Raw genomic sequence first — 121,661 nt, 5'->3', positions numbered from 1 at the left:
CGGCCGAGAGGAAAACGTGGGAACGACCTTCGACCGTGTTCTCCCGCCATTCGGGAGAGCTCAGGTGTTTGCGCTCCATCACCTGCTCGACAGGTGGGCTCGCTTGAGCCACCTACCAGGTGTCCTCCCTGTTCTCCTCATAGTCACCTCCCGCTCTCCCACAAGCCCTCTCCCATCACTTAGGAAATTCCACCCGTCCTCAAGACCTAGATCCCCCCATGGCCCCCGGGAGGAGGCCGGCTGTACTGCCCCGAGCTCCCTGACACCTGTCGGCCGGGTGCGCCCGAGGCCCGGCCACCCTGAGGCTCGGACGCCGAGCCTGGTGCCGTCCAGCTGTTCATCACCTCACGTCCTCATGCCCCTCGGCCTCACCGCGACCCCCACGGGAGACCCGGAGCTCGTGTGGCTTTGGACGGAGCCCTGGGCGACAAGGACGAGCCAGGAGTGGGTTCTGGCCCGGGGACAGAAGGTCGGCCCGAGGGCGGGCGGCAGGAACCGCACTCCCGGACAGCATCTAACAACAGGACGTTTAGGGACTCCCTGGGTTTAAAGGCGAGACCTCGGGGGCGCTTTCAGCCTGGGAGCGGCCATTCCTGTGACTGCTCTGACGCGAACCAGGAGCGACTGACCGCTGCCCCCGTAACAGCCCGAATTTCTTATTTTTGCTCCTTTCCGCGGAGCTGGGGTGAAAGTTAATTTCGTTGGACTTATTCCTTGAGGCAGGACTTTCGACTGAGCAGAATTTTATGGCCTTTGGTCTAGCTCAAGATTTGTGACGATCGCTTTAGGTAAGTCCCTATTGGTTCCCCCCGAAACCCTACGTAATGAACTATTCCCCACGCTAAAATTCTGGCCGCTTCCCTGCGGATTTTTGAAACGCCTCTATCGATTGGCCAATATGTTTTCACGCTAAAGAAACCGAGGCCATCATTGGCTAGAGTTACCGGGGAGGCGGACTGGAGAAGCGCGGCTTGTGGTTACCATAGCGACGGGGAGGTTGGGCGGGCCAGTTTCAGCCGCCTGCACCCGACCAGGTAGGAGGCAGTTTCGGTTGAGACCGGGTTCCTTGAGGGTCTGGAGAGGAGGATTCGGCGCACCGCATAGGTAACCCGTGGAGACCCTGGCCCAGGCCTCCTGTTGCTTTCGAAATTCCCGCAGATAGGTGCCCCTTGGGGAGATGGTGGTCCTCAGAGTGCCTGACAGTGACCAGGGCCTCGACCCCTGGGCCACTCCATAGTTTAGGGGGTTCCTGAGCTGAGGGGTGTGTAGCCTGCAAAGGGCTGAAGGCAGAGCCCAGGTCTATTCCTCAGCAAAGTCTCCTGGGCTCTGGGCCTCCATCACCCGGAATGAGTGACTGGACTCGAGTTTAACTAGCTGGCCACTGAAGTCTCCTGTTCCACGATCCATGCTCTCAGTCTATGAAGAACTTGTAATGTGGTACTCACCAGACAGGATCTTGGAGCATCCAAGATGCATGAAAGCATTATAATTGAACTGAGAAAAGTCACTCATGAACATCCCATAGAGTTCCATGAAATTGGCAGAGGTGTGACTTAGCTTGCCTTGATAAGCTATATAGTGACTTGTATACTTATATAAAATATGTAATAGTACTAAAGTGCATGTACTAGGATTTTAATTTTTAAAAAGATAGTAAGATACAAGACTATAATCATGTGAGTGAAATAGCTGTAGAATCTAGATTATGAGGGAAATTATTATATTATGAGCACATCTCTGCATACTACTGTTAAAATGTGTCTGCCTTCAGTCACAAATGCTTATTTTTAAAGATTTCATTTTTTTTTTATTACAAAGGCAGATCAGATTTACAGAGAGAAGGAGAGACACAGAGAAAGATCCTCCATCTGCTGGTTTACTCCCCAAATGACCCCAACAGCCGGAACTGAGCCAGTCTGAAGCCAGGAGCTGAGAGCTTCTTACAGGTCTCCTACATGGGTGCAGGGTCCCAAGGCTTTGAGCCATCTTTGCTGTTTCCAGGCCACAATCAGGGAGCTGGATGGGAAGCGGGCAGCCTGGATATGAATCAGCACCTATATGGGATTCTGGCAGTTGCAAGGGGAACATTTAGCCATTGAGTCATCATGCTGGGCCCAGTCCACAAATACTTATTAAACAAGTATGTTATACCAGAAAAGAAGATGGGGCATTCAATGCCAAACGTTCTATCAGGGAACCTCAGATCATAACTAAAGTGATACTGCACAATAATTGGAAAACAAGCAAACCACGTCAGGGGCTAGAGAGAGGTGAGGCGGTGCCTGTTAGCAGAGGGTGGTTAGGGGAGTTCTCTGCAAGCAGATTTGAGCAAAATGCACCTAGTGAGGGAACCAGAAGGAGCCCAGCTGAAGGGGTAGGGGCCCACGCAGGGAACAGGGTTGGTCTTGGTTAGGAAATGTAGCTTGCCTTCACATTTCTGAAGGATGATCTGAAAGACAGAATCACACAGAAAGGGAGGGATGGAAAGAGGATCTTCCCTCTCCTGGTTCATTCCTTGCTTGCACAATGACTAGAGCTGGGCCAGGCTGAAAGCAGGAGCCGGAAATTCCATCTGGATCTCTCACATAGGTGGTAGGGGCCCAAGGGTTTGGGCTGGCACCTGCTGCTTTCCGAAGCATGTCAGCAGGAAGCCAGATCAGAAGTGTAGTTGGGCATTGCAAGCAGTGGCATCACTTGCTGTGCCACGATGCAGACCCCAAGAATGATAATCTAGAACAGTGGCTTTCAGACATTTTGGGTCTGTGAGCAAGAAAAACACACTTCAGTCTGTGATCCGGAGGAGGTATAATGAGCAATGTGTCACAAAGACCACAATGACTTGACATTTTGAAATGATCAACGTTGACAGAGACTTAGAACTGAGTTAGTTCCAAGGGTTAGAATTAGGATGTGTGAGTGTGTTTGTGTGTGTGTGTGTATGAGAGAAAGAGAGACTACGCAATAACTTAGGGAAGTTCAATGTCAGATTTGGACATGCTCCCTTAGTGTGTGCTGCCTCAGGTTTTACAGAGATGCAGGGGACAGAGGAAGGACAGGCCTTTAGGCTGCCAGTTATGGTGCCATTTGGGATACCCTCATCCCATGCCAGAATGCTTGGCTTGGCTCTACTCCCAGTTCCAACTTCCTGGGAGGCAGCCAGTGATGGTTCACCCAAGGACCCTACCGCCCACCTGGGAGACCTGGAGTGAGTTCTGGAATCTGGCTTCTGCCTGGCCAGGTCCTGGCTATTACAGGCATTTGGGTAGGTGGGGCGGGGGGGGGGAGTGAATCAACAGATGCAAGGTCTTTGTCAGTCTCTCTCTGTCTTTCAAATCAAAGCATAAATATAATATGGAAAACAAAAATACTATCTTTATATATAAAGTGATAGGGTAAAAATTAAAAGTTAGCAAAGATACAGTATGCTAATGGTAGTCACGAGAAAGCTGGAGTGGTGATATTAAAATATTCAGGAAAAGGGATATTATTGCAAAGAAGGACATTTTATAACAATAAAGGGCTCTGTTCACCCCAAGACATGAAAATCCTAAGTGTGCATGCAGCTAATAGCAGGGCTCCAACATACACAGAGCAGAAGCTGGTAGAGCTTAAAAGAAAGAAACTGACATGGACATACTACGGGAGAGTTCCACGCAGTACTAATATCATGAAGAAATTGAAAACTTGATCAGGATGCATAAGATGCGGACAACCCTCCGATTTGACACTCTTGGCATTTATGAAAAACTCCATCCAACAGGAGAAGATACATCCACTTGGTAGTGAGGAACATAGCTGGTGAAACCCCTGTCTAAACAGCAGCCGGCCTGAAAGAACGGAAAGAAATCACAAAGGAAAGAAGATATTTCAAATGGAAGGAAAAGCAAAAACGGAACATATCAAATTATACGAACTGCCCCGGAAGTGGTGCTGAGAGGCACTTTGAAGATATTGAATGCATATATTACAAAAGAAGAAATGTGTACGTTTGATTACCCACAATTCCATCTCACAGTGTTAAAAAAAAAAAAGCAAAAGGAAAGTGACCAAAAAGGGAGAAATGATAATAGCAATTAATAAAATAAACACAATGGAGCAAATCAGTGAAATAACAAGAGTGACACATTAATAAACTTCTAGCCAGACTTGTTACCCTGAGATATAAGATGTAAATTGCCAATACCAACATTGAAGTAGGAGTTCAGTAGTAACTAAACATACAGATATCATAAGGATAGGGCCCGGCGGTGTGGCCTAGCGGCTAAAGTCCTCACCTTTAACGCCCCAGGATCCCATATGGGCTCCAGTTCTAATCCTGGCAGCTCCACTTCCCACCCAGCTTCCTGCTTGTGGCCTGGGAAAGCAGTGGAGGACAACCCAAAGTTTTGGGACCCTGCACCCGCGTAGGAAACTGGGAAGAAGTTTCTGGATCCTGGCTTTGGATCGGCATAGCATCAGCCGTTGCACTCACTTGGGGAGTGAATCATCAGAGGGAAGATCTTCCTCTCTGTCTCTCCTCCTCTCTGTATATCTGACTTTCCAATAAATAAATAAATCTTTTTTTTAAAAAAAAAAAAAAAAGATAACAAAAGGACATTATTTTGCACAACTTTATGTCCGTACGTCTCAGGGTAGAGGAAATGGAAGCGATCGCCCTGAAATGCACAAGCTGCCGGAGCTTGCCCAAGAAGCCCTGTGCTTACTAAGCATTTGTCATTGAAACTCTTCCCAGCAAGAAAGCCCTGATCCCACAGAGCTTCAGCTTTGTACATCTAAGGAAGAAGATTTAAGAATCCGTGATAAATAAAAATTCATAATGTATTGTGACCAAATAGGATTTATTTCAAGAACACTAGATGCTTTAACATGAGCATCAATTGATGTTTAATTAATATAATATATTAATAAATTCACAAAAGATCAGTTCCCCAGATGCAAAGAACTTGGTAAAGTTTAACACCTGTTTTTCTTAAATTTAAAAGATTTATTTATTTATTTGGAAGAACTGGAGAAAGATAAAGAGCTCTTTCATCTGCTGGTTTATTTAAAAAAGATTTATTTATTTTTATTGGAAAGGCAGATTTACAGAGAGGAGATAACAGAGAGATCTTCCATTTGCATCAGGTTCAGGTTCACTTTCCAAACAGCCCCAACAGCGAGGGCTGGACCAAACCAAAGCCAAGAAGCAGGAGCTTTACCCAGGCCTTTTACATGGGTGACGGGAGCCCGACATTTAGGCCATATTCTGTCTTTTTCCTAGGTGCACCAATAGTGAGCTAGATTGGAAGTAGAGCAGTTGGGACTCGAACTGGCACCCGTAGGGGAGCCAACATTGCAAGTGGCAGTTTAACCCACTGTGCTAAAATGCCAGTCCCCACTCAAAACTCTCTACAAAGAGAAGGAGATATACAAAGATCTTTCATCCCCTGGTTCACTCCCCAGTGGCTGCAATAGCCAAAGCGGAGCTGATCCAAAGCCAGGAGCCTCCTCCGGGTCTCCTATGAGGTGCAGGGTCCCAAGGCCTTGTGTCATCATATACTGCCCTCTGATGTTACAAGCAGGGAGATGGATGGAAAGTGGAGCAGCCAGGATATAAACTGGCACCCATATGGGATCCCGGGGTATGCAAGGTGAGATTCCACCATTAGGCCATTGCACCAGACTTGATGAAAAACTTCTGTAAAGAACCCTACTACAGATATCATTCTTGATGGAGAGAGGCTGAATGGCTTAAACCAGTGGTAAGATTAAGGTATCTATTCTCACCACTTCCATTCATGATGCTACTGGATGCCTTGTTCATTGCCATGTTGCAAGAAAAAAAAAAATAACAGGCATACAGGGAAGGAAGAAATATAACTTAAAATATTTAACAGTAAAAAATCTAGCCAAATATAAGTGAAGAGCAATAATGAACAACGAGCAAATTACACCTGTCTGAAAAGCTAGCATCCCAGGACAAAACTGAGAGCCATAATAAAACTTGTTATGTTCACATATACCTGTTATACACATGCGGAAATTTGAAACCTACAAAAAATTACTAGAACTAAAAAAAAAAAAAAGAGTTTAATCAGGTTATAGGATAAAAGATCAATATATAAATGGATTTTATTCTGAATACCAGCAATAAATACTTGGAAATTAAAATTGTAAAATACTACTTTCATTACATAAAAATATGAAATACCTAGGGTCAGAGCAATGGCTTAATTAGCTAATCTTCTGCGTGCAAGTGCCAGGATCCCATATGGGTGCTGGTTCATGTCCCAGCTGCTCCACTTCCCATCCAGCTCCCTGCTTGTGGCCTGGGAAAACAATAGAGGATTGCCCAAGTCCTTGGGCCTCTGCACCCACATAGGAGCCTTGGAAGAAGTTCCTAACTCCTGGCTTTGGCTTGGCCCAGCCCTAACCATTACAGCCATTTGGAGAATGAAACAACGAATGGAAGATCTCTCTTCTGTCTTTCCCTTTCTTTCTCTCTCTCTCTCTCTCTCCTCACTCTTTCACTCTGTAACCCTACCTTCCACACAAATAAAAACCATTTAAAAATATGTACAACATTTTTTATCAGTCCCACTGATAACCCTAAACTTTGCTGAGATGTTTTAAAAGGTCTAAATGAATGAAGATATATACAATATTAGTGGGTCATAATATTGCACAAAGATGTTAAGTCTTTCTAAATTATTTTGTAGATTGCATGAAATCCCAGCCGAAATCCAGGGAGATTTTATTTTGGTAGAAATTGATCTAATTCTAGAAGTTATGCAAGTAATTCAAAAGAGCAAGTACAAGTGTAAAGGCAATTTTACTAATTTTGAAAAAGAAGAACAAAGTTGAAACTACCAAATTTCAAATTTTTTTGTAGAGCAAAATAACGAGTTGTTGATATAGGATTATAGGTAGGTCAAAGGAACAGAACAGAGAATCTAGAAATGACACCACACATTCATACAATGGATTTTGGTGAAAGTGATATGAAAATTCAATAAGGAATTTTCAGTGAATGATGTTGGAATATTCAAATGTCATGAGAATAATCTGACTCTTAACTCTTAGGAATTATAGAAAAAAACCTTAATTCAGAATGAATCCTAAACCTGGATGTAAGGGCTAAAACTGTATAACCTCTGAAAGAAAGGCGTAAGGCATGGTGTATGAAGCCTCCACCTGCTATGCCAGCATCCCATGTTTCCATGGCCTAGCAAAAGCAGTGGAAGCTGGACCAGGTACTTGGATCTATGCTATCCACGTGAGAGACCCAGATGAAACTCCTGGCTTCAGCCTGGCCCAGTGCTGGCTGTTGTGGTCATCTGGGGAATGAACTAGTTTTTGGAAGATCTCTCTGCTCTTCCTCCTCTCTCTGTAACTTTGCCTTTAAAAACAAATACATCTGTTAAAAATAGATGAATACCTAAGAGGGAGCAGTTGTGAATTTGAATCAGGCAAGGGGTGGCACCCAGTGTGTGACTGTAGTTCACAGTAGCAAACTGTGCTTTCTGAAGAACTGGAAGAATTCAGACAGGCTCCCAATAAGCAGATGGTGTGGACAGTAATGTGCTGTCTGCCTGGTTTGATCCATTCACAGGGTGTACATGCACTGAAATGTGCTGGATCTTACACAAATGTGCAAATTTGAAATGTTAATCACAATTTTAAAAGTTGGAAATGATTTCTTAGGTAGGACAAAAAAGAAATCACCAATTTTAAAATAGCTGACAAATTCAATGGGATCAAAATTTATAACTTTTGCTTTTCAAGAGACACTTAGGAAAATGCAAATGCAGCCTTTGGTCTGGGAGCAAACACAAGGGCTCTTGTAAAAAGCTTATGGAGGACCAGCAAGGTGGCCTAGCGGCTAAAGTCCTCACCTTGAATGTGCAGGAATACCATATGGGCTCCAATCCTAATCCTTGCATCCTCGCTTCCCTACCTGCTCCCTGCTTGTGGCCTGGGAAAGCAGTCAAGGGCAGCCCAAAGCCTTGGGACCCTACACCCATGTGGGAGACTCGGAAGAGCTCCTTGCTCCCGACTCTGGATTGGCACAACACCAGCCATTGTGCTCACTTGGGGAGTGAAACATCGGATGGAAGATCTTCCTCTCTGTCTCTCCTCCTCTCAGAATATTTGACTTTGTAGTAAAAATAAATAAATCTTTTTTTAAAAAGCTTATGGAAAATGTGGGTGATGAAGAAAGTATGCATAGACTTAAATTTTTTGACACTAAAATGAGCTTACCTTTTTAAAATTTTTTAAAGCTCTTATTTGAAAAGTAAGGTGACAGATTTTTTTGTTTGTTTTGCAGTTTATTTTTTAATCTTTTATTAGTTATTATTATTTTATGATACAGTTCCACAAGTCCTGGGATTTCCCTTTATCCCCTCCCCAACTCCCTTCCCCCTCACTGAGTTCCTCTATGTCATTATGATAGTATAGTTCTTCATACACAGTCATATGTCCATTATTGTGGGTATGGACAACGGCAGAGAGTCCAGCATCCTGTCATCATAGAGTAAGCAGTTTCATTGGGAGTCCATCTTCAGTCTGGAAGTAGAAACGCATACTACACTGTATCCTCACATCTGGATATGATAGTCTCTATTTCACAGTTACTGTACATCCCCTTAAATGAAGAGCCACAATACAAAATCAACAATAGGAAGAAAAATACAAATTTACAATGCCATGAAGTTAAATAACATGGTACTAGATATGAGAATCTCCATTACACAGCAACTGTACATCCCTTTAAATGAGGAGCCACAAAACAAAATCAGCAATAGGAAGAAAAAAGAAATTAACACCACCATGAAGTTAAATAACATGCTACTGAATGACTAATGTGTAGCTGAAGAAATGAAAAACAAGAACCTTCTTGAAGAAAACAATGCCACTGTGTGATCTATGAGTCACTGAAGAATTTAATAAGAAAGTGTTTTTGAAGAGATGAAATTAACAAATCCATGAGCTATAGTGTCCACTGATTTTTGTTGGTGAAATGTGTCTCTTGTGGGCAACAGATAGGTTTTGTTTTTTAATCCAGTCTACTACTCTATGATGTTTGATTGAGTTTAAGCCATTTACATTCAGGGTTAATATGAATGGGTGGTACTTTGGTCCTGTCTTTTTAGCAATGGGTTGTTCGTTAATTTAGTCTTCTGTTGTCATTTTACTGGGATGTTCTTCATATTTGCCTTTGGTTTTGGTGGGCGCTATTCCTCTTCTCTGTCAAGAGAATATCTTTATCATTTGTCGGGCAGGTCTGAAAGAGGCAAATTCTTGAACTTTCTTTACAGTGGAAGAATTTTATTTCATTTTCAAAGACAAAAGAAAACTTTGCTGGATATGTAATCCTGGGCCGAAAATTTTTTGCTTTTAGAATCTGGAATGTGTCACTCCATTCTCTTCCTGCCTGTAGAGTTTCCTGTGAGAGATCTCCTGTGAGTTTAATTGGCATTCCTTTATATGTCAATTAATTTTTTTCACGTGTACATTTAAGGATCTTTTCCTTATGTTCTATTGAAGAGAGCTTGATTATCATGTGTCGTGGTGAAGATCGCTTTTGGTGAATCCTGTTGGGAGTTCTGTGCCCCTCCTGGATGTTGTTTCCCAATTCTCCAGATTAGAGAAATTTTCCCTTATTATTTAATTGACTACACATTTAATCCCAGTATCTTTTTCTGCACCTTCTGGGACTCCCATAACTCTTAAATTAGGCCTTTTAATAGTATCTTTCAATTCTTGAATACTTGTTTTGGCCTGATCCCAGCTCTGCTTCCAGCTTTTTGTTTCCCCCTGGTGACAGGAAATATCTTCTAATTCTGAGATTCTTTCTTCCTTTTTTTTTTTTTTAAAGAAAATAAGCTGCTGTTTCATGGGGGCATGGCCTGGACCCCGGGGACGGGATGGGCTGGACGTTGGGCATCAGAAGCGCAGTCCCAAGCGCAGTGCCAAGTCAGCTCGGGCCTCCAGGATGTGACTGTGCCCCTCTCCCGCCACGTCCTCGCAGTTGTGAAAGGTAGCCAGGCGGTAACCCACCAAGCCCAGAGCTAGCAGCCGGCAGACACGAGCAAGAGCAAGTAGGCGGACAGGGGCCAGAGCAGCTCCTGGAGGGAGGGCGGAAGCTCCTGGAGGGAAGGCGGCAGCTCCAGGCCCAGGGCTTCGGTTGGTCAGAGCCAGCCAGGTGCAGCCCAGCAGCACCAGTCCCCAGAGCCACTGCGCTAACTTCGTCATGGTCGCGCAGCCCCGGTCTCGCTCCACTGTATTCTTAATTCCTGATGTATCAGCTTTCATTTGATTCATTTCCAGTGTGATATATTCCTTAAATTCCTTAAGCGCCTGCTTTACGTGCTTCTTGTTGTTGATAAGTTTTATAACAAGTGTATTGAATTCTGTATCCCCCATTTTCTCTGTCTTCCTCAGTTAACTCTGGAGTTGGCATAGGGTTTTGCTCCTTTGTAGGGGGGTCTTCCGTAATATTCATTTTGACTTTGTATGTTCTTTTGCTGTTGGTCATTGCACTTCTGGTTATCAGAATCTTCTCCTTGGGGCAGGTTTCTAACCGTGTCACCCACAGGTCTACAGTTCGATTTTACTTATTGCAGTTGGTACACGGCTCTTTGTTTGCAGTCAGTTGTGCCACTCTCTCCAGTGAGTTCCAGGTCTGGATACTTATGTTAGATTTCCACCATGGTCTCCACAGCCCCAGCTCCTGGCTCACCACTCTCCACCTCCTGTGACACTGCTGAGGCTGCACCGTGTTCTGTACAACCTTTCTCCCACATCCAGTTGGAACAAGTCCCAGGATTAGGGAAACAGTAGGAGTCCTATCTAGCTAGGTTGTTGTTGGTGCTGATCTTGCTGGAACCTGTTGGTTGTTAGGTCTGAGGGCCACAAGGACCTGTTTTGACCGACACAATGCCATAGTTGGTATTATTTTCCTGTGGGACCAGTGCAATGCACTGAGCTCAGTGAGTTCACCCCTTGCTCAGTGCATGCACAGCTCACTGTTGTCCCCTGCAGTCTTAAATTCTTTGCCACACTATACAAAATGGTGCCTGACTTGCCACTACTAGAGTTCTTGATCTGCTGGCCATCAGATCTGAGGGCTACCTGGACCTATCTTGGGTGGAACCTGTAGGATGCCACACTGTTGCAGCTTGCTGAGTCAGAAATGAGTTCACTCCCAGTTCAGCATATATTCAGTCCTTTCCCTTGCCTTTTCCTCATTGCACAAAATGGCCCCCAATTTGGCTCTAGGAGGAGGATGGGGCTGTGAAATCCACCCTGTTTCCACACTCCCCGTCTGAGATCTGCTGCTCTGTCTCTGCTCCTGGTCAAATCAAACAGACCAGCAGGACAGGCAGTTCATTGTCTGGGTTTATCTCCTGAGCTCCCAGTGAAAGTCCCTTCCCACTTGGTTGCTGGTGGAGTTCAGGTCACCATTTGCTGAATGCTACTGGGATATCACTACACCATTGTCAGTCTCCAGGTACCCCTCTACTATTCTGTCCTCTCCTATTTCCTGGAATGTGCCCTCTCTGCTTCATACTGGTTAAACTTTCTCTATCCATTTAAATATGTCCTTACCATATTCCGCCATCTTGATTCTCTCGGCTGAACTTGCCTTTTTTATGTCATTTTCCCCAAAACTTTTTGAAGAACACTCCCATTTACAATGCATGTGTTTGATAAAGGGCTTGAATCCCAAATATAAGAACTGTTCCAACCCAGCAGTCATCTAAACCCAATAACTTGAAGCAATGCACTAAGGACTGGTACAGTGGCTAATTAGCTAATCCTCTGCCTCCAAGCACCGCTATCTCATATGGGTGCTGGTTTATGTCTCAGCTGCTCCATATACCATCTCACTCCCTGCTGGTGGCCCAGGAGAGCAGCAGAGGATCGCCCAAAGCCTTGGCAGAACCTGCACCTGCGTGGGAAGCCCAGAAGAAGTTAGTGACTCCTGGCTTTGGATCTGCTCAGCTCCAGCTACTGCGGCCACTTGGGGAGTAAACCAGCAGACAGATCTTTTTATCGGTGTCATCTTCTCTCTGTAAATCTGCCTTTCCAATAAAAATAACATTTAAAAAATTAAATATTAAAAAACAAACCAAAACACTACAAGCCATCAGTCATCTAAACCCAATTGCTTAAAAGAATGCACAAGGGGTTGTTAGAATGGCTCAATTCGCTAATCCTCTGCTTCCAAGTGCCACCATCTCATGTGGGTGTTGGTTTATGTTCTGGCTGCTCCTCTTTCCATTTAACTCTCTGCTTATGCACTGAGAAAGCAGCGGAGAATGGTCCAAAACCCTGTGCCTGTGTGGATGACCAGAAGTTTCTGGTTCCTGGATTCTATTAAGCTCAGCTCTGGCCTTTGTGGCCACTTAGGGAATGAGCCAGCAAATGGAAGATGTCTCTGTTTCCTTCTGTTTGTATATCTGCCTTTCCAATAAAAATAAATCTTAAAAATAAAATACACAACATCTGAGCACATGTCACCAAAGAAGTTGAATCAGCTAATGAAAACATGCAAGCTACAATGACCGTGGGATACCACTGTGCAGTCACCAGAATGCCTAAAAGTAGCAAGATCAAGTAAACACGAGTGGGTGAAGGTCTGGAGCAATGGGAGCGAGCTGATACATGTAGCAATCTGGAAAACTCCAAAAGCTTTCTGGTGTGTGTGTGTGTGTGTGTGTGTGTGTGTGTGTAGTGGGGGTGGGAGGGCGGAGAACAGACACAAAATAGCACATCCTATATGAGTGCATTTATGGGACAAGATGAAGAGGTGCCTGTTGTAAGAGATCATAGTGACCATTAGAGATGAGGTCAGGAGGACACTGACTGCAGAGGGACGCATTCAACTTTGGGGCGTGAGACTTAAGTATGTATTGGTTATTTAACACAGCTGTAAACATGGACCTTCACTTCCAACTAGACACTTAACATTGATGGACTTTATTGTGTGTAAATTATATCCCAGTAGAATTAGATTGATACAATGCAAATAAAAGCCATGGCTGTGGTTACTCTGTAATCACAGCCACCATGAACTTGTACGGAGTTCCTACTGCTGCCAGCAGCTGTGCTGGGGATGTGGGGCTCACAGGACTTGGTCAGTGTCATCTCCACCCATAGGATTCTAGCCCGTCCCGCAGACGGAACAGATCCCAATGATAATCATTCACAGTGTTGTGAAAGGGTCCCTACACATGTGTTATTTTGCTTTTCCAGGTGCTTAGAAGAACATGCGATAGAGGTTTGCATCCAGCACATGGGATGCATCGCAGAATTCTGCAGACATGGACAAGCCTGAGCAGAAAGACAGACGCCGTGGCCGCTTTGCCAGCAAAATACAGAAAGGTCGTGTGAGCTTACACAGCAGGTGTCTCAGTGGGCTGGAGAGAGATTGGCCCGGCGGATGCTCATTGTGGTCTGTGGCAGGGGGTTGAGGGAGGAAGGGATCACAGAGTAAATCCTGGATTGCATCCACAAGGCCAGGCTGTGGGGAAGCTGGGTAGATGGCGTGAGGGCCCTGCTAGTTCTGGGCCGATTAGGAAGAAACTCTAAAAAAGACTTCAACAACAGAAAAGTAGCCTTGTTCTCTCCAAATGTGTAGCTTGAGTCTCAGCCAGCACTGAGAGGCACAGGTGTGCATATGTGTGTGTGTATATGTGTGTGTTGGAGAGAGAGAGAGAAAAACCTTGTGTCCTTGACTTACTAAACTCAGCTCAAGTTCGGCCAGCAAGTCCCCAACCTGAGTTGATGCAAAGTGTAGCCCCGGCTGTCATCAGCTCAAACCCTGTCTCCCCGGGCTTGTCCCAGGCTTGAATCTTGCCCATTGAAAAGAGGAGAGTAACAGGGAGGCAGAGGTCCTGATATGTCCGTGGTCCCCACTCATTTGCTCCCTTTGATGTTGTGTGTGGTACCTTCTGGGCTAAGCAACCCTTGCTGAGCTGGGATATCTGGCTAGGAGATCTCCTAGGCTCCTCTGCTTCTCCTTCCTGAGCCATTATCACTGCCCCCATGGGCGACCCACCCATAGGCAAACCTCCTCCTAACCTCCTCCAATCTGCCCAAATATTCCCTTACTCTGGGAATACAAAGCTGTAACTTGGCATTAATAAATACGAAGAGAGCATCTCCCGTGGAGTCATCTCTCAGGCCAAGACACACGATGTCTGTTCACAGCATCCTTGGCGCCCTTCCCAGATGTGATCTGCCCACAGTGTAGAGGCTGTTAGCAGCTGGCAGCACTTTCAAGCTTTGTATAAATCAAGTCTTACAATATGCATTCTTGCCTCTCAGGCCTTTTTACTTGTGCGTGCCAGTTTTGTAAAAACAAACAAACAAAAAAAACGTCTCAACTGAAATTTTAGTTCTGGTTATAGAAATAAAAAATAAAATAGATTTTTCCATATTGACCTTGAGTCTAATCACCTTGCCAAGTTCAACTACTACTTTTTTTTTTTTACATAAATAAGATCTTTCGAAAAATATCACCATACAAATTGTCACCTGTAAATAATGGTGACCTTATTTCTTCCTTTCTGATTCATATATTTTTAATGTTTTTGTCCTGACTTCTGTGAAGGTTAAGACCTTCAGGACAATGTGGAATAGAAGGGTGATGGCAGCTTGGCTACTTTCATTTCCTGATTTTGGAAAGTTTTCAATATTTCCACTCTTCAACACCATGTTTGCTAAAGGCGTTCGCTAGTGCTACTTTGGATTGCATTAACAACACATTCTCTGTTACTACGCTGCTAAGATTGTTTTTTTTTTAATCATAAAAGGATATTATATTTTATGACGTGTTTTTTCTCTAATTACTAGTTTTTTTCCTCTAATAAACATATTTTACCCCCAAAATAGTATACAGGTGGCAAATAGATGTGAAGACTTGCTATCATTAGGAAAATATAGATTTAAACAGCAGCAAGATACTGTTACCTGCCTGGTGGGATGGCTGGAATTTAAAAAAAGATGGGACTAGCACAATGGCTAGCACACTAACCCTCTGCCCCATGGTGCTGGCATCCCTTTGGGTGCTTATTCAAGTTCTGGTGGCTCCACTTTTTTTTTTTTTTAATGCAAAGGCAGATATACAGAGAGAGAAGGAAAGACAGAAAGATCCGTCTGCTGATTCACTCCCCAGGTGGCCACAATGGCCAGAGTTGAGCCGATCCAAAGCCAGGAACCAGGAGCCCAGAGTCAGGAGCCTTCTCCATATCTCCTATGTGGGTGCAGGGTCCCAAGGCTTTGGGGCACCCTTCACTGCTTTTCCAGGCCATAAGCAGAGAGCTAGATGGGAAGTGAAACAGCCAGAACATGAACTGGCATCCATATGAGATCCCAGCGCATGCAAGGTAAGTACTTTAGCCACTAGGCTACCATACTGGGCCCTGGTGGCTCCACTTCTAACCCAGCACTCTGCTTATGGCCTGGGAAAGCAGTGGAGGATGGCTCAGGTCCCCAGGCTCCTGCACGCACATGGGAGACTTGGAGGAAGCTTCTGGCTACCAGTTTTGAACCTGCCCAGCTCCAGCCATTGTGATTGTTTTGCGAGTGAACCAGCAGATGGAAGATCTCTGTCTTTGTCTCTCCTTCTCTCTCTAACTCTGCCTTTCTTATAAAACTAAAATTATTCTTTAAAAAAAAAAAAAGCAAACGGCATCACTGTAAAGTGCTAATGGGCATGGCAAGTAACAGGAATACTCACACGTGTGTAGTGGGAAGGAAGGCACAGAGGGGCAGCAGCTTAAGAAGACGGTTTCTGGCCAAGTTGAGTGTGTGATCTAGATAATCCACTCCTGGAATAATGACCATTCAGGTCCACGCGAAGACCTGTGGTCAAACGCCCAGGGCAGCTTTGCTGTGTCTTTAAACTGGCAACAACCCAAACTTTCATCCGTAATGCAAAAATAGTTGTCACGTTTTTATAGAGTGCTCTCCAGGAATACAAAATTTAAAAGGGAGTGTTGGCATCCCTGTAACACAGAGGAATCTCAAAATGAGCATGCTAAGCAAAAGGAGCCTGAGCAAGATGAGTACACAGCACAGCTCCACTGGGTGTCTTTCAATGTCAGCATGATGAGCTCTGTGGGTTTGCAAGGGCTGAGCTGCCTGCATCAGTAGGATCCCAGTTGATGACGGGCCACCTCTTCTACATGTTGGGTTTGCTTCACTGACTTTTTGTTTCAAAAGAATTTCTGTATTTATGTTTAGGGAAGTTGTTGATCTGTGACTTTTCCCCCCTTTTATAACGACTTTGTCTGGTTTTGCTATCAGATTAATGCTGATCTCATAGAATGAACTGGATTTATGTGGAATTGATGAGTGTCCTGTCCATATTAGTTAGGTCAATTTAGGTGATGGGCTTGCTTGATTTTTGCTGTATTTGTTTTAATTACTGAGGGAGCAATTGAAATTGTGGAATTTTCTCTTTCTTGTGGTTCTATCATTTTTTTTTCCCTTTTTTGTTCCCTACATATTTGAATCTCATGTTATTGGGTACAATAGCATTTAGGATTCTTTAAAAACATTTTTTTAAAGTTATTTATTTTGCTTGAAACTCAGAATTACTAAGAAGAGATGGAGAGAGATAGAGATATCTTCCATCTGCTGGCTCACTCCCCAAATGGCTGCAATGGCTGGAGAGGTGCCTGTCTGAAGCCAGGAGCCTGGAGCTTCCCCCGAGGTCTCCCATGTGGGTGCAAGGGCTCAAGGACTTGGGCCATGCTCTGCTGCTTTTCTAGGCCATAGGCTGGGAAGTGGAGCAGCCGGGACTTGAACCAGGGTCCATATGGGATGCCAGCACCACAGGCAGAGGATTAGCCTGAGAACTTGAACCCTTATAATAATCCTCTTCATTGCACATAATTTTTTTTTTGCCCTGAAATCTGCATAGCTTGATAGTAACATCTAGCTTTCTTTTGATTATTATTAGTACAGTAAATCTTTTCATTTTAGCTTGTTTACTTTCAACTTATCTCTGAGTTGATCTTTAAAGCACATTTCTTGCAGGCGACATCTAATTGGATTTCTCTCCTCCATCCTGGCAATCACTTAGTTGGGCTATTTAGGTTGTTTGCATTTCATGCGGTTATTGGTGTGTAAGCTTAAATCCATCACTCTGTGGTTTGCTCACTATTTGTCCATCTGCTCTTTATTTACTTCTCTTGTATTTTGTGTTGTGTATGTTTTATGCTTTCACTTTATCTTTTTTTGTTAGCTTACTAACTCTTTGTACTGTTTTTCTAGTGCTTACTCTAAAGAAAGGGTTGGCAGACTTTGGCCCACCACCTGTGTTTTGTGTGTCTTTCAAAATGTTTTATTTATTTATAGGAGAGGCAGAGAGAGGGCATCTGTATTGTGGCGTAATGGATTAAGCTGTTGCCTGTGGCCAGCAACCCATATGGGTGCCGTTTTGAGAGAGAGAGAGAGACTTCCAGCTGCTCCACTTCTAATCCAGCTCCCAGCTATTGTGTCTGGAAAGGCAGTGGCAGATGGCCCAAGTGCTTGGGCCCCTGCCACCCATGTGGGAAACCTGACGAACATCCTGGCTTCAGCCTGGCCCAGCCTTAGATGTTGGAACCGTTTGGGAAGTGGTTCAGCACATGGAAAATCTCTCTGTCTCCCTCCCTCTCTGTAACACTGCCTTTCAAAAATAAATAAATAAATAAATAAATAAATAAATAAATAAATCATTGTTAAAAAAAAAGAGAGAGAGACAAACAGACCTTCCAACTACTACTTCTCTCCCCAGTGGGTCAGCCTGGACCAAAGTCAGGAGCTCGTAATTCAGCTCTCCCGTGCAGGTGCAGGACCCAGTCGTTTGAGCTGTCAGCACTGCCTGCCACAGACTGCACTGACGTGGAGTCAGGATCTAGAGGCAGTTATTGAACCCAGCACTTGGATGTGGGCTGTAGATATGGGCTGAGATCTCCTGCCGGGATCAGGACTGTTTCCAGCAGTAACCCACTGTGCCTTTGTTTCTTGGTACAGAATGTGTCCTCATAGCCCGGCTTTAAGATTTCCTTTCTGTCATTTTATTTTTGATGATGTTTACATAGTTGATCAGGGTGGGAAGGATCAAGGGTTATGGAAAAGTGGGTGTGATAATTGTTTACAAATTTTCTACTTCTTCTTCTTGTTTCTAGGGGAAGGAAGAGATAATGGAATGAGCCTTGCCCAGCCTCCCAACTGCCCCAGTACCAGGGCAAAGGCACCCAATATCAGCCCAGGGTCCCTATGAGGTGCACACTCTGAGAGTTCTGTTCAGATAGTTCTGGAATGCTGTTGATCTGGCCAATCCAAGGATGAGGCAGCCCTCCCAATGTTCATCGGCTGGCATAGTCGACCTTACAGTCTCCATTCTACTAGATTTTTGCTATTGTTTAGCTGGGGTAGTTGTCCAAGTTGTTCTGTCTTCCTCCTCTGCTATGGTACCAAATGTCCTCTGCAGGTCCCAGTGGGCTACCATATCCTCCATGTGCATCAGGGCCTGCTATCCATCATTCTGCCTTTTCCACTGAGGAGGACCAATTCTTGCAGGTGGACCCAGGAGCCAGGGCCAGGTGACCTGGGCTCTGTAGAGCTCTGCCCCCAGGCTCACAGACCTGGCACCCACTGTGCAGGCAGGCCCAAGAGCCCCAGTCTCCAGGACTCACGGACCTGGCACCCACTGCACAGGCAGGCCCAAAGACCCAGGCCTAGCAACCAGGGGCTCACCAGACCTCCCGCCCCTGGGACTCATGGACCTGATACCCACCTTGCAGTTGGGCCCAAGGATCCAGACCAGGTGACCCAGACCCCACTGAACACCCCACACCTGGGGCTCACAGACCTGGCACCCACCATGCTCAGACTGGCATGGCTTACCTTGGCATCCACCAATGGGTTTTGCAGCCTGGCTCAGTCCAGCCTGCTCCCATTTCTAGCTCCTGCTGCTGGGTGATGCAGCCTAACCCAGCCCAGCCAGTGGCTAGTCCTGGCCTGAATGTGGACTGGCTGGAATTGAGGTCCAACCTGGCCCATCCCGTACCCCATCCTGGTTCTCAGATCTGCCAGTGGATGTTATGAACTGGCTCAGTCTGACTCACATATAAGCTGTTGGGTACAATAACCTGGCATGGTCTGGGCTGCAACTTGCCTTGGTTGTTGCACTCAACTGCAGGCACTCCTCGCACACACTGATGGGTCCGTGGCCCACGTGGACTTAGTGTGCCTCTTGTCCTGGCAGGACAGTGTTGTTGTCCAGCCGGCCCATACTCATTCCAGCTGTTACTCTTGTTACAGCCCAGCCATACCCGGCCCATGCCAAGACACAGCTCTCACATGGTTCCGCAGGAGCTGAGACCTAGTCTAGCTTGTTCTGCAGCCACCCTGGCTCTCATGAGTACCAGCAGGGGATGTTAACTACCCCAGCTCAGATCTCCCACACATGCTGGTACTTCGGTCTGACCCTTAATGACCATCCCATTCTCTCCTTCAAACCACTCAGTCTCACCCCCCCTCGCTTACCTGCAAATATTGGCCTTGTCTATGGAAGTCCCTCAGTAGTCATTCCTCACCTGGACACCAACCCTCAGGTCCCTGCTTGCCCCCAACCTGCTCTATGCCCCAGGACCCCTGTAAGCCCACCCGCCAATTCACTAGAGTGTGCCATTGGGTGGCCTGAGGGCTTTGCTATTGGCACCTGGGCTGCCCAGGGCCTCCCTCCACCCAAGGGAGCCTTGCCTTCTGGCTGTTTGCACCTGTGCTGGCCAAAAAAACCTCCTTTTCATCATTTTAAAAAGCAGTTTAGGTACAATGTGTCTCTGTGGTTTGCTTCATGTTCCTCATGCTTGAGGTTCATTGACTTTCTTGGGTCTGTGCATTTATAGTTTTTATCCAATTTGCAAAATTTTTTTGTCATTTGTTTTCTGGGCCTGCTCCTCCTATTTTCCTTCTTCCCATATTCATTTCTGGAAGAGTCTGGGTGCACGTGTAGCAGGCTCTCTGAGGTCACCGCATAGATCACTGACATTCTGTTTTGCAATCCTGTTGTTTTTGAATAGTTTCCACGTCTTCAAATTCATTAGTCTTTGTTCTTCCAGCATTTGATCTCTTGCTCCTCTATAATCTGATAAAAATATAAATCTAGCCTAGAGTCAGAAAGAGAACTCCCATCCGCTGTTCCTGGAAGCCTGCAACGTGTGGGGCTGGGTCAGGATTGAACCCAGCAGCCTGGTTCGCCCTGTGGGTGGCAGGGAGCCATCACCCACCAGCTCCCTGGAAGCTGGAGTCAGGAACTGGATACATAAGTCAGACCAGGCACTGTGGTGGGGGACACCAGCATCCTAACTAAACGCCCACCCCCCAACTTCATGGGTTTTTCATCTCAGATATCTGAGTTCTCACATCTGGAAGCCTGATTTGGATCCCTTTTGGAATTTTTTTTTTTTTTTGCATCTCATTCTTTAACATCTTCAACGCAGCAGCACAGGTGGAAGAGCAGCCAGAATTGTCTAGCTCAGTAATGATGTCATCTTTCTCATTTCTTTAGTTTCTTTTCTCCTAACTTTTAATACATATTTTCCTGTTTACCAGCATGTATATTTGGCCTTCTGGATGCGCCGTTGTGTAGTCCCATATAAACAGTATTGTGCTTAATTATTTGGGGGACAGTTTGACCTTTGCAGATTTTGCTCTACAGCCCTGTTAGCCAGAACCAGAATAGTACCAGGTCTGGGGTACCATGGCCCCAGGTCTGGGGTAGAACCTTTCTTTGTACCCTGTGATCCGCAGAGTATGAGACCCTGTGCTGTGATCCAGAGGAACAGGAGCTATGCCAGGCCCCGCTTCCTAAAGCCTCAGGTGTCCTGCACTTGAGTGTGTTTAGGCAGCTCAGCTCCAGCCTCTGGGCTTCCTCCCACATGCACCTGCTGCTGATGCTCGGATGTCCGGGAGGGGGCAGTGCTGAGCTGCTCCTCTAAGGCCTCTGCTTGGGCTCTGCCCCTTTGGTCTTTCTGGGTCCCAGATCCACAAGGGGAACATGGCTGCTTGGATTGCCCCCACACCCTGACCCAGGGCTGAAGTCTGAAAATGCTCTCGGGGTGGAGGCTGCGACCGACTCCCCACAGCCTCTCCTCTGCTGCCTTTCCCTCCTCTCAGGGCCCTGACCACTGGGCCCTGATGTCCTTCACCTGACCCGGTTCTGGCATTTGCCTCATTTTGAATGTTTTTGGCTGGCAGTAGGAGGAAAGTCACTGGAGTGAGTTTATATTCTGGGTCACTGGGCAGGGTGGGGTGGGGGGAAGGTGTGAACCCTGCAGGCCGTCTCTCAGCAGCTGGGGCTCAACAGCTTCTTGGTCCAGGATGACCATTCCCTTCCCCTTTTCCTTCTGGTAAGGACAACACCATTCTTTTCTTTACTGCTTCCCCTGTAAGCCTTCACCCTTTGCTCTCTGGGCCTTTAGAAACCAAAGCTGGGAGTCCTGGCAGCTGCTTGAATGGCTGCAGGACCCCCTAAAAGCAAAAACACCACAGCTACCTGCCTGCCGCCTAGACGGTGGGGGTGGGTGGGGCTTGGGGTGAGGTGTATGGGGGTGGAGTGTAAGGGGTGGGGTGTATGGGGGCAGGATGTAGGGGGCGGGGTGTAGTGGGGTGTACAAGGGTGGGGTCTAAGGGATGGGGTGTCAGGGGTGGGTGTAGGGCTAGGGTGTAAGGGACAGGATGTAGGGGGCGGGGTGTAGAGGGGCGGGGTGTAGGGGGCGGGGTGTAGGGGGCGGGGTGTAAGGGGCGGGGTGTAGGGGGGCGGGGTGTAGGGGGGCGGGGTGTAAGGGGTGAGGTGAATAAACTCAGGTAGGTTTTTGTGGATGTTGACATCTCCAGGGGCTTTCTTTTTTTTTTTTAACATTAAAATCTTTATTAGAAAGGCAGAGTTACAGAGGAGGAAGTGACAGATTTTCCATTCGCTAGTTCACTCCCCAAACAGCCACAACAGCTGGGGCTTTGCCAGGAGCCAGGAACTTTTACCAGGTCTCCTGCGTGGGTGAAGTCCCCAAGCACTTGGGCCATTCTGTGCTGTTTTCCCAGGTATAGTAGCATTGAAACTGGCTCAGAAGTGGAGGAGCCGGGTTTCGAACCGGCACCCGTATGGGATGCCAGTATGGCAGGCAACAGCTTACCCGCCACCTCACAGTGCCCCTCCAGCCATTTTCTAAAACACCTGCTGCTGCTTTTCCTGGCTTCATCCTCAGCCAGGTGAACCTGGCCGGATTCTCTCTCTGGCCATCCAAGTGTTGGGTGCTGCAGCCCAGGCAGGGGCTGGGTGGGGCTAGGGTGGGGGTTCGGAGGGTGGAGCTCAGAGCCTCACGCCTCCTTGCACTGGCTGCGTTCCATCGGCAGCCCTTGAACTTGGCGGCTGTGGCAGGCTTTCTCGGCCTTGATTTCCTGGTCTGTGAAAGCCGGTTCTCCACAGGACCCCCGGAGGCACCCCGACTGACCCCAGGCTTCCCTGGCTACAAAGGAGTGGAGCCAGCAGTGGGTAGGGCCGGCAGCGCATGCGGCCGACCACCGAGTTTGTTCCTGCTGGGGTTTGTCCCTCACCTGTTTCTTTATGCATCACAACCCAGGCTCACAGGACTTGGATTTTCTATACACAACAACTCCCTTGGGATTTGTAACCCTGTTGCTGTGTCACCAAAGACGAGGGAGGTCAAGGCTGCCGGGCTCAGGGAAGCCGGTGAGCTGAGAGATCGGGAGGCAGCCGCCATTGGTGTCACACAGACCACGTCAGGGGAGGCTGGAAGGGCACAGAGAGGGCAGATCCAGGGGACGGCAGGAATGGGGGCATGGAGGAGGACAGGGTCCGGTGCATGGCACCCTCGGGCCGGGTAGGAGGGCCAGCTGTCTCACCTTGCAGCCCTGACTCCAGGCCTCCGGTCCCAGGGGCTGGAGCGGAGTGACATTCAAGCGATTTCAGGTGGCGTTCCGTAGGTCTGTTTCTGGAACTTTCAAGACAGCACGGTTTGCTTGTTAGGTTATAAGTCTGAATGAGTGCAAAGCCAGTCAGGTGAGCAACCAACGGCTTCTACCTTGGCAGGTGAAGGGGTCAGGCTGATTACTGCTGCACACGGGGGCAGCAGGCGACGAAGCCCCTCTCTGGGTGCGGAGGGGGCCGGGCTGGTGTCTGACTTGGCTGCCTCTGTGTGCTGTGCCCGCTCTCCCAGACTCTCTCCTTCCTGCCAGGCAAGAAGGTCCCTGCTGTGTAGCCTTCCTTGCCCAGGAATCTTGCTTCCGCGTATTCTGTGTGACCAAGTCTGTTTGTAAGAGAACTGGGGTGAGAGGGAACCCACCATTACCAGGAGAGAAAGCCAGTAAAGTGGGGGGAAATGCTTACTTCCAATGGAAAGGCAAGTTTCTCGTCTAGTCCAGCAAGACAACACTGCTGGACACACCCCGTGTCCTCTGTCCTGGTCAGTTTGAGGCTCTTTGCTAAGTTTTCATTCTGTTTCCGTTGTTTAGGTTTCACTGCGGCATATCCAACGCAATCCTCCATTCCGTACAAGTTACAGACATCAATAATTCCAGAGTCAGAAAAGAAAGGATTTAATAGTCAAGCCAGGAGATTCTACCATAAAAAGGTAAACCACGCAGTCTTAGAGCAGCTTTGAGTCTGTTTTAGCCCACGGGAGCTGTGCCATGTCTCTCTCTGAGCAGTAGGGGGCAGTGTCCTCCGAGGAGTCCCAGCACTCTCTCCCTAAGGCGCCGATTATGGGAAAAAAAAATGTGAAATCCAGAGGGAAGCAGTAACGGCCAGTTGTATGATGCCAAAAATATCAGACTGAACTTAAACTTTTAAAAAATAAAATGTGATTTTTCAAATTATAAGGGAATCCCAAAGATCCTACGTGTATCTAGCAAAAGTGCCCCTACCTGCCTCCTTACGTGAGAAAAATCACCTTTCTTTGGCTACCAGAAGCTCGCCTCGTGCGTTTAGGATCACTGCACCCACTTTGCCTGCTTGCCCTCCCTGCCTCTCCTGCCTCTTCTCTGAAAGTTTGTAAGGCCTCTTTCTCCTTATGGGCGACAGGGGGCAGCAGCGACACACAGGTGCTCTCCACCTTGCCGGGTTCAAGTCCTTTCATTGAAGCAAGCCATTCCAGAGACCATTCTTAGTATCAGTTACCCTTTGCTGAATTCTAACCATGTTTTTGGTTTTTTTTTTTTTAGTTTTTATTTACTTGAAAGAGAGAGACAGACAGAGATTCTCCATTCCATGGTTCACTCCCTAAATGCCCCCAAAGCCAGGAGCCTTGAACTCTACCCGGCTCTACCTTGTAATGACAGGGACCCAAGTACTTAGTTCATCACCTGTTGCCTCCCAGGGTGCGTGTTAGCAGGAAACTCAAGTCAGAATTGGAGCTGGGATCCATACCCAGGCGCTCTGGTCTGGGATGTGGCCCGTGCAAGCAGCAGTTAAGCTGGACCCAACTCCTGCCCCCAAGATCTGGCTTTTCATTCCTCGTCTCGCCAAGCAGGCTAAGAAGGAACCTGCAGGTGCAGGCTTCATGGACCAGCACTGTGGGATTGTTGAGGGAGTGTGGCTGGTTCCTCCAACCTGGGCCTGATGACGGGACCGCAAGAGAGCGCGTGAAGCTCCTTCTACCCCGAAACTCATGGGAGTCCCAGAGTGCAAACAGTCAAGAATGCAGCCGGCACCCCCGTCTTGTTCATGGCTCACAGTGTTCCCCCAGAGACGATGAAGATGTGCTGGCTCCTCTGGGGTTTTGCCACCTCTCCCTGTTTTCTATCCAGTTTCCCTCGGGTCAGGGTTGTGACACCTGATGTCCACCTCTGAGGTGTCTGCAGCCACACCTGCAGTGACAATAATAGCTGTCGTTTCCTGCCGATCCCAGCTGCGGGGCAGCTCCCTCTGGGTCCGACCGCTAATCCTAGGAAGAGGGCAGGTGGAGGATCGGACACAGCAGGAGAGGAAACCGAGGCTTAGAGACTCAGGGAGACCCGCCCAAGGTCACACAGCCAGGGCTTGGCACCTGAGAGACTCAAATAAGTATTCACTGAATCAATGTTGAAAGAATTAGACCTCAGCCAGGCCTGGCTCACGCCAAAGCCTCTCGCTCTTTCCACACTGCACACCACGCCTGCCTTTGTGGCCTGGCAGGCCGTAAATTTGTCCTTTGAAAGTCAGCATGTTCATGACCCGGCCCCGGTGAGGCCAACCCAGCCCGGGCCAGGGGAGGATGGCAGCTCTGTGGGGCGGTGCCAACGTGCCTGATCCCGCTGTGAAGTCTCCATCCGCACGTCAGCACTTCAGTTGAACTTCTAGTCAGCACAGGGAGCACCTTGTGACATAACTTTAGGATGCAGGTGCCAGGGTACCCATGCAGTTCAGGGTCAGCACAACTTTCTCTCAAATAGCCATCACTTCTTCCTGGTGGCAACATTCAAGATTCTTGCTTCTAGCTGGGAAACCAACACCCGCTCACAGATAAATGCATACCTTCATATTCATGTACACATAAATGCACACTTTTTAACTTAAGTTTTACAAATATATTTATTTATTTCAAAGATAGAATTATAGAGAGAGTAAAAGGAAGAGACAAAAAGATCTTCCATCTGTTGGTTCACTCTCCAAAGGGCCATAGCAGCCAGAACTGGGTCAATTCGAAGTCAGCTGCTGGGAGCTTCTTCTGGGTCTCCCACGTGGGAGCAGGGGCCCAAGGACTTTGGCCATCCTCTACCGCTCTCCCAGACCCCAAGCAGGGAGCTGGATTGAAAATGGAATAACTGGAACTGGAACCATTGCCCGCATGGGATGCCAGCACCAAAGGCAATGATTTTCCCTGCTATGCCAGAATACTTGCTACCACAGAAATCATCTCCCACACACATGTACACACACACTCCCCTACTCTCTCATGCACCTATAAACACCCACACACTGTCACACATGCAAAACTCACATGTATACACGTATATGCACACTCAGATACTCACACCACCTACCCATACGCAGATACACCTAGCACTGTGCGTACTCCCCCCACACACGGTGCCATGCAGGTCTCTCGCAGCGACTGTGCAGGAGAGTGCCAGACCTGCCTCCTTGTCTCTGAAAGCCTTTTAAAGTGGCTGTTGCTAATTACCAAAGGACCCAAGGAGGCAGGCAGCCAGGCCCACGCGCAGCAGCTGACATGGAAACAGTGCAGAAACGCGTCCCTGGCTTCCTAAACACGGTCATGTTAGTGTGAGCCTGTGCAGGACACCATTGGTCGCCTGTGTGCTCGTAAGCATTTCTCACTCACCCATACAGGGCTTTCTGGAAGGGGCCTGAGGTCCAAGGTTAGGCTCCCTGCATTCTGTGCCAGCTGTGGACCTCTGGACCACCCACTGGCTGTTGCTGGGCTTGGGTTTCCATGTCTGGAACATCAAATGTGGATGATGTCATGGCTGGGGCGACCTGAGTTGTAAGAGTCGGTACCTGTTCTGACACCATGCCCGTGGCTTGGCTGCTCCCAGAGGGACATGGGCATCGAGGAGGGAAGGATCTTATTTGCCATCATGGGGATGTCAGTGAAGCACTGAGAATGAACACCAGGCTTCAAGGCCCTGGTGCCACCCTGCCCCTTGCTGAGACAACAGTGGTGCCCGCCCTCACGCCTTGTCCCATACCTGGGTGGCAGCCTTGCACTTACTTCGAGTCACACTTAGCATGAAGACCTGGTGCCCTTTGCAACATGCCCCTGCCTTACAGGTGCATATTTCATGTGCAAGCAGAGTGTATGTACAAAGCTCATGGTGTGGCCCGATTCACCTGCTGGACCCTGGACCCTGTGGCTCGGGGAGCCTCAATGGGCAGATATCCCACAAGGGGCCCCTCAGCTCTGTGTGTGAACCATTCCACACCTTCCTGCCCCCTCTCCCCACCCCCCTGCTGCCCTGGGAGGCTTGACTGCTCTCTAGTGTCCTCTCCCCACTTCGTCAGGGATCTGCTGCCATGCTCCATCACTGCCAAGCACTCGGTCAGTGCTGACCACACGCCAGGCTCCCCTTATGGCCTTTCCATTCAGTCACTCATGTGCTTCCCCGGAAGTCCCCAGGAGCTGACCCCCACCATTATCCTACTTTCCAAAAGCAACTGAGTTGAAAAAGGGTAAAGTCCTTTCCCGACCATGGTCAAAGGCATTATTAACATGAGGACAAACCCAGGCGGCAGCTGCTGGCTCCCACACGCTTTCCCAGGGTCTCCCCGGGTACCCCTTTCAGCACTACGCTGGCATGATGGTGACCTGAAAGCACCCTGGCAGCTCTCACTGTTCTTTGCAGACCCCATACTGTTGCCAAATGGACCAAGGGGGCAGCCCTCGCCAAACCCCGGAGCCCTGCATCCACTTCGGGTGGGCCTCCTTCCACCATCTCCCTAAAATATATGGTCTGCTATCCCTTGGCATAGGCCTCGGCACACAGTTGGTGCCAACTGATGGCTTTCAAATTGGATTTTTGTCTGTACCCACTCCAGGGCTCTGTGGCTGCCAGCAGGCTACCCCCAAATTTAAGGGGGAAAATGACCCCAAAGCAAAGGCCCCCAGGTACTCTCATAGACAAGAATGGCATTTAAGTGAGGCTTCCAGAAGGTGGGCGTGGCTTCCCCTATTCCTGCTTCTAAGGAACCAGGCTCTGTAGCAAACAGTGGAACAGGGAGGGCCTTGGTGGCCAGGACCTCTCTAGGACAGTGTCCCCTGCCTTCTGGGAAGCTGACACAGTGAGGGCATGGGTAGGAGTTGCCTGACTCCACGGCACCTCTGCTCCGCCAGGAGCACAGGCTGGCGACACATGTCCACCTCTGCTCCCCTGCCTCCTGGCTGATGCTTTCCGCCCCCCCCCCCCCACTCTAAGTAGCAGTGAAGGCTTTCTAGCTCTGGATGAAGTCAACAGAGTGGATGGACACATGGTCCCGAGGCACGCAAGCTGTAGGCATTGCTGAAGGGAAATGGCTGCTTCCAGATCCTTGCACAGCATTGCTGGTGGGCTAGCCCATGGTGGGGCTCAGCATCCCTGTCAGACCTGTCCCCCATTGCTCTCTGCCTGCATCTCATCCCATCTCATTCATTGGTGCTCCCCACAAACTTTCCAGCTGTACCGTAGCCAGGCAAAGGGGTCTGACAGAGCCTGCCTTTCCAAGCCAGAAAACTGTTACACAGACCCGCTTTCGGGTTTGATAAGCCTGAAAGCATTATTTGGACAGCATTTGTGACAGCAGGGTTAGAATGCCCAGGGTAGGTGAAGGTGCACATGGTTCTGGGCATTGAGACAAGAAGTCCTTCCAGTGCCCAGATCCATGTTGAGGGGAAGACAGCGAAGGTCCAGCCCCTTCCCTGCCCCTCTTCATCAGCCGTGTAAACCTATCCCAAGGTCAAGTGAATGTGGCAGCCCTCCTGTTCCTAACACTGGCAAAGCCTGCTGAATCAGGACTTGAATCCTTAAGAGTGGTCTGAGTCTATCACCCTGGGCTATGCTGAGTGGTACTTGGGTCTTTGGCTTCCAGGGGTGGCCCTGGGCTAAGCTCCCAGCAGTTACAACCTAGCTTTTGTTTTCTGGAGATCTCAGAGGCCTGGACTCATCCACCAAGTGTGAGTCACCTGGACTGTGACATGGCTCAGGTCCTGTCGAGGTGGCCATCTGGGAGTGATGGAAGGTTGCTCTTTGTCTCTCCTTCTCTCTGTAAATCTGCCTTTCAACTAAAACGTAAATAAACCTTTTTTTTTTTTTTTTAAGAGAAGAACACAGAGAGGTGGCTAGCTCTAGGTCACTAGGTTAGCAGCAGAGCTGGGCCTGGGGATCCCTGGTCCAGAGCCCAGTGGGCTCTGAACTTTCCCTAGTGTCCTGTGCTCTCACTGAGAGCTAAGGGGGGTTTGTGGCTGAGAAGCAGCTCCCTGGCCAGACCACCCGGCTTCAGATTCCAGCTCTGATGTTCATTAGTGATGTGATCCCAGGTCTCTCCTTTGGCCCCATCTTCTTTAAATCAGGGGTTAACTGAATACACACATAGTCCTTGGCAAGGTGCCTGGCACGCAGGGAGCACCCAGTCCCTGGCCGCCTGCCTGCACACAGTTCCCCAGGCAGCCCTCTTCCTGTCTGCTCTTGGCATGAGGAGTCTGCGGCCGCAGCTCTGGGTTCTTCCGGGACACTCACGGACTCCCACTGCCCGTTTCGCTGTCCCCCATACTCAGCTCCCCAGCTGTCCACTAAGGCTCATGGTCATCTGTAATGTAGCTGTGTATGTCTTTCCCCCACCTGCTAGACCTCCCAATACAGAGGAACTATTAATAACACTTGTGTTTCTTTTTTCTCTTTTTTAAAAGATTTATTTATTTTTATGGTAAAGGCAGATATACAGAGAGGAGGAGAGACAGAGAGGAAGATCTTCCATCTTATGGTTCACTCCCTAAGCAGTCGCAACGGTTGGAGCTAAGCCAATCTGAAGCCAGGTGCTTCTTCTGGGTCTCCCATGCAGGTGCAGGGTCCCAAAGCTTTGTGCTATCCTCGACTGCATTCCCAGGCCATAGGCAGGGAGCTAGATTGGAAGGGGGCCGCCGTGATTTGAACTGGTGCCCATATGGGATCCCCTTTTCAAGGGGAAACCTTAATCGCCATAATATCACGCTGAGCCCAGCACTTTTGTTTCTGTCCCCGTTATCAAACCGCAGTCACACACTACCCCAACCCAGCTGGAAAGAGCTGGGAGGCTCTGACCGTAGTTTGAGTTTGCTTTCTGCCCTAAGGAAGGCAGTGGGGTGGAGGGCAGTGAGCAGCAGCAGAGGCTGGGGAGAACAAGCTTTAGATTCACCTTAGGGGTTCCCGTCTTCTGGCTGGATGCTTCACATTCCTTCCTGTGCAGTCCCAGGAGCCCCCCACTACATGAAGGATGAGTGGGCACATACAACCTGCGCTTCACAGGGCATTCAGGTCCTGCTACCCACAGCAGAATTTAGGCCTCTCCACGTGCTCAGTGTCTACCCATAAAATGGGTGACCGTGGCATGTGACAATCTTTAAAAAGTCAGTTTAGGCAGGAGAGCGTGTGGATCCTGTCATTCCACCAGTGTGGCCACCCTGTGTGAGCATTTACTGCTCTCTGCTCCCCTGGGAAAGAGTGTGCACAATGAGACGATAGCCCAGTGAGCTCTGGATGTCTGTGCCATGCTTCTCGCCTGCATCCCTGCATCTCCTGGGCTGGCCCCTTTTGGGTCCGAGAGTCAAAAACGGTCCTGTTTGGGCTGAAGGCTGTTGGCATTTCGTTCTGCTTTATCAACAGGAACACTCCTTCCTTTCTGCTCTGAGAGCTCAGGAGGAAGCTGATCTGGAGGGGTGCAGCGAACATGAAATTGGCCGCCCTTCCCTTGCCGTGGGTCGGGCTTACCCAATCCAAGCCAGCCAGGTCAAGCAGCCCATCTTACAGAAGCACACAGTGATCTCTGGGTGGAAGGAGTGAGGGATGCAGGAGCCACAGCCAGGGTTGGGTTTCCAACCCCACTGTCTGGCAGCCGGCTGGGGAACGGGCGCCTGGGGATGGGGCGACAGTGGGTGGGAAGCTTGCAGTAAGGCATGATGACACAGCCTAACCATGCCATGCTCTCTTTTCCCTTTCAGGATGATGTCCCAGGTCCTGGGTTCTACAACATCACTCACCAGTCTCCAGTGTCCAACAGCGTCTCACTGTCCAAGAAGGGGACGTGCACTTTCCCTTCCATGGTGAGAGAACCCCTTCTCAGGAGTGACTGGTCGGTGGTTCCCACCATCCACTGTGTCACCTTGGGTTGTATCCCTGGTCGCTTCTCCCCCACGGTCTATGGTTCTAATGAGGAGAGTAAGTTTGTACAGACACGTTGGATGTTGAGTCTGTTTTTGTTTTGTTTTGTCTTTGCCTTCACACATAGCCAGGGAGAAAAGGGAAGAAACATCCAAAAGCTTATGACTCAACCCGGTTGGGTCATCGAGTGGATGAAGCAAGCATCTCTTGGGGCTTGGGGGTTTACTAGGAAAGTGTGACCCTTCCACCTCTCACCCTAGTAAGACTTCCAAACTGCACAACCTCACTGGATCTCTCAGAGGATCTGAAAAAATCAATGAGAAGGCAGACTGAGGACCTGGCATGGTTGGTTCCACATCTCTGTAAGGTTTGGGGGCTTAGTCTTTATTTTACACTATAATAGCCAAACGGCCAGAGAGCGAGCCAGGGATCCTAACCTTCCCTTAGCTGCCTTGGGCAATAATATTTTTCTTTTTAATTACAATTTGGCAAAAAAGAATGGGTTCCTATAGAAAGGGGATGCAGTCCCATGATAGGTAGAAACATGAGAAAGGAAGGAACCCATACTCAAATGTGAACCAAATGCACGTGCCTTCTTGTCCCTTTAAAAGTTACAGTCACCTCTTGCAAAGATGTATTGTGATACCTGACATTGGAATTGATAGTTTTGTTAGCCTCACAAAGGGACCATTTAAGGCACCTGCCGGATGAAGCCACCGCTGGGAAGGCCAGTTTGGCAGAGCTGAATTCTCAAGGGACAAGAAGACTTCTCCTTCCCAGAGAAGCCAGGCTTTCTCCTGCCTGCCCCCACCTCGTCCTGCCCAGCGAGGTCACTGAGCATCCAGGCCTCTGCCTTATTTTTCTACCCCTGGTCCTGCTAGGAAAGAAGCTCAAAAGCGATGGGCAGACGTGCCGTCTCACAGTTCAAGACCTGCTCCTGACTCAGCCGTGGCATCTTGATGTGTCCCTATGCACGTCACTCTCTTGTGCCCTTGTTGCCTCATCGGAGCGCAGGAGACTCCCTGGAGGCTGTGGGCCAATCACAGCGAGCGACATGCTCCCTGAAACTGCAGATTCCAGACACGCGAGATGTTATGCCTGCCACCACCTGAGTCACAAACAGTGCTTCCTGCAACACCTGGCTCCTCTCGCCAAGAGCTTCTTTGCCAAACAGTGGGCACTGCCCATTCTTTCCCGATGCCAAGAAAAGGGACTAAACTGGGACACACAGTCAACGCCTCTCCCAGGCTTCCCCTGCTGTAACTTTCCAAATGACAGGGTGGGGCTGTCGGGGAAGAGAGGGGGCCAGAAGGGAGACCTGGTTCTTAGAAGCTCACCAGTCCTTTGAATAAGTTAGACCCAAACCCTAAGGAGGCAGGTGCAGAGTTGTTCAGACTTCCTTTTCTCCCCATCCTCCTGGGCATGGGGCCTTGGGATTGTGGCTCTCAACAGCTGAGCCCCTGTGTCGGTCAGCAGGGTCCTTCCACTTCCTCCCTGGCCCCTTCAAACACCCTCTGCCCTTTCTAGTGATTTTTCCACATTCAACACCATCTCCACTTTCAGATCCCAAGCTTTGGAGAGATTTCCAAGTAGCCCCCACCCTCCCAGCAGAGCAGGGTCAGAATGGCTAGGAGGGGTGTGATTATGGGGGGCTCCATGGAGGCATCCAGGTCCAAAACCTCTTGGTGGCTGTTGCAACTGCAGCCAGCCATCTGCCAAATGCTCGAAGGCACTTCACTAATGCAGGCTAACTCCTTGCCCAAAGTTCCTTACTGCACTGGCCAGGAAACAAAATGAGACAGATGTGGGGGATTGTGGAGCTTTTCTGTGTCTGCGTGGTGGCAAGGATGGTTCTGGGAAAGTTGGCATGTGCAGGGGAGAGGCTCATAAAAGCCTGCGGGTGACTGGAGGGGGGACCACAGGCTTGGGAAGTTAACCCAGGGCCACACCCAGCTGCTCTCTGTGGCTAGCGCTATGCAATACCTGGAGAAGTGTTGGGAACACGCTGCTCATTTAGCATGGGCTGTCCAAGCCCTGTCTTCTGTAGGTGGCACCCTGCCTGGGTGAGACAACATTCACTACTCAGGGGTGTCCTGAGGACTCCAAGACCACTGTGTGAAACACTTGGCTAACTAGTGGCCTGAACACAAGGGCCGCGTGTGTGGGCACTGACCCCTGATGACCTTGTGAAAATCTTATAATTCTAGAGCCTGGATGGGTTTCTGAACACGCCTGCCCCTCATTGGCACATGGACCCCATGGGCCCCGGGGTGAGCCTTCAGCCAGACACCGAGCGCTGTCCCCACCAAGCAGAGACAGAAAGCAGGGTGGCTGCTGCCCTCTGCCTCCCCAATTCCCCAGGCGGGTTTAGTTGTTGACCTCTCTCAAGCAGAGAATATCCAAGGCGATGTTCTCAAGCCTTTGACCTTAAACTAATGGGAGAGTTTTCGTCTTTATCAAACTCCAATCCTTGCTGATGCTATCTCCGAGTTTCTATGCCTTTTGTCCCTGTTCATTTGCAAACATTGATTCTGTTTGCTTTTTTAGCTGAAAATAGTTTATCATGGCTTCCTGAAAGGAATGGGATTGGGTCTGCCAAAGCAGCCAAAATACCATTGAGGTTTTCTGAACGGGTAGTCAGCTGGTTCAGGAGGGGGTGGGCAGGTGGGAGGCACAGGTGGGCAGCGAGCCCTGCACCTGTAAGGCGTCTGAAGTAGTTCAGGTCCTTTCACCATGGAGACAAGATATGCGGCTCCACTGAGCAGGCAGAGTTGAACATTCCCCTCCTGCCACTTACCTAACAGCGGATGAGTCAGGTCTAAGTGGCCTGCAACAAGGGCTGGGTGGAAACGCACCGATGGCAAAAAATTATTTTCACCAAGTTCCAAACCAAAGATGAATAATTAGTTAGTTTACAGAAGTTAAAACAAGTCTGAACTTGTATTTGTTTTTTTTCATTCGAGGGCAAATCCTCAAAGCCCGAGGCTGGCTTATCACTGTTAACCTGCTACAATCTCACCTTTTTTGAGAATGCTCTTGGGCCTGGCGCTGGGCAAAATCTGCCACCTGTGCTTCCGCGTCGCGGGCCTAGGTGACAATTCTGATTCCGCTGACTTTCTTCTCACAGAGTGCCCGCTTGGGCCCCATCACTTCCAAGTACCCCGCAGCGAATGCATATACCATCCCCTCAGAGTTCATTTCCAAGAAAGACTTCAGTACTTCCTGTTCCAGCATGTTCCAGTTGCCCAGCTTTGTGAAGGCTCTCAAATTTGAAACCCCTGCACCCAATCACTACAATGTAAGGACAGCGCATGCACTTGCACATTTGGCTAAAATGGCAGAAACAGGTGAACCGGGGGTTGAATACTTCATGTCAGTGCAGTTGGGGAGTCAGTCATCTTTGCTGGCGAGGCAGCAAGTGTTCAAGGGCATGCAACACTACTGGGCAGAGGGAGGATGTAGGGACCACTGGAAAGCAGTGGTAAGACCTGCCCTGGGCTTACTTGTTCTAGTCCCTCGTGTTCCACAACCTCTCTGGGCCAGAATTTTCTCATCTGTAACAATGGCTATGTTATTTATCATCTCATCTGCAGATAGCCTTTCCTTAGTTTAGGTTCTCACAGGGGGAAAAAAAAAAGCTCCATCTTTCTCTATCAGAAAATTCTTAGAATACTTCATTTTCAATTTTCCTTTTGTGAAAAAAAATTAATTTATTTGAAACACACAGACATCTACCATTCGCTGATTTATTTCCCAAATGCCCACAACAAACAGGGACTAAGGCAGGCCAAACTGGGAGCTTGGAACACCATCAGAATCTCCCAAACGTGGTGGGGGGCAGGGACCCTACTCCTCGAGCTGCCATCTGCTGCCACCCAGGGTGCACCCAAGGAGGAAACTGGTTCTGAAGTGCAGCCGGAACTCAGACCATGGCACTGTGCTAATGGCATGCAGGCCTCCCTGGTGGCATTTTGACCACTGCTGTGCCATCTACCCAGCTCCCTTTTGTCTTTGGAGTGTTTACAAATCACATCTACTTTTATCACTACAAAGTCTCTCCTTTCATGGTTGAACTCATCTACTCTACCCAGCTGTAAGCAGAATAAATGTCTGCTAGGCCAGCACAGTCCAATACGGTGGTTACACGAGTCACTTGAAATGTTCTCATAGCAACCTTCAAGAAGGAAAAAGGAGGGGCTGACGCAATAGCTTGAGTGGCTGATTTTCTGCCTTGAAGTGCCAGCATCCAATATGGGTATTCCACTTCCTATCCAGCTCCCTGCTTGTGGCCTGGGAAAGCAGTCAAGGACAGCCCAAAGCCTTGGGACCCTGCACCCACATGGGAGACCTGGAAGAAACTCCTGGCGCCTGTTAGTTTATTTGACCCAGTATGTCTAAAATATTGCCACTTCACCATCTAGTCCATCTAGAAGGTGTTCAGCAGCTATTTTTGAGACGTGATCTGTTCAGCCTGTTTGAGTTTAGCTACCAATATTTCCTGGGTCGGTAACCACCTGTGGCCTGAGCAGCCATCGTGGGCAGCATCACTCTGGATTGATCTCCACTGGGATAATTAGGGCCTGGGAAGGCTGATGATGATGGTGACGATGATGATGTCATGGACCCAGTGTTGTTCTAGAAGTCTTCACCATATTCGGTGCTCATGGGAGTCCCTAAAATGGGTCGTTTTATTCCCAATTGGCAGAAGAGGAAACTGGGACTCAGAGGGGTGACTTGCCCACAGCCCCCAACTCCCAGCTCAGAGTTATCCTGTGCACTGAGGTGGATACAGGGGGAGGCTGGGGAATGCGCGGAGTCGTGGGCCCTGTCGCCACTCCAGGCCAGGCTGATGATACAGCTTAGAGTCCTGTGGCAACCCGACTCATGAACAGGCAAGTAATGTAGTCACGATCTGTGGTCAGCTTTGAGGGAGACCAGCAGGACACCAGGTCAAGGGAGTTGGCAGCACCAACTTCAGCTGATGGGAGAAGGCTCTGAGGCTGTGACCGAGGGTGGAAGGGTCCTGGGGCAGCGAAGGGCGGGACCCATGAAGGCCAGGCACTAGTGTGGCAGGAGAGTGGAGCAGAAGCCAAGGAGGAAGGGTACAGACAGGAAACCTGCAGTTCATACAGGGCCCTAAAGATCCTGCGAGGCAACTCGGGCCTTACGCATCTCGGACGTGGCTCGAAATGGTTTCTCTGTGTCCTGGGAAGGTACACATTTCTTTGTCCGTGACTAAATGTGATTCTGAAGATAATACGTGCTCTCTTGAAAACATAGTCAAGCAGAGAGGAGCCTCGGAACCGGAGGGTGGGAGGAGTTCCTTGTAGTCTCAGTCCGCTGAGCAAGTGGCCAGGGGCAGCCTCCCGGGCCTCTCCGAGCTAGAACAGCTGAGTGCTCCTGCCTCCCCCATAGGCCTGCTGGACATTTTCTTCATCTCCTGGGGGCAATCTTTCAGGGACACCCACTCTCCAAAGACAGAAACAACACTCCCCTTGGCAGCTGCTTTGCTGTCCCAAGAGGACTCAAGGCTCTTTTGTCTATAGGAGGCTTCCCCCCACCCCTCCTCACCCCCCAGTTAAGCAGACAATGGCAAGGGAAAAAAATGCACTAATCCTGTTAGCCACGCCATGCTTTGAGGCCAGTGGAGGGGCCCCTGTCTTTGCCTCCACTGTCCCCATTGCCTCTGTTGGAGTCCTGTCCCCCAGTGCCATGTGACTACCTTTGCTCTGACAGCCTGGCTCTTTGCCCTGGATCCAGCAATTAGCCCGTCCCATCTGGTGCTTTGTTTGCCCTCTCTGCGTGCAGTCTGGCCGTCAGAAAAAGCTGAATTCCTTTGCTTCTGTCAACAGAAAATCAAAATAGCAACTGCATTTCCCAAGACACAGGGGTATCAATGGCCAATCAGACCATCCCGGCCCCGGCAAATAGTCTCGTTCTCATGTGGTCCATGTTCCCAGCGATGGTAGGCTCAGGTTTAACTGCACCTGTTATCTAAAGAATACAGATGGAAACCTGCAAATTGGCATTTGAAATATTTACGATCCGCTCGTCTGTCACAGCGGGCCGATCCGCAGGTTCACCGTCAGACTTCTGAACACACGGGTCACTCTCCAACATACATAAAGTGGAGAGGCCACTGAGCCTCTTTTCTCGCTTAAACCGTGTGACTCCCTCATGTGTCACAGATGCTGGGTTTAGAGAAAGATGAAACAGTAAGGAATGCACTTGAGCAGGGAGCAGGGCACAGGGAGGAGAACTGAGTGTCCTGAAAAAAAAGGGAAAATAGACAAAGAATGAAAATGACAGCATCTCACACACACTTAAAGAAAAAGTTTAAGATTTACTTTTTTGGAAAGGCAAAGTGATAAGGAGAGAGACTGAGATCTTCCATTCATTGGCTCACTCCCCAAATAGCTATTGCAATAGCCCCAGTGGGGCCAGGTCAAAGCCAGGAGCCAGGAATTCTATCCAGGTCTCCCGCGTGGATACAGAGGCCCAAGCACTTGGGTCTCCGCTCCCTTCCCAGGCACATCAGCAGGGAGCTGCATGGGAAGCAGAGTGGTGGGGGCTCGAAGGGGAGCTCTGATATGGGAATACTGGCCCCAGCCACCCACACTTTTCTTAACACATCTTCCTCTGGGTGGTATGTGCTGACCATCCACACCCCAGACAAAATTTGGCAGCCAAGAGAGCAGGGTTACCAGTCCATTTTACAGATGTGAAAACTCAGGTTCAGGGAGCTTAAGTGACTGGAACAGGGTCACAGAGCCCAGCCTGGGCAGCAGGGAACTTGGATTCCCGGCTATGTTGGGGGGGGGGGGCGGAGCAGACCTTGACAGACCCTCTGAGCCCTGGAGCTGGGGGAGCTCGTGTTGGGTCTCCTGCCAAGGAGAGGTTTGACATGGACATTTTTAGCCAGATTCGTCGCTGGTCCAGGTGGGATGACACATGGAGGGAATGAGGGAGGAAGGAAAGGCATAAGACAGACAGGTGGGCGTATTTTTTATCCCCAGGCTTCCCTCTCCTGCTGCAAACAGAAAAACAATGTCTCCGCTCGAGCCGGGTTCATGTCGAAAACCCCGAGAGGAATTTTCACTGCTCCCGAGATGGCACCTCCGCCAGGTAAGCCGCTGCCTGGAGCTGGCCTTGACCTGCGGGCTGAGGTTCCCTGGAATTGATGTTGGGGGGGCGGGATTTCCAATGGTTTGCAGTGAGTCTCTTTAGGAAAGAGTTGGGCCTTGCAGGGGTGGTGAGGACAAAGATGGGGCAGGGAATGCAGAATGTGGGAAGGCATGCTCTGGGCAGCCAGGTGGGGAGGAGGCTTGGCAGGACAGTCAGGTGCACAGCCAGGTGCCCCAAGTGCCTGTTTGGGCAGGAAGCCAATGAAGGGTCTGACACTTAAATCCCCAACCCAGATACCTTAGCTCCATGGCAGAGGCCCCACCTACTCTCTGCCTGGAGTCCCCAGATCTCAGGGAGGTGAACTGATTGGCCCATCTCATTTGTTCTGTGACCTGTAAATGGCACACCCAGGCTCAGAGGTGGCTAGGCTGTTGGAAAACCCAAGAGCCTCCACCACTCTGTCACCCCAGTGCTCCCCAGGCCTTCTGGAAGCTCCAGGAGACAGGAGGGAAGCTAGCCTGACTATGCTCGCCTGGGGGCAGGTGGTGGCCTCTCCTGCACGCTCAGACCCCACGTTCCTGTAGTAGGTCCTAATTGGGTCCCCAAGACGAGCCCCGCCCTGTCTCAGGAGCCTGGAGCAGGGAGGGCTTCTCCTGAGGTCACACCTCTTGCAGGGGAGTGTAGATAAAACTGCAGCGCATGTCAGATTTCTGCAAATCCAGATTAGCTGAGAAGATCAGTGTGAAGCTGAGTAACAAACCCAGTGCTAATTAGGGAGGCTCAGCACCCCTGAAAGCTCCCCAGCCTTGTCTCACCCTCCCTGAACCCCACCTTGTTTGTTTCTACAGAAGAACAAAGCTGGCACCCTGGGGTTTGGCCAGAGGTTGGGGGCATCCCTATAGCCAGCCTTGTGCACCTGCTGTCTACTGGGAAGACTGGGAGTACATGAAGGAGGAGGGAGCAGGTGGGTCCCTGCATCCGTGCAGCCCACCCTACTGAATGAATGTACTGGATGCCCACACAGCATGCACTCAGTATGACTGAGTGTGTAGAGTGTAAACTGCCTCTGTTTTACTACCACTTCACCAGCAAAAAGGCTGCCTGGGTAGAGAGCAGAAAGCCAGGCCAGGGTCCCACACCTAGATTGCAATCCAGTCCCATCCGCTCTATCCTGCTTCCTCCAAACACTGCCCATGTCCCCAGCTCTCCTGTTACGCGACCCTCTCTGCTGGTGAGAGATGAATGCCTTTTACTGTTTCTGCTTTTCATTGTTTTACACACTTGGGCATTGAAATCTTGCTTTGACCACTTATTTTGTTAGAAAAAGCAAATTCTGTGTGAGAGAGAAATTTGAAGACACTTCAGAAAATTCATGGGAAATACGTATTATGGGAAATTATGCATGGATTTCAAAACAATTGCACCAAAGCAAACCTATCTTAATTCCATTGTCCCACTCATCTATTTGAAATAATTATTTGTATGGTAAATACTGGCATCGACTCATTCTAAGATCTAAGCATACACTGAGTTTCTCTCTCTCTCTTTAAGATTTTAAATTTTTTATTGGAAAAGCAGATTTACAGAGAGAAGGAGAGATAAAGATCTTCCATTTACTAGTTCATTCCCCCAAATGGCCACAATGGCCAGAGCTGAGCTGATCTGAAACCAGGAGCCAAGAGCTTCTTCCAGGTCTCCCAAGCGGGTGCAGGTCCCAAGGCTTTGGGCTATCCTTGACTGCTTTCTCAGGCCACAAGCAAGGAGCTGGATGGGAAGTGGAGTAGCTAGGACATGAACCAGTGCCCATATAGATGCTGTGCTTAGAGCTGAAGGATTAGCCAACTTAGCTATTGTGCTAACCCCCTTAAAATAATTTCTGCATGCCATCATATTTGTTGTTGTCAGGACAACCAATCACTTTGTAACTTTGCCCCTGCACTTGGACCCTTAAACAAGTTACACTTTCTCATACTGTAGCTGCTAAGTTTTGTACACCATCATGCTCAGAATGTGTCCACGCTGTTGACAAATTTGCTTAATTTATTTTTTTAATAAATATTTTACAGACTTATTTAATTATATGAAAATCAGAATTAGAGAGAGGAGAAAGGAAAGAGAGGTATCTTTTTAAAAAATATTTTTAAGAATTTTATTTTTATTGGAAAGGCAGATATACCAAAAGGAGAAACAGAGAGGAAGATCTTTCATCTGATGGTTCACTCCCCAAGCATGAGCAATGGCTGGAGCTGAGCCAATCCAAAGCCAGGAGCCAAGAGCTTCTTCCAGGTCTCCCACGCAGGTGTAGGGTCCCAAGGCTTTGGGCCATCCTCAACTGCTTTCCTAGGCTACCAGTAGGGAGCTGGATGGGAAGCAGGGCAGCCGGGATTAGAACCTGCACCAATATGGGATCCTGGCACATACAAGGTGAGGATCTTAGCTGCTACATATCATGCCAGGCCTGAGAGAAATATCTTATATGTGCTGGTGCCGGAGTCCAGCTCCAGCCGAGTTCGGAGCTCGGGAAGGGTGCGTGGAGTCGGCGATAAAGAAAGACACAGACACAGGCATTTGGTGCATTCTCACAACAACTCAGAAAGAAACTGTCCTTTTTATTTACTTAAAAACCCTTCTCAAGCTTCTGCACAAGCAACTATTCTATTTTTTTTCTTTTCAAAATTAAGGGGGCATGTACAGACATTTGGTCATTCCGTCTGCACTTCAAGGCTAAGCAGGTGCTCCTAAAGATAATTTTGCAAAATACTGTATTCATATTCTTCAAAGCAAGCTATTGTTTATTCTTCAACAGTAGCCATGGAGCAACAGCCAGGACTCCAAGGCCAAGGCACATGCGATTATCTGCTAATCAGTAGTACTTTCCCACCACATTTTTACTTCTACAATTTACCCATCATTTAATGGGAAAATAGGTTATAAGGGAAAAAACCTAAAATCTAAAATAGAAACTTCAAATGTTAAATCTCCCTACAACTATAGACCCCTACAACCCCATAAACAATAAGACAATAATCAAAAGCATTTTTCTTTAATAAAAGCATCCTTAATTCCTCTAGCTAAAAATTATAAAAGCAGCTAAAACAATTACATTTTCTATGTTCCAAAAAAATTGCAAAGACAGGCTAGCCTTTGAGATAACAATAACTATATTTATTGCCATAGCAGTTTCAGCTCTCACTCCCATCACTTGTATTAATATTTAGGATGTTTTCAAGCCCCTTCCCAGAAGGTGTGCTATATGTCTGGGCCCGATTTCAGGGCAATAGGTAGGTACACAATAAGGTGTCCAGAAATGGCATGGGTTTAATTGTGCTCCTGTGTGTAAATTGTCAAAGGCCCACTCACCAAGATATTATCAGTGACACTAACTCTCAAGCTCACGTTGGTGATAAAAGCCATCCTACAGGGGCAAACAATGCCTCAATAGATTACAGAATTCTTAGTGGGGTGCTTGAGTGTCCATGCAGCCAGGGGGTAAAACAGCGTCAGGGTGGTCAGAGAGACTTGCGCCGGGCCCTGCCACACAGCTGGAAACTCCCCCGGGCCCTGCCGCACAGAGGAGCTGTTCTCATCACACCCTCGTGTCATCCACACCCACTGCACGGACCCCAGCATCTCCCCCTTTTTATTATTAAGTTGAAGGATGCACAGTGCTCTGTGAGTGGCTTAAATCATGGAGCTCAAATGTTAGAAGATGACTGGGCCAAGAAACAACACAGAAAGGAGAACAATTAGCGTGATTCCCAAATTAATAAAGAAAGAAGAAAAGTTCTTCTTAGAAATAAAAGATGAAAGAGATTGTAAAAATTGATTAGCAACACCTCCCGTGGAAATGGCCTGAAGGTGAGAGTGAGAGGTAGTAGAATTTTGGGCATATAATTCCTGGATGCTAAAAATATTAGATGTACTATTCCATACACTATGGAGATGAGCTTTAACATCAATCTAGGAGTCATTTGAGTAAGTGTAAGGCAGCGGAGTAACACAGATCTATTTATAATTACTATTACAAGTGGCACCTAATCTAATTTTTAAATATAGAATTTCATCGTAAATATAAATTTCTGCCTCTTCTAATAATTAGCCTTAGTCTCTAAATTTTTATCAATACCTTCCTAGGTAAACAAAGCAAGACTAACATTATGAGAAAGGGTATTAACATGATGGGCTGTATGAACTTGCTCTGTCAGGGCAGTCACTGAAGCTGCAAAAGATTCAATAAGGGTAATAAAGGAAGTGAGACTTAAAAATAAGGAAATCACAAAACATTTAGGATCTGATAAAGCTGTAGAAACTGATTCCAAAGCATAAAGAGCAGCATCATCATACCACAACTCAGCCAAATTTACAGGTAACAATATATATGAGGGTCTTTTTAAGATGACAAAAATATCAAGCATCAGGAAAAAATTAAGACAATTAGTAACAATACATTTAATACAAATTGCAATATACACAGAGTCATTTTGGGAAAAGGAGAGGGAATCTCAGGGTCCCTGTGTAAGGGAAAGATAAGTTACTTATCAGAAGTCCTTTTGGAAAGTAGCTTGAGTCCTGTGCAGGAATGTCTTCAGTGGTAGAGGGTAGATCAGTAGATGTATTTGTGACGTGTCCTCATGGCAGGTGTTGATCCTCTGCACAGACTTGGCTCTTAAAACATCTCCAGGTGGAAGTGTCTGTTTGGCCTCAGCAAGGGTAGCACTGAGGCTAGCAAAACTCTCTTCTGTTGTTTGTAGTAACATAAGTTTACCATGGTCTTTCAGATGGTTCACATATATAGATGGAGGAGAATACAAGGTGGATTATGATAAAGATTTTGTCAAGATGACTAGGGAATATTTCAGTCACATACATCTGTTCTTTCAAATAATATTTCTGTAACAAAAAACTCCAAAAATCAATTAAAAGTATAGCATTTCCTAATCAGTAAAAACAGACAGTATGATAACAGTTAAAATAAAAATTTCTATAATAACTCTAATTGGAAAAAAATGGCATAAAACTAAGATCTATTATGTGTCTGTTTCTCATTTGAACTCAAGGAACATTGAAACCAAGCAGTAAAACACACACACACCTCTTTTTTTTTCTTAAAATACACTTTAGATGACTGTAAAAGTAAAATTTCAAATAATCGTAACAAAAGACATACATCAACACAGACATAGGTGGCCACCACACTCACTCAATTTTAAAAGCTAATGGTCCATAATGATGTCTTGTATGGACCCTGACTCAAGAGATTGTGTTGCACCCAGCCTCTTGAGTCCCAGACGAGTACTCAAAACAAGCAAATTTGAATGATGAGGTACCTGTATATAGGCAGAGGTCAGTGTAAATCCTGCGAGCCAGGAAGCCAGGACTGGCAGCTGGGGCCGTGTAAATCATCACGGTGGCCTCCCCAGACTACTGAGTCAGGCTCTAGAACCCAGGATGGCTACTACCCTCTGACTGAGGCCTCCAAAATGTTACAACGTGCACGAAAGATCATATTAGATGAATTTAAGATTTATTAAGGAATCTTTATAAACCAAGCTTGGTGATAGCAGTACCTATTAAAATTTAGTAAATGAAAAGTAAACAATGATAATTCAATCCAAATAGAGACCCTGTAAGAAAAAAATTGGTCATACTGAAGACCCTGATTCAATTATAGTAGCAATATAAATTAGCTAAAGAGATACACAGTTAACAGCCTGGACATATTTATAGAACTATAAACATTTATATTTTTCTGGCTTTTTGGCCTGCACTACATTAGTGTCAAGCATTATTGTCTTAGACTTTTGGAAATACAGAAATTTGAATTAAAATTCTGTAAAAATTTTTTTTTCTGTAGTAGTATTTTGATATAGCTAGTTTTGCTCTACTTGGCATCTGACAGTATGTTTAATCCAAAAGCCCATTCAGTTATTGTATCTACGAAATGAAATTTCTGAATTATTTAGATACCTATCAAGGATGCCAGGACTTATAATATTTAATTGAAATAGAATATCTTTATATAACACAATATAGATTAGATTTAATTATTGGCATTAAGTGATTACTTAAATACCTGTAAAATAAATACATAACTTTTATCAAACTTAAGCAATGTGAACATACTGTAAGGCAGAAAACACAAATATCACCTTGATACCTCGATATAGAATCTTATCATATTCTGAGACACTTCAGTAAATTCAGGTCTGGAGTTCGTTGGCGCTAACTAGAAAAATTTAATCATTAGGTAGATAAAGACATTTAAGAGAAGATGTTATAATAACATGTGATTTTTAAAACTTTGTTGCTATGATAGACAGATTTTAATTCCATGTATCAAGGATGAATATTTTAGAAAATACTGCAAACAGTGTATAAAGGATATGATTAATTATATTCCATATAAATAATAAAGGATTATTTCACAGCTTCCAATTCATATCTTTCACAGCTTCCATAACTTTCCCATCCTTCTTCAGCAAACTTTATCCTGTAAATATTTTGTCCTCTTCAGCACTACAGTCTAACATAGCCATTCTCCTATAGGAAGGAATATTTTACAAGCATGCCTTTTTTCTTTTATTCAAGAACTTTCCTCTATACCCTTTTTCATCAAGAACACATTGGTATACTTGCATTTATTCTTTATCTAAATATAAAGACTAGCAGATAAAAGTACATGGGTGTGTTTCATACCTGGAAAAAATTTAACAGTGATGATGTTATCTTTATACCAGTTCATATTTGGGGTAAATGTTACTCTTTTAAAGCAGTGCCTCAAATAATACCTTAAGAGTTATGTTCATAAAGTTCAAATATTCAACATAAAAATTTAATAGAGTTAAAAAAAGATGTTAATTTTGTACAAATATTGTTTATGAAGTACAAGAGGTTAAGTATTTTTCTGTGGGCCCAGTTTAGTTTCATCTCCTATACCCACAAGGATAAATAGTGCTATTTGTCTTATCTCATCCTTAGATATTAAATAAGTAAGCTGTTTAGAGCTATAAGAAATAATTATTTTATTTACATCTTTATCAAAAGGCTTCTTATGTCTATGATATCTCTTGATAATTAAGGTGGAGACCAAAGCACAATAAGGAGTAATAGCTTTTTTATTCATGGAAGGAGGATGTAGCCACTCTGTAGGCCCTTGGTGCCATAAGCATCCAATTGAGGTATGAACAGTAGGTAGTATAATTAATTGCCAAGGAAGATACCAACCTTTAATTAGCATTTCCTCTATCAGTATCAGGTTTTAAGTCTGTTACTCTTCTATAGGCACAGCTTGGATTGGATATTGGTGCTTTGTAAACCTCTGATTGTTCAGAGCCCAGAACCTGCCCCGCCTGGAGTTTCCTGACCACAGGGTGCTGGCCATCACAATCAATTTTAGATTTATATTTACATTTACATGCTTTTGCCCAGTGTAAACTTCTATGACATTTAGGACACATATTAAGGCAGTGATCCTTAGCGGTATTACTGCCATATTTTTTAGCTAAAAGAGGTGCTTGGCATTGCTTCTGAAGGTATTTGAGTTTATCACAATTAAAACATTTAGCATTCATTTGCTTTTGGACAGCAGGGGTTTTAAGTCCTGCTAGGTGGGCAGGATGTTTCAAAGTCTTGATGTTGCGGCAGGCCTTTAGATAACCCATAGCTTGTTTACCAAAATTTTGGGTATTTTCTTTCTTACAGTCTTTCCACATATGTCCCAATTTGCCACAATTATAACATTTACGTCTATTTTGCTTTAACTCTGTGCTTAAAGTAGCAGCCATCAATTTAGTTTTGTACACTTTAGCGCCGATATTCATACATGTCTTCATAGTTTTGTGGACCTGGGACTGTGCCTGCCTCCCATTTCCCTGAATCTGACCCTGTACAGGCTGATTACTCAATTTAGATCGACTTCGAGGCAATAGAACTGTTCCATTCTTGTGGAATTTAGACCTACAAGCTTTTTGCCAATGAAATCCCTTCTCACACCGTGGACAGACAGTGCGAGGAATATTTAAATCAGGTTTAGGAGTGTCCACATAAGTTTTTTCCTGTTTGAAATTTTGGGATGAGTTTCTGGCAGGACAGCTGTGGCTGAAATGCCCTACTCCACCACAAGAATAGCAATCCTTTCTTTTTTTATTTTTTTGATTGCCTCTTATGTTCTTTAAAATCTGAGTAGCAGTTTGACCTTGAAGAGCTGCAGCAATAGTTAACCCTTGCATATAAGATGGAGTTACTTCAGTACAAGCTCTAACATAGTCTGACAAATCTCCTGTCCTTCTCACTGGCTGAATTAAGGTCTGGCAAGTTGGAGTAGCATTCTCAAAAGCTAGCTGTTTAACTATGAGATCTGTAGCTGTATTGTTAATTACTGTCCGACTCACTGCTTCTGTGAGTCGAGCTACAAAATCTTCAAAAGGCTCCTCAGGCTTCTGCTTAACATTTACAAAACCCGAGGACTTCTGATCTGCAGATGGCAGGCGTTTCCATGCTCCTAGTGCCAGGGAGGAGATAAGCTGTAATGTCTCCTTAGGCAGAGTAAGTTGTTCTGAAACACCAAGATGAGTACCCTGTCCTAAAAGCATGTCTAAGGTAAGAGACTTGCCAGCCTCACAGATCCATGAGACTTTACTTCTGCTTTAGCTAGTTGCTCATATTCCATCTTCCACAGAAGGAAGTTTCCTCCTGTGAGGCAAGCCTTAGCAACCTGAAACCAATCATATGGAGTCATCCACTTAGCTGCTAGTCCCTCCACCAATGTCATAGTGTATGGGGAGTTTGGCCCGTAGTCAGAGACAGCATGCTTTAGTTCCTTAATAAGCTTATAAGACAACGGCTCCCATTCAGGTTCATCCCATTCATAAACAACAGGAAAACAGAAAAAATCACCTTCCTTATGTGCCTGCTGCATTGCATAGCATAGGCTGAGGAAGGCATGTCAGCCCCCTGTGGCTCTGATACCACCTCTTTATATCATTCCCTACCTGATCCCATGTCTGTAAATCTAAAGTTCCTTCCTCTGGGAACCAAGGACTAATTGTCCGTATAAACTGCAAAAATGCTGAAAGCTCTTTTTTACTAACCTTAATGCCTTTCTCTTGTAAAATATGCTTAATAATATCAGCGTACAAGCTTCTGTCGCTGGATGCACTCTGTCCCATTTTTACTCTATAGCAACAGAGGGTACAAAACTTCTCAAGAAATGTTCTGACTATTCACCCCTCCTAACCTGACCTTCTGTCAGGGGGCCTGCAGCACCCTGGGTGAAGTCCTATCCACGCCGCAGAGAACAAGAGAAAAGACTTACCTTCCTCGAGCCCCACGTTGGGCGCCACTTGCCGGAGTCCAGCTCCAGCCGAGTTCGGAGCTCGGGAAGGGTGCGTGGAGTCGGCGATAAAGAAAGACACAGACACAGACATTTGGTGCATTCTCACAACAGCTCAGAAAGAAACTGTCCTTTTTATTTACTCAAAACCCTTCTCAAGCTTCTGCACAAGCAACTATTCTATTTTTTTTCTTTTCAAAATTAAGGGGGCATGTACAGACATTTGGTCATTCCGTCTGCACTTCAAGGCTAAGCAGGTGCTCCTAAAGATAATTTTGCAAAATACTGTATTCATATTCTTCAAAGCAAGCTATTGTTTATTCTTCAACAGTAGCCATGGAGCAACAGCCAGGACTCCAAGGCCAAGGCACATGCGATTATCTGCTAATCAGTAGTACTTTCCCACCACATTTTTACTTCTACAATTTACCCATCATTTAATGGGAAAATAGGTTATAAGGGAAAAAACCTAAAATCTAAAATAGAAACTTCAAATGTTAAATCTCCCTACAACTATAGACCCCTACAACCCCATAAACAATAAGACAATAATCAAAAGCATTTTTCTTTAATAAAAGCATCCTTAATTCCTCTAGCTAAAAATTATAAAAGCAGCTAAAACAATTACATTTTCTATGTTCCAAAAAAATTGCAAAGACAGGCTAGCCTTTGAGATAACAATAACTATATTTATTGCCATAGCAGTTTCAGCTCTCACTCCCATCACTTGTATTAATATTTAGGATGTTTTCAAGCCCCTTCCCAGAAGGTGTGCTATATGTCTGGGCCCGATTTCAGGGCAATAGGTAGGTACACAATAAGGTGTCCAGAAATGGCATGGGTTTAATTGTGCTCCTGTGTGTAAATTGTCAAAGGCCCACTCACCAAGATATTATCAGTGACACTAACTCTCAAGCTCACGTTGGTGATAAAAGCCATCCTACAGGGGCAAACAATGCCTCAATAGATTACAGAATTCTTAGTGGGGTGCTTGAGTGTCCATGCAGCCAGGGGGTAAAACCGCGTCAGGGTGGTCAGAGAGAAATGCGCCGGGCCCTGCCAAACAGCTGGAAGCTCCCCCGGGCCCTGCCAAACAGGGGAGCTTGGTTCACTCCCCAAATGGTCACGAGAGCTGGAGCTGTGTGAGTACAAAGCCAGGAGCTTTTTCTAAATCTCCCACATGGTGGAGGGGTCCAAGTCCTTGGGTCATCCTCTGCTGCTTTCCCAGGCTCATTAATAGGGGAGCTGGGTTGAATGTGAAGCAATTGGGACTCAAAACTGTCACTCTACACAGTGGGTGTCTCAAGCAGTGGAAGCTGGCTCAAGTCCTTGGGCCCCTCCATGCACATGGGAACCCTGCAAGAAGCTCCTGACTGCTAGATTCAGACCTATCCAGCTCTGGATGTTGTATCCATTTGGGAGTGAACCAGTGGATAGAGGATCTCTGTCTCTTTCTCTGTAACTCTGCCTTTCAAATAAATAATTTTTTAAAAATATATTATTAAGTTTCTATTTGTTTATGAAGAGCTTCTTAACCTGATTATTTATTTATTTATTTATTTGTTTGTTTGTTTGTTTGTTTATATTGGAAAGGCAGATATATAGAGAGGAAGAGTGACAGAGAGAAGATCTTCCATCTGATGGTTCACTCCATAAGTGCCTGCAATGGCCAGTGTTGAGCCAACCCGAAGCCAGGAGCCTGGAGCTTCTTCTGGGTCTCCCATGCAGGTGCAGGGTCCCAAAGCTTTGTGCTATCCTTGACTGCATTCCCAGGCCATAGGCAGGAAGCTGACTGGGAAGTGGGGTTGCCAAGATTAGAACTGGCGGGATCCCAGCACATACAAGGCAAGGACTTTAGCTACTACAGTATCATGCTGGGCCCTCCTTGACCTGTTTTTAAATTTTTGTGCTGCTCAGGACATTACAATGTCAATGAATCTCTTGTGAAACAGTCGCCGAAGATACTGATGTCTTGCTTTAAGTCAAAAACCAACCGTGGACTGAAACTAGTATCAACAGGCCCGGGACCCGGATATTATAACCCCAACGATCACTCCAAGGCTCCCAAGAAGGCTCTCTTCCCGTGAGTCCCAAGATGCTTTCTTGTGTGGGGTAGTCCTTGGGGAGGACCCCACAGTGGGCAGTCAGGGAAGGGGCGTCAATGCTTGGCCGGGCCCTTGTGGACACAAATGTCAGTTAGTGTGTTGAATGCATTGCATCTGTTAGGCCACTGTGGTGTGCCAGGAACTCAAAACCTGTAGGAATTATTATTATTATTATTTTATTTGAAAGAGTAATAGACAGATCATTCATCCACTAGTCACTCCCCACTCCAAGCCTGGCCCAGGCCCAAGCCTCCTGTGTGTCTCCCACATGGGTACAGGGGCCTGAGCACTCAGACCAGCCTCTGCCGCTTTCCCAGGCACATTTGCAGGGAGCTGAATCTGAAGTGGAGCAGCCACAACTTAAACTGGCTCCTCTATGGGATGTTAGCACTGCAGATGATAGGTTCGCAGACAGCCTGAGGAATTATTCTTCTGACTTAAGGGGAAGGGAGAGAGCCTTGGCAGGCTGGAGAGGTTTGCCTGAGTCCACAGTCCACCAGAGTGTGCACCATGCTGCTTTTACAGCATACACTGCCCGCAGGGCCATCAGGGCCTGCGGAAGTACTGAAGCTCTCTCGAGTTTGGGTGCTGGAGGGTCAAGGCCAGGCTGTGGAGTTGCAAGGAGGACAGGCTTCCGGTTTAGCTAACCCAAGGCGGGTCTCCCAGCTCTGTGCCCTGCACGGGTTTCTATGCAGCTGAGCTGTGGAGACCACCCTATTAGGTGGAGATAAGATTCTTTCCTCTTAGGCGTTCTGGGAAAATTTCTGGAAAATAGCGTTTTTTTTTTTTCTTATTTTTAGAAGTATGATCATTCCACATGCTATAGTAATTGGGTGGGGAACCTTTGGCCCACGGGCGCTTTGAGACCCCTGAAACCATTAAGTCTGGTTCTGCCAAGGCAGTCGCAGAAGGCACTATAGGTTCAGTAACTGTACAGCAGACCCGATTGGAAGCTGATGCTTTTCTTTTGTCTGTGCCTGGAGTTGCCAGGCCCCCGTTCCCAGGTGGGGTTACAGCAAGCTCCATGATGTTCAGGCTGCAGGAACGACCCCAGCAAATGTGAACTCTCCCTCATCAGTCCCCCTGTAGAAAATTCCAGATTGGAGAGAAGCTGGATGACAGCAGTGCAGTGTTCAGGAGGCTGCCTCCACACTCCCCTCCAAGCAGGATGGGACCCTCCCACCTCATCCTCCCCAAGCCTGGGAGTGGGTCCCTTGCCCCCAGGTAGGGCGAGTGCAGGGCGGGAGGGGGTGGGAGCCCCGCCTTAGTAGTCCTGTTTGTCACAGGGGTGTTCCTGGGCTGTGTGGTTGCTTTGCTGACTCAGAAGCCAGGAGGGCAGCTCAGCTGGCAGCAAGCTTTCAGAAGCTCAGGGAACAAGGGAGGTGTTGGCTGAGGTTATGCCCCTTGGGTCTTTGGTGTCCGTCGTCATGGTGACTTGAAGCAGGGATGGGGAAAGGGGTGAGTCAGGGCAAGGGTTGGAGATCAAAACAGTTCCTCCTAGGTGCTGTTTCCCAGCTCACACCAGCAGTGGGGCGGAGCATCCCAGAGACAGGCTCTCTAACCCTTGATCTACTTCCTGGAGGTTTGAAGCCTGCGGTCTGGAGGTGGAGTGGGGAAGGAGGGGGTTTGCAGAATCAGCTGGAGTCCACCCCAGTGGCCCTGCTCCAATTTGGTAATTGTGGGGGACCCACCTAAGCCTCCTGAGATTCTCAATTAGCTATGGGATGTCTCTTCCCACATGACTGAAGCCTGTCACCCATGATCCGATCCTGCTGCTATGCCTGCACGCTGCATTCCTCCCCAGGGGTTGTCGTTGGAAAGAAACCACCCCTTCCTCCCTCCCAGCCCTGGGAATCCAGAGCCAGTGTGTGCTGTGTCCCAAAGCCGGAGTGTCCTTCTCCCAGCAACCTGCCCCACCCACCCCCCATCCAAAACATTCTTTATCCTGGGGCTCTTTGCAAGCAGCTCACACTGCAAGCGGCAAACACACACTTAACCCCCTTGTGGTGGATCCAAAGCCTTTGATGGATGGCTCAGGTACATCTTTATAACTTAGGACTCGGGAAGAGTCTCATAAAAGCCCTAGTCCCAAGACGCCGTGCCCTCCCACAGCATGCGTGCAGCCTGACCTCAGTCATTTGCCAGCCCCACCCAGGCAGGGAGAGGGAGGTGGCAGCCCCAGATTGTGAGGTGAGGGGGTCCCCAGATCTCCACTGCACCCCCTCTGGGTTAGGGCTGGGAGCCTTGAAGCTAAATGAGACACATGACACCATCCTAATGGCAGGAAAAGAGGACAGATGGAGGGCTAGGGAACTGAGTGTACATGGTCCCTCATCACACCTACAGCCCCCTACAGTGCTGGAGGGATGGCTGGTTCTGTGAAATGAACCGGGGTTGGATTCCCTGCTCCTTTCTCTGCCGATCCTGGCTCCTTCTGAGTACATGGGCTGGCCTGTGTTATGCTGTCACAGGCAATGAACTGCCTCTTAGGCTTGGGAGGGTGACCTCATGCCACAGTCAGCTTGTTCCAGCTGCAGGAGCCCAGCCTTTGTTCACCCAGGCGCGGTCACACGCGCATCATACTGCTGGGGCTGCTTTGAAGGGGAAGCCACAAGCCAGAACAAGGGGAAGGCAGCCTGCAGTTACGAGGAGGAGCTTCTGTGTCACACATGCTGAACCCGTGCTTCTGTGCAGACTGGAGGGGGGGAGAAAGGAGGCCATGGCACCCCTTTCCTGTGGGTGCCTTTGTTCTAATGCCAAGCATCCATGCTGCTGGCCCAGCCACGTGCCCTGAGATTTACAATGGCTGTCCAGGCATCTTATCCCCATGCCTTGGGGTGACTGTGATGGGAAGGGGCCCTCAAAGCTCTCTTACTCCTGGGGGGGCCACAGGGCAGCATATTCAGGGGCCATGATAGGAGCACCTGCTGTGTGGGGAGTGTGGGGACACTGGCTGCCTCGCCTTTCCATGGGTCATCCTGAGGAGGAATTGATGGCTCTCAGTGCCGTGACCCACCTGGACACTGAGGCCGAGGCACAGGCAGACCAGTGAACGGTATGACTGGGATTGAGAGCCAGGCCTGTGTGGCTCCTGAACTCAGTCCCCTGAGCCAAAGGGCCCTCTCCAGCCTGTGGAGCACCCAAGACTTGGATTCCAGGGCTGATGTCCCCACAAACTTGTTCTGTGACTTTGGTTGAGCTCCTTTCCCATTGCCCATCTGTAGCAAACTAAAGAGGTTGGCTAGCACATCTCTGGATCCTATCTGACACACACACTCCAACGTGTTGGCCACGGCGAGCAGGTCTTGCCAGTCAGGAGCCAGCAGTCCCTGCTGCTTGTGGCCAGGCAGGTTTCAAGAGGGGAGCGAGGCGCCCAGGGCTGCTAACTGAAGCCCAGAATGAATGACAGATTCCATTTAGCTTTCACTGGATCTTCTGACACCAGAGGTAAAAGACTGACTCTCCTGTCAACACTGGCAGTGTGAGTGATGAGTGTCAGACAGGGCTCTCCCGATGTCCAGCCAAGTACATTCTCCCTCCTGTAGCCTTCCTTTCAGAAAGATATTTATTGAGGTTCTATGAGCCAATATTGGTGTCACCTCTAAAGATCTGCCAGGAATGACAAACTCACAGAATGTGGGCTGCGCTTCCCTGGTCACGGCAGACATCATAAATGCATTATGAAGTTCTTCAGTTGCTATATGAGACTCTTACTTGTGTGGCAGAGATCCAATTAGGCATGGCCATTCGATAAGAATAAGCACATGAGAACGGTGCTGCCAGCTATTCTAAGTAGGTCAATGCCAGCAGCTAGCCATGCATACTGAATCCTGTGCTCCAGGCCCCATTTGAGTGTCATGTTTTAGGGGCACCATCTTGTTTAACCCTGACTATAAGCCTACAAAGGAGGCTAGTCCAGTCTAGCGGGGTGCAGGCTCTGCCTCAGTGTCCTGGTGCGAAGTTCAGCCCTCTTGCAGACCATTGGTGTTTGGCCAGCTGTCGAAGGCCTTGGCTCTGTCCGGAAGTTGACGTATTTCTGCTTTGTCTCTTCTGAAGGAAAAATCCCACACTGACCTTTTCTGCCCCGCCTTTGCCTCTGCCGCCCAAGCCACCGCTGCCAGGCCCTGGGCAATACGAGATCGTGGACTATGCCGGGCCCCCCAAGTACTTCATCTCCAGCGCGTCGTTCGTGTCCAACACCAGCAGGTGGACGGCTGCACCGGCCCAGGCGGGCCTGCCCGGGCCAGGTCAGAGGATCCTTTTCAATAACTGTCCTGTGGCCTTGTTTGTCATTCCTGGGCCACCAAATACCAACTGTTTAATAGGCTGTTTGCCAAAGAGGTCACAGGGGTGAGAGTAGATTTAAAACAGTCAGCAGCTCATTCCGGCAGAGGATAAAGCAATTTTGGCTTTTAAGGTGAAGGGTTCCTGGCTTACAGTCCAGGCCGGGCACTTGGGGTGGAGGACTGTGTGGGTCTCAGAGGCCCAGAGACTGCCCAGGGGTGACCACTGCCTCTGTCATCACAGGCAGGTATGGAGCAGACAATGTCACTTTCTGGGGAAGGATGTCACATTGTCGAAAGCTCTTATTCTAAAAGATCCTTGAACCACTGCATGGTGTGGACAAGCTGCCTCACAGCCTGGGAAGGCCACAGCTTCACAGTGCCTTGGTGGCAGGGGCTGCATCCAGGCCTGTGTCCCCTGTGTACCTTGTTTGTGTGTGTCTTAGCAGCAGGGGCTTTTTTGTGAGGTGCTGTTTTGCTTTGTTTCATTTTGTTAAATTTGTTTATTATTACTGGAATGTCGGATTTATAGAATGAAGGAGAGACAGAGAGGAAGATCTTTCATCCACTGGTTTACTCCCTAAGTGACCACAGCAGCCAGAGCTGAGCTGATCCGAAGCTAGGAACCAGGAGCTTCTTTTGGGTCTCCCATGTGGGTGCAGGGTTCCAAAGCTTTGGGCCATCCTCAACTGCCATCCCAGGCCACAAACAGGGAGCTGGATGGGAAGTAGATCAGCTGGGACTTGAACTGGCACCCATATGGGATCCTGGGTGTGAAAGGTGAGGACTTTAGCCACTAGACCACCACGTCGAGTCCCCCACACTTTTTTTTTTTTAAAGATTTACTATTTATTTGAAAGATAGACTTTTATAGAGAGAGGAGAGATGGAAACACACATGTCTTCTACCTTTTGATTCATTCCCCAAATGACCATGGTGGCCAAAGATGGGCCAGAACAAAACCAGAAGCCTGGTGCCTCCTCTGGGTCTCCCCTGTGGGTGCCTAGGACCTAGAATTGGGCCATCCTTTGCTGATAAGCCAACTTTTTTAAACCACATGATCCCACCCTGTTTTACGGTTAAGTCCAGGAGTGTCACCTGTGATATTTGGGCTATCCGTGGAACTCCCTCCCAACTTATTTGCCACTCACTACAGAGCCCCTTCGCCATGGCAGAGCTGGTGGACTTAAGGGCAAAGCTGAGAGTGGCTATGTGGTGCCTTGGGCCTGTCTGTGAGCTGGGACCATGCTCCCACTATGGAAATGAAGATGGCCTGGCATGGGCGGGCTGGGTGGAGGTCATCTTCACCAATTGTAGCCTGGCAGGGGAGAAGATGATCAGGAAGTCAGGTGAAACAGCTGGGACGAAGTCTTTCCTGCTGCCTTGAGCTTACACACGTAGAGATGAGCAAACCCACAAGATGGCAGAAGTTTGACCTTGGAGGTCAGCCCTTGGCTCTGCCTGTGAGAACTCCTTGTGGTCCTGCGATGTTCCCGCCAGTGGTGGGCTCCTGCAGGCCTGGAGACAAGCGGGGATCTCTGACCTTATTTAGCCCCATCCTCCAGGAGTTCTGTCTGAGTGTAAGGCACTAACTCATAGGTACAAGGCAGTTTCTACAGTTGGAGTGGGCTACGCCAAGGTGGGCTTCCTGGGGGATTTCCAGATCCTGCACACGTTGCCTTTGCCAGCTTTCCCAGAGGCTCCCAAGGGGCTCCCCAGCAGCTTCCGAAGGGCATGCACCCTTGCTAACCATGCCAGGAAGACAGAGAAAGGGAGAGGGTTTCTGGTGACCCTGCCCTGTGTTTCCTAGGCCTGGTTGCTCATCTCCTAGAGAAACACATTAGGAGTCATCACAGCTTTCACTTTTCTGGAAATTTCTAAATTAAGAACTAAACTCCAGCAAATCAAACACCTTGCTTCTGTAAGAATATCGCTTGACTTGGTATTTTTTCCCCCCAATGTCATAGAAAATAGCTTTCTACCTGTTCTGTTAAAGAGATGAAAAAATAACTCAAGAAAGCCACGTGCCACCTGCCAGCTAAGAGACTATACCTCTGATTGGTGCCCCTCCCCCTGTCCAAGATGCCACCTTCCCAGTCTGACCCTGGCTCTCCCTCTCCTTACAGCTACTTACAGCCCGGAAGTCCCAGGGAAGCAATCCTTCCTCTACAATGAGGACAACAAGTGGATCCCAGCACTGTGATGATGCTGCCTGCGAGCTCAAGGAGGACCCCGGCCTTGGCCCACACCACGCAGCCCCCAGGACACTTATCTGGAGGGACTGTGTGACTGCTCGGTCACGGCAGCCCCAAGCAACAGTGGAGCTGCCGTCCTTGGCCTTGTCTTGAGCTGCTTCCTGCAAATCACACCCACACACCCACACACACATAGTGACTTCCTGAGCAAAAATGAGGAGTGGCCAGAGCTCCACCATGCACCTGCTGGCTTCTGGTCCAACTCCCCTCCATAGACTTCACAGCTCCTGGGTGCACACTTCAAGCAGGGGGACCGATGCACCGCACAGGCACCCAGCAGCCAACTCTGTACCTTGAAGTCTGATGCCCTGGCACTGGGCCCCACGGCATGGCATATTCTGTCACAATGGACAGTGGCGGCTAGGGCCCAGCTTGGTGGGCCTGGCCTCCTGGCCTTGGCCTCCATGACCTGGAAGGGCCAGAGGCTCCTGTGGCAAAGCTCAATGGTATTACTAGGGCCTCTGCACCCAGCTGGGCCTTCAATCTCACCTGCAGGTAGCACACTGAAGTGGTCACGTGACTTTTTTGCTCATTATCTGCCTCTAGAGGGATGGCCATGTCCATTTCATTGACTCTGCATTTGGCAGCAGGTGAAGACAGGACTCTGTTGGAGCCATAGCCCCTGGCTCCCACTGCCCGCAACCTGCCCATATCTGGGGCCTACATCCCCGCCCTGGTCCCTGCTCCAACGTCAGAGGAAGGCTTGCTGACCACATCTGATATACTTCTTTTAAGGGTCTCTCTGGCCAGCCATGTTTCTTCCCCTCAGCCAAAGGAAGAGACTCTCAAAGAATAAAGCTAAAATAGAATGGAGCATGCATCACCACCTTCCTGCACCAGGCGTGGTCCTTCTTTCCTGGGCACCACCTTCCTGCTGGGCACACGCCCCCTCCCTCCCCAGTCCCTGGTCCCTAGCAAGGTCAAGGCCCCTTATAGCCCCCTGCCTCTCCTGTGCTCCCTGAATGCTGCAGCCTGGGCCTTCCAGTCACTACTGCTGTCTGCCTCCCTCTCCTCCTCCTGGGGGGATGGTGCGGGAGGCAAAGGGGAGAAGGATGGAATAGCAGCCAATTAAATAGAATTCTCACTTTGCACAAAAGCTAGCCTGTTTGTGAACTTCAGATTCAGGAAAAAGCCCCATGGCTTTGGATTGATAAGGGAGGTGAGTGGTGAGGTGGGGCAGGTAGGGCAGGAACAGCGCACTTCCGACGGCTCAGGTCCTTCGCTGCTGCTCAAAGTGGGGAGCTGAGGGCTCTGAGGCCAAGGGGGGGTTGGGATGCCGGGAACTGAGGCTGTTGCTGGCTAAAGGATGTCCAGGAACACCCCAGCCAGCTTTTGCCAGACCTGCAGCTCTTGCAGTGAAGTCTAGAGAATCTCTTGATCTTAGATGTTGGTGACTTTGAAAGTTAATAGTGGCCTGAAGCGAAGGTGGGGACCCCGGGCCCACAGACTGTTCAAGGCTACAAAAAACTCCTGCTCTGGCTCTGTCAAGGTAACACAGGTGGGATTTGAAATTCAATACATCTATTGGCAGGCTAATTTCTTTTTAAGGTTTGTTATTGTTATTTGAAAGATTGAGTTACACAGAGAAGAGAAGAAAGATTTTCCATCCATTGGTTCACTCCCCAAATGTCCACAATGCCCAGAGCTGAGTCGATCTGAAACCAGGAGCTTCATGGGTGCAGGGTCCCAAAGCTTTGGGCCATCCTCTAGTGCTTTCCCAGGCCACAAGCAGGGAACTGGATGGTAAGTGGAGCAGCTGGGACATAAACTGGTGCCCATATGGGATGCCAACATTGCAGGTAGATGATTAGCTTGCTATGCCACGGTGCTGGCCCCCACGGCAGGCTAACTTTGATATTAATTTTGCATGGCCCACAGGATGGTGATCTATAAATTCAAGTCACCATTGGCAGAAGAAAAGATTCCCCACTCCTGGTCTTAAAAGACACCTCTGGGGGCCAGCCGCTGTCATTTTGGAAGGACCTTCAAAACTGACCCTTGGAGCTGTACCTTAAAAAAATATATATTTATTTTATTTTTATTGAAAAGTGAGATATACAGAGAGAAGGAGAGACAGAGAGGAAGAGCTTCCGTTCACTGGTTCACTCCCCAGGAAGATGCAAGGGCCAGAGCTGAGCCAATCAGAAGCCAGGAGCCTGGAGCTTCTTCTGAGTCTCCCACGCAGGTGCAGGGTCCCAAGGCTTTGAGCTGTCCTTGACTGCTTTCCCAGGCCACGGGAAGTGGAGCTGACAGGATTAGAACCAGAGCCCATATGGGATCCTAGCGCATGCAAGGTGAGGACTTTAGCCACTAGGCTACCACGCCGGGCCTGGAGCTGTATCTTTGATCCCAGTTTCAGCAATGGGTCCAGAATCTGAGACTTCAGTTTCTAAGTCTGCCTGACCTCAGCCTCTCTCAGTAGCTTTAGCAGACCCTAAGGGACCAAGGGGTCACTGCAGGCAAAGGTTGATGGGACTGCTCACAGACGCACGCCTTCCCCTTTGCTGACTGTACCAATCGGAAACTATCTCTCCAGGAGTCCCCTCTGGGGAGGGTTTGAGAGAGTGAAAATTATGGGGTGAAAAGGGGAGATGGCAGGACTGCCCTTTGCCAATCAGAATCCGGTCTGTGACCACAGCAGCTGGGTCCCAGCCTCAAGCTCAGCCAGTCAGACTCCAGCCTACCCAATAACTCCTAAGCTAGCCAAGGTTGCCTATGGCTCTGTCCATCCCAGGAAGGAGTTCTTAGAGTCTGACTGGACATGGGGGTCGCTGTAGGCATGCCCAGGTCCTAGCCGTCTAAATTCACATTTTATTGATCTGAAGCAGGTGCTGGGTGTCCGTATCTTTGTTAATTTTTTTTTTTTGTGTGTGTGTGTGTGTGTTGGTTATATGTTTGGCTAGGATCAGGATAGTGAATAAAACAGTTCCCAAATTTGAACCCTGAGTGAGTGTCTGGGAGATCTGAATGTGTGGACTCAGTAAGGCTGGGGCGAGGCTTGGGCTGCTGGTCCAGGAACAGCATGCACAGGTGATCTGAGCCTGGCAGCTCTTCAGCTGAGTTTCTCTCTGCTCATCTACTTGCTTGTCCTTGCTCCTGTCCTTCCTCCCTGCCTGTGGTCAGCACCCCCTCCTCCTGCTTTCCTCCTGAGGTGTAAGTTACCAGTCAAGTAAGTTATCTCCCCATGGGAGCTGATGTCCTCTCCACTGCCAGTTAGCAGTTGCCTTGTGAAGGTGACCAGCTGTCTGCAGAGTACCTGCCTTGGGAATACCAAAGCTCCTGGGTTTGCAACACTCCTGTGGACTTGAAGTGGCCTTCCTAGGCAGGACAGTCTCCTCTTTCTCTCTCTTTCTTTTTAAGATTTACTTTTATTTGAAAGACAGAGTTACACAGAGATAAGGAGAGAGAAAGATCTTCCATCTACTGGTTCATAACCAAATGGCTGTAACAACCAGAGCTGGGCTGATCCAAAGCCAGGAGTCAGGAGCATCTAGGTCTCCCTTGTGGGAGCAGGGGTCTCAGGACTTGAGCTCTTCCCCGCAGCCTTCCCAGGCCATAATCAGAGAGCTGAATCGGAAGTAGAACAGTCAGGACACAAACTGGTGCCCGTATGGGCTGCCGGTACCACAGACAGAGGCTTAGCCTGCTGTGCCAATATTCCAGCCTCAGCAGCTCAGACTTTCCACAGTACTCTAGCGGCTATGCTGGAGGCTGTGCGGGTGGCCAGGGCTCTGCACTGTGCTACTTCATCCTTGCACACATCCAGTCCATCAGACCCTGAGAAATTCCTGGGGCTCCAGGGCCTGCAAACCCGTGGCTTCCATAGAGCAGATGCCATCAGCCACGACTGCACAACTGGGGAACTGTAAAGAATACTGGTGGATGTCTGGGCCCCGCCCACAAGGGTAGATGTAGTGGGGAGCAGGGCTGGGGTGAACGTGGCCCCATTACACTCTTCTACCATGTGGGAGGAGAGGCCCCAGGCTCGGGCCTCCCAGCTGGCTCTGGTGGAGGAGCGTTATGTAGACACGCAGCATGGCACTGCTCTTTTGCATTCCTGATTGTTTAACCTTGACCTCCGCCTTGCTCTGGTCTCACCAACTGCACAACTCTGGTGCTCCATAGGGTTTCTCCAGCTGTGCAAGGCATGATGGGAACCCAAGGCAAAGCGGGACATCGGTGATACTGAAAAACAGATGTCCACGGTGGGATGTATTTTTGTGCCTTCAATTGAAAAGCCTATTGCATCGCCCCAGGCTCTTGTCCCTGAGTGCTCTGGGTAAACTTGGTTCTTATGCCTGCCGCCTCTGCTGCTGGGCCCTCACTCTGCCCAACTCCAGGCAAGGCTCAGGAATGAGGAGATAGACATGGTAGAGCTGTGAGGTTCTCTGAGGCATCTATAACTTTCACATCCTTCTGAAAAGTTCTACTCAGCTGCTCAAGGTACAGGAGAGGACCATGGCTGTGACAGAGTCAGGACACTTGGGGGCTGCCTGCTGCCATTCCCCACCCCAACATGGTTGGGGCCTGTGAGCCTCACCAGCAAACAGCCAGTGCAGACCATGCACTGCATTTGATCATGTGTGTAAGTAGGGAAGGAGGAGAGGACAAATAAAGGTCTTGGCTGCCAGAAGCATTTCTCAGTGTCTGTGGTCTAGACACCCACCATAGCTGGAGAAGTAGTCTTGGGATGCCAACAAGAGGCCACCGTTAACCAGTGGCCTTTGTGACTTAGCTCTAGCATCCAGCAGAGTTAGCCAGAAACTCAGGCCTCACAACCCTCACCCCTGGGCACTGGCCCCTGGCATAGCCTCGAGGTCTCCCTCAAGGTCATGCTGGACTCTCCCCAGGACTTCCAAGGTTATCATGGTCAGCCTTGTGGGGGCCATAGGACTGAGTCCTGGGTGTCAGAGTCTCGTCCTTTCTGGGTGTACACATTGGTTCCACCTGTGCCAAGATTCGCAGCTGCCTTTCAAGTCTGGGGCATGCCATGCCCAGGAAGGAGGTAAAGTGCAGAGACAAATGGGAGAGAGGCCTCACCTGCCTTAACCCTCACATCCTAGAGGACCCTTGCAAAAGAAACCAGTGCAGTGTTTGCAGTCATACATAGGTAGATTTTATTACTAAATACCCCGTGAGTATACAAAATACATAACTGAATAATAGCTAAAAAAAATAGTCCAAGAAATGTGAAATACACATTTTTTGAAATGATAAAAATGTATCCATGAAAAATATAAAATGTTACATATATATACAATATATATTTATATATAACATAAATGAAAATCGTAAATAAGAAATGTGTACAACAGTGACAAGGCAAGACAATAACTATGCAGTAGTCACTTTGTTCCAATCAGCTCTGGTATTTACATCTGGCATTGAGTAAGAAGGGGACTGTTTCCACAGGAACATCAAGAGGTTTCAAGTTCATCGACCAAAAGGTGAGAAATCTTTGGGCTGAAATTGACAGAAGAATCTAGAATAGGGGCTGGACCTAAATGGAGTCAGCTAATATGACACTGTAGGGAAGAGGGTGGGTGTCCTCTGTCCAAGTGGGCAAGGCAAGACTGATGCAGCAAAGCATCTCAGAAGGAAAAAAGAGTCTGTGGGACAGGTGGTGACTGAAATGGTGCCACCTTAGAGTGGGCAGGTGCTGGCAGGGTGTTCTGGAAGCGGATTCAAGCATGCCAAGGGGGGTTTGGATCAGAGGACTGCCAAAGCCTCTTCCCGGCTCAAGGACCCCTTCCATCACGAAAGGCATTCAAGTAACAGCACTGAGGCGCTTGGAGAGGTTGTGGTGTGTGGCGAGGGGGCCCCTGCCCAGCAGTTTCCTGGCCTGGAGCCCGCGCCGTTAGGCCCCAGGGATGGGCGACTCGGGCCTCACAGCTCCTTGAGGATGATCTGGATCTTGCCGTCCAGCTCCCCCATGTCCAGGAGGAAGGCAACGTGGTTGCTATAGTGCTGGATGATGTTGTTGTCCATGTTGACCAGGATTCTGCAAGAGAAGGAGAGACATGGTTGGAATATGGCATTCCCCACATCCCATCCCCTGGCTTTCAGACTCTGCCCGACAAAGCCAAGTGACTTGGCTAGGCGGATGCCCACAGCATTCCTGGAAACTCTCACGTTGTCCTGGCAAGGTGGGTACCCTGAAGCTTCCTCTCCCCAACTTGGTGGGAGTGAGGCTCAAACCAAGGCCTGCTGACTGCCAGGTCTACACCTGCTTCTAGCACTGCTCTCCCACTGCACATGGACACGTGGACCCTCCACAACACAGGTGGTGGGAGAGATGCAGGGTGCCTTAGTCACCTTCCCGAGGACTCCCAGAGTTCAAGTCCAGGGGGTGTGGCAGTTTGAGTTTAGCCGGAGGCTACCATGCGTCACTGGGTTCTGTCTCTTTGAGCCAGAGGCTGGTGTCACACGGCCCCCTCCCAGGAAGCTGAGATCTTGGGGTTGGACTGTGTGGATCCTATAAGTCTCAGGGGTTGGGCTCCCTGACTCTTCCCACCCTCCAGGCAGGAACTGAGGTCAAACAGAGAGGCTGAACCTCTTACAGGTGCCAGCTATAGTGCATGGCAGAGGGCGTCTCTCTGGAAACTGACTCCCTAATGAAGGGTCTGCCAAGATGTGAGCTGAGTGGATCATGCCCACTTTCTCCTGGCTCTACCCCATATGCCCTCTGAGCATGTGCAGAAGCTGGGCACCTCAGCCCACCTGCCCTCCTCATCCTACATCCCCGATCCCTGCATCTACCCCTCATCTAGCCACCTGTCCACCTACCCTTCATCCATCCATCCATCCCTTTAGTCCCCTGGCATTTGCTGAGGCCTCCCCACAGACCAGGCCTTGCTCTGAAACGGAGGGCAGTGTGGAGAGGCATGGGCTCCAGATGCTGCCCTCTGAGAATTCAGAATCCAGAGGGACAGGGGCTTGAGTCCTCATGGCCACAGATGGGGCAGCTGAGGCTCACAGAGGCCAAGTCACTGCCCCAAGGTCACACTGTGAGCAGATAGCAGAGCTGGGATTTGAACCCAATCTTTTGCCTCTTTTTCACTGGGTTGAGTTTTCAGGAGGCAATGGCACACACAGCCCTAGGAACACATGTTAGGAAGTGGCAGGGAGAAGGCAGGTGCACAATGCAGGGGATGCGTGGGCAAAATCTGCTTTCAGGAGGACCCCATGGGGGAGAGGGTGGGGAGCCCGCAGCCTGTGTCCATTGGTCTGTGCCGATACCATCCAAGCGGCTGCTGCTTCCAAAAGGAAGCTCTAGGCTCACACTCTCTGCCAAGGTGTAATTATAGGGTCCCTTGTGCTCAGATCCTGTTTGCAGTTCCTGTCTTTCACAGAGAGAGCTTTGTCCAGGGGCTGGGGGCTGGGAACAGAGTAGGGGAAACCAGGGTTGAGTGGGGGGCTTGGGGAGGAGGGCACCATGAGGGCTGTTTCACTTGTCTCTTTCCTCCAGCGATGCTTACTGGGAGTTTCGGGGTGCTGCACACCAGGGAAGTGCCCTGCATGCAGCAACTTGAAGGCTGGCTCCCTCCCCTTTCTGTCAGGGCCTCCCAGCAGGCTGCGATCTCACACTGCACAGAAGGGATCCCAGCCAGGCCTGTAGGACCCTGCCCTGGAGGTCAGTGACAGCTGGGCCCCCAAGAGGCAGGGGCTTGCCAGGAAGCGCTGTCACCGCCTGTGGGCCTCTTGTCACTTCCCAGCTCCTAGCTGTCTTCTGCCCTGGGTCACGTTAAACCTCTGGCTGGCTGCCAGCAAAAACAATGTATTTGTTAATCTTTCCGGCACTCACCGGTGCTTGTAAGGCTGATGCTATCTGCTTTGTCCACAGCACTTTCGGGGAGGGGGGGCGGGGGTTGTGAAAATAAACCGAGCCACTCAGAGCTTTCCAGTTCCCACAGGAGGACCCCGAGAGAGGCAGCAGCAGGTGTACCTAGCCTCCCCCTCTTCTGAGAGGGTTTTTTTTTTGGAGATTATTCTCATCCAGACATTGCTGATGGCCCCGAGGCTGAGATTTGCATGGGGAGGGGTGCATGGTAGGTGGGGGCAGCAGGGGATGCTGGGATGTCCTCACAGCCATTGAGTGATGCTGTGTGACTCCCCGGCAGGCTGGCCGGAGCCTTAACCTGCGTGTTCCTTAGCGGTCAGAGGACGAAGCAGGGGGCGAGGCAAAGTGGCACACACTTTGGCCTGCAGAGATTCTTGTTGTTGCTGCCTCATGACCTTGTACACTCCCGTGATGTTTAAGGGCAGGGACTGCTGTCTGCATGGATGTTGTGGTTCATCCCTGGGAGCTGAATGTGGACTGTTGTTAAGGGAAAGCCTCTTGAGACAGCCACTGGGGCCGGGGGCATCTGCATGGGCCTTCCCTGCCTTCCTTCTGGAAGCCTTTGCAGGGGATGCCTACTTGCGTGGGGCTGGAATGGGGGCAGGGGCCCGGCCCTGAGTGGGAGAAGGGCTGGGCCTGTCTAGGCAGAACTCAGCCTGCATGGTTCACTGAGTGGATTCTGCTACCAGGAGTGCACAGGCCCCAGTTTGAAACCGAAACTTGATGGGGAAACACACAACCCCCTTCAGATCTGACACCAGCCACACTCATCCTGGCCTAGCTCATCTGTGAGTGGTCGTGCTGGACTTCCCAGTCAACATGTCTTTGTTCTACTGCTCCTGCTTTCTGAGTCTCATCCCTGAGCCTCAGTTTCCCTTCCTGTATGGTAAAAGGTAAGAGCATGGACCATGAAAATTAGATGGGATAAGCAGCCTAGTATTTGACACATAGTAGGTGGTCAAGTCAGCATAATCCAATGTCTTGGCAATCCTGTGGTGCTGGGACTTGAACCTGGGTATTCTGGTACAACCTTGTACATTCCACCCAAGGAGGCCGTGTATAAAGCACCTGCTGTCCTCTTCCTGCTCCCACCCTTCCTAATGGTGGCCTGTGACTGGCCTCTGCAGTTGGGGGGTGACCAGTGGCCTTGATCTGATTGGCGAGTCTGTACCCTAATGTCACATCCCCGCAGCCACTCCAGAAAGGCCACATTCAAGCTGTCCGCGGTGCAGAAAGCCAGCGTATAGGCGGCTGAGCCAGGCACTTACCCCCGCTTGCATTTCTTGTAGACTTTGTGAATGTTCTCTTCGGGGAACCCATACTTCTCAGAGATCTGGAAGAGGAAAATGGGGTGGGCGCGGGGGGTCACTGTCTATATTCCAGTCTGGCTTGGCATCCATGTTGTATTTCCTGATTGTAATAGGCAAGGGGACTTCAAAAAGTTCACCCCAACATTTCCTCCTCCTAGACAGGATTGTTCACCATCGACAGGTACATCGCTGAGCTTAGGGATGCTAAGGTGTGCAGTCAAGGCCCAAAAGCCATCTTAGCCAATGTCATCACATCCCAAGACTGCAGCTCGCAAGCTCGCAGAGTGACCCTCCGGTACCTGCACAGGCAGCTGCGGCCTGCCCCTCCCCAGAGCTCCCGCAGTCTGCTCTGAGGCAGACAGATGTGTCTGGACTCCAGGGCTGCCACCTGGAGTTAGGGAACTCTCAACAGGTCACCTAACTTTTTTTGGAGCCTTGGTTTCTTCGTTTGTAAACATAGGCATAGTAAAGGGGTGTGTACCCGGGGCACTAAGATAGTTATATAAGGGCTCCAGGCCAGGCCCGGGCAGTGGCCAGGGCTTGGAAAGCAAGGGGCTAGGCAGGACCAGCTCTGCCTTGAAGCTGCCGAGAACCTGAGCCTCTGGTTCAGGGAGAGTGTCCTCTCCGGGCATTCTAAAGAGGATCAGGTTCAGGTCCTCCGATGCCTGGACAGCAATCCCTCAGTCAGGAAAGTCCTTAGACATGTGGTTTCACAGTAGAGAGGCTGAAAACTACCAGTGAGCTCTCCAGTCAATCCAAGGAAGGACTGAGGGACCCTCCTGCCATCAGCTGAACAAACGGTAAAGATAATCCTGGGCAGGGGGGCTACCCAGGAAGGAAGTGTGCTCTCCAACCCCAAAAGTATTCAAGTCAAGAACAGTTGCAAATCGAGCCCAAGCCCCAAATTGGAAGCTGACCCCAGGAGCTCCAAGAATCTGTGTGTAACCTAAAGTGACATGAATGGCCCCTTGCTCGTCGAGCTCCCTGCAGCTGTTGGCAAATAGGGCTGGCTGGAAGTGACAAGGATAGTACAACAGAATGCTGGGATCCCGGGCTACCCTACCAGCCAAGCAAAGTCACCCTGCCAGGCACCTGCTGTTCAAATTCAGAGAATGGAGGCACAGTGCTCTACGAGCTAGCTGGAACCAGTGTGTGAGTCCTTCTGCCTCCCATGCCAGCATCTGGGAACTACACGGCTCTTCTGGGTGGTCCACACTGGTCGTAGTTCTGACCCCAGAGGGGCTGTGTTTATTCCACACAGCAGGGCTGTGAGCTGGCTGTGGGATTTGTGCAGGGCCAGGTTGCCCTCCCTCCCCACTCAAGGGCAGTTCAGGGACTAGGGGAGATCGCTCTACTCAGACACCACCTTTAGCCACCCCAGTTGGCTCCCCTAGCCAACCACATGCTGGAGAAATGGGCCCCTTGGGAAGAGAAAAAAAAAAAGTTTCTGGGCCTGGCCTTTTGGGTTTCATTCCCATTAAAACAGAAACAGGTCTGCAAAGCCAACAAAAGCCCTGGCCTGTCAGACAGCAGCCATCAGATTAGAGAGGATTTATGATGTGTGCGCCGCCCAGGGTGGAGCCGGGGCTCTGGCTGGGAGATAGCATCGCACAGGCTCAGCCCCCCTAGCAGGACCCAAAGCCACCCCCTAGATGGAGTGGAACACGTAGGCCTCAGAGAGCCCACGTTCTAGTACCTTCCCTCCCAGCTCCTTGCCGTGGGAAGTGAGACCATGTGGGGGCGAGCAGGGCCCAGGGGCCCAGCAGGGGTCTGGCCAGGGTGGGCAGGTGTCTCACCGCATTCCTCAGCCCCTTCAGGTCCGGGGTCTTCAACATGAGGGCATCAAACACCTCCTCTGTCTCTCTCCGCACGTACAACAGAACTGAAGAAAAAAGGCAACTTTCAGGGGTGCTGAGGTGGTGGGGCAAGGAATGGGCTCAGGACCATCTCGGGGGGGGGGGGGCTCAAGAAAAGGTATTTTCATGAGGGATTCATTTCTGCAAAGGGTCTGTAACCAAAGCCCTTCAGCCCTGGGGCAGCCGCTGCAGGCACCCCACCCTTACCCCAGGGCAAGGCCCGAACCCAGCTCCAGGAAGTCAAGCAGACCCTATGGCAGGCCACCAGGGCTGGCCCTGCCCGGCCGCTGTTAGCACCAGGACTGCGGCCTTGGGAAAGTCCCCTTGGCCAGAGGACCCACTACCTCGCTGCAGGTCCTCTTCCTTGGCTTGCTTGGAGGGCAGGGGCTCAAAGTCCTCTGGGAAAGGCGAACACGAACGTTTCAGCGGCAACCTGTGGGGACAGTGAGGGGCAACTCGTGAGGACCCTGGAGCAGCGAAGGCCAGATGAGGATGGGCACAAAGTGACATGACAACAGCTCGAGTCACTAGCTGGCCTGCAGCTGGGCTCCCTAGGCTCAAATCACAGCCCTGCCGCACACAGGCCATGTGACGTGGGGGGGAGTTGTCTGGCCTCAAGTGACTCTGTCTATAAAATGGGTGTGAAGACAGACTCACAGCAACACGACCTCAGAAAGAGGCCAAGCTCACGCGCTGTGGCTCCCACGCAGGGTGTGGCGTACAGCCGGGCCTCAGCAAGGGCAGACGGATCACCAGCACCATCGTTCAATGGGAAGAGAAGGATGGTGGGTTTGAAATCAGACAGAAGGTCCCAGTCCTGCCTTTGCTGCTTAATGGCTGTGCCACTGGGGACAAGTCGTGTCCTGTCTCTAAGCCTCAGTTTCCAAGTTGTGATTCTCCAGGGCTGCTGTGAGGTGACAGGTGACATAATGTGTCATGAGCAAGCCCTTTGAAGGGAGCACCTGCTTCCAGGGAAGACACTGGGAGCAAGAACAAAAGAAGCCACACCGCACTTCCTGCTTACAGGCCCCTGCACAGGCCCTTCCCCAACCCCAGATCTGCCCACCCCTGCCAGGCTAGCCTCACAGCCTCTGATGGACTTGGAGGCTGAGGCTCAGAGAGGATGTGGCTGACCCCCCAGGAGCCTCCTAGTGGGGAGAAGGGAGGGCCCAAGACTCCACAGCATAGCTGGCCTCCTGCCCCCCAAATCTGCACGCCCGGCTCCCAGGCGCTTTCTGTCTTCTTTTACAAGCAGGTGTCTCGCCAGAGGTTTGCCTACTTTTCACATAAAACAAACCCATAAAAGTCCTGTGCAGCTTGGGGTGTGGGAGAAGGAGCACGTCTCGAGCTTGGGGGCTGGAGAGGCATCTCCTGGCTGTTTCCTCCAGCCCCGGGCCCCAAAATTGAGGAAAGCAGAAGGAAAGGGAGGCCCGGGCGGTGGGAGGGATGTAGGGGTGCTGGGCTGTTTCTCTCCCTACCTGTTGGAGCCGCTGTGTCCTGCTGAGGGGACCGCCTGCAATAGAGAGAGACACCACGTCTATCAGGGGCTGGAGACTTTGGGGAGGAACCTTCTTTGGGGGGCAAGGGAAAGAAGCTGTTTAAGGTTTTTCCAGCTCAGCCCGCTCAGACCAGTCCCCTAAAGAAGCTGGGATCCTGTGTTGAAAGGAATCGTTCAGCCCACGGCCAACAAGACAGGACGCTCAATGAACACACAGGAGATGCTGGAGTGTCCCGACTGCTGGGCACTGCCCCTGGCCCTGCAGCTGGCAGGGGACAGGTGCCCTTTAGAGCATGACTGCATGCTTGACAGCCTTGTGTTGGGCACAGTCATCACCAAGGGCCCAGTGAGGGCAGGGAGCCACCCCTGGTGACACACTTGGAGCGAGACGACTGTGGCCTCCCCACTTCTAGGCTCCCAGGTGCAGCTTGGTCCCTTCCTCTTCTGCCTCCATCTAGTTGCCATGTAGCTGTCAACCTGGCCACGGTGCCTTAACCCTGCTCTATCCCCTGTTCTAAATCAATGCACTAAGTACATCTCCAACCCAGGCCATGTCTGTTGCTGTGGCTAGTGCCACAGAGCCCTCAGTGGCAGGACACAGCCTATGGACCACAGAGGCAAATGGGACACAAGTTCTGGAGTATGGCCTCTGCCACTGCCTTGTGTGACCCTGTCTGGAAAGGAGATAACACAATGTCTCCCTCTATGGATGGACTTGGAGGAGTGAGATGATGGCACTCAGGGCTCCTGGCCTAGCAGGTGCTCAATGATCACCTGTTCACTGTGAGAGGCTCAGAAAGAGTGGGTGTTGTGGCACAGTGGGTTAAGCTACTGTTTGAGGACCAGCATCCATGTAAGCCCTGCCACTCTGCCCTCAACCAGCTCCCTGTTAATGTACCTGAGAAGGCAGCAGGGGATGGCCCAAGTGCTTGGGCAACTGTCACCCATGTGGGAGACCCAGACAGAGTTCCCGGCTCCTGGCTTTAGCCTGGCCCAACTCTGGCTGTTGGGACCACGTGGGGAGTAAATCAGAGGATGGAAGATTGCTGCCTCTCACCACTTTTCTCTCTGTCTTAAGTACAGAGGGTGAACGAGAGGAATGAGACAGCTGGCAGTGAAAGCGGGGATGCTGGCACCAGGGGCTGGGTGCGGATCTCAGCTCTGTGACACCCTGACTCCGGGGCCTCTCTGAGCTCAGTGCTTCCATCTGTGGGCTGGGGCTGCTGTGATGGTTCAAGCGGCATGAAAGGCTGAGGGCAGCGAGTGTGGCTGTGACCATTCCTACACCCCCACCTGCTTCCAGCAGCTGCCTTCAGATGTGCGGCTCAGGAGTCTGAAGCCCCGGTGCCTGCCCCAAGCACGGGCACTGCCATAGTTGTTCAGTCTACCCCCTCATCTATACTCTGGGGACAGACCAGCTGGCAGAAGTCATGTGACCATGGAGATGATACATCATGGTGTGCTGATTCAGGCTCTTAGAAGGGCTCCCAAACACCTGAAGTGAGCTGCCGTTGGTGGTTGGGAGACTGTCCCCACGGCTCTGTGCCAGAGCAGGCCACATAGGGCCCCGCCCAGCCCCGGGCCCTCACCCCTCCAGCACGCTGCAGGCCACATAGGGTCCCACCCAGCCCCGGGCCCTTACCCCTCCAGCACGCTGCAGGCCGCAGAAATGCACGTTGGGGATGAACAGCACCGGCGGGGTCTCCAGGTCAGTCTCCGGCCGCAGATAGGTGGTCTCGTTGCCCCTGAAGCCAGACAGCAGGCAGCTTTTGATGCCTGCTGGGAAGAAGGGGGCCATGTGTCCTGAGGCCCCTCCACTGAGGCCCTCCAGCAGCCCCTCAGCCCAGCCAGTGCCTCCTCCAGACCCCCCACTGACCACTGTTGTTGGAGTCGGGGCACTTGATCTTCCTCCGGAACTGCTTCCGCTCATCATCCCGCATCTTTCTCTCAGCTCCCTGGGATAGGGAATGGGGTAGGGGGGACAGGGAAGGGGTCACCCTGGGCCTCCAGAGGGGGAGGCTACACTCATGGCTGCTGCTCTGCATCTGTAAGCCAGGCCAGAGCTCCCAGAGCAAAACCAGGGAGCAGGAAGGCAGCAGCCCAGGCTGGGGTCAGCACAAGCACAGGGAGCTTCAGGAAGCGACAGGGGGTAGAGACAGGCAAAACGGAGAAGCTTCGGAGAGCAGGAAACAAAGCGAGCACACCCAGCACGGCTGGCAGGAGGCCAAGTCAGCATCTGGCCACTTTCCCTCCCGAGGCCAGCGGAGGGGCTGCCCAGCCCAGCCACCTTGTCACAGAAGATCTTGATCTGGCAGACAGCGCGGTGCACCAGGCGCTCAGAGCCAGGGCCACAGTCATAGGTGTCGATCTGCAAGTTCAAGGGGACGCCCTTCACCCCCTTTTGTGAGGAGAAATCTGTGCTCAGACAGTTGACGCCGATAAACACCTGCGAAGGGAGAGCAGCTGCGTGGATGGGCTGCCCAGCCCACCGGCCCTGTCTAGCCAGCCAATCCTGCCATAGGGCTGGTGAGCACTCAGAATCCTCATGGGCAAATAGCTTGGACCCCTTCAAGAGATGGGAAAATTGAGGCCCAGTGGGCGGAGGCCTGGGCAGGACACTAGATCCCTCTCCGTGTCAGATCCTCATTCTCCTGCAGCTCAGAGGCGGAAAGGGACCAAGTTCCCCTGCGTGTAGCTCAGTGCGACCAGGACCCTGCAGGCCCAGGGACACAAAGGATGGAGGACAGGATGCCCTCCACCTGCCCCCACCCTTCCAGCCAGAGACTCTTTGCTCTCAGACCCGCAGTGAAATGCACTTCCAGCTCACACCCAGAGGCTCAGCAGGGTGGCAAAGATTGAGCCTGGCCATGGGGCCATGGGGCCACAGGGCCATGAGGAGGAGGCTGGACTCTACTGTGTGGCTTTGGATAAGTCCTGAAACCCCGTGAGCCTCGATTTCCCTCTCTGTAAAATGGACATCACGCAGTTCCTCTCGTGGCTGTGAGTGTGTGCAGAGTGTGGGTGTACCTAGCATGTGGCTAGTTTGGATCAGTTATGACTACAGGGAAGGAGATGGCAGGGTGCCTCACCCCCCAGGCCCCTCTGATGCCAGCAGGGGTCAGCCTCAGCTGGGCAAGCCCTGGACAGGGTCTCCTGCCTGCCGGACCTTACCCCAGGCTGGCTCCTGTTCTTTGGGGTTTTTCCCTCAAGGAATGGCTCAGATCTGAATGGCAGAGAGAGGGGATGGGCTGTTTGGGCAGACCCCCTTCCTTCCCAGCTGGGGGACTTAGCACCCCTACCCCAGCACATGCCGGACATACCTCCCCCACTGCCTGCTCAGCCCCAGCGCGGCACCCCCCACCTGGTACCTGAGACAGCCTGCGCCTGGGGGCTTAAGAAGCTGAGTGAGAAAATCCCCACCGAAACCCCCTCTCCGTTCCCACGAAACTTTGCCCGCCTCTCTCTGGGGCCTGAGGCCCCGCTCCTCCTCCAGGCCTTGGCAGCTATTTGAATAGTGCTAACCCCGGGCTGTTGCAGTTCCTGTGTGTTTTTCTAGCTCCTGCACCTCCAGGCAGGCAGCAGGCAGACAGGCTGGGGTGTGCTCAAGGATCGGCCTCCTACCTGCTGACACTGTGGTCTTAAGCATTCCATTCCCCAAAGGAACAGAACCTAGCCCTGGTAGACAGGTCCAAGGTCAGCCCGTCCCCAACCTCCACACCAGAGTCCTTCCATGGTGCCAGTTCTCCAATCAGCAAGCAGAGAGGCCCACAAGCCCATACAAGGTCACGGCTGGCCTCAGGCATGGAGGCTGCAAGAGCCTTAACTGCCCACAGGAAGTTAACTGCCCTCAGTGGCTCTTAGGCTTCTTTGCCAGGCCAGGGCCTATTCTAGAAGATCCTGGAACTTTCCCTACCACATTAGCAGGCAAATTTCTGCTCTCATTTCTCAGGCTCGGAGAAGTGAGCTCACTGGGATTGGAATCCTCAGATAGAAACTCCACAGCATCTCTCCTGCCGCCCTCTGCCTTGGCTGGGAAACCAGAGGGCGCAAGTGCCATCAACAGCTTGCTAAGTGACCTGCACGAGGCTCGGTGTGCCTATCCGCTACATGGACAGACTGCAGTGACCACAGTGGCCATCACTGAAGTACCTGCCAGGCCTATGTCTAGCCTTCTGCCTGTCATGTCTGTGCCTGAGGCTCTGATCACTCTATTTGCTGGGCTAGAAGTGAGAGGCTCGGTGCCGACCTGGATCCATCACTGAATCCTGACCTGACCCTCGCCCTAACAATGCTCTCCTCAGAACAAAGACCATGATCCTAGGGGCAGGTAAACCTTCTCCCAGGCTGGTGCCTCCCACTAGCCCAGCCCCATCCCTGCCCCGTGGCCCCAGCACTGACCTTGGCCTCCTCGTTGACGTTCCACACAAAGGAGAGTGCGTTGTAGGCCACCTCCTCGATCTGCTGCACGGTGTTGAAGTTCTCTTTGCAATCAGCTGGAAGCACAGGGCATCAGGCAGGGCAAGGATTTAGGAACCAGCCTCTCTTAGGGCGAACACAGGTCCTGCCCACCGATCCCTCGCTACCAAGACCCTCGCCTTAATCCAGGAGGAAAACAGCTAGTGTGCCCAGGATCTCAACAAGGAGAGCAGATCCAACCTGGAGGGAGCCCATGCGGGAAGGAGGGACAGATTTGCCTAAAGAGCTGGAGGGGGGACCCCCACTCTGCCAGCCAGGCCAGGGCCTCTCTGTGCTCCTTGGGGATTGTAAGGCAGTGCTGGTGGTGGTGGCAGGGCTGACACTGGGAGCAGCAGGTGAATCCCACATGAGCACCAGTTCAAGTCCTAGCTGCTCTACTTCCTGTTCAGTCCCCTGTTAATATGAATGACAGGGCCCGGCGCGGTGGCGCAAGTGGTTAAGGTCCTCGCCTTGCACGCCCGGGATCCCATATGGGCGCCGGTTCTAATCTCGGCAGCCCCGCTTCCCTTCCAGCTCCCTGCCTGTGGCCTGGGAAAGCAGTCCAGGACGGCCCAAGACTTTGGGACCCTGCACCCGCGTGGGAGACCCGGAAGAGGCTCCTGGCTTCGGATGAGCATAGCATCGGCCGTTGCGCTCACTTGGGGAGTGAAACATCGGATGGAAGATCTTCCTCTCTGTCTCTCCTCTCTATATATCCGCCTTTCCAATAAAAAAATAATAAAAATTTAAAAAATTAAAAAAAAAAAAATGAATGACAGCCCAAGTACTTAGGCCTCTGCCATTCATCCATGTGGGAGACCAAGGCTGAAGTTCATGTCTTCTTGACTTCATCTTGGTCCAGCCCTGGCCCTTTATCCATTTAGGGAATGAATCAACAGATGAAAGAGCTCTCTCTGTCTCTGTCTGTCCCCTTTTCTCTGTAACTGTCTTCCAAACAAATAATAATAATAAAAAAAATTGATAGCATGAAGAGTGGTGCATAAACTCCTTCCTACAGTGTGATGCTGCATATGGGGGCAGAAACAGGGAGCAAGAACAGAACTGGTAGTCCTAGCCAGGCCAGTGGCTGGAACCCTAACAGTGTTTATTCTCACAGCCACACTAAATGGATACAGAGGGAAAATAGGGCCCGGAGAAGCCTGGCTGCCTGTTCAAGGTCACATGGCTAATAAAAGGCAGAACAAAGATGGCAGCTCAGGTCTGTCTGGCTCCTAAGCTCATGCCCCTAACCACTCTGCTAGCCAGCCTCTCAGGTGAGTAACTGAATTATTTCCTGTGTCCTGTTCTCCGGTGGGCCTGGCTCCAGAGTGGACATCAGCTCAAGATGCAGGTGGGGAGCAGACCCTGTTTGCTCTGATGTCTGTCCAAACTGAGGCCGGTAAGGGGAGCTGGCATAAGGCACAGAGCCAGGAAGAAGGGACGGCTGGAGAGTGGGCTGTGCCTCAGAGCCCAGATAGGGACAAGGAAGTTCATATGGGAGGGGCTTCTCATCTGTCCACTACCTACTAATAGTCAGAAGATGTCAGCTCTCAGCACAGGACTGCCCTCATGTAAGCTTCCCTACGACCTGCACCTTCATCTCATGCACCTGATCCCACACCAGATGATCCTGCTCGGATAGACCCCGCTCATTCCTGATCAAGGTGGAAACTGGCCACGGTGTTCCTGTGTCTCTGCCATCAATTGATTACCATTGTCTGAGCTGGAGACAGGCACGTGGGTGTGGGGAGGAAGCCCAGGCCGGGGGCAGGCACTCACCCACATCGATGACCCGCTGCTTGGCAGTCGGCTGCCGTGAATGCCAGTGCTTCCAGAACCGTAGCTGCTCCACGGGTACCTTCTCATTGTCAAAGACCACCATCACCACACTCTGTAAGCAAGAGGGGCGCCATCAGTCCTGCCCTGGGGGAGGCCAGGCAGCCCCCAGCTCACACTGCCCCTTGCTCGGTTTTCCCCACCTCATGTCCAAAAGTCACTCTGGAGTCCCCAGCAGGCCCAGGCGGCAGGTATGTCTTGCCTACTCCATGCCTTCCCACATTGCCCCAGGACCAACACTTCCCTACAATGCCCCAAGTTCAACATCTTCTCACAGTGCCCCAGGACCAACGCACCTTGACTTTGTTGGAGGACAAGGCCAGGCCTTTGCCTCCTGCTGGGGTACGCAGGGTGACCGGGTAGAACTGGCCCTTGTTGAGGTAGGCCATGGGCGACTCTCCTGACTTGATGTGGATGGCTTTAGGGGAGCCCAGGGTGTACTCAAAGTCACTGAGGGGAAGCAGGAGAGCATGGTGAGGCAGTGGGCCTGGGCCTCTGTTGAGGCCCTACTCTGGGAGCCTCCGCATGGGGCTGTTTAATGGCTTTGTTGAGCCCCAGTCTTGCTGGGTAATGAGGGTCTGGTGAGAGTCAGACACCCCTGCGGGAGGGCAAAGTCCTGGCACAGACCGAAGGCCAACCAGCATGGAGACTGTGACAGGAAGTAGCCCCAGTCGGCAAACAGAAAGCTCACTCCCTCCTTTTACCATCTTCACTCCATCTCCATCCTGTGCTTATGGATAGCATGTGTGTGCATGTGTGTGTGTGTGGCGGGAGGGGCACGGGCGCTTTGCCTGCAAATCCCTGCCCACTGCCAGCTGACCAGGGTCCAGAGAAGCTGAGTTACCTCTTGAGGCTAGGATAGTCCTCGGGACACGATGGTTCTGGGGACGTTTTCAGGATATCTGGGAAGAGCAGTGACTGCAGAGAAACACAATCCCCAAGGAATAAGTGACCCCATTTCAGGCTACACGGCTTTTAGCTTAGAGCCGCGCATACAGCTGTGCAGATTATACATACACAACTCAACACTGCGCATGGCAGCCTTGCCCCAGCACAGGCACTGCTGCCAGGTTCTGACTTCCCCACGCCTTCCATCCTTCTGGATGAATGCATGCACAAATCTGGGGATGCCAGGAGGGGCACAAGGTGGGCTCTCACCTCCTGTGGGTCCTCCTTGAAGGTGCTGTCTGGCTGCCAGCGCTGTGTGGGTGGTACCCCGTGAATGCTTTCAAATAGGGAGTTGAGGGAGCCGTTATCATACATATCACTTGTGGGCAGCAGGTAGCTATCCACAGAGCCGGCTTCCAGCTTGCTGGGGCCTGGGGGTAGGGCAGCAGCCTTGCCCGGGCTGGGCACGGCCCCCTCCAAGCTCATCAGGTTATTCTTCTTGAGCAGATCAGGGTATTCCGGCGTCCCTGGCACATTCTCTGACAGGAACTTCATAAGGTGCGTGGGGCTTTCGAGGGGCGCGAGCTCCGTCTCGTACTCCATGCTGTGGTAGTACCTGAAGGAGAGGGAGGTGTTGAGAGGACTCTTGGGGCTGGACAGTAGGTGACCAGCACACTGACTTTCCCAAGGGAACATTTAGGTCCTTCTCACATACATGAAGCAAGACCCTGTGACAGCCCAGTGTGTCACAGAGGTGCATAAGAGGCGGGTGGCAAGGGCGATCATTGAGGCACAGGGGATCAAGCCCCTGCTTGCAACACCAGCATCTCACAGCAGACGGGCTGTCCAAGGGGTTCCACTTCTGGTCTAGCTCCCTGCTCATACCCCTGAGGAAGCAGCAAAGGATGGCCCAAAGGCTTGGGCCCCTGTGCCCAGGTAGGAGTTCGGTGGAAGCTCTTGGCTTCAGCTCAGCTCAGCTCCAGCCCCTGGGCCACTTGGGGAGTGAATCAGTGGACAGAAGATTTTTCTGTCTCTCCCTTTCTCTGTCACTCTGTCTTTCAAATTTTTCAAATCTTTTTATTTTATTTATTTGTTTATTTTTTATTGGAAAGACAGATATACAGAGAAGAGGAGATATGGAAAGATTATCCATCTGTTGGTTCACTCCCTAAGAGGCTGTAATGGCTGCAGCTGAGCCAATCTGAAGCCAGGAACCAGGAGTTTCTTTTGGGTCTCCCATAGAGGCACGGATCCCAAGGCTTTGGGCCATCCTATACAAGCAGAGAGCTGGGTGAGAAATGAAGCAGCTGGGACACTGGCACCCATATGGGATCCCAGAGGATACAAGGTGAAGACTTGGCCACTAGGCTATCATGCTGAGCCCAAATTCTTCAAAATTTAAAAAGAAGGAATTGGAACCAGGCTCAGGGTAGAGGGTTATTTATTTAAAAATTGGAGAAGTTGAATCACTCCTTTTGTCACCAGATTAAGGGTTCCCCACTTCCCAACAAGTGTGCTGAGTCTTCCTGGGGATGGGGGTGTGTGGCATGAGTGCACTGCACACAAGTTTAAAAGATCTGAAAGGGTACGCCCCAAACTGTTCAGGAGGAGATTACAGGAAACTCTTTATTTGTACTCTGTGTATGTCCTTTTTTTTTTAAAGATTTATTTTTATTTGAAAGGCAGATATACAGAGAGGAGAGACAGAGAGGAAGATCTTCCGTCCGATGTTTCACTCCCCAAGTGAGCACAACGGCCGGTGCTATGCTGATCCGAAGCCAGGAGCCTCTTCCGGGTCTCCCACGCGGGTGCAGGTTCCCAAAGCTTTGGGCCGTCCTCGACTGCTTTCCCACAGGCCACAGGCAGGAAGCTATATGGGAAGTGGAGCTGCCAGGGTCAGAACTGGCACCCATATGGGATCCTGTCGCGTTCAAGGTGTCATTTTTGAGAGATCACCTGACTGGTAGGGAAGGAGGAGGAGGTGCAAGGTGCATCCGGTGCCCACGGAGCCATGAGCGTGTCCTAGACTACTTTGGGAAAATAATAGGACATGGGTGACCTGAGGCATCAGTGCCAGGCAGAGGCCCAAGGAACAGGGGGAGAAATGCCAGGAACCCTGTGTGTTGTGTCCACCCCCATCCCTGCCTCCAGTGGCCACAGGGAGGGGGACTAAGCAGCCTGGACAGACACACCACCTTGGGGCTTTTCCGCTAATAGCTTTGAAGCTGTTTACATTACAGCCAGCCCATGTGGCCTGCAGGCTTCTGAAGCATATGGTCATCTGTGTGTATGTGTACAAGTGTGCAAACACCTGTGTGTGTACACATATGCACCCAAGCATGTAGATAGTTGAGAATATGTGTGTGCAAAAGTATATGTAAGCATGTGTACAGTTGTAAATGTGTGCAAGTGTGTGTGAGCATGTGTGTGCATACACCAGGGCATACATGCCCACCAACATATGTGTGTGTTTAAACAGTTTTGTAATGACTTCCTAGGGCCCTGGCTCTTCTGCCTTCACCAGCCCCTTCAAAAGTATTCAAGGGCCCAGCACAATAGTGTAGCAGCTAAAGTCCTTGCCTTGCATGTGCCAGGATCCTATATGGGTGTCAGTTCTAATCCTGGCAGCCCAGCTTCCCATCCAGCTTCCTGCTTGTGGCCTGGGAAAGCAGCCAAGGATGGCACAAAGCCTTGCGACCATGCACCCGTGTGGGAGACCTGGAAGAAGCTCTGAGCTCCTGGCTTCAGATTGGCTCAGCTCTGGCCATTGTGGCCACTTGGGGAGTGAGCCATTGGAAGAAGATCTTCCTCTGTTTCTCCTCCTCTCTGTATATCTCCCTTTCCAATAAAAATAAATAAATCTTTTTTAAAAGTATTCAAAAATCTCTTGTGGAATTGCTCTGGCATAAAGACAAATATAACCCACACTAGACTATATTCATTTTTTTCTCTACTGATCTTAAAGTAAAACACTTTCATGGGCCCCTAAAGGTACAGAGAACCCTAGATCCTGTCCCTGAGTCTAACGGGTAAGGCACTCATGGGTTAAAGGGGTGGGGTGGGAGGGGCAGGTGGGGAAGCAGGTGCAGAAAGGCAAGAAGGCAGAGGTGAGGGCTGCGGACCAGCCTTACCTCTTTCCCTGGTCGTTGCGGCCCCCGGTGCTAGAGGACAGGATCCGTTTCTCCTTGGGGCCCTGAGAGAAAGGAAATGACAGGATTATGCACAGCTCTCGGTCATTTTTTGGCTGGAGGCAGCTTCCCTACTGCGCCCATGCGTCTTGCAGGCAGCAGAGCTACCCTGGGCCCTCCCAGCAGCTAGGAGCCCCAGCCAGCAGTGGGCCAAAGGCCCTGGTTGGGGAGCGGCAAGCGGTCCGCCAGGCACAGTGGTGAAGGAGCGTGGGCACCAGCTTTGCCTCGTGATTCGGGTTATACGACTGCACCTTGTAAAGACCCAAGTTCTTCATTTGTCGCATCTGCCTCAAGGGGTTTAGCAAACTTATGAATAAACACTCCTTAAAAGAGGGCTGCCTTTGTCCTGAGCCTTGGAAAACCAGCTCTTGTTGACTAATTTGATTCCCAGGGTCGCTGCCACATTAGCTCCAGCCTCACCAGGAATTACACAGGGAGGAACCTGAGGCCCAGAGAGACTGGTGCCTAGCAGCGTGGACTTCACGCATGGACTCCACTCTGGTGTCCAGGAGTGTGAACTCTCAAGTTCAGGCTGTGTTCTATTCCTACAGATCTTGCAAGTGGCTGTGCATGTGTGGGCATCCACATATCCTCCAGTGTGTGAACCCCAAGGAGGGGGCACCAAGTAGCCACACCCATTGGGAGGACAGCACCATTCTCTCTCAGGATGGTCGCTTGTCCCCAGTGAGGGCTCACAAGGCCCAACCCAGGACTCCAACTCTCCAGGGACCATGAAGGTGGGGTTTTACAGCACCCACATGAGAGAGTGAGGTGGGAGAATAACCCAGTACTGGGAGTTCTCTTAGAAACACAGAAGGGTTGTCCCCATGCCATGGGACTTGGAGTCATAAGTGTGGCTGGACCACTGGGCCCACAGTTCCCAACATCCCATCCCATTTCACCATGTACTTGCTACCCATGGCTACCCCCACTACAGGGGCAGGGGACAAGGCAGGTGTAGCCCACCACTATTGTGCTTCATCAAGAACCAGCATCACCTCCAGGACCTGTCCCTACCACTCCAGCCCTGGGGAAGGCCTCCTGCCCAGGGAGATGGTTCTGGATCTTATGGTTCAGTCTAGAACTGTAAACCCTGTAATTCTGGCTGCTACCTGGCCCCACGAGGAGAACACATTCACATTCCTTTTCCATCACATTATTGGGAGGAAAGAGGAGAGTAGGGCAACCACAGAGTAGGGCAACCTCCTTGGGGTTCACACACTCTTTCCAGAGATTTTACGTTTTGAATCAGGGTGGATGAAATACTCTTGGCCCAGTAAGTCTGAAGGTTTATTTATAAGTTCGCTTTAAATCTTCAAGTTCAAAGCCAATGATCTTAGCCATTGGCTATTCATATTCCACAACCCATTGCCTCCAAGTCTAGGAAAGTCTATTGGAGCTATCCAAGCCTAAAGATAGCAAGTTGGATCATTGATTTGTGACAACCTAGGTCTGGGTAAGGCTTGCCAGAGTACTAAATTGACAAAGATTTTGCAGCTTCATGGATCCTCAGTGAGAATGAAGGCTATATGTAATCCATTCATAATGTCTGACGTAGGCACTGGAGTGGGTAGGAATGCTGGCTCATGTGTGCCATGTATTTGTGACTGCTAACTGGATCAAGCAGATCAGACACAGGAAGGCCTTAATTCCTATTCTCAGCAGCTCACAATCTTCCACAGTCAAGGCCAAGGCCCCGGAAACAATCAGAGAATGGGAAAATGCTACAGTGCACGTAAAACTGCATGAAGGAGAATTCGGAAGGTGAGGTGCCGTGTTGTAGGAGTGGGTCTTTCCTGGAGGAAGAGAAGTGAAGGAATCTTCCAAGTGGTGGGGCAAGACTAGGCAAGAAGGACAGCAGGCGGCCTAGTCGGACCCCAAGGAAGATGAGAAAGCAGACACTGGATTCACCCAACCTACGCCTGTTGTGCAGCAAGTGGGGGATGGGGGTGTAGGGGACTTGGTTCCTGCCCTCTAGGAGCTCCGTCATAGGGGGCAGATGAAGCAATAAATACACAATAAATACACGAAGAGCAAGTGTCTGAGGATGGGATCTCACACAATGCTGCTGCTTGGCAGGAGTGCCCACTGGGGTTCGGAATAAGAAACTCAAGAAAGCCTTTCTCCTTCCTGAAGAAATGAATGAGGGGACGTTTAAACCACTGAAGCTGAAGGGGAAGGTGCCAACCAGGCAGAGGGAAGAGCATGCGCAGGGGTGCAGAGACCCAGCGGTAAGGGGGTGGGATCAGGATTGGCCGCTGAGTCACTAAGTAGCCAACTCACCATGTAGTAATCGTAGAGGAAACTCAGGGCGGCCACGCTGTCATCGTCCCCGTTGACCCTCATCATGGCCTTGGTGGCGGCTGTCAAGGGGTTCTCCAGGTATGTCTTCCAGGCCTCGTCCTCACTGGTGTAGGGAAACTTCTGGAAGTTGACTGGGTCATTCTTCAGCAATCTCACAGACCTGAAACTGAAGACAGAACCGAAGCATCAAAGGCAGGCTGTCCCAGCAGGAGGCCCGTGATTGGGTGACCTTAGGGCTACACCCAGGAATTCAGAGAGGTGCTGGCCTTGGAAAACTAGAACCTTCCTTTGCCACCATTAGGCGGCAAGGGGCAGCAGAGCTAGATTGATGGCAAACACCACCACAGAGAAACTGTGGACACCGCTGAGACCATAACCACACAGAGAGGATTCAATACAATACCTCCACGGTAGTTAATGATGCCAGGGGAATCAGGAATAATTAGGGACAGGAAATGACAGTGAGCAACTGCAGAGAATAAAATTCCCCGATTACCCAGCAGGCCTTCTTTGAAATACCAAGAGTCGCGGGAGCTGCCAGTCATCTGCACTTAAGGATTCTGGGAGAAGAAATCCTCTGGCAGGATCTGAACTTGGGAAATGGCTTTCAGACCAGGGCTCACAGCACAGGACCCCGGCAGCTGCCTGGAGGCCAGGAAGAGAGCTGCATGCTGCTGGGCACACAGGCAGAAGCTGGGCACAGATACTGGCACCACAGCCTAACGGGCTCGCAGGCAGGCACTAGAGTGGGTGTTCTAGAGGGGACACACCACTCCTGGACTGGGGACCTTCAGCCCTGGAGATTAGAACCATCAGAAATGGGGCGCCAGGGCTGGTGGGGGGATGGGAGGTTAGGACCACAACACAGAACAGCTCTGAGGACAATGCAAACTGTGTGGAGCAAAGGCTGGGTCCTGGGTGCTGAGCTAAGTCAGTTCCCATCTCACTGAATCACAGCCCACTCCCACCTCCCTGCCCCGTAAGGCAGCTACTTTTATTATTCCTGTTTCACAGTGGAGGAAACTGAAGATTAGAAAAAAAGAAACTATTGTGCCACAATAGGTTAAGCTACCGCCCACAGCACTGGCATCCCATATGGGTACTGGTTTGAGACTTGGATAATCCAATTCCCATCTGGCTCCCTGCATATGACCTGGAAAGCAGCAGAGGCTGGCTCAAGTTCATGGGGCCTACTACCCATGTGGGAGATCTGGAAGAAGCGCTTGGCTCCTGCCTTCAGACCAGCCTAGTTCTGAACTGCAATCATTTGGGGAGTGAATCAGCAACTGGAAGATCTCTGTCTCTCCCCTCTCTGTAACTCTTGCCTTTTAAAGAAATAAGTAAATCTTTTACAGATAAAGCAGAGACTGCTGGGCCCCATCTCATAGCACAGCTCTCAAGGTCTGGGTTGATTCAGAATTCGCCCTTCTAATAGTTTCACTGCTGCTGTTCTCTGGGGACCTCCGCTAGGGATCACGGGTAAGGTTCACACTCTAGTCAGGAGCAAAGGCGAAGGAGTGAAGGGTTCTGACTGCGCTCATCTTTAGAGCAGAGTGAGTCATGCTGGCCAGGCTGGCAAAAGAGCTCCCTGGGAGGAAGTAGAAACCGTTTGGTCTCCTGGTGGCCCAAAGCCTCCCCTTCTCTGTGGGACTCCCCTGTCCAAGGGATGCAGGAATGATGCCAGCTGCCACTTTGTGCACATCCACGTGTCTGAATATTCTCCCACTTGTTCACTCTGTCCCTTCCAAGACACTGCAAGGCAGACGCCTCCTCCCACTTGCAGAGGGGAGTAAGTACGCCTCAGACCATCCAGCTCAACTTGGGCTACCCTGGGCCTGAAGCCTCCTGATGCCCACTTGGCTGCCCGGCTGGTTTGGCCTTGACAGGAGGGCGGTCCTCACCCCAGCAGAGAAACCACATCCTGGTGGGTGGGCAAGAAGAACAGGGCAGCCGCTCTCATTCCCCTGGACCACGGATATTCTCCGAGGGAGTGAGAGAGCAGGAGCTGTCACACAGGAAGGAGAGGCGACAGAAACCTTCCTGTCCTAGGGGTGCAGAGAGGAGGGCACACCCCGAGTTTCTGCTGCCATAAATCAAGGAACCACAGGCAAAGAGGCAAGAAGAGGTTACTCTCAGCCATCTCCCGGGCTGGGGTTGGAGGAGTGTGTGGTGACCACCCTTGTGCCTGCCTAGCCATAGGCTGATGGAAACATCCAAGCCCAAAGGGCCTGGGAGAAACAGGGAAATGTTTGATGGTGCCCTTCACCGACACCGCCCCCGGAAGCCTGCTACCTCCCAAGAAAGCCGGTCTCAGAACACACCCACAGTCTAAGACTGTAAGAAATAAAATGGGTGCTCAGGCAGAAGGTTCAGAGCAGGCCCTAGTGCATGAATGCTTAAACATGGGTACCACTACGGTCCTCCAGGCCAGCTGGGAGCTGGCAGGACTGTGAGGGACTGCCACTCTACACAAGCATGGCTGTGCTGTAAGCCAGGGGCCTGTCAGGCCTGGAGCTCCAGTCTGGTGATGCTGGGACAGCTCTGATGAGTCACCAGTTATCTCTCCCTTTACAAAGTATAAGTGTGAGGAGCAGGTGTTTGGCCAAGAACTTGACACCTGCGTTGCATGGATGTGTCTGCCTGGCCCTAACTCCCAAGGGCAACTCCTGGTTAATGCAGGCCCAGGAGGCAGTGGTCCCTGAGCTGTCCCGGGCTTTACCTAGCATTGCATCTTGGGTAAAAGGGCTTCTTCCATCTATGTTGGAAACCCAACTTAGGCCAACCCTCGACTATTGTGGGGATTTGAAGATAAACCAGCACACAGGACTCTCATTCTAAGAAATTCGTAATAATTTGGGCCTGGTACAATAGCCTAGTGGCTAAATCCTTGCCCTGCATGTGCCAGGATCCCACATAGGCACCAGTTCATGTCCCTGCTGCTCCACTTCCCATCCAGCTTCCTTCTTGTGGCCTGGGAAAGCAGTGGAGAATGGCCCAAAGTCTTGGGACCCTGCACTCATATGGGAGATCCAGAGCGAGCTTCTGGTTCCTGGCTTCAGGTTGTCTCAGCTTCGGCCACTGCAGCCACTTGGGGAGTGGAACAGCAGATGGAAGATCTTTCTCTCTGTCTCTCCTTCTCTTTGTAAATCTGCCTTTCCAATAAAAATAAAATAAATCTTAAAACATTTTTTATAATTTAAATATAATTAGACCAATCCTCCCCCTGGAGGAGCCAGGATCCCATATGGGCATTGGTTTGTGTCCCAGCTGTTCCACTCCCCATCCAGGCCCTGTTTGTGGAAAGCAGTGGAAGATGGCCCAAAGCCTTGGAACCCTGCACCTGTGGCTCTTAGCTACAGATCAGCTCAGTTTGGCCATTGTGGCTACGCGCGGAATGAACCTGGTGACGGATGATCTTTCTCTCTGTAAATCTGCCTTTCCCATGAAAATAAATAAATCACACATATATATATATATATATATATATCCCCTAATGGGCTATTGTAAAGCTACAGGAAATGAAAGAACAGCTCCTGTTTTCTCTGTCTCTGGGAGGCCTCTCTGACCCAGGCCCGTCTCCAGGCCACCCTGTGGGGATCCCTCAGTGTGAGGCCTTGATGTACAGCAGCTACCTCAAGCGCTTCCCATGGGCAGACATGATGTCACCTGTTTTTGCGTGTCAGGTATCACCTGCTGCACACAATAGCCCCGAGAAACAGGCATATCATCCCCCTCTGTGGGAGAAGCTGAGACTTAAACAGACAACACCCCCTACTTTCTCAAGGTTGTTCTGCCAGTGAGGAATGGAGGCTCAGCTTTGACTTGAACCTCTTGGACAGCCCCTACTCCACTCTCCTCTCCCCACCCCTACCCCGGGTCCCCCAGATGCAGCTTCTTCACCCCAGTGCTGGTCCTTGGTCTACAGATCTTTCCTGTTCTGGAAATTTCCATCCTCTGCATTACATTGTGCCAGTTCTCTGCTGCAGGGCAGAAAGGAATTTCCCACCCACATAAGGCAGGAGGAAGAAGAACAAGAAGGCAAGAGGCCAACCACGAGCCTCCAGCCAGGAGCTGGGAGACTTCTCATCCCCACACCTGCCTGCATCCCCCATCACCCTCATGTTCCACATGAAGCATTGGGCTGCTAGAAAGCCTTGGTTATGGGTAGAATTCACCTTGATTTGTGTAATGAATTCCTGAAATCTGAGACCTTTGGGCTCTCTGCCATCTTAAAGATTGCAAATCAGGGTTTTGGAGCCACTGTGTGACAAAGAGGAAAAAAAAATCCATATTTATTTTTGTGCCAGGAGTTAATATAGGATAAATGTGTAAAGGGTTTCAAGAAAAAATGAGAGCCTCATTCATGGGCAGCAGATCCAGAGGGAAGGGGAGCCAGGAGATTCCGGTCCCATGAGGTCACTCTCCTAGGGCCCACACAACCTCTCTATGAGTGTCCTTGTCCAAGGTGGGACGCCTGAGATACCACAGGATGAAGGGGAAAGGGGGAAGGCAGGGGCAAGGCCTTGGACTTGGGCAACCTTTCGACCTCAGCTCTCTGGGAGATCAGTGCACAGCAGAACCTATAGCACCATGGGAGGAAGTGGCACTGGAGTCCCACTCACAGTTTTGGGAACTGTGTGTTGGGTCAGGCATGGAGTCCTTGGCAGCCTAAGTCCTCATCTGTTAAATGGGCCCATGGCATGTTTGCTCTTTGGCAGTTCAAGGCACAAGAGAATCAGCCAAGAACAAGATAAGACTCTGCTCCCATGGAACTTAGGGTCTAATTGGGGGAGACAGATCATAAACAAGTAGGTAGATGATCTAATTTTAGTTAACGATAAGTGTTGTGAGGAAAATTAGACCAGAGTAATGTCCTGGAGACTCACCAGGAGTGGCAACTTTAAATTTGCGTTAATCTCAGGGGTGGTTAGGAGAATTACGTATATTATCCTAAGCAATGTGCTTCATCTAAAGCCTGCTAGAGAATGATCGCTCAGTAAATGATAGCCACCGTTGCCATCATCATCATCATCACCATCATCCCAGAACCCCCAAATGAGAGGAAAGGGAAACCTCTGCCTGTGCTTCTTCAATGACCAGCACCCCACCCCTGACCTCTCAAGCTTTCTGTCTGTGGCCCAGGGTCTGGGCCACAGACTGTGTAATAACCCCTTGCCTTGACTTTCATATCCATGATCTCTTGGGGCCTCCCAAAGTATGGGCCATGTTATTATTCCTACTTTCCAGACCAGGAAACAGACAAGACCTGTTCCAGGGCACTGGCTGAGTGAGTTCCAGAGCCAGGCTTCCCAGGGTCTGGACAGAACCTTAAGATCAGTCCCTTCTCCACCAGAGCATTAGCTTTCAAGCATGGATGTGGGAGGTAGGGGAAAAAAAAGCCCATGTGGCATGCATCCATCATTTGAACAAATATTTATGAAGTAACCGCGATGTGCCAAATCCCGTCCTATGAGCCTTGGACAAGGTAGTCCCAGCTGTCACGGAGGCTATATTTAGCAGCAGTAAGACAGACTACAAAAACAATCAGTTCCTATCAGATAGGTGAAGAAAGCTATGACGGAAAAGAAGCCAGAGGACTTGTGACCTATGTGAACCCTGAGGAATGATGGATGCTGGCTGAGATGAAGACTGGAGGGGAAGAGATGGGTGGGGCGCACCTTGAGCCATGCAGATGAGGGGAAGGGCAAGATCAAAGGCATAAGCTTGGGACAGCACCCACAGCTTTGGCCGCCTACTGTGTGTCAGCTGTGAGCCAGGTGTTTTGCATACATTGACTTGTTTCCAGGAAGCCCAGCTCAGCGGGGAGAAAACTCAAGTCCAAGGTTTGATCATCCTTCACATTTGCATGGCATATTAAGTTTTTCAACATGCTCTCATATGGCTGTCATACCTCCGATCCTGCAACGCCTGTATCAGGTAGACAGGGATGGTATGACTGTCCCTGTGGGATAGCAGGAAGAACTGAGCCGTGATGAGGGCCACTGGCTTGCCTAAGGCCTCCTGGCTGGTACCTTGGCGCCATCAGACCTGGAACTTGCGGCACCAAGAACCATTGGGAAGCCGCCTCTTTTGTACTCCCCCAGTCAGGCAGCTCCATTTGGAGGAAGCCAGAAACAAGATGGAGAGAAGAGGTGGGGAGGGGAGGGCAAGGTATGTGCGTGTGTGTGTGTGTGTGTGTGTGTCTACCTGCTGTGTCTCATTCGCTGAGGCCTCCTGACCATAGTCTGTAGGAATGTGCAAACTGCCCGGGCAGGGGCCCTTGGGTAGGGGTGGCCTTTCCCCAGCAGTTGTACAGCACAGAAGGGTGTGGTCCTAGCCACTCCATGCCCTGCCAGCTTCCTGACTCCCCCATGTCTCCTTGTGGGATCAGAGAGGAGAAGGACTTGTACTGTAACACATCTTCTGGCTTGGAGATGCCAATTGTTTTGGGGCTGACCGACTTCAAACTCCCAGCGAGATAGATCAAGAAGGCGCTATCTCGGCTCCTGGTTGAGGCCTTTCATTATAATTTTCTTCAGTCAGAAACCTAGAAATTTAGGGTGACTAACAAACCTTAGAAATGGGGCTGGTGTTATGGCGCAATGGAGTTAAGCCCCTCCTTGCGATTCAGGTATCAGCAGTAGAAAATAGCCCAAGTGCTCGGGCTCCTGCCATCCATGTGGGAGACCCAGATGCAGTCCCAGTGAGGAGTGAGCCAATGGATAGAAGATCCTTTCATGGTTCCAGGAGAGTGGTGACCAGCCCAAGGACACGCAACCTACAGTAAACCCGGACTCAAGTTTCCTCCCTCCCCCGCAGGACTAGTGTAGTCACCATGCTGTCACAGGTGGAAAGCAAGGATTCTTACTAAACCCAGAAGATGGAAGTAAACCCACCCCCAAAGGGTACAACCTCAAGCTCCACTGGAAGAGGAGGTGCCTGGCATGGGACTGACTGGGCCAACTGGGTTTGGGGAGGCTGAGTTCCAAAGGCTACCTGAGCTGGGTGTCGACACCCAGAGACACCCCATCTATGACTTGCCCTGTCCAGCTGGGAGTCACCCAGCCTCCTCAGCAGTGATAACTCACACTCACTAATCAACCCCTGGGCGGGGGTGGGTGGGGGGCGGGGGTGGGCTGAGGCCCTGCCACACTGTTTATGCAGGAATCATTTTCCAGTTGGGTCCACATAAAGTGTTTCCTGGGATGACATGGGTGCCCCAGGTTTCTGCACCTGCCAGGGGTCCATCGGGGTTTTCTGGATGTATGGCTTATGAAATGTGCCTTGTCCTGAGGGCTAGGGGCTCATGGGGGATTGGGGGACCTTCACAGGGACATGGTGCAAACAAAGCAATGTTCTGTTGTGACTTGGATCTGAATGAGGCCAGAGGGACTCATGGATATAGGGTGGGCCCCAGAGTTACACAGACCCCTGGCTCCAGTTCCAGCTCTGTTACTTGCTGTTTGACTTTAGGACAACAATCTGGAATCTCCATGCCTTGGGTTTATTATTATTATTATTATTATTATTATTATTATTATTATTAACAACTGTGGGAAGATGAAAGCCCTAACCTCACAGGATTATTATGATAGCTATTGTTCACTGAGGGATTACAATGTGCCAGGTCCTAGGCTAAACAACTTCCAGTCATTGTCTTATTTAATCTTTACAACAATTTTGGTAGGTTTATTGTCGGAAGATGCAGAGAAGATGCAGGAGGCAAAGTGACTGGCAGAGTGCCCGCTCAGCATGACATGGACTGTATTTATGATGATTAAAACTCAACGTTGAGGGCTAAGCCTCAGCACACTGTCCCATTCACAGCCTCACTTTCTCCCACCTGTAAAACGGGACATGTCTTCCTGTCCTACAAGCTAAGCTGCCCGGAGATTCCCAGGTAAGCAGGACAAGCACTGGGCTTCATCCTCTGGATCCTGATGGGGAGGTGAGGGGAAAGGAGGGGAGCCAGGCGCTAGCAAATCATTTCACCTGTGTGTTAATTAATTAAGTGCCATTTTCTAATTACAACAGAAACTCACCATCTCTCCTCAGAAAGTCCCTTCTGTGGATAAGAAAGTTTTTTTTATGCTGTGTTTTCCTTCTCTAAGTTTTCTGTCCAGTGTTCTTGGTTCCCGCCCTCCCCCTGCCCTTTCAGCTGAGCTGAGAAAGAATATGAAGTTCACATGTAGACAGAGAGGGGCTTCGTCTCTCCACTTCTTCACTGATTCGCTCAACCAACCTGTCCTGATGGTTCTGTTGATAGGGACGGCAGGATGAGTGCCCTGGGGCCCCTGGCCTCCTGGGAAGACCCCGGGAAGGAACACCAGACATCAGGGAGAAGACTTGTTTCAGGTGCCCTGACCTCTTCAGGAGATAAGGCAACCAGGGAGGGAGGTGGCACAGACAGAAAGCGGTGCGGCGGCAGAGGGGATGAGAGGGAAGACGAGGGAAGCGAAAGCAGAGAGATCCCCTCCTACAGCCAGCTCTATGCCTTGTGCTCCCACGCCTGTCCCGTGAGCTGCGTGCTTTTGTCACTCTTTCACACTAGCAGAAACTGACCCAGAGAGGCTGAGCAGCTCATCATGAAGTCACCGTGTTGGCAGGTGGCAGAGCTGGGCTTTAAACACAGGTGGGAGCCCGGGGCGGAGCTCTCGGCCGCTTACTCAGCAGCCACAGGCAGCACCGCAGCGGGGCTGGGAGTCCTCTACCTGGTCTTCTGGGCCAATGGTTCTTGAACTTGAGTACGCATCAGAGTCACCTGCAGGGCTTGTTAAAACACATACTGCTGCGCCCCACCCCCCGAGTTTCTGATACAGGTCCAGGGTGGGGCTGAGAATTCACATTTTTTCACAAGCTCCCAGGTGGTGGTGATGATGATGATGGTGAGACTGCTGGTCCGGGGAACGCACTTGTTGAGAACCTGAATCTAAGCCAACCGGTACTTTTTAAAAATAGGCTCCTCTTCCTATTTGGGATGTAACATAGGTTGCTAAACTACAACAAATGCACACATGTGAAACCTCCAGCCATTAGGAAAGAGAAGGTTTAAGCTACATCCTTTGCTCTCCAAGGTGACCATCAGTAAGAGCTGGCCATCTCTCCTTCTTTCTAGGTCCAAGCACGTGGGAAGTGGCTCATTGTTTTGGCCCCGGAGGGTTATGACCCAGTGAGACTCCCAGCTTCTCTGGGAGGTCTTCCGTACCCCTGAGCCAGGCCTCAGTTCCTCAGAGTAAGGCATTTATGCTTCCACCCCTCACTGGGGTGCTGATCTGAGTAAAGGAGAAAAGTCTTTACCATGCACTGTGATATTTCTGTTTCAGCCCTGTGCCCTGGCTCCCTGTGGCTTTCCCCCTGATGACCCACCTGGCTGAGGCTCAGTGCCTGCCTGGGGCTGGGCACCTGCAGGGAGGCCGGGCACCTGCAGGGAGGCTGGAGCCGGGCACTGCCGTTAGGGCTCTCTCATCCTCTCAACCCGACGGCTGTTTTACAGCCCAAGCTTAATGAGGGCTTTTAACTTTTCATTCACCAGCAGCGTAACTCTGACTTTTAATAACACACCTTGTGCACGACAAAAATTTGCTCCTGGCAATCATGGTTTCGACCACAAAACCACAGCGGGGAGGCGTTCCTGGTTAACTCCTTCAGCGCTCCAGGCAGTCTGGAGCCCAGGCTCCCCAGATCAGATCAGATAGCCAGGCCCGCCTAGGTCCCCCCCCCACACACCCCGAGGGTCCAATCCCCACCCCTCCCCAGCCACTGCCCACCCCTAACCCCACCTCTCCAGAGCTTGGGAAGTTGGGGGTGGGGAGGATAAGATTCCAGACAGCAGAGGGTGGGGACTCCCTTGGAAGGGTCCTATGATGGAGATTCCCCCAGGGGATGAACCTACTGTGGGGCAAACTTCCTGGGCTGTGTAAGGTGCCTTACTGAAGGAGGCAATGCAGGGGCATACAACAGGCCCTGGGGCTCTCTGAAGAGGCCAGAAGATCACCAAGCAGTTCCTGCTCTAGTGGCACCTACCCGCAGCTCTTGGGGGCAGCAGGTGGGCAGTGCCAGGTGGTGGGCAGTGCCTCAGAGTGTTTTTCCCGCGAGATCTATGAGGCGCCACCCCAGGAGCCTTTGCGGCTGGCCTGGCCTGCGGCTGTGGGCTCTGGCTGGAGACACCCGCGTTGGGCCAGACCACATGAAAGGCCTGGGCGCTGGCCACCCACCAGCTGCCTCCAGCTGGTTTCTCACTACCCAGCCTGGCCTCCATGTTCCTCCACGCCTGCCTTCAAAGTGCCGCCTCCAGAGGCCTCGCACTCGGGCTGGCGTCCGTGGAGCCCGTACCCCAGCTTCCCTGGGAGGAAGAAATGAGGGGGTGTCCAAGGAACCGGGACCCCAGAGGGTCCCCTTTACCAGCCGTGTTTGCCAAGGAGGAGCTGCCAAGGTAGGTGGCAGAAATTGAGTCACATTGGAGTCTGTCATCAAGGCATTTTCTCTAAGGACTCAGGATATGGGCCGGCTTGGGGCTTTTTTAGGGGAAAGCCATGGCCACAGCAGCCACCCAAAATTTGCAAGGCCAGCACTTAATGTCTGTCACCCTGTCATTGTCAGCACCCCCAGGCTGTGCCTCTGTCAGCTGCAGTGGCAGCTTCAGCATTTGTCTGCGATCGAGATTTTCTTACCCCATCCCAAAAGGCATCGCTTTCGACAGTGAAGAAGCATCCAATGTAAGGACACTAGACTTTAAACTCCGATCTCACTAAGAAACAGCAGAAATCCCCGGTGAGCAGGTAACACCGCCTCAGGACACATGTCCCATGTAGAGTGACATGCAGTGGATGCTATCTACAGCCTCTGACACTCAACTGCAAGAGCTGAGTGAGGTGGAAAGATGCAAGATGACTTATATGGTGTCCAACATACAGAAAAGCAAAAAAAGCAAGAAGACCCAGAGTGTCTGTGGACCGACTGGTCATTTCTGTCTGAAGTAACAGCTGTTGGCTTGTTTCCTACCAGGCTATAGAAACAGCCACTCTGCAAAAGTCATTGAATCCCTTAGCAGCTCTGGCAGGTGACATGACCGCTCACAAGCTACAGACCAGGAAACAGTCTCATGGTGTACAGCTAATAATAAGTGCGGCTGGGACTCGAACCCAGGCACTGGTGCCAAGGTTTCCCTTTTATTCTAATTTTGGCTCAGTTGCCAATACACGGTCAAGTGTGGAGGATTCATTCAAGAAAAATTTGACGTCTGGGAGTTCCAGGGATGGTAGTGCGGCCACAACTGGCCAACTCGGAGGAACTCGAGACCCAGCTACTGTCAGGACCCTGTCTGCAGTCAGGACCCACCCATCGTGCTGCCCACAGATATTCGATTCATCTGTTGATGCATAGCTATAGGAAATTGATCGCGTAGCCTTGGTCTTTGCCTTCACACCTCTGACGGTGACAGGAAGAAAAGTCTGTGAGATCTGGCTTGTACCAGCTCCCTGAATCCAACCTGCAGCGGCTTTTTCCATGGTCAGAATCAGCCACATGTGGATAGGCAGGCCCCTCAGCCTCTTCAGCCTGAGAACTGCCTCTGAATCAAATCCAACACATTTTATGGAATGCATTTCCAGCCCTTGTCTCTGTGTTAAGTCTTTTTTTTTGCAGTCCATATCATACTGAACATATTCAAGAAGCCTACAGAGCATTCCTGTACCCATTTTGCAGATGAGAATGAAGCTCAGATAAGTTGAATAAACTATACAGCTGGTAAGAGACAGAGCCTGGGTGAATGCACGTGCATAGCTGCCCCCTTGGGATAGTTCCAGCCCACCCAACAAGTCCCTGTAGAAACAGCCAGCTCTCTAAGACAGTCTTAGACCCACCTCAAAGAAGTTCTTTTTGACAAGAAGATAGAAAGCCTCCACAGGGCTGGGATAGTCTCTGATTTCCAAGTCCCCTCCAGAGTCTCAAAAAGTGGTGCCAAAAACCTTCACGGTTTCACTACTGTGCTTCCCTAGGTGGCTCGAAACTGCTCAGCAGAGAAAAAGACAAAAACTATTTTCCCAGGGAAACACTCAGCTCTAGCCTGAGACCGGGGCTTGCCTCGACACGCCGCACAGCCAGATCGTCAGCCCATTCATTTACTCTTACAAATTGCTGTGTGAATCCTGGCGCCGGGGCTCCCTGCTCTTCCCCCTCCTGGAAATCCCATCCAGGCTCCTGAGCTCACAGAGAGCCAGAGAGCTGCGTGTGTTTACTCACTCAAGTTCATTCGACATCTTCCTGCTCCGAGGCTCCGGTGATCGCTGGGTCCTGAGAGGTTCACTGTTTGTCTCTTAATTCTCGCCTACCACGGACATTCCCTGCGCTGGGAAGTGTTTGATTTATGTTGAGGTTTGGGTGTCGGGATTTTGCTGACAAGTAGGTTCCAGAGAAGTCCTGGCGCTGATTGGCTGCCAGGACAGGTGCCGCGACTGCATGCACACCTCAGCAGGTGCAGCTGTTAACTCTTGGCCCGCCAAGGAAGGGCGGAGCCATAAAGGGGCGGCTGGGTGGAACCAGCCAATTCCTTCCTTGGTGAGGGGGTGGGAGGTGGAGATGAAGGAGGAGGGATAAAGGAAGAAAAAAAAAAAAAGAAGTTTGGAAAGACGCAAGATAACTAGAGGAAAAATACAGGGACAGAAAGATACTTGGCTTAGACTATCTCAAACATGCCGGTTCCTTGGCCCCTTCTTCTTTGCCAACTTGGGGAGTTCTCCAAGAAGAGAGTTCATCTTCCCCAGGTGGGTCTCTGCACTTTCTTTGCTTCTAGAACTTTCCTCCTGAGGTGATGATTATTTACAAAATAATCTGTTATGGTGATTCAAATGATTTCTTCTTATTCCCACAGTAATGCACCACCGTCCCCTTCTCCCTAATGTACACAGAGCAGGAGTAAGTGGAGGAATGCAACTTGCTCAAAGGCAGAAGCTACTTGAGAATCAGAACGCAGACTTCAGTCTTCCCCTTGAGCTGAAGCCAGTGGCCCCAATTTAATATGAACTGAATACACTCACCCTTCCCCTCCACACACACACTTAACCGAAAGGGAGATTATAGAGAGAGGGACACAAACAGATCTTCTATCTGTTGGTTCACTTCCCCAAATAGTTCCAACAATGGCTGCACCGAAGCTAGGAGCCCGGAGCTCCATCCAGGTCTAGTACATGCGTGCCAGCAGTCCGAGTACTTGGGCCATTTTCCGCTGCCTTCCCAGATTCATTAACATGGATCTGGGACTAAAGTGGAACAGCCACACCTCGAACTGGCATTCACATGGATGCAGCAAGTTAACCTGCTACGCCACAGTGCCAGCCCCATCACCGAGTACCTGTTGCATGGTAGGCTGTAATCTGGGTGCCAGGGAAGTGGTCCAAAAAGCCCCAGGGTTGCTGCTCTGGGAGTGTGAGGATTGGTAGCAGGAGGTGGGGACATAAGGTGGGAGCAGCCTTTGACTCAGTGTGATACGGATCTCAATGTGATGTGGGCCAACTATGTAGCTCTGGCCAGTGCAAAAGAGATGGAAAAGTTAAAGTGGACCTTGCCTGAAGCCTCAGCCAAGTGGTCATTTCTCCAAGCTTGGAGCACCTCGTTCTGCAGTGGGAACTTAGGAGAAAGCAGATGCCCGTTAGGCAAAGTACGTGTGGAATAGCTGCCAGGAGCCGAAAGAGCAAGGTGTCCATCCACAGATGCAAATGGCAAAATGCAAGCTTTTTCATGAGCTCCCTCCAGGATTAATCTGAAATTAAATCTAAGCCTTTGAACCTTTACATCCTTGCCAACTATGTAAAAATCATCAAAAATAAAAAATTTTAAGAAGAAATTAAATCTAAGCCAAAGATCTTGGTTTTCATTTTCTCCTCTCCATTCTCCACCACGTTTGTGCACACCCCTACTCCTCCCTCCACACCCCCCTCCACACACACACACACACACACACCCCATCTATCTCCCTGCTTTGTCTCCCTGGGAATTGCACTTGTTGGCCCATTCCTTTCTCTGGGAACAGTGAGTGAGGTTTCAGCTCCTCCTGCCAAGGTGATGAAAGTTTCCAGGATAAAGCCAGAATTCAGAGTAGCCCTCTGGGCAGGAGGGCAGGCCTGCAGAGAAGGGGCACTGGGTTTGAGGCCCGTCGGAAATTGGTTTCTCACTGGATGCAGTGTTGGGGGCAGCTCTGAGCCTGACAGATCTCCTTCCAGAAAAAATAGTAAATAATGATTGCTGATACAGTCGGGCGCTCCGGGCTATACAGTCATAGCTGAAGCAGATCCTGCCCTCAGAATCCGATCCCACTGGTGTTCTCTGTAGACGTCTTATGGTTCTGAACATCTTCCTAATTAGTGACTTATTGTCCATCTCCCTTCCCTGTGGAATATGAACCAGGCCATGTCATATTGTTCACAGTCGGATCTCCAGGTCTTAGAATAGCATCTAGCAGCCTTTGGGTGCTGGATGTCTGTGTCAGGCAACGTGCGAAGCCTTTACCTGTATTCTGTCTTTTCATCCTGACAATAATCTTAAGAAGTAGGCAACTTCTTATCCTCAGTTTACAGATGAGAAAACTCAAACACAAAGTGACGAACTACTCAAGCCACAGAGCTAGATGGGTGGAGGTAGAGAGCCAGGCCTGGGATTTCACTCAAGAGCAGGGCCTGGGTGCCCAGCCATCACTCAGAGCTTCTTGGTGGCTGTATGGTGCCACCTGCACAGCTTGCTGTAGTCCGAAGGAGGGCACACTTCTCTGAAGGCACCTGCCTTCCTCGCCGCGTGGAAGGCTGTGCAGTTTCTGTCCTTCATGTTGCAATGCACAGGTGAAGGGGTGTGGGTGACTCATGCTGCTGAGCTCGGAGAGGCTGGGATTCCAGGCGGCGTGTCCGTGCTCGCTGGGCTTTTAAAATGGGTCCTCTCTCTCCATCTCTGGGTGCTGCCTCCTTAATCGCCCGCACCCATCTTCAGAGAGATTAGCGGTGGCCCAAATCGTGGACCAGAAGGTTTCTGTGTCTCCACACACAGGAAAACTCCAGAAGGTGGCCTGGAAGGGGTTAGAGGGACTGCAGTAGGGAGACAGAAACACCATGAGGCAGTCATAGGAACACCACATGGTTCCAATAATGAGGGGGCTTCTAAAAGTACATGAAAAATGGAATTAAAGAGAGGTTTACTTTGGTAACTGCCAAATTTTGTTGAAACCATGCCCCTTCCCCTCTTTCTGGAAGCATACAACACTTCTTCCATGCTCATCAAAGTGCTCTCCTACCTCCCAGTCAAGAGATGCTTCTGTCCCAGGGCTTTGTCCCAACAGTCCAGAGAAACCAGGGGTTTTAAATGCTGCCGCTCAAGCTTTGCTTCTGCCCTCTTCCACCCATGGGCAGGAGCAGCATGGCCCAGAGCTAGGTGAGCCTGTACTTCTCCCTTTCTTAAACAGCCCTGTTCTTGTTTTCTCTATTGAGGAGATTAAAAATAGAGCAGCCAGTCACGTGGAGCGTAATGGTTGTATCAGCACTAACAGCAGTAACTAATGATGGCTGTTATTTGTTAAGAGTTACTTATGTAACCTAATAATGTTGCTCTGTGCCTGCCAGACCTCCTTGCAAATCCCAGCCCAGCCACTTACACAACTACGTTCTGTTGGGTGATTTATGCTCTTCGACCCTCAATTTTCTCACCTGTAAAATGGATCTAAAAATAATCACCCCCAGCAGGGTAACTGTGAGTATTATACGAGGTCATATATGTGAAGTGCATGGTGTAGCTAGACCCTGGCGCCATCAACGACTGTTGAGAAAATATTTTTTCCTTACTAAACCTTTGTTTAATTCTCACTTAAGCACATTGAGGAAGATGTTAAGTTTTACAAAAGAACAAGCAGAGGCTCAGGTTAAAAGGCGTTGTTGAAAGTCAAGAGCCGGTAAATGAAAGCCTTATTTGACCGTGTGTCTGATGTCATTCTTACAGAGCTGGATCAGAACAGCGTCCTAGCCTTCAGTCCTACCTGATCTCTGGCCTCCTACGAACGTGGCTGATTAAATCTCCCCTCAGAGCCCCGGTTTTCTTTTCTATAAACCACACTAGTGAACCACTCTAAGAGTGGAGTTGCACATCAACAACTGCTGGTTTTACTTTTCCAAATAACTTTTATGATCTTCCACCACACACTCTGGCACATGCCTCCCCCTGTTTTTTCAGCCTTGGGGCCACCCAGGCGCTGTTCCAGAAAACTGCCATCTTGGGGAAGCGATAGAAGGTAGGACTGCTGAGCTAAGCAAGCACTATGCCAAGGCCACTTGCTGTGTCCCTAAAGGTTGTCTACAGCTCAACTGAGGTGTCATGTAGCGGTGGAGCTTGCTTATTGAACATGATGACTCCGCTAACAGCCCTTTTCTGACACTTTTCCGATTTTCTGCTTATCCGGAACTCTGAAGGAAAATCTTCTGAAATACATCAAAATACTGAGCAGACGTGTACCCAAATATCAATAGTATTGCTCCATGGGTACTAAGGATTTTGATATTTCACCTGTCCTTTCCCTGTCCCCACCCCCACCCCACATCAATACATTGTTTGACCTTGCATGATATTTGTAATTAGAATTACAATGAATCTTCCAATGGCAAGCAGTAGGTGCCCAATAAAAAGTAGCTAGTACCATGGGGGTACCCTCAGTCACCTCCATTTCTACACAATACTTGACTTGATGCTATGCTCAACCTTTCTTAAAAACAGCCCCTACTATGAATTTTTGGGGTGCTTCCCTGTGCTTCTCTCCTCTGATCCATTCAGCCACCCCAGAAGGATGGAGTGAGAGGGCATTGTTGGCCTCATTTGATAAGCCAAGTGAGGACTCCTGGTTAAGCAAAGGGCTTCAGAAGAGAACCTTGGCGTTCGGACAAAGCATCTTTCTAGAACCATAAGGGGTCCCAGAGAGATTCCAACACACAACTGAAGCTCTGTAAATATCTCGTCCCGACTGTCCCTAGCCTGTCACCGCATGAGCGAACAAAGGCAGCCCCTTCTCTGCAGGCTTGGATGAACCGGGAAGTTGTGCTTATCGAAGGGTCATGACATGGAGTGGGCAGCCTCCAGGTCCTTCTGCACTCTGTACCTTTAGATCGTTATCAGAATTTTGCCAGTAATGCCTCCTACATTCCTTTTTGGGATTCCTTGGATATACAGAATCATGGAGCTAAAAGTTGTCTTTTAAAAAATGAGAGCAGGGGCAGGCAGGTAAGTTGGCAGTTGCAGTGCCTGCGTCCCACTTTCGAGCCCTTGGGCTCCCTATGCAGTTCGAGTTCCAGCTCCAGCCTCCCACCCCACCGTGCAGACCCTGGGGGGCACTTGGCTTTCTCCTCCCGGCAGCCCGTGAGCAGTGAACCCAGTGGAACAGAATGGCTGTTCTGTCTCTGTCTCTCTTGAGAACATTATAAAATAATAAAAGTCTCAGAAGACCTTGAAAACAAACAGGTGATTATTGTTTCCAATTATCAAGCTGATAAACACTTAGGAAGGACTGTGCACCCGGGTGAAGTGAGGGAAATGAACTTACTCCTTGCAGGTGGGACATGAACCAGTGCCTTCGACTTGAGTTCATCCTTTGATCTGGCAGCTGTACTCAAGGCAAGTCATGGGCTTAGTAATTCTGAAAAGTTAGAACTAGTAGAGGGCCAGTGAAGTAAAGAAAGACAGCTAGCTGTGTGTGTTCCTGGACCCAGGCCCACGCTGTGAGGGTAAGGAAGATGCAGAAGCTTCCACTGCCTTGGGAACAACTTCCGGCTCTTGCGTGGAACAGTGAGCATTTATGAGGTGCTTTGGAAACCTCAGGACCTTCCCATGTAAGTACCAGCACATTTCAGAACTAGGGTAGAAATGTTCGTTAGAAGCTCTTGGGACCAGTGCGTGTCCTGGCTGCTCCTCTTCTGATCCAGCTCCCTGCTTAATAACCTGAGAGGGAGCAGAGGAGGGTGGCCTGGGTCCTTGGGTCCCTGTACCCATATGGGAGACCTGGAAGAAGCTCCTGGCTCCTGTCTTCAGATTAGCCTGGCTCTGACCATTGCAGTCATTTGGGGTTCCATCTGACCCAGCAGATGGAAGATCTTACTCTCTGTCTCTCCTTTTCTCTTTAAATCTGCCTTTCCAATAATACTAAATCTTTATTTAAAAAACGATAAATTTCCTTGAGTGTAATTTTGATATTAAAAACTTTGATCACACATTTTCTATGAAGTTTTTAGAGACCCTATACATGCATGCAAGTCAAAGGAACTTATTTTCTATGAATCTTTTGCTGTTCCTTCATACCCTGATTTCCCTAATGGGTAAAGTGAGATCCAAGATGGTTAACAACTTGTGCTAGGTTTTTCCGGAGCCTCTGAGTCTTGAATCTGAGTCTGACTCCCTGCTTTCAAAGTCTGTCAGTGGCTCTACCTGTATGATGAGGAAAAGGACAGAATAGGTACTCACTAGGGTAGGTTCAAGGATAATGGGATCAGGTGGTTTGAATTTCCTTTTTCTTACCTATCAATATTATTCCCTCTGTTACCTGCTGCACAGAGAATCTTTCGGCTCCAGCTGGAGGCAGCTAGGTGAGGGGCCCGGTAGAGCACAGCCTCCTGCTGGAAGGCGGTGGTCCCCTGGGAAGAATAGAGTCAGCTGACTGGATCCCTGGGGCAGCTCCCCAGAGGACCACTCCTTCAAAGGAGCTGTGTCTCAGGCTCCCCAGCCCAAGCACTATCAGCAGGGCCCATCAGCAGCGTGCATCTTAAAAAGAGCTATTAACATGACATTGCCCACCTCCAAATAAAAGAGCAAGAATTGGGAAATACCAACAGTCCTCCCCACCACTACTACAATACATGGAGACTGTATTCCCTACTCTGGTAAGAGGTCAACCTGGGGGCTCTAAAAGCTGGAGGTGAGGGTTTTTCTAGAAAAACTACTGGGGGAAAATGGCCAAGGTCAAGCTCGAAGTGTCCTGCAGATTCAGGAATCAGGAGTCTTCTGAAGTTGGGGTGGAGATGGGGCCTGTCCTGCGCTCAGAGAGGTCCTCAGAGTGACCACTAATCCATAAGGGCCCACATGTCCTTCCCAAGGTGATCTTGATGTTCATCTAGATCTGATCTCACCAAGACAAAGTTAGAGGAAGGAGTGTTTTGCTAGGGCCCCTCTGGGCCCTTCTCCACCCCAGGAAAGTGAAGGTCATGGGTCAGAGGTTAAGTGTTCACCTTTGGTTACCTCTAGGCTTTGAGCTTTTGGGTAAACTGAGTTCTCAACTGGCTTCCCAAGGCAGGTTGTGGTCCAGATTAGTCCAGCAGTGGGGAAGGACTTGGAAACTGGCTTGGAGGATCGTAAGAATGATGTGGTAAGCCAAGGTCAGGCGTCTTGGTTTCTTTCTCAACACCCTTGCCTGTCTCTGTGCGTGGCTTCTGCTCTGGACAGGTCATGCCCCCTGCCCAGGCAGCTGCCGTGCAGTCCGTTTGCCTTCCCCTGCTGGATCCATCTGGGTGTTTGTATCCACGTTTACCTTCTGTTCCTCAATTGCTGTGCAGTCTTCCACTTCAAGATGTAGCTATCTGTATTCATTCAGTGGATAATGGGATTGATTTAATCATTAGAAATTACAGTCATGGTTCATTTTTGCTCTGTCCTGTTTCACTCAGTTCTTATGACTGAAGAACAGACGTGGAAACAGAGACTTTGAGAGGCCATGGAGCTGGGTCAGGTCAGGCAGCTTCATGGTAATCAGGCTGGGTTTTGAAACCCGACTGTTTGACTCAGGAACTAAATTACCACTTTATGTCACCTCTGTGAGCCATCAGTCAAGCAGCGTGGTGAGGACTTGGTCAGGGAGCATCCGTCCTGCAGGCTGGAGAGAAAGCGGTGAGGTCAGCCCATTCCTGGGCGCAGACAGAAGCCAAGGAGACCCTGGAGGAAGCCTTCTGCTCTGCAGAGCCTTGCCTCCATCTGCAACTGGACTTTTGCAAATCTGCCAGCAAATCTTACAGATTCCTATGTTGGAGATGTTCAAAAGAAGGCTCTAAGCTCACCTTCCAGGTAATGGGGAGATCATGGCAGACCACCAGCCCCCTTGTGTGCGCACGCACAGGTCGAGAGCCAAGACTCTGAAGGCGTGCCACCGGAGTTCAAATCCTGGCTCTCACTGCCACTGTGTGGCTTCTCTGGACATCAGTTGCTTCATCTGTAAAGTGGGCATAGCTCCTACTTTGTTTTGCAAGTTGAGATAACTCAAGTAAGACACTGAGTGCCACTCTGGTACGGTGTGGTACAGCCCTGGTAAATGTCAGCTATTGTTTTGTTCTAGGATTGGACAGATCTTGCCATCCCAGGGAGACAGTGGATTCGTCGTCTCGTCCTTCACTCTTAGCCCGGGGCACATGTGCCCAATGGTGGGGGTTAGTCACCATGTTCCCTGCCTCAGCGGATGGTAGTGTAACTGTTGCTGTCTGCTTAGCCTCCTCAGAAATCTGAGTCATGCCATGGCAACTGTCCCTGGGGATGCTTCCCGCAGCCTCAGCCGTCAGCACTTTCATAACAAGCACGGCCACTTCCCACCCCCAGGATGACCCCGGTATCTTCCCCAAGGATAAGGGCCTAGGGAGGCAGGCGACAGTGACTTGCCTCTTTGTCCTGTGGCTCTGGCCACATTTCAAAATTCCCAGTGATCTCTCACTTGCCTGATGACCCAGTATGGAATCATGGGTGTTTCATTTGGCTGCCCTGGCGTTCAAGTGACAGCCCAGACACAGCCCCGTGTGGATGGCACCAGCTGGTGCACCTGTGCTCCACCTCCTGCCACTGGCTAGCTGGAACGTGCATTCTCCCTGAAGCCCAGGATGTGATCTGGTAGGTCTGAGAGCTAACGCTCCAACATAGAGATTTCTCAGACATTGGATAAGCCAAAACTATTACAAATTCCAGGTTTTAGTACAGACCTACAACTGGATTTTTTGTTTGTTTGTTTGAAGATGTTATTTATTTGAAAGCGAGATCTTCATCCACTGGCTCACTCCCCAAATGGCCACAACAGCCGGGGCTGCTTCAGGACGGAGCCGGGAGCCCAGAGCTCCAGCCAGCGGATTCGAACTGGAAACATGATTCAGCCTCCTGTTAGTTCTGACTCTGAGATCTTCATTTTGCTTCTGTGAGTCTCTCTCCCTCCCTTCCTCCTTAAAGTCTTTTTAAAGGTTGTTTATTCAAAACGCAGAGTGACAGGGAGAGAGAAATCTTCCCTTGCTAGTTTACTCTTTAAATGCTGGTGACAACAATAACCAGGTCTGGGCTAGGTTGAAACCAGGAGCCAGGAACTCCACCCATGACTCCCAATTCCCTGAGCCATTGTCTGCCACCTCCAAGGCACATTAGCAGGAAACTGAATCAGAAATAGCCAGGACTTGAACCGGATGCTCTGATATGGGATGTAGGCATCCCAAGTGGTGGCTTAACTAGCTATGCCACAATACCTGTCCTTGAGTCTATTTTTTCATCTGTAAAATGGAAATAGTGGTGGCCTAGTGGCTAAAGTCCTCACCTTGAATGCGCCAGGATCCCATATGGGCGCCGGTTCTAATTCCGGCAGCTCCACTTCCTATACAGCTCCCTGCTTGTGGCCTGGGAAAGCAGTCAAGGACAGCCCAAAGCCTAGGGACCCTGCACCCGCGTGGGAGACCTGGAGGAAGTTCCTGGCTCCTGGCTTCGGATGGGCGCAGCACCAGCCATTGCAGTCACTTGGGGAGTGAATCATCGGACGAAAGATCTTCCTCTCTATCTCTCTGTATATCTGACTTTTCAATAAAAATAAATAAATCTTTTTAAAAGAATGCTGATAAGGCAATTTCCTAGGATGGTTACCAGGATTAAATGCGTGGGAAGTACCTAATACAGCTCTGGCCAAGCTATCACCAGTATTAGGGTCACGCAGTTTGAGAGAGCACTGGACTAGAGGTCAAGGTTTGAGTTCCAGCCTTGCCATGTTGGCCTTAGGTAAGTCACTGCCTTTCTCTGAGTCAGTTTCTTCCACTGTGAAAGGCACTGAAGGTCATTCAAGTTCTTTCTAGCTGTCTGGGACCTTGCAGCAACATTGAACACAAACACACACACACACACACATACACCCCCCAAAACTAAAGAGAAAAGAAGCTGAGGAGGATAGAAAGGAAGGATAAGGAACAAAGAATTAGCACCAAATACCTTGATTTGCCAAGGTCATATTTCATAAACCCCAGGGTCTTGACACCAGCTTCGAAAGGAATCGCATTCAGTAGCTTCCAGACAGAACCTTTTCAGCCAGGTAAAGAGTTTACAATGAGCACTGTGAAACCAGGGCTCAGGAAGGCACGAGACTAGAAAACAAAAAGAGCAGGCCCCAGGCACCAGCTGACCCCCTGCAGCACACCTGGGGATTCCCTACCTGCGGCAAGGTCCTAGGGAGAGACTTCCCGGCACTTCCAGAATGCGATTGGTTTATGACCAGGGAGGTGTGTTTCCCCAGAGCGGGGGATGTTCCAGTCAGTCATAAAATGAGCCCCACCTACGAATAGAACCCTTCTTTGGGGGCAACCTAGTGACCTTTGCCAACTACCCCCTCCTGTCCCACCAGGTGGCTATGTTACATCCAGCAGGGATCCACATCCCTGGAGGGGTAGGGGCGGAAGGGATGGCTCCTACAGGGTCAGCATAGAGTCCTGCTGAGTTATTCTTACGCCCTGCTTGAACCCTGAGGGAGATGGCTGGGGTGGCATTTACAGAAAATAAACAATAATAGGTTTCAACTTGTTCTACCAGTTTTTACCCCCTATAGTAAAAGTCACTTTCCTATTTTAACCTAACAAATTTCCCTTTGTAGAGACCACAGCCATTGGAGTTGCCTGTAGCGCTGCCTGCCCAAGCTTAAGTACCTTCTCCTGCATCCCCAGTGCCCCACACCATGTCTTGTGCTTTATGCCCATCATCTTGCTGCTGTTGAAATTACTGGTGGCACTGTGGGGGAGAGAGGGAAAGGAGAGGCTCAGGGAAGTAAAAGCAACCAGCTTAAGTCGCGGAGCTGGGATTTGAACCCAAGTCCCTTGCTACTCAGAGACTCTTAGCACCTCAACTGCAGTGATGACTTCCACCTTAAGCAAACCAACTCAAGGCTTGAGGCTTGGGAGAGACAGAAACATTGAGTGCGGTGAGTTGGGCAAAGTGAAGCAGTGAGGGGAGCAGAGCTCTGCTCTCCTCCTGCTCCAGTCTGCAGGAAAGGGGCAGACTCCAGGCACAGATAGTGACCGAATGACCGAGTACCCTATTACAGCCTGGGGTCAGGAACAAGCCTTTGTTCCTGTAGTCCATCAGGTGTACTGCCAGCTACTACCTGAAGTTAAAGTTCCCGTGGGAGTTCGGGGTTATAGCCTGTCCCACTGCAGGCCAGCCCTGAGCACAGTCCTCTTCTAGCTAGGTATTTATTTACATCTTATCCTACTTCTGTGCAACTTTGAACCTTAGTACAGGCCACCTGCTTCCCCACCACTGTGCCTTGCTGAGGAAGGAGTTCCCTCTTTCAGGCTCTTGGCCCCTCCCCGAGCAGCTAGCATCCTAACTCCTGGGTCTGATGATGGGGTTTGTATGTATAATGGCTGAGGAGCTAAAAGGGCTGTGGCATTGTGTCCCTGTCCCATCACTGACCACTTTTGAATTCTTTCTAGTCTCCCCAGTGAATCCAGCAAAGCGCTGCAAGGAACACAAGGTGCTCCAAGCAAAGATCCGGGGCAAGGATTGGCAAAGGCTTAACTTTGAGTCTCTTGTTAGCACGGCAAGGTCCCCTCAGTGGAGCCTCTAGGGAGAGTGGACAGTTGGGTAACCTCTTTCACCCAGGATTTCCCAAATTGAGATGACCGTGATTGTGTCTCCCTCATCCCCACATATTCCCATAATGAGGTGTGAAACCAGTAATCTGCCATGGCACACACTTTGGGGCAAGCTGAGCTCAGCCTCCTTGACTTCAGCCCATCCTGGTTGTCAGAGCCACTGACTTCACATGCAAAATGAACTTAGAGACATCCGATCCATTGGATGAGGAAAGATATACTATATTGTTATGAAGGAGGGTTTTTTTTTTTAAATATTAAAGACGTATTTATACTGGGGCTGGCACAATGATTTAATTGGCTAATCCTCTGCCTGCAAGCACCAGCATTTCATATGACACTGGTTCACGTCCCAGCTGCTCCACTTCCCGTGCAGCTCCCTGCCTGTGGCTTGGGCAAGCAGTCGAGGACAGCCTAAGGCCTTGGGACCCTGCACCTGCATGGTGAACCTGGAAGAGGCTGCTGGCTCCTTGTTTTGGATCAGCTCAGCTCTAGCCTTTCTGGCCATCTGGGGAGTGAACCAGCAGATGGAAAATCTCTGTCTCTCCTGTCTGCAAACTTGCCTTTCCAATAAAAACACATAAATCTTTAAAAAATGTGTTTATATGTTTGAAAGAGTTACAGTTCAAGAGGCAGAGACAATTACAGTTTGAGAGAGAGAGAAAAACTTTCCATTATTGCTTCATACCTCAGGTGATAGCAGTGGCCAGAGCTGAGCCTGGCAGAAACCAAGAGCTTTATCCGGGCATTCCCCATGCATGGCCATTTGGGCCACCTCCTGTGTGGGAAAGCAATAGAAGATGGCCCAAGCACTTGTACCCTACACCAATGGTGGAGCCCTGAAAGAAGCTCCTGGCTCCTGGCTTCAGTCTGAAGCAGCCCTGGCCATTGTGGCCATTTGGGGGAATGAACCAGTGGATGGACAATCTCTGTCTCTCCCTCTCTCTTTTTAACTCTGCTTTTCAAATAAGAAGTAAATATTTTTAAAAAATATTTATTTTTATTATTTTTTTATTGGAAAGGCAGATATACAGAGAGGAGAGATAGAGAGGAAGATCTTCCGTCCGATGATTCACTCCCCAAGTGAGCGCAACGGGCCGATACTATGCCGATCCGAAGCCAGGAGCCTCTTCCTGGTCTCCCACGTGGGTGCAGGGTCCCAAAGCTTTGGGCCATCCTCTACTGCTTTCCCGGGCCACAGGCAGGGAGCTGGATGGGAAGCAGGGCTGCCGGGATAGAACTGGGGCCCAATGGGATCCCGGGCGTGCAAGGCGAGGACCTTAACCACTTGCACCACCGCGCCGGGCCCAAGAAGTAAATATTTTTAAAATAAAAATATCTCCATTTCTCTGTGTTGCAAATTTAAGAATAAGAATTCACCGCCCAGATCTCCCTGCAGCATCCACTTAACATAGACTCAGTGAACATCACACATGTTTGTATTCTTGCTTTCCCTTGGTGAGTGCCAGCGTCCCCTGCCAATCCCCCCACCAGCCATGTGCCCCACCTGGGTAGCACTCAGCATATGAAGCCAGATGCATCAAATTAACAACAGGCTCCTGCATTGAGCATCTACTACATGCTAAGCCATACACTAATTTCTAATTTCTAAGTACACTTATTGCATCTTTCATCTATCCATCCATCCAGCTGTCTAGCTACATATATGAAAATACAGAGCAGCCATTAAATCAAAACAATCCAGTGTGCTTAGCAAAGCTGAGTGGTTTAGCTGTGTTGTAATACAAAACAATAGTGCCTGTTTGTGCAGCCCTTATGGTCACCTTGATTAAGGACCCCTGTGCATGTCTCTGCAGGCAGGTAGTTCTACTGTGGTAGGATGTTGTTATAGGGAGACTGCTGCATGAAAACACAGCAGCGATCTTGTTTCTTGTCTCACACAAAACAAGAATTTTCATGCGGACAAACTCTGATTTTATTTAGGAAAGAGAGAAACAGAGCTCCTGCCTGAATGACAGGAGGGGACTCCAAGGTAGGAGAGACCCGAGGAAATGTTGGAGATGGGGTCTTTTATGCGCCATCTCAGGCAGGGGGTTCACAGGAATCACCCCAAGGGCAGAAAAAAAACTTAATGTAATTTCTCCCACCTTGCTCTCAAACAAAAGGTGAGACTGGTGGCTTCCCCCCATATCCTGAAGATAAACTGAGGTGCCACTTCTTTGACAGTGACCAAAGTGAGCCAGTCTGCTTGGTAAAGGACAGGGATTGCTCTGTTGACTCTGTCTCTTTGTCCCCTCCTCTCTTCAGGAAAAGTATGGGAATAAGGAAAACCCCCGTCTTTCGGAACACAATTAACATCTTCAAGGTAACTTCACCAGAGATCCTAACTGTCCTGTGCCCATCTACCTCCTTCACAACCAGAGGACAGAGCCCCAAGGCCACAGGAGCATGCAGTGCCAGAAATAGGATACACATCCAGGACTGTCCCAACTCAGAGTCCTTAAGCTCGGTGGTCTCCATGGTGGCATCCCATCAATCCTGAAAATACATAAGCTCCTAAGATGCGAAAACAGCAGTGCCCGTGAACTTGAGAATATGTGCTGTGTGTGTTCTTCTGAGAGGAGGTAAAAACCCCTCTGCACAACAAGAGAGGGCTTGGGTTCACAACCCTTAGCCATGCCCTTCACCCATGCACAGCCTTGAGCTGTTTAACCAGCCAGGGGCAGCATTGGTGTGGATGTGCAACTCTGACGGAAGCTTCAAGACCATGATGTGCTCGACCCTTCTGGCCTATGCAAACTCTTGGTCATGTTTGCAGCTAGTGATCACAACCACATGTCCTCCTCCTCATCTTCCTCCCCTCTCCACCAACAGTCCTTTGGACAGTTCCCAATTTCTGTAGGAACAATCACCTCTGTAGTCGCCCCAGACAAATCCCTCCTCCATCAGCACCCTGGTGGTGGCAGCTACATGGGAACCGAGTCTCTGCCACCTGCTTTGGGGCTTCCCTTTGCCTAACCCCTTCTGGAATACAGTGGTCAGAAGCTTCCCGCATGCTGAAGATTCCCCACAATGAGATTTGGGTGCCCACCTTGGAATTGTGGAGGAACATCAGGCCTTGGAAGTCAGGGCTTTGTGGAATGATGGGAGCCTGGAGCTAGGATTGACCTGAGAGGGACTGGCTGAAGCTGGGGCTCCCCTGTCGTGGTTCTGCAACCCACATATTGGGGTTTGTGGTCACCAGTCTGATGTGATCCTCCATCAGGTGAGGTTTCAGCTTTGGGAGTTCCTTTCTCTTTTTTGTTTTTAAAGATGTATTTATTTTTATTGGAAAGACAAATTAGATTTACACAGAGAGGAGACAGAAAGATCTTCCATCTACTGGCTCACTCCCCAGATATTTGCAACTGCCAGTCCAAAGCCAAGAGCCAGGAGCTTCTTCTGGGTCTCCCATGCGAGTGCAGGGTCTCAAGGCCTTGGGCTGTCCTGAACTGCTTTCCCGGGCCACAGCAGGGAGCTGCATGGGAAGTGGAGTCGCTGGGACTCAAACCATTGCCAATATGAGACCCCAGTGCTCACAAGGTGAGGATTTAGCCATTGAGCAATTGTGTTGAGCTCGGTTCTTTTTTGTTCTTAAAGATTTTGTTTATATGAAAGGCAGACAGGGAAAGCTCTTCTATTTGTAAATATGCCAGTGCTATTTGAAGTCAAATCACAATTTTTCTTCTAATTACGGAAGCAACTCATGCTCAAATGAGCAAAATGTAAATAATGCAAATAAATATAATGGACAGCAACATCTCACATACAATTTCCCACCCGAAGAGAGCCACTGTGGTTCTTCTGCCCTTTCTCTGCCCTTCCTCTGCTGACACTGGCCCCTGGGTCCTCAGACTGGACTTGGAGCCCAGTTGTACATGTGGGGACTAGGCTGTACCACTCACTGGGCCTCCATTATAAAATGAGAATCAGGGCCTGGCACAGTACCCTAGTGGCTGAAGTCCTCGACTTACATGTGCCAGAATCCCATATGGGTGCCAGTTCTAATCCCAGCAGCTCCACTTCCCATCCAGCTCCCTGCTTGTAGCCTGGGAAAGCAGTCAAGGATGACCCAAAGCCTCAGGACCCTGTACCTGTTTGGGAGACCCAGAACAAGTTCCTGGCTCCTGGCTTTGGATCAACTCAGCTCTAGCTATTATGGCTGCTTGGAGAGTGAGCCAGCAGATGGAAGATCCTTTTTCTCTCTCTCTCTTTCCTTCTCTCTGTATAGCTGCCTTTCTAATAAAAATAAATAACATCTTTAAAAAAACTGAGAATCAAAAAACTCTGGGGGCTAATGTTTTGGCACAATGGGTTAAGGTGCCACTCTTAATGCCAGCATTTCTGGGTTTAAGTCCTAGCTACTCCTCTTCCAACCCAGCTCCCTGCTAATGTGCCTGGGAGAGCAGCAGATGATGGCTCAAGTGCTTGGGCACCAGCACCCATGTGAGTGACCAGGATGGATTTCCTGGCTCCTTGCTTCTTCCTGGCCCAGTCCTGGGTGTTGCAGATGAACCAGCAGAAGAATGGTATCTCTGTCTCTTCCCTTCCCTCTACAACTCTGCCTTTCAAATACATAAAACAAACAAACAAAAAAACACTTATGCATCTGAAAATGTATCACGCAATTTTTTTTAAAGAAAGTGTCTATGTGACAAAGTTGTTAACTCTTACTGTACAAATACACATTCTCACCCCAGAAAGCTGTCTCAATGGAGATGCCGTTTATAGCCACTTTGCCTTCTATGATGGAATCAACCTTGGTGTAACTGCTAATGGACTGGTCGGGGTGCAGATTTGCACCCTGTGTCAGAATGCCTGAGTTCTGCCCTGCATTTGAGCTTCCTGCTAATACATACCTTCAGAGGCAGCTCAGTAGTGAGACTACTGCTACCACGCAGGAAACCCTGATGGAGAGGCAGCTCCTGGTTCTGGCCTGGTCTGGCGGCAGCTGCAGCAAGTATTTTGGAAGTAAATCTAAAGATCTCTCTCTCTCTCTCTCTGTCTCTCCAGCTGATAGATCTTTCTGTTTCTCTTTCAACTAAGCAAAAGGAATAAAAGACTTCATTTCCCTAGTGCCAGTGCTATGGTGTAGCTGGTTAAGCCATCGCCTGCTGTACTGGCAACCCATGGGTGCTGATTTGAGTCCTGGCTGCTCCACCTCTGATCCAGCTCCCTGCTCATGCACCTGGGAAGCAGCCACAGAGAGCCTGAGCGCTTGGCCCCTGCACCTATGTGGGAGGCCCCTATGGAGCTCCTGGCACCTGGAAGTTGCGACCATTTGGGGAATGAACAAGAGGATGGGAGCTATTCTCTCTTGGCCTTTCAAATACAAAAATAATTTTTAAAAACATTTCCTTCAGCAATGATTTTTCTGTGGAAGATCCATCTTTCATTTATCATCGTCTGACTGATGGACGTGGATATGGCCTGTATGTCAGCACTATAAGCAATGTTGTGTGAAGACACTAAAGGCTAAGGCTTTGTATCCAGCCAGAATTATCTCCTCATGGCCAATTTGAAGAACTAGAGTCATAAGCCTTTAAGGGTAGGCACAGCTCTATGACTATCGGTACTAGTTACCAAAATGCACCCCTCCCCTCAAGCCAGCAGCAGCTTCCCTTACCAACCGAGGCCTTGAGCGACTGTCCCTGCGCTCCACCCCCAGCACACAGGCCTGTGGCATTCTTGTCCCCAGCAAGTGCGTTTCTTTCATCTGTCTGATTCAGCAGAGAATGCCTGAAGGGCAGGGCAGGAGGCAGTTCCTTCCCCTTGGCCTTCTCTGGTGCCACAGCAGATACCAGGAAGTACTTTAGCAGAGTCTTGGGAGCCAGGAGTGCTTTCCTGAATGCGAAAGCTATTTTGCTAACAACTGCACACTGGCCCTGGATGCTACCCAGGACGACGCCCCGAGCCAGGCCCAGGCACTCCCAGAGGCACAGCCCTGGTGGACGGGCGTTGTGCACAGAGAGCAGCTGGGGCCCCAGCCTGGGCCAGGCTGATCATCCGCCATCAATTTGCATGTTCAACTCGACAGCCACTCCAGCTTCCAACATCGAGGAGAGCTCCGAGCCCGCATGCCGCAGTGTCCTGCTGTCACCGTTTCGGCAGTGACGCAGAGCTTGCCATTTCATCCTGTTTGGGTTTGGTGTCCTCACCTGTTTAATAAGCCACATGATATTATTTCCACCAGAATTATGCTGCCATTCCAGGACTCTGCCTCCTCTCAGTTCCCATCACTGGCTGGGGACTCAGGGACTCCCACCCAGGCTAGGGGTGAGGGCCAGTTCTGTGGGGGAAGAGGAAGCAGGCTGGGGCCGGGCCTCCTGGGTTCCAAATCCTAGCTTTGTCATTCTTCCTGGTGTGAATCTGGGTCATGGCAAGCAAGCATGCTGACTAAGCTCCCCCTGGGCAAAGCACGCGGGACGATGCCCGGGACACAGGAGCACCAGGTAGCAGCCAGTTACCTGATATAAACCTCATTGTATGCCTGTGAAGCAACTATTTTTTTTTCTTCTAGTTTATTTTCATTTATTTGAAAGGCAGAGGAGGGCCCAGCATGGTAGCCTAGAGGCTAAAAGTCCTCTTCCTGTGTGTGCTGGGAATCCCATAAGGGTGCCAGTTCTAATCCTGGCCACCCCGGTTCTCATTCAACTCCCTGCTTGTGGCCTGGGAAAGCAGTCGAGGATGGCGCAAAGCCTTGGGACCCTGCACTTGCATGGGAGACCTGGAAGAGGCTCCTGGCTCCTGGCTTTGGATTGGCTCAGCTCAGGCAATTGTAGCCACTTGGGGAGTGAATCAATGGATGGACAGAAAATCTTCTCTGTCTCCCTCCTCTCTGTATATCTGACTTTTTAATAAAAATAAATAAATCTTTAGAAAAAGAAAAAAAGCAGAGGAACATAGAGAGAGAGAAATCTTCTATCTAGCCCATGTACTAGTTCACTTTCCAAATGCTTGTGACAACCAAGACAGGGTCAGGTTGAAGCTAAGGACTAGCAGGTCCACGCAGGTCTCCCACCTGTGGGTCACAGGGCCCACGTCCCTAGGCCCTCATCCGCTGCTACACCCGGTGCGGATTCTGCAGTCAAGATGGAACTCCATCCCAGGTGCTCTGACAAGGGATGCAGGTGCCCCAAGTGGCGGCTTAGCTCCCAGCACCACTATCTATCAAGATTACACTTTTTAAATTTTTTTTTTTTTGGTAAAATTTTTTAAATTGTAAAATCAGTTTTATGGAGAGAAGGAGAGACAGAGAGAAAAAGCTTCCATACACTGGTCCACTCCCTAAGTGGCCATAATGGCTGGAGCTGAGCTGATCCGAAGCCAGTAGCCATGAGTCAGGAGCTTCTTCTGGGTCTCCCATGCAGGTGCAGGGTCCCAAGGCTTTGGGCTGTCCTCGACTGCTTTCCCAGGCCACAAGCAGGGAGCTGGATGGGAAGCGGGGATGCCAGGACAGGAATGAAACCGCCAGGACATGAACTGGTGACCACAGGGATCCCAGTGCATACGAGGTGAGGACTTCAGCCACTAGGCTACTGTACCAGGCCCCATGACTGCGTTTTAAAGCACACAGTCACACAGCTGATAAGGACTAAGCCAGGATTTGATCCCAACATCTGTGTAACCCAGGGTGATTTCTAGAATTAAAAAAAAAAATGTGGAAGGGGAAAGCATCTTAAGCATCTTACAGATGTTTAATTCAGCCCCCTCCTCTGGCCAAAGACAAGATCAAGGCCCAGAGAGCAGATGGAACTTGCCTAAGGCTGCACAGCAAGCCAGTGACAGAGCAGGGCCTGGCTCCAGGCTCTCAGTAGCAGCTGAGACACCAGCCGAGCACCACCACCCTCCACCCCCTTCCTGTGCACAGAAAAGATGTGGCCTCCCCTGTCACAGTCCTTGCTCCTCGACTAGAGAGGGGAACTTGGGACCTTGTGGGTGCCTGAACAAAGCCTAGAGCAGCCCCCGGGTTGGCACAGGTCCCATGGCACGAGAAGGTTTTGTTGTCATTGGCCGCTCCAGTTACGCCTTTTGTCCCATGATACCAGTCCAGGTCCCCTCCCAGGGGGAAGTCATCTGCCAGCTCCTGCCAGGACATGCATTTTCTGCAGCTCCCCTAAGTGCCAAGGCAGGGTGACTCCAAAGCCATTGGCCCCTCCCAGGCACTCTCCTGCCCTTCATATTCAGTCCTCCATTGGGCGAGGCAAGCTGAAGGAGGAGATTCTGGGAGAAAGGGTTGCTCCCCTCCCTCCTTCAGTCACACGTCCTCACTTAGTTTCAGATTGTCTTTTTTTTTTTTCCTTAAAGGTTTATTTATTTGGAAAGCAGATTTAAAGAGATAGAAGGAGAGGGGAAAAGCAGAAGGGGGTAGAGGTATCTTGTTTCTCCTGGTTCAGTCCCCAAACGGTTACAACAAGAGCCTGGAAATCCATCCAAGTCTCCCACACGACTGCCTCCACTTGGTCATCTTCCACTGTTTTACCTGGCTCGTTAGCAGGGAGTTGGGTCAGAAACAACGCAGCTGGGACATCAACCTGTGTTGCCCTAGGGGATGCCAGTATAGCAGGTGATGGCTTCACCAGCTATTCCCAACACCAGCCCCATGTTTCTTGTCTTAGCCATGCATGGCCAGTGGCTACCACAAGGAACGTCACAGCTCTGAGGTCTTGAGGCCATGATAACCAATGAAGTTTGGAGCAAACCCTCCTGCACAGGCTGGCCGTTGGGCACCAAGTGAAGCCATGTTCGTCGCACCAGGCAGCAGTCAACATCTGGCTCCATCTGGCTGGCAAAGAAACCGCTGGTGTGTCAAGACCAGGAGGTTTCTTTTGGAGCTGTCTTCATGCACGTCAAGCAAAGCTCACTGTCTAGAGTGTGCAGGTCTGAGGGTTTGGACCAATGCCAGGAATTGTGTGCTTGCCAACATACCCAGGTTCCAGAGCCCCCAGAGCTCCTGCCTACTGCTCCCTGATTGACTAGGCTTTCTTTTCCTCCTTTTTTTCTTTCTTCTTGTTAAATTTGTCATCAGAAACAGAGATTGCATCTGCTGGTTCATTCCCCAAATGATGAAATCTGCCCAACAAGGCCGGACCCTTTCAGGGGGAGTTAGGCACCCTCTCTGTGTCGCCACTGGTTGCCACCTTCTTCTGTGGAGGAGGGCAAGGGTGCCAAAGCCAGCCTTACTACAGGAGCCCCTCAGCTTGTCCCCTGGGGACACCTGGGGACATGGCTTCACTGCATCACCCCCACTCCCCAACCCTGCTCCCACACTGCCTTCCTGCCTTCTGTGGTGGCCTGGCCATTATCCTGAGACTGCCGGGAGGTGGGGAGGCCCTGAGCCCCATCCGTGGCTCCACACCAAGGAGGGGTGTGTGGGGGTCTCCTGTCTGTGTCTCCAGATCTGTTGCTGCCTTCCTTAGCGTCCCCTCCCCCCTAGGTATTATTTTGTGTGTGGGTGTATGAGTTCCATGCCACCTCCCTCAAAGAGTCCCCTTCCCCTGGCACCCCAGAGGAAGAACCTTGGCCTTTGCCTTCCCCCGGCCCTTCCTGCTCTGGGCTTCCTCAGAGGAGCCGTAAAAGCAAGCAGAAAGCAGCCTCTCCCAGCAACATTTTTCTTCAAACTCTGCCGCGAGCTGGGGTTGGATGTGAGTGGCTCTCTTGAAGTTTCTTCCATTGACATGCCTTTCTGAGCTCGAACTGAATTGGTGTTTGTGGGAGAAGTTGTCCCCCATGACCAAGGACAGTAAACAAGTCAACAGTTAAGGATCCCAATACTGCATGCTAGTACTTAAACTCCTTCCAAACTCTTTTCTTTCTGTCTGTATGTAGATTTTTTTTTTCTCCCTACAAAAATGGAATCACGGGGAGAACACTGCGTTTTGTGAGCTTGCTAAAAGCTCTTATCAATGGCATTTTGTGGTTTGGTTAGGATTTTAACATGAGTATCAATAGTTCCCAGGCACAGTGGATCAATTATTAATAAACCAGAAGTGTCCCCCTGGCCCTGTTTTGGTGGATTGAATACATCAAGGACTTTGGGGTATGACTTGCGTGGGCGGGGGGTGATGGCAGCTCAGGCAGTTAGGAGGCCACCCCCTCCAGCTGCTCCTGTAAAATGCAACTGTTAAACAGTCACTCAAGATGACAGGGTGTGTGTGTGTGTGTGTGTGTGTGTGTGTGTGTGTGTGTGTGTGTGTGTGCTTCTGCGCTGGGTCAGCACCTGCCATCCGCCACCTGCTTTATTAAAGCAGTCACAGCTCTAGAATGGAAAGAAAGGAATTTTTGTTGACAAGGACAACAGAACCCTCCATCTCCTTCCATCTCCAGTTCCTCCACCTCAGCTGGGAGCCTGGGGCTAGTGGGGGTGGAAAGCAGGGAGCCTTCCCTGGGGATACCTGGGGACATGGTGCCCCATGCACGGCAGACCTTCCCAGCTGCTTCCGCAGATCCATTTGCGGGGATTCAAAGTGAAGAGGAAAGGAAGCCACAGAATCTTCTGCGCTCCACGCCAGCCAGCGGTGTGTGTGCTGGGTGGCCCTGAGAAGACAGGAAATGATCAAGGACGTAGAGCCCATTTTGATCCAAAAGACAAGCATTAGACATCCCCCCTCCTCGCTCCCACCCCTGGCCCCAGCCGCCTCTTTCCTTGGCAGTGAGGGAACCTGGAGCCCAGACCCATGGCAGACTTCTTAAGGCCGTGAAGGGACCCATAAAAGGCCAGGTCAGAGGGCCCCAGGCAGACATGAAAGAAGCCCTTGCTTCTAAGCCTGCTATTTAAGGAGAGGCACAAGGCCATAGCCTGAGTGAGAAGCTCCTAATTCAGCCGGTGCAGTGCCAATGGGGCATGGGTGGAGCAACAGGCCAGGAGCCATGGGTTCATTTCTGGGGCCGATGGAGCCCTGGCAGGACCTGGGATTGCCCAATGCCAGGCACGGTGTTTCCTTCCTGCCCTCCTGGCAGAGGTGAGCTGGAGGGAGGCGATGGCAGCACAGTCACCTGCCCATCAGAGCGATACTGGGAAGTGGCTCATGGTGAAGTCCTGGGAGTGTGAGCTTTGCCCTGGTTGTGCTCCCAGACCAGTCCCCACATCCCTCTCCCTCCCACTGCTGCACACCTTCAGACTCAGCCCCAGGGACCAGCACGGAGGCCACGACTGCCCTGAACTTCTGATACCCTGTGCCTTCCAGGAGATCTGGGCTTTACACTGTGAGGCTGCTGGCACAAGACAGACATTTAGCCAGAGAGAAGCTGAAGAACAGAGACTCATCCACCAGCTTCCAGTCACACAGCAAACCAGCCATCTGTTAAATTTGCAGCTCATGAAACACCCTGACTGCAGATGGAGAAATGAGAACATAGCAGCTTGTCCCACATTTTCCTGGCCCAGGATGTGGAAGACGTTGGACAAATATATTAGCAAATAGCACTCATGGTCTGCCTAATGCCCAGAGATGCTCTGACAGCATGCTGTTTGTATCTGTGCACTGGGGCTGGGAGTACATAGGTAGCAAATCCAGCAACCACAGACCCTTCTGGTTCTCTTATCTACCCAGGCCCTCTAGCCAGTTAGCACGGGGGTTCCTTCCAGTCCTTGCCATAGCCCCAGAAGGCAATGATGTGACCAGCCGGTAATCACTCAGGATCAGACCCAGGATTTGACCCAGGATCACCCAGGGTGTATGACCGCCAGACATTGGTACCCTTTGGGATGCAAGCCAGGACAGAGGTTAAGATCAAGGGCCACGGAGCCAGCAAGACCTTGCAGCCTGACTTCAGTGGGGAGGTCACTTTGCTTTCTCAGCCTCCTTCACTTGCAAAATGAAGGACAGAATGTGGCGTGTGAGGATGAAATGAGACACTTTGCATGAAGTTATTAGGACACACAGTACATCATCAGTCATTGTAGGCTGACAAGGCCTGGGAGTGACGGTTCCTGGGGGGCTCCTGGATGGGAGGGGCCCAGCACAGCCTTTAGGAGATCGGCAGAAAGTGGTGCTCGGTCATTTCCACAATTTCACTGAAACCAGTAATTATAACCCTTCCTGCCACCCCCAGCCCTGCGGCAGCGATAGGATCTCACTGTTCTCCAGGGTCAAGGTGAAATCTCTGCAGTGGACGGGCAGGCACAGGGCTGGGGGCCTTGGGCTGGGGAGGAGTAGGAAGAAAACACGCCGAGGTACTGCAGCACCCCCCCCACTCCCCGTGGGGCACCTGCCCCAAGGGAGTCTGCTGCAGCAGCGGCTTTCACAGGAGATAACAGAGCCAGGGTGTGAGCTCCGGAATTTCTTCCCAGTTTGTTTTTTTTCATTTCCCCCTGAGCGTTCACAGGCAACATGCTGACTTGGAGCCAGGTTCATTTTAAATAACAGCACCTCTCCACTGGGCTCTCATCATGTGCCAGGCTCTGGGCTGGGCATGTTTTAGCTATGATCTCATGGGATGCCCGTAATAGCCCTGTGGGGGTGATAGCGGTTTGTGTGTGTGTGTGTGTGTGTGTGTGCCAGGCATTGTTCTAAGCCCTTCACGTATGTTCATTTATCTCATTTTACTCCCTTTCTACCGACGGGGAGACTGAGGCCCCAAAGAGGTTAGGTCACTTGCTCATGATCACAGAACTAGGAAGTAAAGGAAGCCAGCTCTGAAAGCAGGGCAGCTTGGACCTGGCCATGGCCTCCACCCTACCCTTTATAAGGCTTCTCTTCTTTAGGAGCTGCTGTTATTACTCCCATTTGATGGATGAGCAAACAGAGGCTTGGTGAGGATCCACAGCCCATTGGTGCCAGAGCCATGCTCAAATGTTTATGCTAGACTCGCTGGCATTCCGACTGCCGTGCCAATGGACGTGATTGACGTGTCTAGAGGGAGAAGGGAGGGGCAGGCAGGCTCCGTGCCTAGAGCCCTGGCTAGGTATTGTTCTCATTGTGTGGATGAGGAAGGTGAGGGCCCTGCCCAGCCAGCCAGTGAGCAACCATGGGCCGAGGCTTGAGCCGCTGACTCAGCGTGTCCCTTCTTCCAGACAGGGTCCGCAGGGCCACTCTCAGGGATCATGGCTTTGGGGTTCTGCTGGGCTCTGGTCTTCAGACCGTTTTATGAGCACTGGTTAAGCAGTGACCTCATTCCGGGCGTTGTGCTGAGTCAGGCGTTTGCCGGCTCAGAGGCCCAGGAGCTCCAGGAGGGCTCTTGGATGACCACACAGGCAGGGCTGTCCCTGCTCCCTACCCTCCAGCCTTGTCCCACTCTGCCAAGACTAAATACTGCTGAATACTGAGCTGGGAATAGACTTCCCTTCAGTTTTTTGTTTTGTGTTTTTAAGACTTATTTGATAGGCAGATTTATTTATTTGAAAGGATGGACACATACACACACACCAAGCACAGCTTCCACCCACTGATCCACTCCCCCAAATGGCTACAACCACCAGGCCAGGCCAAAGTCAAGAACCTGGAGCTCCATTGGGATCTCCCATTTGGGTGGCAGAGGCCCAGATGCTTGCTCATACCTAACCTGCCGAGCTGCAATGTTTGCCCAGTCGATTTTCTTTTTGAGGCAAAGAGTTCACCACTGGAAAAGTCGTCATGCTTGGTCTCAGGAACATGGGCATGATGTGACAAGGACCAGACACAGTCCAGCTGCAGACCAAGAGGTGTCCACGGCAGCCACAGCTCAGAAATGGCTAGCTTTGGGGCCAGGCAGCGGGAAGGCTTCCTCGAGGAAAAGCCTTTAGGCTGAGTGTGGAAGGCTGTGCTTCTTGCACCAACTGAAGTGGGGAAGAGCATTCCAGAAGCAGGGTGCAGCAAGACGAAGGCCTTGGTGTGGGATGGAGATGCTGCCGATGGAGAGAACCTGAAGGAATCCTGAGCCAAAAGTTTAAAGCATGAGCATCATCTCCTGGAGCAGCAGCTGCATCTGAGTCTCCCAAGCGGTCGGCAGGAGCGCAAGCACATGAGCCACCTTTTGCTGCCTTCCCAGGTGCGTGAGCAGGAAGCCAGATGGAAAGCAAAGCAGCTAGAACTCCAACCACCACTCCATCCGGGATGTTGGTTTAACCTGCCCCGGCAGTTCACTTCTAAACATACTTTTTTGGCCAAACCACTCATGCCATGTACTATATTGGACAATGGGGACACAAACACTGGATCAAACTCCCTGCTGTCCCAAACTGTCGTATCTGAGGCCAGGAGGGCTGTGCAGCTGCAGCCTGGCTGCTGCTTCTTGGCAAAAATTTTCCAGGAGGTGTGGGCAGGTGGAGTAGGAGCTGCTTCTTCAAGTGTAGCAGAGGTGGGAAGGTGAGATGCATTCCAATAGGGACAGCCAGGGGAGGGTGTCCCAGGCAGGGTGGCGTCACAGTGGGCCCCAAGGACGGCAGAAGGATTGCGAGAGTCAGGGATGGGAGAACGTGATCTGGGCTGCGGAAGGAGCAGCAGCAGGAACATGCAGGGTGTGACCGGGGAACACGGAGTCCCTGGCGTGGGTGCAGCATTGGGTGCAAGAAGGTGGGAGAAGGTACACTGTGAGAATTAGACTATGGGAAACAGGAAATGGTACAAGCTAGGAAAACAAGACCCCAGGATTCAGGCAGCTGGACCGGCAGACTTCAAGGCCAACTGCGGGCCACTCTAGGGGTCTCCCTGCATGTCCCTGCCCAGTGACCCTGGCTTAGAGGGCAGTCCCTGGAGCCAGCTGCCCCACTAACTAAACTAGTCCCATGACCTTGTGTTCTCCGGTGAGCATGGTCCTGGCTGAGGTTGAACACAACAATGCACTGTACACGTGTGTCCTTTCTTCCATTTATTGCCAAGCTTTTCACATAGGAGTGCTTTTGGGTGATGATTTCACTGTTTAAAATGGTCCATATGGGGCCAGGATTGTGGTGCAATGAGTTATATATACAATACTGACATCCCATATGAGTGCTGGTTCTGGAACTGGCTGCTCTGCTTCGAGTCCAGCTCCTTGCTAATCCATCCAGGGAGGCAGTGGAAGATGGTTCAAGTATTTGAGCCCATGCCACCCATCAGGTGGGAGACCCTGATGGAATTCCAGGCTCATGGCTTTGGCTTTGCCCAGACCTGGCTTTTGCACCTATCTGGAGAGTGACTCAGTGCATGGAAGATCTTTGTCTCTGTTACTCTGCTTTTCAAATAAATAAGAATAAACTTTTGTTTTTGTTTTTGGAAAGGCAGATTTACAGAGAAAAGAGACAAAAGGATCTTCTATCAATTGGTTCACTCCCCAAATGGTTGCAATGGCCAGAGCTGAGCTGATCCAAAGTCTAAAGCCAGGAGCTTCCTCCAGGTCTCCTAGCAGGTGCAGCATCCCAAGGTTTTGGACCATTCTCTGCTGCTTTCCCAGGCCACAGGCAGGGAGCTGGGCAGGGAGTGGAGCTGCCAGGACGTGAAATGGCACCAGTATGGGATGTCAGTGCTTGAAAGTGGAGGATTAGCTAGTTCAGCCACACCAGCCCCCCAAAAGAAATCTTATAAATAAATAGCACAATCCCTAAGCATGGTGCTGAAGTACTGTCACGTGTTCCTAAATGCAAGAAGTTTGTGACACACCATGCCTAGAAAGTGTGTGTTGGACGAGCTTACATGGGAGTTCAGGGCTTTGTTGGCCATGAGGTCAAGGTTAATGATCAACATAGATTAAACAGGTGTCTTTACACATACACACACACACACACCAAAGCTACATATTGCACTAGGAAGTGTGGCTGGCAGGAACTTCACCCAGCACTGCCCCAGGAGTCCAGCTCAGCAGCCACCTGTCCAGTGCTGGCCGTTGGCCATGTCTCTGGAGGAGACTGAACAAAGAGGAATGAATAAGGGGTCTTCAAAAGGATGCTGAAAAGGCACATTGTGACAAAACTAAGCGTAGATTGCAACATTTTTGCACCAAAAATAAGCTTCTTTTTGTACTTTTAGATAGTCATTACATTTCTTTTTGAATTCCATTCATTTGAGGGCAGGTATTGGGGCACACTGGGTTAAATCACTGTTTGGGATGCCGCCAGAGGAATGCCTGGTGAGATTCCTCACTTCTCTGCTTCAGATCCAGCTGCCAGCTAATACCCCAGGTGTTCCTACCACCCACAGGGGAACTCAGTCCTTCTCCCACATGAGCGACAGGGACTAGAGTACGTGGGACATCACCTGCTGCCTTCCCAGGCACCTGAACAGAGAGCTGGACAGGAAACAGAGCAGCTGGCACTGTCACTGGCACCCCGATATGGGATGCTGGCATTGCAAGTGGTGGCTTAATCCTGCTGTGCCATGGTGCTGGACCCTGTCCATAATATGTTGTAGTTTCCTTTCATTTGCTTAACAACAGGTTGTGTGAGATCTTCTGCCTCGCTCTGCCCACAGGCCTGCCTCACTCTTTTCAGACATCTGCATGGTGTAAGTGGTCACGCTTTCGTGTCTTTAACCATTCCCCTGTTTGATGAACATCTAGCTTGTTCTCATTTTTCATCATTCCCAGCTTGTCTTGCTCATGGCACTAAATCAAGGTCCAACAGCCCCTTTGGTGGTTGGGGGCTTCTGTTCCTTCCAGAATGCTCTCATTGGCAGCAGTTGAGTCCAAGATGCGTTTAGATTTGGGCCAGAGCTGGAATCCCAGTGGAGATACAGTTACCTGTGAAACAGGTGCCGCCACCGTGGGCAGGCGCCCAGCCTCCCTCACAGC

At 50.3% G+C, this 121,661-nt stretch overlaps 2 protein-coding genes and 1 pseudogene across 3 annotated transcripts; 1 reads left to right on the top strand and 2 right to left on the bottom strand.

Annotated features, from left to right (window-relative positions):
* Window positions 1-9,927: 9,927 nt before the first annotated feature.
* On the bottom strand, window positions 9,928-10,236 carry LOC121156145 (annotated as a pseudogene).
* A 3,019-nt stretch (window positions 10,237-13,255) lies between these two features.
* Window positions 13,256-57,079, top strand: STPG1 (sperm tail PG-rich repeat containing 1). The gene is made up of 8 exons (XM_040979559.1): window positions 13,256-13,371; window positions 23,521-23,639; window positions 30,672-30,773; window positions 33,959-34,129; window positions 37,848-37,956; window positions 49,205-49,370; window positions 53,449-53,639; window positions 55,802-57,079. The coding sequence occupies exons 1-8, from the start codon at window positions 13,311-13,313 to the stop codon at window positions 55,876-55,878; spliced, it is 996 nt and encodes a 331-aa protein (XP_040835493.1). The 5' UTR covers window positions 13,256-13,310; the 3' UTR covers window positions 55,879-57,079.
* A 4,686-nt stretch (window positions 57,080-61,765) lies between these two features.
* GRHL3 (grainyhead like transcription factor 3) lies at window positions 61,766-93,559 on the bottom strand. 2 transcript variants are annotated; one of them, XM_040979751.1, is made up of 16 exons: window positions 93,346-93,559; window positions 81,085-81,271; window positions 78,745-78,806; window positions 75,884-76,229; window positions 75,570-75,643; window positions 75,022-75,175; window positions 74,669-74,780; window positions 72,833-72,927; window positions 70,722-70,880; window positions 70,311-70,389; window positions 70,077-70,210; window positions 68,415-68,449; window positions 67,281-67,369; window positions 66,877-66,962; window positions 65,039-65,103; window positions 61,766-61,931 (listed from the first exon to the last, which is right to left on the bottom strand). In XM_040979751.1, exons 1-16 carry the CDS (start codon window positions 93,360-93,362, stop codon window positions 61,817-61,819), a joined length of 1,809 nt encoding a protein of 602 aa, XP_040835685.1. In that variant the 5' UTR covers window positions 93,363-93,559; the 3' UTR covers window positions 61,766-61,816. The 2 variants fall into 2 exon arrangements, with proteins under 2 accessions (XP_040835685.1, XP_040835687.1); XM_040979753.1 differs by lacking the exon at window positions 93,346-93,559 and having other exon boundaries at window positions 70,077-70,213.
* Between the last annotated feature and the right edge of the window lie 28,102 nt (window positions 93,560-121,661).

This window comes from Ochotona curzoniae, unplaced genomic scaffold (assembly GCF_017591425.1).
Source record: "Ochotona curzoniae isolate NIBS_2020 unplaced genomic scaffold, NIBS_Ocur_1.0 contig_3255, whole genome shotgun sequence".
Lineage (NCBI taxonomy): Eukaryota > Metazoa > Chordata > Mammalia > Lagomorpha > Ochotonidae > Ochotona > Ochotona curzoniae.
This window is presented reverse-complemented; position numbering and strand designations above follow the sequence as displayed.

Excerpts from the sequence above, each read along its gene's own strand:
- STPG1 (XM_040979559.1), top strand. The coding sequence starts at position 13,311 with ATGGACAAGCCTGAGCAGAAAGACAGACGCCGTGGCCGCTTTGCCAGC. Across the intron at positions 30,774-33,958 it reads CGTGCACTTTCCCTTCCATG|AGTGCCCGCTTGGGCCCCAT; the intron begins GTGAGAGAACCC and ends TTCTTCTCACAG. Across the intron at positions 49,371-53,448 it reads CCCAAGAAGGCTCTCTTCCC|GAAAAATCCCACACTGACCT; the intron begins GTGAGTCCCAAG and ends TCTCTTCTGAAG.
- GRHL3 (XM_040979751.1), bottom strand. Across the intron at positions 68,450-70,076 it reads GCCTGCAGCGTGCTGGAGGG|GCGGTCCCCTCAGCAGGACA; the intron begins GTAAGGGCCCGG and ends TCTCTATTGCAG. Across the intron at positions 61,932-65,038 it reads TACAAGAAATGCAAGCGGGG|AATCCTGGTCAACATGGACA; the intron begins GTAAGTGCCTGG and ends CTTCTCTTGCAG.